General features: G+C 41.1%; 1 protein-coding gene across 1 annotated transcript; it reads right to left on the reverse strand.

Moving 5' to 3' along the window:
• Positions 1-22826: 22826 nt before the first annotated feature.
• Positions 22827-94884, reverse strand: cdh2 (cadherin 2, type 1, N-cadherin (neuronal)). The gene is made up of 16 exons (XM_074651401.1): positions 94600-94884; positions 92858-92966; positions 49684-49895; positions 44368-44535; positions 43255-43410; positions 41423-41567; positions 40944-41116; positions 38460-38597; positions 37800-37985; positions 36091-36344; positions 35187-35329; positions 33888-34121; positions 32371-32604; positions 31989-32128; positions 26369-26533; positions 22827-23725 (listed from the first exon to the last, which is right to left on the reverse strand). The coding sequence occupies exons 1-16, from the start codon at positions 94657-94659 to the stop codon at positions 23519-23521; spliced, it is 2724 nt and encodes a 907-aa protein (XP_074507502.1). The 5' UTR covers positions 94660-94884; the 3' UTR covers positions 22827-23518.
• Between the last annotated feature and the right edge of the window lie 49295 nt (positions 94885-144179).

Below are 144179 nucleotides of genomic sequence, written 5' to 3' on the forward strand. Positions count from 1 at the left end.
TTGTTGGATATAATAGCTTTTTGTTAGAGATATGAAAAAGAATTCCCAGACTTCTAAGGTATTATGCAGTGCTGGAAAGTATCTTTTACTCAAGTACTTTTGAGGAACTTGCACTTTACTTGAATATTTCCATTTTATGCTATACTTAAAGGTTCTCTGTACGATATCCAGAGCGTTAATATAGCAGCAAACAACTATTTGCTATGTAAAGATATAGAGGAGTAATGTCTACGTGTCTACGATGCATAGCACCCACCCTCCAGTTCTCCCCCAGGGTAACACTGTTAGCTCTGTCAGCAGTGTTGCTGTTGTTTTCACCGTTAGCACCATTAGCACCGTAGCCTCAGCCGTCACCATGTTGAGAGACATGCTGAGGAAATAGAAATGCACCCAATCTTGCATGTAGCACCTTTAATACTTCCACTGCATTTCAGGAGGAAATATTTTACTTTTATTTAACTTTAGCTATTGTTTCATGTTATTTGCATATCAATATCTTACATACAAAAACGTATTAAATATGATATTATACTGTTATGGAATAAACTGGAATAAAGTAGTTAAAAGTAGCTTCACCTCAACCATCTACAGCATTTAAATGCCAGGGATGCACCAATACCGGATCGGGTATTGGACTGATACTGACTCAAATAGCTGGATCAAGTATCGGTGACAATGGGGGCGATCTATTCAATTCAGTTCTATGTTTATATACTATATACATTATTTACTGGGATTTTAATTCCTGTTTAAGTTCTGATCAATTTGTTGCTGCATTAGAAAGGTTTACACTACAATTGTAGTTCCTGTTCATTTTTTTTATTTTTTACCCAGTTGCTGGTGTACCATTTATTATTTTAATAATAATTATCAATTCAGTACATTTATATCTATGTATTTATTTGTTACGTTTTGTTTTACGAAGTTAGGGAAACAATGTTTCAGTCCAGCCTGATATGGCCTTACACAAAACGAATGATCCCAGTCACTTCCACACAGTGAGGCATACAGCTTATTAATAAGACACTGGTATCGGATTGTAACTCGGTATCGGCCGATATCCAAATCCCAGGTATAGATATCGGTATCGGGACTGAAAAAGTCAGATAGGTCCATCACTAATAAATGCTGCTCACATATAAATGCAATAGTAATAATAATTTATCAATATAATATACTCTGAAAAGGTCCATTTTGTAAAATAAATGCTTTTAGTTTTGATGCTTCAATATAATTTGTTGCACATACTTATTTACTTTTACTTAAGTGTAAATTGTAAATGCAGGACTTCTACTTGAAATCGAGTACTTGACAGTATCACACACATATTGCGTATCGCCTTGTTCCAACTCTTCGTTGAAGCTACAGTATGTGATGTTTAAATATTTGAATAATATATTCAAACACAAGACTTTTATACACATTTCCCCAAAATCCAGGCTGACATATTTGGTATCTCCACTTGTAGGGAAATGTGTATTTAGCCTGTGTTATGTATTATTATTTATTTAGGCTGCACACATTCTTTTTGGTTACTATCATGTCTGGTAATTGGCACTGGGGTGTGGTTTTCACTTTATTTAACTGCACTTTGGACGTGGGGATTCAGACAAAGACGGTGGGCGAGGCTCCGATATTTTCTGTTGACTTCTAGTTTAGTTATTCCAGTTAAGTCATTGCTTTTAATTATTTTCATTTGATAAACAGCATAAACGCATCGTGACTTTAGTATGGATTTCTTTGAACGAGTCACTGTTGAGAGCCTACTTAGCCTCTGTAGGCCCATGTTTAAGAATTTAAGTAAAACATCTGAACTCCTAAAACTATACTGAATAAAACAATTGTAACTTCTTTCCTGAACTCAAAAAGACTTTGCAAATCTTCATTAGGTTCCTCAGCCCCACTTCTCTTCCTGCCTTAAATGATTATTTTCCAGTCCAGATGAAATAGCAAAGTTTTCGGTCCACTAACACTTCCTCAGGACTACCTCATTGCTGTGCTGACTGAGTACTGCCCAGCCGTCTACTGTGTAGCTGCTGCACAGAGAAAGGATGAGCTACTGTAAGTGCCTTCTATAGTTCCTCCTCCTCTTCTTCCTCCCTGGCATTCACTTGCGGTGGCAGCTGGTGATCATGGCAACGGCGGGTCTTTTGGCGGGGGCCAGTCAGGTCTAGACTGGTCCAAGATGCAGTAGTGTGCTGGCTGCGGTGCTAAGGCGCTGTGTTTAATTAGGCCCATCCTGCTGAGCTGCTGCTGTTTATTTCCCCTGTGACACTCCGCTGATCTCTGCTGAGCAGCCACAGAGAGAGAGAATCATTATGCATACACTACTGCAGAAAAGCACCTATACACTAACCGCTATATAGACACTTCAAGTTACTCACACACAAACACACACACACTCACCCCCAGACTTAGCACAGCAACATTCTCATATGACCTGACTATGCTTTGCTCTATACACATTTATTTTCTGGCAGATTTCATTCTGTGCACACACAACCACTTTCCAAAGAGACAGTATAGCAGCTCATAGTGCTCAGCCAGTGATCCTCTGGTCTTAGCCTCCCATATTATCACACTGCAGCAATGTGCTAGCTTCTCACATCTCTAAAAGGCACCTCAAAAGTCCTAGAAGCTGAAAGCGTGTGCTTGATATAAGCTTTATCATCACTTGGACTCGTGATCCAAATGTCTAATGAATTAGTTGCGCGTCATGTTTCCTGCTAGGAGAGAAAATCTATCATTAAAAGACATTAGTTCGACATTTTGGGAAATACACTTGGCTTTCGTGCTGAGTTAGATGAGGAGATCGATACCACTCTCAGGTCTGTACGGTAAATATGAAACTATAGCCAGCAGACGATTACTTTAGCTTAGCACAAAGACTGGAAACAGAGATAACTGTTGACACCTTGAGGTTGGAAGCAACACATTACCCGGCACAAAATGCCCTGGAAAACCACAACATGTTTTGACACTTCAGTTTTTTTGTACAGATATAAACGAGATATACTTTGTTGAATTAGAGAGCTTTAAACCACATTATTGTACGACACTCCATTGGTAGAGACATCTGTCCACAAAGAAACACCTGAACAGCGTGAATCTCTTCTTCGTCATCTTCTTTTCAGTTGGCATCACAGCCAACATCTGGGAAGGAGTGGGACAGACCGCTCACCTGTCCAAATCATTATTTTATGGTCACGACATCGTCTGACGAAATCAACATTAATTCAGGTTAATGAGAACAGTTGTGCTGTAAAATCCACAATACGGATGTTTAAAATGACCAGTGGTGGTAGAAGTACTCAGATTTTCTACTTAAGTAAAAGTGGTAATACACCAGTGTAGAAATACTATCTTACAAGTAAAAGTCCTGCATTCCAAATTTCATTTAAAGCTGCAGTGCGTAGAAATGGAGCAAATATGATTAAACATTTTTTTTTTTTTTTTAAAACAGTCACTTTATCCTGACAGTAGTGCATGAGACAGGTAATCTGAAAAAAAAAATCATGTTTTTTCCAGCTAAACAGTACAGTTTTCTTCCCACCCCTAAAATCTAAACAGTACAGATGGTACTGGTAGGGCTGTCCTCGACCAAAGAAATTCTTAGTAGACTAAAACTCATACAATTTTGCCGACTAATCGATTAGTTGATTTAATGGACAGATCTGTAAATCTGAGTTTCTCCACAAAGAATCACACAAGACAACTTTAAATCTGGTGTTAACCAGAGATGTGCTAATAAGTTTCTTAGAAATAAGTCATTCAGCATGAAAAAGCATAAAAAATTAGTAATCGACTAAAGAAATCTTAGTTGGCTAAGACCAAAACGACCGATTAGTTGAATATGAGGGGGCAGCCCTAGTTACTGGTATTGATTTTCTCATCTAACTCAAGAATGTGAATAAGTATTTCTAGGGGTTGTACGATTCATCTACAACATCGATTATCGATTTATATTCCTATGATCCAACTACATCGATAGGCACGTTGTCCTTCACGGGAGACGAAAAGTAAAAAGCAAAACGAAATTCAACTAACGTTAGTCTAACGTAGTTTTAAAATGTTTTTCCGTATGTTTTCATGTATGAAAAGATCCCAAATGAACACTGTAGGTGGACTACTTGATTACTATAAGCAAATCATTTAACCAGCATTTGTGTAGGAATGATTCTGTCCCAAGCTTATTGATCAAGCGGTTGATCACTGTATGATTGCTCTACTGTTTATATTGAAAATTAGGACAGAAGCAGCAGGTTAAATCACTGCTTATTTAACTTGAATAAAAGTTGGTTTATTATATATTTTGTTAAATATTGCACTGCCTTGTATCTTGAGAACTGAATCATTAGGTCCTGCAGTTGCACTTTTTATTATTTTCCAATAAAAAGGTGTATGTATTTACCATTAATCGTTGTTTACTTGTTTATATCCATAATTAATTTATCCCTGATTCCTTTACAAGAAAAACTGTGAGGAATCCTGACCTGCACTGTCCGGTATCCAGCTATTTATGTCACAATCACACTGACTGAATTTTTGGCAAAAAAAAGTTACTGTATCGATTTCAAATCATTAAATCGTATCGTATCGCTCTAGAGGAGTCAAATATCGTCCTTGAATTGTATCGGAACCGTGGAAATTGTATCGTATCGTATCGTTGTAAAACGTATCGTTACACCCCTAAGTATTTCTCATCGCCATACTTTGTCAGAAACCTGTATGAAAACATCACGTGGGTGTACAGTAAAGGAATATGGTATAAATGCAGAGATGTTTTAGTGGCATTTTTTGCCACACAAATGTATGTAATAGTGCAACTGGGACACCTCTTGATGGAAAAACTCTGAACTTCTTGTACAAATGGAAAAACATATACACACACACACACACCTCTGTCTCACATACACAACTGAAAATGGAGTACACATAATGTGGGGGAAAGGGCAGCATGTCTCTCTGGTACAAAAAAAATCAATCCAACAAAAAAAAAAAAAAAAGCAATAGCCCTTGACAGAAGTTAAGTTGGGCATGTGAGTTTCTCGGGATCCCTGCAGGACAGAGACTCCATTGAGTTCTTTCAAGTATTAGCTGTTTAATTTAAGTGTGGCTCCAGTGAACTGGAGGAGCATTACTGTTTATCTCTACTGGGTCTCTATGCAGCAGGGAGAAGCATCAGGTCAGCACAACACTGGCGCCAAATGGAGAGACAGAGATGGATGGTTTGTCAGAATATACCTCCGGTACCAAATGGCTCATATACTGTAGGACACGTTTTCCCTCCGTGCCATTTAAGCAGCTTAGCTTAACAAATCTGGGAGGAGCAAAGATAAATGATAATGTGCTGTCTGTCCACACATTTTTCTTCTGGCTTCTTACCTTCCTTCTTGTGCTTTCAGGAGCTGTAAATTGAGAACAATTGGAACACATGGCGTGTTAGAAAATCAGTTTGACTACTCTGGCACCGACCAAACTGTGAAAAGTAGGACTGGCAGAGCAACCATATGCTCCGTGCCAGATCCTTCCTGTTACACACTCACACGCTCTCACAATTATTTAACGGAAACATGATCATTTCCTGCTTTTAAATATGAACATCCACTTATTTATGCCCTTTAGTTGCGATGTCAGGCGAGCTTGATGTGTAAAGGAAAGCATATAGGTTGCTTTTCTTACAGTTATAATGACATAATATCAATACCAAGGTCATTTAAATGTTCAAATTTATAGCTTTGTGAATCTATATTTCAGCTCCAGGTGTTTAATTGTTATTACATTACAAATTACTTTTTGGTTCCTGGCAGGCAGTTCCCCTGGCCCCCAAGATAAGGAGGGAATATTTTACTTGTTAAATGGAACAATTTCTCCTCTTTAGGCTAAATATATGTGAAGAATAATTCATGAGACACACTTTTTTTTATAGGATCCGCCTAGGCTTGTAATTCATTGGCCACATGGTGTCATTGTGTCTGGATGATGAAGTGACTGAAAAGCAGCAAAAAGGACATCCAGGAATTCTTTTGAAGTGCACAGCTGTGCTCATATCGGTTGTATATGAAGTGTAATGAGGGACCTCCTTGTCACTGTCACCTGTGATAGACTCATCACACTCCAAATCACAGGGCTAATGGAGAGATCGCCCAGCGGGACACAAAGGAAAGATATTGTTGCGCGGAGCTTACGGTGGCACCTGAGCGTTGCAATGGGGATGCATAATGGCGGTTTTATTTATGGTGTTAATGTATGTGAGAGGAGATCATTTGTCTGTCACTATGTATACTTGACAGGAGAGGATGGAGATAAGCCGTGGAGTCAACGTGACCTTTCGTTCCGTCATTCCTCTTTCATTCTCGCCGTCTGTTGCGCCCAGCTTTGGTATTTGTCTCGGGCGCTGAGTGACCGTGAACTCGGTTTAAAGAGGTCCTTGGCAGCGGCGGCGGCTGGCGTTTCTGTATGATGACAAAGAGACGGAGAATGCCTCTTGGAAGGAGCTGATTGCTGGACTGGTGTTTACTTAACCTGATTAAAAATCACACTTATCATTGGACAGGCATATGGGAGCTGTTAGGATTTGGAAACGCGAATGTAGCTCTTGGTAGTGTTTGTTTGCTTTAGCCTGTCGTCGCTAAATGTAATAAATATAGAACAGATAAGAAAAGATGAGATTGTCTGGAAAGCCTCACAGCTCATGCTTTAAATGATCAGAATGATAAATCATGTGATACCCCAGGTAGAATCATGATATCCAGACTGTTTTATTACACCCAATTTATCTATGTTTACATAATGTTTGGGGGGAAGACTCCGAAAGACAAACATTTGTTCAGTGCCCTGACAGGCGTCACAATCCGAAGCCAAAACAGATTCATAGCGCGAGACCCTCTTGCCAAATGTTTGTAAAGATTAGCCACAGTCTAACTGGCAGTTTAATTATTTATTTAATTGCACCATTATTAGCAAACGCTCTCAGTACATATTTCTGTGTCTCTTGTTTGGAAAATGAGCCCCATTGTTGATTTCCCTTTTTTCTCCATGTCACCAGAGTTCAGGACAACACTGTTGGCTTTGAGAATGATTTGAAGAAAAAAAAAAAAGAGAGAGCAGCGACAGGCTCGAGCAAACAATCTCAGCATGATCAAAGCTGCTGAGTGGAAGAGAACACTGTGTACAGTGATTGGAGCGGGGCGGGAGGAAGGGCACTGTAGTGAAACAGATCACCTCAACACAAAGTTTCTCTGACACTGCAGTTCATGGGATGGAATGGGGGGGTTGCAGTTACATGCCATTAATCATAACTACCATACTAATGTCAAGCAATAGCTTTGTAGCCCCCGTACTCGCTGTGTAACTTTACAGCGAGCCAGGACGCGATGGCTGCAACTGCATCGTAATTAAACTGCAGCCTTTATGCCTTCACTTATCTTATTATTACCTGAGGTGTGACAACAGGAAGTGACAATAACAACAAAACAAGATGTCAAAGGGTGAGGGCAAGTCATCAAACTGACAATGTAACAACTGTCATGTTCACAATCTGCCTACTTGTACATAATTATCACATTTCTCCCCTGCGGCGAGCATCGCCAGTAGGAGCCGCATCCCCGTAGAGGAGAGAAAGACATGTGACACCCATACCCACCAAGCACAGTCATTAGACACTGAGTGGAGGCAAAGTTCAGCACACGACTCCCGTATTAGGCCTAATGGTTGTACACTGGGATGAAGGGCTGATTGGGACAGGGCAAGTAAAAACGTATAATGAGGTGATGGAATTAAATGGAGGCAGGTAACTGAGTGTGGTTTAGAGTTAGCCAAATTGCGCAAAGCTGTAAATAATGCTTACTGATTTTAATCCTACAGTATGATGTCATCCTTAATACAGCAGCTTGAGGCTTTTCTGATTATTACACAAGCCACAGAATTTGTTTTGGTGGTGTATTTTTCACTCACATCAATTAGGGTTTGACTGATATGGTTTAGTAAAAGGCACTATCTGTTCACATCAGTAACATTTATTTATGCATACAACTAAATAGGCTTTTCTTTTATGTTGTAATCATAGACTGTATATAAGAAGTGGACGTAGTCACCATGACGTCACCCATTGGTTTGTGGACTTTTTGCAACCAGAAGTGCCACAAAAGGACGGAGCTAAGTACAATCAAACGCTGAATAAGACATTTTTAGGCGACCAAAATGTTACAATTAAATTTCATGAACTGAAAACACACTGTGAAAGGGTTAAAGTTGTAAGACAAAAACACGGACAACTCCCAGACCGGACAACGCCGTGGTAGCAACCTGTCAATCACAAGGTAGCCACGCCCTGAAGCATACCCTGCTTTATGGTCTATTTGACTCTAAATGGGACCATAATTTACTAAATGAACATCATGCTGTATTGAAGAAGACTTGAAACTAGTGATTGAGACCATAAACTCATGTTTATAATGTTTACTGAGGTAATAAATCAAGTGAGAAGTGGGCTCATTTCCTCAAAGACTTCTATACAATCAGATTATTTTTGCAACCAGAGGAGTCGCCCCCTGCTGGATATTAGAAAGAATGCAAGTTTAAGGCACTTCCGCATTGACTTCACTTTTCAGAACTGGAAGTTACCGTCTGATTCTGATCTGCTGAGAAACACATAATATACATTTTTAATCTATGAGTGAATTCAGTTATATATGTGAATACAACTTAATATTTCATGGCCGAAAAATTTGGATTTACCTTTGAGATAGAAACTCAAACATTTGGGGGTTAAAAGTCGATATATTTTGGGCTCATGCTAAAAAATACAAAGGCAAATAGAAAATAAAAAATCAGATGAGAGCTCAGGGTTCAGTATATCTACCGAAAAATGGAGTCATGACAAGTTGAGAAAACCTTGCAGCTGAGACACATGGGAACCTAAAACTCATTAAAAGCATTCAAATCTAAAATAATATCAACAGCAGTAATAGGAAAACATGAATATGTGCTCCTTGTTGTACAGTAAATATTGACACAAACACACGTCAAGAGATTACATCATATTCATTATATCAAGACTGACTGATTATTCAGTGAATGTTCTGAATAGGAAGTTTTATCCGTTTAATTCTACATCAACAGAACGATGTCTAGACATAAAGATTATGTTTGTTTTTCTGTTCTTTATTCAGTCTCATTTAGTTGAGGAATATGCTGTGTCTTGAGTGTGCTTTTGTGCACATTTGTGTGTGTATATGTATTGTGTACACCAGTCTTGACATATATGCATATAAGCTAATTTTCAGCGGACACTTCTGGGTCAGTTCCTCGCCAAGATTGTAATGCAATCTGTTCCCTCTATGTACAATTAAAAACGCAGCTTAGGAATACTGTACCGTGTCCCAATTATATTCCGCCAAATGTTCCCCGGCAACATTTCTGCAGCGCGTGCTGCTCTCCCACATCCTCCCACTTCTAAGTTTGGGTGACAGGCGTCTGAAATACCTGGTTTGCCTGTAGAGCTTTTCACACAACGCCCCAGATCCATCATTGCAGGGCCATTGAGGCTCATTGTGTGCATCCATTAACTGTATCTATGGCGGCACCTTACAAAGGGGCCATGCTTGAAGAGGGTCACTGGTGCGTGGGCTCCCGCCGTCATAAATCTGGTGCAGTCCAGAGCTGAACCTCCCCTGCGCTCAACTAATGGCGCTCTAATCGCTGGTACCACTTCTTGGGTGGGACGGAAGGGTGCGTGCGTCGGGTGGGGGGTTGGGGGCTTACGAGGGGACGGCGTGTATAAAGCATTGCTCATTTGTTTCCAAGCTCTGAGACCAATGAGCCCTAACTAATCACCCGGCTTTTTGTCTTTTCCATAAAAGTGTTTCTGTAGAGCACAAATTGGCCAACCGTTTTAGAGACACTTCCTTTGTCAAGATATTGATATTAATCATTGTCTTTATCCCCACTCCAGCACAATGTTAATATCCATATGAATAAAATATAGACTGCGCACAAGGGATGGTCAGAACCCCCTTCCCTCACTGGCTTTTGGATGGATCTCATTGTTCCTCATTATTGAAGTGGGTCAGTGCCTCTTCACCTCTCTGCTCACCTGTAAAAAAACACATGGGTTTAGAGACACCTGCAATATTAATGCCCCCCATAAAGGAGGCAGGACCTTCTCTGCAACCATATGCTACCATCAATATAGGTTCATGTTTTGTTGATGTGCAGGAAACCAGCCCTATAGACACTATAGTTAGTAATTTGTTCCCCTGTGCTTGTAGACAAAGTTTTAAATTAGATGGTTGTTTACAGCAGCTACAATATTAAATCTCCTGAACTTCATATATGTTGATATAAAAATCTATTACAATGTGTGATGATTGCTGCTAATCATCATATGTGTTATAATTTCTGAAACTTTTCTAAGCATAATTTGTAGTATGTTGCAATATATTCACCTGAAGCAGTTCATAATTGGAAGAATTTGGAAATATATGAGAAAAACAGGCTTTTAAAAACATGTTTTTCACTCTCTCTTTCACTTGTTATGAAGAAAGCATGTGTCAAAGTGTGAAAACTGGCATTGGTACCAAAGTCACAAATTGTTGACTTGTTTAATGTGCGTCCCCGCGCTCCGAATGCTGAGCAGCATCCCTGTAAGCGTTTGCCATGCAGGTACAAGTGTCACACTAATTTGCCTGCAGGGCCCTGGGAACGGCTAACTCCCTGGTGCTGGATCACACCGTCTAAATTGGGTTATTTTGAGAAAGCTAAGCAGGATATGACAAGAATCTTTAACATTCGGTATCCAACAGTTTGTCCTCTGTAGATTGGGCGAATAGTCTACATTTTTTCTTTTTTTCTTCTTCTTCTATCTACCTCCGGCTTTGTAGGCAGCTCAGTCAGAGCATCTCCCACCGGTGTCTGTGGGTGTCCTCTCAAGTAAAAGGACCTCCTATTGGTTTTCCTACTGCATCGCACCCAAACACATCAAAAGGTTCCCCCTCTCTTCGCCAATCAGTCCCTGCAAGTCCTGGCAGCCATCACAGTGTCTGAAACACAAAAGAAACGTGTCCACCTTAATACTGTCTCTGGGTGCAGGGAGATGCAGCAGACTGCCGGTATTGGCAAAAAGAGACAAGTGCCTTTGCTTAAAGGCCCTCAGTCCTCCTCTCTCCTTCATATGGTGGATGATCAAACCTCAGAGGAAGATTCAAGTCAAGTGCCTAGATGACAATGTTTGTTTTCTCCCCTGCCAAATACTGCAGGGTAACCGGTGGAATGTAGCCAGTCATATTCTCACATCAATTAAACCATTTAGATAATAGACTCTGTACACTGCTTGATGCCCAATCATGGTGTTCAATATTAGATAAATACATGAGATAAACATTAAGTTGTGTAAAATACACAATTTAATCAATAATTTGTGAAAAAAAAGCAGCTATTCTCTCTCCACTCTGATGCCCAGTAATAAATCAAGCTTACAACCCAGTCGAGCTAATTAGTTAGGTAGGTAGGTAGGTAGCATGTGTGGCCTTGTTAAAGAAGTATTTCACTGCTGGAGGGATGGTCTTTTCATAAAACTAGGATGTCTGTGTGCAGTAGAAAGGCATAAATAGTTTTGGAATTGGTGCTGCATGACCAGAGAAAAACAGAGAAAAGGGGGCTGTGGTATTCCCTTTCACTCAAAAGGTAGATTCAACACCCAGAATGCACTGGGCTCATTTTAGAGGTGGGGGAAAAAATCAATACAACATAGTATGGCAATATTTTGTTTGGCAATATTGTATTGATACACGAACGTCAAGGATCGATCTTTTATTTTATAAACTATTAACCTCTTAAGAATCCGACGACCTGCCGGCGGGCCCGGCCGCTATTGTGTCTTTCAGAAGTTGTATTGGGCTCAGTCTTAAAGCTAAAGTGAAGGAATGGAAGGAATCGATTGGTACCATCGATGTCATGTTAACTTTGGGAAGAACGCTAAATAACACTTCAAGTTTATGCTAAGTTTTGGCGAAGAAAAACTGGCATGGGCATTTTGAAAGGGGTCCCTTGACCGCTGAGCTCAAGATATGTACTTTGAGATGAACAGAGTGAAAACTGTATCTTATTAGATAAAACAGATGTTGACAAACTGCATAATTTGCAATGAAGTATATCGGAATATATCTTATTGCAATACTCACTGTATCGTAAAATGTTTAAAATCACAATAAGATCATATCGTGACTTAAATTTCTTGATAATATCGTATCGTGGGGCCTCCGGTGATTCCAACCCCTAGCTCGCTGCCACCACTGAGTAGACAAATCATGATAGACTACTAATTTCAGTGATAAAAACGTTGGGCTTACACTAACTGACATTTCAGAGAAAAAAGCAGTGTAGCTATTGCACTTACTCTGTCTTCAGATGTCTGTTTTTCCCCACTGGCTTTGGTTGTGTTTCTTTTCTGGATCCTGAACTATGTCTCCAGCACTCCAAAGCTTGGGTGTAACTTTACACATGCTTGTGCCCCTGACTCTGTAACATTTTCAGCAACTTCATCCAAAAGAAACTGGCCTCTGTGAAATTTGCTGCAGCACAGCGACTTCAGCTTCCATCTGTGCACATTTACCAAAGCGGCACCACGAGTTGTTTCCGGCACGCAAGCTCTGAGCCATTATCCTCACAGGCTGGCGGTGCGTGACTCTCGGCTGTGGCGGCCTCTTCCTCCTCCATACATCACTGTACGCACTGTATTCTGGTTCATATAGCCTAAGTAGCCCCGAATGTCTGATTCAAGCATTACAATATTAAAATTGACATACATTTTTGCCATGTCTTCTGCCATGGTCTTGTGGTTATTTTAGTGTAGTTTAGTTTAGTAGTTCGAACAAACAGCCGTAGAGCCGACAAAAGAGGTAAAAGAGCGGGGGCCTTTGGGTGCTGGCAACAGGAAAGTTCCACATTGTTCATTTGCCCACATTGTAATGATGCAAAGCAGGTGGAAAAATCGGTTGAAAATCGGTTGAAAAGTTTCCCTTTAAGCTAAATAAAAATGCTAATAGGCTCTAACTTGCTAAAGTTGGTAGCAGTTGTTCATAATTATTTATGTGATAATTTATTTCATCAACACTTGAACACTTGGCTCCATATACTTGCTTCATTCTACTCAGGTAGTCACAATTCAATCTTCAATATGTTGAAATGCTTATTTTGCTCTTGCAATACCATCATTAGCATCAACAAATGACCTACCATGATAGCCTTTATGCCTTGGGAAGTGTGTGGGCGTCTCCATATGGTTAATTCTAAACCATACGGAGATACTTTGACCCGAATACTAACACCTAATGTACTATTTGGTAAATGCATTTAACTAATGCATGCCTGCATCTGCATCTAAATGAGTAGTTTTTTTTCTGTTTTCACGTGCAACCATAACTAAAAACATTTTTAATAATGCATTGTGCGCTTTTCTCCTCATGACATCGTGTATGGGGCTTTAAGAAAATGTTTTCTCTGATGCAATCTTCTTTGGCTATAACACTTTATTATCAGTGGAGTGAGTGTAATACACCGGAGAAAAAGCCATATCAGATATTCATCTGAGGTAATTTCCAATGTGTAAACATGAATGCCGTCTTGATAAGGTTGTGCCCAATAGTCCAGCAATGATGATAGATAGCCAGTGATCCACCCGTGTGTTATTTAATGCTCCTCCGAACGTGCTCATCAGCTGCAGAGATTAGCATTCTGCTCAGGTCCTTGTTCTTCTGTGTACCCGGACAGGAAGCTCTGCAAAATATTAAATACATATGCAAACAAGCTAGCGAGCAAATTAAATAAATAAAGAGAAATATTCATGCCTACCTGTTGGATGTTGTTTGGTAATGATTTCAGGATCACTCATGCATACAGTGGGCTTTATTAAATGGGATTCCTACAGTGTACTTAAAGCAATTTCACTGTGTGCATTCGGTTGGAGATCAGATTATCTGTGGTGTTGTACAATGGCTCATTTTAAAACTGGCGGAGATTTTGTCAAAAGAGATTACATTATTATATTGGGTAATCCATTTTTCTGTCTCTCTTCTTTTGTAAAATATATTAAATATACCTAATACACACATTTCTGTCTGTTTGCTGAAAACACAGCACACAGCAGGATCATTTCCCCGGAGAAAACGTGCCCGAGTTAAAGTTGGTTACGATTAGTAAGAATTAGAACGAATTTTTATTGCAAACTCTAGTTTGCAGCAATACATTCACACTCCACTGCACAGGTAAGAAGGGAAAAAAGGATATTTTGATGTTTAATAAATTATTTAAACATCAGTCTTTCCAGCCCATTCACCCGAAAATGCCTATTAATGACACAATAATACGCAAGGCATTTAGCGTGCAGTAAGAACGCCTTTCTTGCTTTTGGCAGTGCCATTTATACGCCATGTACTGACTGCAATGTAAACGCAGCTGCGTAAAAATGCCATGGTTAGAGTTAGTAATGTAGAATAAAAAGTGAGAAAGACCACTTATTGCGGGCGATGGAGGAGGTGGAGGTTGATGGGTCCAACAAACACAGGATTTTCAACAAGGAGACCAGTGTTCAAGACCGATGTTTTATTTTGTAAGTTACGTTTGTGACATGTTTTTCGTACGTATTTTACGTAGTTTACGTACTTATTTTAAGCCCAACCATGACGTTTTTCCTAAACCTAAGTGATTTTGTTGCCTAAACCTAACTTACGCATTTTTTTGTTGCGTACAAATGACACGTGAAAAGCTTAAAATACGTCTTCATGACATGCGGAATGTCCGTGTAATGTCATGCTATTTATACGCCTTCCTGTGAGACCGGGTTGCACTTTCTTTCTGAATATTTATGTTTTTCTAGTGTCCTCTTTCCTCCCAAGCTCCTTCCTTCCAAGTGACATGACACTAGAAGCCACAGTAGGTCTGTATGACAGGTTGCTGTAGGTCTCAAAATGACACCTGCATCTCCATAAGAAAAATCCACAATACAACTCAGAAATGTCAGGGTAAGAAATATCAATTAATTGTTAAAAAACCCACTGCGGTACAATGAAACTATAACACCAGTCGCTTGAGTCAGATAGCAGACAGAACAAATAGAATAGAGATGCAGGTAAAAGAGGGATTCAGGTGAAAGACTGAGACAAACTTCACCTCTTTCTTATTATAAGGTGTGATTGATCCCAGTATCATGTCATTAATGGTGTTGGAGCTCACATGGAGACGCCGGGATAACAAGGTCATGCTACCACATTATTGTGCAGTGCTGTTCCTTGACAGGGCTGGCAATATCCTCCGCTTCTGACTCACACTCCAAAATCCCTCCAGTTAGATTGACTTGTGTTATTATTACAAATTTGGATTCTTTATGATATTAAAACGGGGTTAAGATTCTTTTGAAAGGCCTATTTTGCATATGAATGTTTAATGACTAGCTCCCATCCAACTACAACCAAGGAATTATTGGCTTTGCATAGTCATTTCAGCACTAATGTGTCTTAATGACATCTCTATGGTTCCTATTTAAGACACTTAATGGGCAGTAACGGATCTCAAATCGTGGTGTGTTATATTAAATTAATTATCGATCCCCTCCTCATATGCAATTGATGTCTTAGTCCTTGGATACCTTGTTATTGATGATTTTTCACTGAGGTTGTGGCCGACATGCATCAGGCGGTGCTGTCATGCAGACACGCTACAGATACTCAGCTGCGATGATGCAATTTGTTGTCCATGTTGAAACGGGACAAATCGATGAAACGTACGCGTGGAGTTTCACTCACAACGAGCGGCTCAGCTGTGGCGTCGATACGTGAGGATAATGAGCTGATATTGTTATGTTCCGTGTTAATGGTGGGCATCATCTCCGCCATATTTTACACTTAATTAGAATGAATTTGTGTTATTGTTACAGTGTCGGCTCTCTAATTGAACAAGGAAATTGCGGATGTAAAGGGCGTCATGAGGTCGTAAGACTTCATGTAAAGGATGTCACAAATATTCAGGATTTATGAGGTAGGGAATTCAATTAATCAGCAGATTTCAAACGGTTTGTTTATCTCCATTCAACCATACGTTTAACGTTTAGGCGTCTAACTCTGGAGCTGCCTCTGTTCACAAACTTCATACTATTGTGTGCATAAACTGCACATTTGTATTTATTGGCTTTCTTGCACTACGTACTGCTGCCAGACACAATATTCAAGCGGCAATATAAAAAGGGCACGCTTGCATTGTTGTTTCTTTGTCTTGTGCATTGTTATTGTTTGTGCATCTGACCAAAACCACTTCCAGTATGTTCTACATACTGATAATAAAGTGGTTTCGGAGTTCTGGGTTCTGTGTTTGGGGGCTTTAAAGCCATGAAGATAATTTATCCATCTTGGCAGGCATGCATTTCTGCTTGTTTATAAACTGAACGGTTTATGGGGTTCTTAGCTTTGGCTCTGCTGTCTTCATCTGTCTTATGGTAGTGCTTTTTTCTTTTACGGAAATAGTCTCCCTACACAGCAGGAGGAAACAAAACATCTAAACATTGCATCTTACAGTCCGTGAGTGTCGGCGCTTACAGATACAACCTGACTGAGCCAGCAGCAGTTTTGGACAACGCTGTGCAAAAAACAGTTTGACCAATAAGATGATATAAAACCTTCTGTAAATATAGATAACCTACCAGAGTGGAAAGGTTAATCTTGACAGTAAACTCTGGTGCCATAATAATTTCAGCCTCGGCCTCGCGCCGCACACCTACCTCAGCATTTTGGGGAGCGGGCAGCATCTGGCCCGTCTGTGTATTTGTTTGCCCATAATACAATTCTTCGGTGCTGTAAACAAGACGAGTGAGGCAGTCCTCTCGCTGCTTTGGTTGAGGATACTTCTTTGTGCTGCTATAGTCAGCCCTGTTCTTTTTTTTGTGTGTGCTAAAAATACTTGTGTGGACAAACAGAAAACAAAAGGGAAAGGAGAAAAGAAATTCATATTCCGTCGCGACACTTTCAGCATCCAAGAAATGTTTTGAAATATTTAAAAGCGTGGAGCAGCCACAGTGTGGGAGTTATTAAGGTGTTATTATAGCTGTAAAAAAAATCAAGACATATTCCATGGATGCAACTTAAAAAGTAATTTAGTTCTATAATGTAAAGGCTGTATACTGTACCTACATAAATCAACCTCTGAACATTTCATCTAGTGCAGCAATAACTGTATTTATATATATATATATGTATATATATATATTTTTTTCTATCTCTTCCACCCACAAGAGACATGCAAATGAGCCGGTGACTCCATGGCAATAAGGCCCAATGTGACACTTCTTGAAATCTCCCCCGAGTAAAATCTGTGCTTGGACTTTGGACTTTGGACTTCTAAAGGACACAGCTTGTAAAAACTTCCCGCGACAGAGAGGAAAGACGCTCCCAGTATAAGCCACCCTGCTTTTGAAGCTCCTCTCCACTTAGAATTGAGGGTAAAGGGGTCAAATCAAGAGAAGGAGGCATTTGTAAGAACGACGGCCCGAAGAGAGATTAGTCAGCGTCGGGTGAAAACTCATTTAACATCATCCAGTCGCAGTGTAAATCTGTTTTACACCTTTTGAGAGTTGCTGGGGCAACGTCACATTAGCATGAACTACCGGTTTGAGCTATTTATTATATCATGGGGAATTTTCCTCAATTGAATTTAAAGTGTAAAAAAGGATTAAAGGGAGCTTATAATCGCGCGTGTTTATCACCACTTAGCCAATCACAGAGGATGGTTTTGACATGCATGTCAGAGCCGACTAATGATTTTCAGCTGCTAATTCATCTCTGTGGCACAGTAATGAGATGCAATTCATGTATTTTACAGATGTCTAACAAATAATAGGCTGATTAAAACATACTCGAACTGATGTGCGCTCACATTTAGGATTCTTTTGAGGACGTGTGAATGAAAGCTGATGTTCTTTAGACTCTGGAGTTTTGCTCCTGCCTGGCTGATGGCTTGTCACTCCATCCCCCCTCGGCTATCCATACGAATGGGTGACTACAATGGAGCCAGTAGACAGGAAAGACTGGCCTACCCAGTGGCCTCCTTTCTCCCTCATATAGACAATAATATAACGACCCAGTTGTACAATCAGCTGCACATTGATCTCGGGGCCGCCTAGCCTTTAGCACATTTATTAGCCAGCGATCATGGAAGTCCCTCACTAGTCGACAGCAAGAACCACAAGAACGGTAACATTTATTTGTTCTCATTGGAGGAGAATTATCTAGTTATTGTGTGGATGTGGCCAAGGGACATAAAGCCTTAATGACAAGAGGGTGATGGAATGTCAAGTGTTTAAAAGCATGAATAAATCTAAAGGCTCTTGAGGGAGTCTTTGTTTCCCCCTTTTTTCCTCGCCGTCCTATTTCCCGCTTTCCATTTTTGCATATTTTATTTCAAAGGAGAATAAAAAGTATTTCTCTAGAGTGCGTAGTTGCCACTTGGTTTTTGCTCAATGTAATTGTTTTGGGGGCTTTTTTCCTGTCATTTGCAGGTTGTGATAAAGAAGGTTGCATGTGTGTGTGAGACAGAGCAATAGAAACACAGAGAGAGATGGCCTGGGTGTGTGCAAATGTGTGTGTGTGTGCATGGTTTATGATTACATGTCCTTTTGTGGAGCACATCAACCATTCATGCAAGAGAAACCACGGCGAGATGAGAAATTCCTTCCGTGCGCTCGCAGGCAACAGAAAAAGTGACATTGAACGTTCATATACAAGCTGAAGATCTCATGCTCAGCCGATATGCATCTTATGAAAGAAACGGCGTTCATCATTTTCGTCTCAGTGCGCCCCGCCCTTCCCTTCCCCCCTCCCCCTTTCAGTCCTGTGACCGCGGTGTCACGGCTGTGCGCGGACTGAGAATAACAGCAGGGATGGGGCCTGATAAATGAGAGCTGATAAATCAGCATCGCCAACAGAGGCAGAACAATATCTGCTGAAACAGAGGGTGAGCCATTCGAGAGATATCTGCCTGCAGTCAGTGAGAACACAGGGAGCCGTAGATCAAGAGCTAGATGTCGGTGTGTGTGTCGCGGCGCAAAGACCTGGGACTCGAGAACAGGTCCCTTGCAGTCTCCCTGGATGAAGCAATCCAAACAAATTGATCTAATATTACACTTAGAGGGGCAACGGTGTAGAAATTAACTAGATTGATTCTACACAAGTGACTACGTCTATGCACAAATACATTAAAGACTGCATGTGCCCGGTGTGTGCACTCCCAGTCACCCAGCCCTGCTTACTTATTCATTCGAAGGTAGCATGCAGGGACTGAGAAACCATAAGAAATATGCTCTTGCTGCTGCGGGGCCAGAAATTTCTATCGATAGCCTGGGTAGCATCCATCTTCCCAAAGTCCACCAAAGGTCAGGAGCAGCATAACTTAGAAGCTGGTTTGCATCGGATCCTAGTCTGTATTCTGCATGTTTACTGACAGTTCCCCCACGGAGGCTGGGTGGATCTGTGACACTTGCTCAGCCGTCCACACACACACACACCGAGGAGCTGAGGAAGGCTGTCGAGTAAATCTGCGATGGTGAGGGGGTGTTGGTGAAAGCATTGTTTCACAGTCAATAAAAGGGGCCCTGGGGTGCTTGTAAGAACAGCAATCTGCAGCCATTTTCCAAAGAGAACATCTTGGGAGTACTCAGGGGGTTATAAGTTGAGTTCCTCCTCGCGATCGGAGTTAATATTTCGGATGAAAACTAAAAACAATAATGTGCCCGGGCACATATTGCAGCATCTAATGGGAAAACGATTTTGGAGTCACTGGAATGCCATGTGCACACGAGAGCCAGAAGGATGGACAACAAAGCCCACGATGCCAGCCAACTAAAACGATACCAACATTCATTATTTATCTATCTGTGTATTCCTGAGGTGTTATGTGCATTTTACATGTCAAACACATAAACTGGCAGATGAAACCAATGTCATTCCCATCCAACTTAATTAGCTTTTTGCAAATAATTGCTCTGCATATTTGCATTTCCTTGCTTTACTATTTTTATCCATTTGTCAGCTAGCTAAAATGTGCAAATGAGATACTATTTCCAGCAATTATTTCACCCATCCTTGCTGGACCATATGGCACATAAATGATGGAAAATATGCTTCTCACACAATAGTCATTCCAATTACCGCTCAGTCAGTCAATGTCAACGACTATAATCCTCAAAATACATTGTCCTTTAATTTCCCGTATAGAAATCACTCTAGCTGAAGCAGACTCTCTTCCTTTGCATTGTGTTTAACAACGCTACAGTACATGTCTATAAATGGCACCCAACTGTATGTTTTTGGGTGTGGGTAGTGAAGGAGCCGCGCAGCCGCTGCCTTTATGTCCTGGGCTCTCTTAGATTGCCAGCTTTCCTTCGGGGATAATCCATGTTGTGAAATTGAAGTGCAGCGCTGGAATATCAATTCTTTTTTTTCTCCCCCTGCTGAGGGGTTAAAAAAAAATGAAACAGGACTTGACTGCTTGGTGGATATGAACCCGTTGGAGCAATCTGAACATCAAGGTGACAATGCAGCAGGGTGGGAGAGCCTGTAGAGGAGTTAAAGCTTTGGGAGAGACGGCGTTAAGAACTGGACAACTATGCTGCAACTATAAAGCCATTCATCTTTTGTGTTTAATTTAAAGGAATGGTTTGACATTTGGGATTTTCCGGCGGAGACGTAGATGAAAAGATCGATTATCGCTCCTCAAATCCGTCTGTTAAATGTGTGGTGGGCACATTTCCCAAAATGTCTAACTACTCCTTTTAATGCTGTAAAATCTTCCTCTGAAAACATGTCCTGCTCCGCTGCACAGTTGGTAACGATCTGAGCCATAAAAGGGATTTGATGAAGCCCTTTTGAGATGTTGAGTCACTAACCACATCTGTGGCTGCCAGAGATCAAAGCAGAGAGAAAGCAGTTAGGCGAGTGGTGTAACGCTCCTATTGGCAAAGCAGAAACAAAAGGAAATGCATGTCTGGTTTTGAAAAACCACAAAAGTTCAAGGAAGTGATTTGGCGAAACAAATCTGACTCAGCTACAGTTGAAACAACAACCTCGAGGTCAGACAAGTTTGTTGTTTAACATTTCACCCGACCGGGCGATGTAAAATTTCATGTTGCTCCTGGCAAACGGAGTGCGCAGCTTTGCATACTCTGAGATAAGTGATATGCACCAGACAAGGTCACTTGAAATCAACTCTGTAAAAATAACTCCTCGCCTCACACGCGGGAGGATGTATGAGAACGAGCGGTGTTCTTAAGAGGGTACAGGATGTGGAACACGGAGCGGCTACACTGATTACACCGGCTGAAAAACAAAAGGCAGGTACGGTTCGCTGGTTATTCTCTAATGGACATTCATTGCGTTTTGTGTGAGGGCTACAAATAAACCAAAACTCCTGTCTAATTTGGCTGAATTAATAAGCCGTGTCCACATCTATTCAAGCGGGTGCAAGCGGTAGCTCTGTGAATTACAAGTCCCACAGTAATAGAGGAGAGAGGGGGAAAGGAAGGGCAGGTGAAGGCTAAACGGCCGACGTTCTGTGACTTTCATCATCCAGATTCGCAGCACACGTGACGGCTGAACAGATCGTTACCGCACCACCACATACAGTACACACACACACACACCCACACGTCAATCTCGTCTTCATCCTTCCACCACGTCCCAGGAGTGCAGCTACAGGCGGACTCCCTAGAGGCAGTTTTTGGAGGCATTCCTCACTTTGAGGGTCAAGTCCAATCTGACCTCCAGTACTTTACAGTATAAATGCCCGATAGCAGACAGGTGCTGGATGGATTTGGCATTTCCACGAGCTTCTGACCTTGACTTAGAAAAAACACAGATGGTGTTACAGAATGAGCTTATTGTTTACTTCTTAACCTGCGAGCCACACAACTTATCATCTATAGACTTGTATGGGCATAAAGAAGTTCGCTTGTGTACAATGCGTGCAAACAAATAAATAAAGAGTGTAAATGATTTATTCTCCCCTCTGGACAAATATTGTACAATGAACTATTTTCTTTAGAAAGCATTTGTCCTTAGAGATATGATTGCACAACTCAAATCTAATTACGCCTCTGCAACAATGCTGAGTTTGAGTAAAAACAAATAAAGAGGCAGTTTAGTTTTTAGCTCCAAAATTAGCATTTTATTTGGATGGTTGGGGTCAGAGATGTATAATTTGTTTTCCAGTACACATGGTTATCCTCAAGGCTTAAAGTCCAAAACCTTTTCCAGTCTTAAAGCTGATTCAGTAATTAGTGCCTAGCATCCCACCCCACCCACCCCCTTTTTGGTACAAACAGTTGTGCTGACAAGATCACTACTTTTCCATTTTTATCAATGTTTTTTTTTTTTTTCACGTTTTATACAAAAAACTCTCTTAACTTCTACACATTTAATGTCACCCAGATTTTTATTTTTTTATTTTTTTCACTTTGTAAATAAATTTGGGGAACAACATTTTTCATTTTTGTTGTCATGAAAAGATAAAAACATGCAAAAAACTTTTGAATTTGTAGTCCAAATTATACATTTACAAGTTTGGAACTTTTTGCACTTCTTCATATACTACATCAAAAGAAAAAAAGAGAAAGAAAAAAAAAACATTATGTACACACATCTTTTTACAGTGAAGTAAAGTCGAAAATATCAGATGATGACTAAGGCAAATGAAGTGTACATAGATTAGACCAAAACAGTTTTTTTGTTGTTTTTGTAAAATACTACATCACTTCAGAAACAAAAGAAAAAAAAAATCTGCTACAAAAGTATGATTCATAACTCCCTTTATTTGCAACCAGCTGCATAATTTTAATTTTTTAGTGAAAAAGTCTAGAAGTCTAGCGTACTGTACAGTGCTGTTCTTAATTGTTTTTCCTTTCCATCCAAGCTAACAGATGATCCTTCATTTCTTCGTCTTTGTTTATTTAAATAATCTTCAACAAACAGGAGCGTTGTGTAACCAAAGAAAAAAGCATGTAGAAGCATACCAGAGTGTAACATACTTTGTTTGAAATCACTCCAAAAGTCAGTACCATTAAAGCCTTGAACATAAAACTAATCATTTAGATCCAAAAAAATGTACAAAAAGGCACATTATATCCCAGTGCTTCTGTACTGTGAAATTCAAGTGTAACTGAGCGCATTCAATACCAACAATCCAAGTGGCAACAGTCCACCAGTGTTCCCTCCCACATCCTCCACGACTGGACCACAGCCTATGCCTAAGCTTTCAACAAGCATATGTATGCGTAGACTACAACAATAAGCCTAGGTTGGTTGTTTTTGAAAAAATTTCTGAATCAATGTTTATTTTTTTGTTTATTTTCTGTCACAGTTCCGTCACTCTCTCGGGGAAATATCAGAAGCTGTCCATGTCCATCAACAGGAAATCTTTCCTTTTCTTCATTTTTTTTTCTTCTTTTCAATCTTCTCATTCTTCGCGGATTGGCTTGTGTGTCTTAGTCATCACTTCCACCGTACATGTCTGCCAGTTTTCTAAAGCGAGGGCCCCAGTCGTTGAGGTAATCGTAGTCCTGGTCGCCCCCGCTGCTGGAGGAGTTGAGGGAGCTTAGGGAGCCAGCTGTGGAGCCGCTGCCCTCGTAGTCGAACACTAGCAGGGAGTCGTAGGGGGGAGCGGTGGGGTCGTTGTCTGCTGCCTTAAGTCCCTGTACAGAAGGAAATAAAACCGCGGTTAGATGAGAAGATTAGTCTGCACAACACTGTCTGCAATAAGGCGTGAGCCCTCCCCCCATCTTACTGCTCCACACAAACACACTAATCTATCCTAAAACCAGTCAGTGGTTCTACCTCCACTTGTTCAGGAAATCAGATTAATCAGGCTCTAGTGTTCCTGCGAGTTTCCTCTGTGTTTGGGCTGGGACTCTCCTGATGTTTCTGGGATGTCGGATTATCTGCTGCTTGATCAAAAGCCAAGATTGAGCAAGTCTGTCCAGCAGCCTCGGATGACTGGAATACCCCCCCCCCCCCCCCCCCCCACCCTTCTCTTCAAGAGCAGCAGTACAACTCGAGCGTTGATACTTTGTCTTTTAATCTAGATAGCAGCGTCTTTAATAAATCATATTTATTGGAGTCCTGCCTAAACAATAGCAGTAAGCACTGAGCTCAACTGCTGCAGAGATGAGAGGAGTGTGTGTGTGTGTGTGTGTGTGTGTGTGTGTGTGTGTGTCTCGAGGCTGGTGGCGCTGATGGGGGCGGTTCTATTTTGAAGATTGTGCTCGACATTCCCAGAAAAGCGTCACGAGAGGTCCTTATGGATTGTTATCGATTTCCAGCCCCATTCCCTAACGGGACTCTGGAGACTTGATGGATTGCTAATCTAGGAGTTGAGATGTGCTTTGGCCATGAACCACTTTGGATCCATGCCTGGTTTGTGCCAGGTAGTAACCCAACAAATAATAAATGAATTAACAGAAGTGGAGCAACATAACACAGAGGGAAAAAAAAAAAAAAAACGAGACCTCAGCTCATTGGGAACTTGTCAAAGATTTATAGTATCCTCTATGCTGCCATTATAGCGCTGAAATGCTCTCAAATAAAAAGATGGATTGAATTAAAGTGCCCGGGCACTTAGCGATTATTTTCCACTTGTTAGCTTTCGTTAAGTATTTGCTCAGGGCTGTGGTGCTGATAATTTGGTGGGAAATATGACAGATGGATCGTTCATTACAATTACAACCATAATCGCACTGCTGGTTATAGCCTCCTCCATCTACAACCAAAAACCCACTGGCAGTTTCATAAGGTTAGTCAATCACAGAACTCGTAATTTCGTAATAACTGAGTCACCCACTGTGCTGGAGACAATCACGACTCTCAGTGAAATGGTGAACTCTCCTCACTTTTTTTTTAGAGCCGCTCTGTCCCACGGATAACAAAAGAGCTGTGTAATAAAACCCACTGGTATTTCTATTCAGAGAACAACCTTGCCAGGGCTGAAATGTGGCACTATGCAGAAAACAATGAACGCAACCGCTTCAGCTTTGTCTCCCTCTGTGGCACCGTGTCCACCTGTGACCAACAGGGGTCAAGCTGGTGCTGATGTATCTAATGTTACCCCTCCCTTTGCGGGAACGGACCAGGAGCTGACTAATAGACCTTTGTTTGTCCGACTGTGAGGTTAAAGTCCTTATGCTAAACCTCTGCCTCATTTTTTTGTCCCTCTAATTTAATTAAGAGCCACAAGCTCCGGGGGCGTGAGCACATTTTCAGGATGGAGATCAGTGCCCCTCCCCCACCCCTCTCTAGTCTCCCTCTCCTCTGGCGGCTAGCCCTTATCAGTTAGGTCAGATTCCAGCTCCATGTGAGCACCGGAGCTACCATGACTGAGCTTTAGCGACAGTCAAATCTGGGACTAAAAACAGATCAACGTTGCCTGGTTGCAGTGAAGCGTTTTTTCTGGGTCAGGATGCTTGAAGTGTCTCAAAGGGGTCTTGTGAGAACATTAAAATAAAGTCTGATGAAGGGACGGTGTGCATTGTGAGACCGCTCCTTATTGAGCAGCGCGAAAACATTAAATGTCAACCTCGATATCGGCTGTTACGACAAATGCATGATGTGTATTCATGACGCGCGGCGAAAAGAGTGAAAATGAGCGGCGCCCGGGTGAAGGGATCTGAGAGATAGATTGTCGGGGAGCAAGGCTGAAAGAGCAAGTTCTAATTTAAAAACATGGGCGCCATCCAAAAAACCAGGAGAGAACTCCATTTGTAATGCTGTGAAACTCTTGTCTGTTGGAGCTTGTGAAAAATACATGACTGCTCTTTTCATTTTACATTCTCCCTTCATGCTGGAGTCAATGATGGCCTCAGGCAAACGAGGGCACTCTGAATGGTGCACTCCGATGGAAAGCCAATGCATTGCTTCCCTCATCTCCTATTTCTATGCTGACACATCTATAACTCTACTTTGGCGGAAAGTGAGGAGGAAAAACAATTATATCCAAGTGAGTTAGCATCATGTACGTTTGGGGGCTTTGTGTATGTCTGAGTGGATATATGTGTGATGAGAAAAGTTTCTTCTTTCTGCTGGGAAAAGATGAAAACTATTCTAATAATAATTGATTCATTTTTTTTCCCTCCCTCTAAAACTGCCTGATGAGACATATAAACCAAATTTATTTAGATACAAGTTTATTATAAGAAAGTCATTCAACTTGAAAATGAAATTCAAGCTTTGTAACAGCACTGATTCTTTCACTTCAGCTATTTCCCCGGGATTTGATCTCACCAGACAACAAAACAATCTCCGTATTCAATAACTCTGCAGGCTGGATGGTGTTTTTTTTTTACCTCATTGATGAAGTCTCCGATGTCTCCAGGGTGGGGTGCTGCTGACCTCATGGGGTACTGCGGCTCGGGGTGGAGGGGTCGCTCGTCTAGACGGCGGATTCCAACCGGCTTGATGGCATCAGGCTCTATCGTGTCCGGCTGCTGGAGCTGACTCAGGTCGTAATCCTGGTGAAACACGCAAGACAGATGGGAGTTAGCTAAGCAGGCGTGACGAGAGACCCCCAAACGGGGTGCGATTATCTAAATAGGTAAACACATCCTGAGCTGCAAAGAGGAAGAGAGAAGTTCAACTGAGTGGAAGGGAGGGGGAAGATTTTAAAAGTTGCGGCGGGAAGAGTTGAGAGTACACAAGGGGAAACTTTTAAATCTTCTTGTCTGTGAAGCACAAGCCCAGGGACAATTTGACACATTAAAAGAAGCCAGCACTAAGGGGGTCCAGGCTGAGGACCACATCATACGCCTCAGGGTGTTTGTACTTGTGCGCTGTGTGCTGCAGGAAGGATGTGCAGGCGACTGTTTTGCTCTAATCAATGCCCAGACACGGGATGGTGGATATGCATAAGCCATTGCTAATCCTATTAACATTACCAAGGCAACCTGAATGGCTCGCAGTTTGTGCAAAGTCATGGACAGTGGGGGAGGAGGAGGAACAGTGAAGAACAGAGAAAAGGAGTATGGACAGAAAGAGACTGGTGGTGAAGAGAAGAGCAGAGCTGAGCTGGATGGCTGGATGGTATCGCGGTGACGGCAGATATGAGAGAAAATGCCATCTGAGAATCAGGGTGTGTGCCTAATAAGCGTGCATGATGGATTGTCCCTCTTTAGAAGATTTTCGGTAATCCATCCATCTCTAATATCCCCCTTCAAAATTGACTTTGCTCTGTTGTACATGTACCTACACACGCATATGCTTGCACGCTCACTTCCTAGGATAAAAAAAGGAAAAAAAAAAAGGCTGCAGACGCTCCAATGTAAAAATAACCACGAGAATGAATATAAACCCTGCGACAAAAACAACCCAGATATACAAACACGACGAAGCACATGGGCACTTGACAAACACCTACTCAACTCCGCACTAATAAGTATCATCTCAAAACCAAAAACAAACACATTGATTATTCATGTGTAATTTGAATTCATGGGGAATGACAGTAAAACCCCGAGGCTAGCTGGAGAAGAACAATGGTCATCACACACCGCGCGGTAACGCCATCCATCATCTTTGGTCCATTTTAGTCTGACTCCTGTTTGACCTTCTCTCAAGTCGCACACCGGAGGGGTCAGGAGTCGGTAACAGGGATGGCAACAGAGACGTATAATGGCTGAACTCAGCAGGAAGGTTTAATGACATACCAGCCCCCTCCGGGGAATTGACTCCTCGCACGTACATTGGCCCGGTGAAATGGCTGCCCATGGCCCTCATGACCCACATTCGAACACGGGAGACTGAACAGTGCTAAGCCTCACACACTTAATCTCTTGTGAGACATAGCTGAGCAATTTAAAACTGAACTGAGTTTATTGATTTTGTAGTTTTTTTGCCATAATTCCTACTGGTAATAATAACATTATACATACTTGTTTAATTCTTGAATATGGGAAAGAAGCAACATCGCTAAAAATAAGTAGTAATAAAGTAGTCAGGGGATCACACAGGATTCACCACAGCTTATAGAGGGATTTCCAGGTGCAAGTCTGGCCTTCGTACGTAGTATATTCAATGATGGATTATTACCAACCAGTGGGGAACCTCTAGTTCTGAGAAGTGAAGCCAATGTGGAAGTGCCTTAAACTTGCATTCTTTCTAATAGCCAGCAGGGGGCGACTCCTCTGGTTGCAAAAAGAAGTCTGATTGTATAGAAGTCTATGAGAAAATTAGCCTACTTCTCATTTGATTTATTACCTCAGTAAACATTGTAAACATGAGTTTATGGTCTCAAACGCATGATGTTCGTTTAGTAAATTATGGTCCCATTTAGAGTCAAATAGACCATAAAGCAGGGGATGCTTCAGGACGCGACTACCTTGTGATTGACAGGTCGCTACCACGGTGTTGTCCGGTCTGGGAGTTGTTCGTGTTTTCATCTTAGAAATTCATTAAATGTTCAGTGTGTTTTCAGTTCATGAAAGTTAATTGTAATCTTTTTGGTCTAAAACTGTCTTATTCAGCGTTCGGTTGTAGTTAGCTCCACCCTCTCGTGCCACTTCTGGTTGCCGAAAACCAAGATGTTGTGACTACTACGCACCAAGTGGTAGTGTAGCGATCTACTGCGTATATGTGGAATGCGTCTTCCAAACGGACAGAATAAACAGAACTACTATGCGTCCGCGGCGTCCGCAGCTGTCCGTGTACGCGTCCGTTGTTGTGGTGATATCGCCGTGATCCCAAATCTTGGCAATTACTTCCTTTTGTACAATGTTATAATAATTTAAATAATGACCAGAAGTGCAAAAAAATAAGCCCCAGTTTGCGATAAACTATAATTATCTTGAGATAATATTAGAGATGTTATACAGTTCCTCTGATGTGTTAAACGTGTCTCGTCTGTGTTGACAACATGAGACACTTATACTATCTGCATAACCAGGTCTGATTTGTTTTGTTTCACTTACTGCATGGGATTGAAAAACAAATCAAATATTTGTCAAAGCCTGCCTCCAAAGCCACGCCGTGTCTAAGGCTAATGTGCATCAAATCATTCTTAGGTCATTTGCAGAAGCAGATGACTCATCCCCTGTCTTACAGTACACTTTATTTTTTCACCTGTGAACGTGTGCGACAGCTTGATTTGCTATTATTCCTGCATTATTTTTTTTCCCATGTCCGCCTGATCAGCTGTCTGCCTTTTGAAGAAATGAGTGCTCCACAAACCAATACAAGCCGGGGCAATGACAGCAGCAACTAAAATCATATACTCGGAGAGCACCCAATGGTCTGACACTTCAATTTCCTCCCCAGCGGGAGATAGGGAGAACAGAGGTGGACATTATAAAGACCACATCGCTGGGAAAGCAAGAGACATTTTTTACCCAACACTGACTCTCACTGATTCCGCAGACAAGACCATTTTCTCCTGGCGCCCTGCCCTCCTCTATGCCACTCAAAATGGAAGCTTGTTTTCCCTCTATAAATTGAAGTGTTATATCATTGCAACAGTTTCCTTTTCAGCCTGTTCTGGTCTGCAAGTTTGACCATTTTGTGTGTGAAAAATGAGGATGTGAATGCACAAGTGGATGCACTCCCTCCTGCCTAATCATTAGCGGATGTGCAATGGCTTTTCCAGTCATATTGTTACCTTAGACAGAGCTTCATTATGGTGCCACAGCAGATGTCTATCTCCAAATGACATCAGCTTACCAATTACACGTCTCCCAGGCTAATTTGGCACTGTGCTGGGTCAGACCGGGGTCTCCTGCTCATATCTGCTATACCTAAGCCACCGGAGCACTTGAGCCGGCAGCAAGAAAACAGCCCATTTGCTATATTACTGCCTGTTTTTATAAAATGATTCCGTTCTGCTAACAAGGGGTCATTAGGACAATTGAGTTTGTGTCTGTGCGCGCCTGATCAGTGCATGGGGGATAAAGAGATGTGACTTTATTGATGCCTGTGGCACTGCATTTCTATTGTGTGAAGCGGGAACCAGTTCCAGTTGAGGAAACAGTTCCAATATCTCCAGAACCGATTGGATCAAAATGTGTTTGTCTTATTGATTCCAGTTTTCGATTCCCAGCTCCTTTTCTTTCTTTTTTTTTTTAAGAAAAATATACTATTTCCAGTTTTACAATGAAAACTGTGACTGTGAAGTGTATTTTGGAGCAGCATAAGAAGCAGGACTAACACTAGAAAGAATGTAAGTGCATGCATGCTTACAGGAAGAGACTCGGTGGTCCCCTTTGTCCTTATACTGCTTCAGTTATAGAGAAACGGCTACTCTGCTGCATACTGTAGATGTGACCTGAATGTTTCCCCGACAACACAGACCACTCACTCGCCTTATGTCATCCTTTCAAAAAACACTGCACCGCTACATGGTGTGTAGGGCTGGGTGTTGTTTGACAATTTTTTTTTTACTAGTACCAAATGTCTCTGCTCAAACCAAAACAATATTTTTTCTGAAATACAAAAATGTCAATGTCAGATTCTGATTTAAAATGTTGCAATTGGTGCTCAGACGTATGCGACACCTCACTCCAAACCAATGAGAAGAGCAGAGAAAAAGCAGCACGGACTGAATTTTTTCAATTCAAAGGGGACATATCATGAAAAAGTCACTGGACAAACGGTGGTACTACAACTTCCGTGTCCGTCACGTGATGCCATTGGGTCCAAAAATACTTTTTCCAAAGACTTACATTGGGAAAGAGACGTCTGTAAATCAGCAGATAATTTATTTTTTAGGTAAATCAACTTCCCAGTAAAAAACACTTGAATAGCTCTTATTTAAATCATTAGGTCCTAAAAGTTGTAAAATGCACTAATAGCCGAATCCAGAGTTATTTTCCTTCCTCCGTTCAAGTGAATGAGACCCAGACAGCGGCTGGAGTGAGGGCTGGGAGGCGGAGTTAAAGGAAAAGCTGCTGCGCCTTCTCTACGGGCTCAGTGGATGCGGAAGATCGCCGGATGATCCGGGTACTTTATCACTCGGCAGTCGAGCCATTTTGGCTTCAGGCGCCACAGAGCAACTTTCATAGGGATGAACGCGAGCCCGTCTCTGACGCTGTATCCAGTTCTCTTAATACATCTATGGTTTACATAAATTTGGCTATCTGTAGCGCCTACCAACCCACAATCTGTGAAAATAAGACAACTCAGTCAGTTTTTTATGTGCTGCCTGGATCAGAAAACATATGATTCAACAGGCCATTCACTGTACGCTCCAATCCCCATACTACTATTTAGTATGCCAGAAAAAGAATTAGTACGTTCCAATACATAGTATGTCAAATGCAGTATGCCAAAAATACCAGGATGTCCTACTACAACCGGTTGCAATTAGTAGTATGCAAGCCAGCATGCTTTTCTGTCTGTTATGACCCGCAGTTCTATGCACAGTGGATATACAGTATGAGCAAGAAGGTCAAAGTTCAAGATGCAATGTTATGACGAATTGTCCCAATTGTGTGCATACTGCATGCCTGTAAGCGCAGCTGCAGTATGACTAAAAGTAAAGAGAAAAAGTATGCGATTTGGAATGACGCGCTCTAAAACTACCTTTGCAAAGGTCTACCATATTTTTTTTGCAAGCCAATCAGAGCAGACTGGGCTTTTTCAGGAGGGGGGCTTAAAGAGACAGGCGCAAAAACAGAACGTTTCAGACAGAGGGTGAATACAGGTACAGGATATTCAGACAGACAGTATGAGGAAAAGAATGTGTTTTTTTTTTAACATTAAAGCATGTAAACATATAGTAGAAACCCAAAATACAAGTATGAACTTGGAAATGAGCACGATACTGTACGTTCCCTTTAAAATAACCAAAGCTATTCTTACTTTGGCAAAAACAAAAAATTGTGTTAATGTAGGACACAGCCGCCTTTAGTAAGAAGCAGATTGAGAAAATAGGTTTTCAGTTTCTTTAAAAATGACAACATAATTGTCTTCTCTCATTCTTACCTGATCCTCCTCTCCTCCACCTTCCTCATCATACTTGAGAATGTTGTCTCTCACATCGTCCTCTGGGTCGATGAGGAGCTGCTTGGCCTGACGCTCTTTATCGCGGCGCTTCATCCACACCACAAACATCAGCACGAGAACTGATAGACAGACAGACAGACAGAGAGATCTCATATTACAAAACATAATAACTTACATGTTTTCAGACAAATGTAATCGGATCCGATGTTTTAGAGCTTGGATGGGGGCCTGATCGAGGCTATCTTTTTGGTAATCCCGCAGTAATCTAACGGTATCTCGGATAACGTTTAGCCGTCTTTATAATCCCTGCGTGTGTTCGTGTGTGATGTGCTGTGTTTGAGAGGGGCACTGAGACACTCACTGAGGAGGATGATGATGCAGAGGAGGATGGAGATGATGGCCCCGGTGCCCAGACCCGCAGCCATGATGTGCTGCTGGTCAGTGCAGTCTCCATTCATGTCGCACTGGCACACTTTAATCCGCAGATAGGAGGTGTTGGACATGGGCAGGTTGCCTGAGTCGGTGATTATGATGGGGATCTCATAGATGCCGGTTTCAAGGAAGCCAATCTTCAGGCTCACCTGAGCATAGTCACCTGGGAGATGAAGAGGACAAAAGCGTGAGCGGGTGGATCCACCATGGCTCCAAATACATAAGCAGTAGTGAGACAAGAGATTAAGTTACTCAATGTGTATAAAAATAAAATAACACCATGTTTCTTTAGCCGAGGAGTCTTTCAGAGGGGATTAAATCAAAACTCTGAATAGTCCTTTGTATAGGCCGTGTTCACAGTACGATTACACTCCTATTACCGCAAATATACAGCATAAATTCCTACCTGGAAGTTGCATCAGCATATCTAATCCAAAACATGGTCGGGATTTAGATTTGGAGCTTATAAATTTACTGAATACCTTTTTGATAATGCTGCTTAGGCTAAATTCCCAGCTGCAATAATCCAAATGCCATTATCCTATTAAGATATATTCACTGCTTTTCAACTCACACTATCCAATAGCAAAACACACGACGAATGAGCTCCTACCACTCGTGTTTTTATTTCAAATTAGCATAAACAATTAATGACTGCATGGTACTGTTAATATAATATTATATTGTCTCTCCCTGCTCTACCTGACCCGTCTGCAGTGTGCTGTTTACTCATGTTTCCAAAGTGTTGTCCAGAAGAATCACAGATAGCTCGAGCTTTAATTACTAAACAACAGACTGCGGGATGTTTTATCTATATTGTTACATATTTTACAGTTTTCTTTCCAATTATTATATGCGACTAATTGAAAAAAATGCTGAAAAGGGGCATCTCTTCTTTCATTTTCCAGTAACAAATTAAGCTGAATCGACGTCAAATGAAGATTAGGATATAATAGTAGGGGTGGCATGATACGATATTATCACAATACTTAAGTCACGATACAATCTTACTGTGATTTTAAACATTTTGCGAACAGATATAAGGCAATATATTCCGATTTATTGCCTTTTTCAACTGCAAATCTTTGTCAACATCTGTTTATCTAATAAGATACAATCTTCACCGTTAATCTCAAGAGTTTTCATTCACATGTCTTGAGGTCAGAGTTCAAGGGACCCCTTTGAAAATGACCATGCCAGTTTTTCCTCGCCAAAATTTAGCGGAACTTTGGAGCGTTATTTAGCGTTCTTCCAGACAAGCTACATGACATGATTGGTACCAATGGTACCTTAGGTTTTTCTAGTTTCATATGATACCAGTATCTTCACTCTAGCATTAAAACTGAGCTCGCTACAACCTCTGAAATAAAAGATCGATACTTGACAATATTGCAACGCAAACTATCGCCTTACTATGCTCCACCCCTATAGAACTCTGTGTCTTACCGCTGACTCTCGTGATGGTCCAGTTTCTCCTAACATCAGAGGGCCGGTGGGCTAACTCGAAGGCAAACGGCCCACCGTTGGGATTCAGGTCTCCGTCGAGTGCAGTGATGTTGATGGCGTTTGGCTCTGGCTTCTCGCATATCTCCGTCTCCTGAGGGAAAACCTTGGGAGCGTTGTCGTTGATATCCATCAGGTAGATCTGAACGGTACCTGTGCCACTGGCTGGAGGTACACCTGCATGGGCCAGAAAATGACACACACAGTCAGCACATATATATTTATGGGAAAAGGGATTTTTTTTTTTTTTTAATTTACATATGGATGGGAATATATGCTATTGAAATGCCATCTCTCATTTTGCAGTCATTATTCAGGCGACAGAGAAAAGTAAAGTATGGAGTTTATTCTTTGGGTCTCATGCTGTAATAAGACACTCTAAACAGCTATTTGCTGAAGGGGGAGAGGACCCATCCAAACTGCATACTGATCTGAGAATCTAATCTCAAGTGAGGAGGTAGGCAGAAAGAGGGAGATATCTGAACATTTGGGTAGTATGTGTGTGTGTGTTTCCGAAGAACGTCTTCCTGACGAAGGACACGGGATGGGAATACTAAAGCAGACAAACAGAGCCCACTGTCGCTCCTCTCAGGCTCCTCTATGTATTCACTCAGCTAAGAGGCTTTTTTACCATTCAGGCCACGCTCAAAGGAGCTAGTCATCCAATCCTGACCCATTAATGCTGAGAAACCTCTTTATTGGTAGAGTTTTTAAGCCTATTGGCCTAAGCTATGCTCCGCAGAACAGGGTAAACCTGAACAGAGGTAAATCCCGCCGGTGCAGGGAAGAGGTGAATGTATCCCCGCATGCTGGATGGTTCTGGGATTGCTAGCACATTAACCTTCAGCTAAGGTGGTCAGCGCTCCAGACACGCCAAGTGCCTGGCACTAGGTTGACCTTCAAGCTTGGAGGATGTCTTTGTGGCTGTAACAGAGTATGTTGTTTTTTTCTCCAACAGATGCGGTGCATTTGTGAACTGACTTCAGGTGAAAAACATCAGAGTCGAGGTCAAAGTGATGCTAGGTGGAAGACCTCTGAGAGGTAGGCTATATTAGACATCCGCTCGGATTTCTTTTGAAAAAGGCAGCATTATCTCCTCCTGAATGCTCTAACAATAATGGCCTGGAATAGAGTGCTTGTGTAACAGTCGGACTAAAACACCCAGACCATGTAACCGGTGCATCACAGGGCTCAACGAGGTCTTTTTTTGGTAAATGCAGCATCACTTGAATGGTTACATACCGCTGTCAGAAGCCAGGAATGTTGCATTGTACAAGCTGTTCTTCACAAAGGGCGACTCTCGGTCCAAGATGGCAATTGTTGATATACGACCGGTGTTGGGGTCAATCCTCAGCCAGTTGGCTGGATCTGAGAGTTTAGAGTATCTGAGGGAAGAAAAGAAAAAAAGAGGTTTACACAGTGATTTATAATCCTTGCTATTCAATTTAAGGTCAAGTCAGGAGTTATCTGCAAATAGTGAGAAAGTTAAAAAAAGATTCAATTTGTTTTCAGCAGAAGGAAATCTTGCTGGTGAATTTATTCCCTATTTACATCATTTTCGCATCTTCTAAAAAAAAAAAAAAAAAAATGCTTTTGTTTTTATTTGTTTACACAGAATAAATCATTCAGACGTCATGCATTTTACATAATTACTCTAACTTTTGAGAACCGCCTCACAGGGGAGACCAAACTGGCATGTTGTTATCAGTAGCTCAAACTAATTTGTAGGACAAACCGAGAAATTACAAAGCTAGCTTATTTCACACGGACTGTTTTCAGGCTGATAAACTCTATCACGGCCAAACAGCTTTGAGGCAAACGGCGTGTGATGATGAACGGGAAAAGAAAATAGGGCTTGTTCGACAAGAATGAGATGCTGGCAAATGGTGTTATTTGAAGCAGGAATGATGCAGGAAGTGGCAAGTCATCTTAACCTCATCACGTCACTCCTGTTTCACACATAGAGTACAATATACAGGCAGTGATAAACCTACCAGCGTCTTTATTGCTGCTGTTGCCAGTTAGTTCAGCTAAATGTGTGATAAAACGTGATTTAAACATCTGTGCTGGATGCTTAAGAGAGAACAGGTATTCTAGGAAAGTACGCTATAAAACGGACTTAATTCCTATTTACTATAAAATCTACCTGATGTTTTGCTGCATGAAGCGATCAGGGTCCTGTGCAGAGAAGGTGGTCAGCGTCGACTCAGGCATCATTCCCTCCTCCACTCTAACCAGTTTGGGGTTGGGCTCGAAGTAGGGACTCTCGTTGACGTCTATCACTCTGATGGAGACGCTGGCGGTGGACTGGCGAGGAGAGTGGATGCCTCTGGCCAGAGGAACCTCGTTCCTCGCCTCCACTGTCAGCACATACGTCCTACTGAGCTCAAAGTCGATAGGCTGGAAAACAGTAACAGAGCGTATGTATAGAGAGTGGATCACACATCAGGATGCAGGATGAATTTTAACAAAACTGAATGCCGTTACATTTTTAGTTATGTGAAAGTGGTGAGAGTGCAACCCCAAAGAACTAAAGCTTTTACTTCCTCTCGCCTGAAACATCTTATTGTGAAAGCTCACAATAGACAATGAGGTGTGATAAAGAGACTGTCTCCTTTTGTGGTCAGTTGAAGGATGCACAGCAGCAAGAGAGCTGGCAAAGGAGTTGTGCAACCAACCATTTCTGCATTTTTAAAATCACGTTCTGAGTTTGACAAATTTAAATTTACACATAATCCAAGCGGAGAATTCACTAGTCGCACTTAAACCATACTAATCATTGGCAGAAGTTATTTATTTTTTAAAATTGTAATATAGGTGACAAATCTGCTGCAGTGATCTTATCAGAGCTGATCTCCTGGGAGTTACGTTACGCATCATTTAGAGACGCACCGATCGATAGGTCACCAGTCAAATCTGGTCGGTTGTCAGCTGTCAGTTGTCATTGTCAGCTGTCAGTTGTCATCGGCCATGACCAGTGACTGATCAGTCTCATATATCTGATTGATGGTTGTACACACTGCGGCACAGGCAGTAACACCACAGCCACACACACACACAACATGCATGGCGTTGGTGTGGAAGTTCCTCAGCGTGAGTTTTTAACATCTGCAAGTCCAAAATAAACCGTGGAGGAAATTAACTGAAGGGGAAACTTTGCCGATTTTCAACCGGCTTTGTATCGTTGCAATGCGGGTGGTGAGGGCAAACGGCGGACTTCTGCCGCTGAGCGCCGGTAACACGGAGGGAAGCCGTTCATTTGCACGTACCACCCACAAAAACGGCAAAGTTCACCAGTGTGTTGTTATATAGATATGTTGCACCCTGTTGTCTTCTGGGGAAATTCTTTGAAAATAATGTCAGATAAAGTGGTTTCAGTTGGATTTTATTTGACCAGTAACCTGGAGCACTCTTATTTTTGAGATTTGTTTGAGTGACAGAATGTCTTGTAACTTGGTGCAGTTTGGGAGAAAATGTAAGTTATTTAACAGTCAATGTTTTATTATGAATATAGTATTGAATTCCAATTTTCAATGAAAGAAAAATCACAAAAATCTCTGTGTACGCTGCCAATTATAGTTCTTAGAAAGAAAGAAAATTGGCAAAAATTGGAATCGGCCAAGAAAATTACACTCGGTGCATCTCTAACAAAATGCTTCTATTCTTCACAGAACTGAACAGGACAGTTGGATTATTAACTCGCTCTCTTCATTAAAAGGGGGCAACATAACGAATATTCTAACTGCCAGATATTAATGCAGAGACAACATGCCCAAACCTCCCAATACAGCATACATATATTCACTATGTATCTCCAGGGGATTACAGAGGTGGAGTTTGAAGAGGAGAACTTACCTTGACGACCGTTACCAGGCCCTCGTTAGTGGTCGGATCAGTGGGCACGGAAAACCTGCCAGTGGGGTCGCCCCCGGTGATTTTGTAGACGGCGTTCCAGGCCGGCGTGTTGGGCTGGTCCTTGTCAGTCACCGTCAGGTTGGCCACAATGACATTCACACGGTTTTCAGGCACCTCGCCGAAAAACTGCATGAATAAACCATGAACATACAGAGCAGCGAGCTGTTAGTGATACTGCTGTGGCAGCAGAAAATACTCCGAGCACTGCCTCGCACTGCACAGCAGGACCAATCTCGGGTAAATAGACATCTAAGGTAACTTATCATGTCGTCATGGTCATCTCATTCCCTGTCCTCCCTTGATGGCACAACAGTAGCATTACAAATTTCAGCGATTCGCGAGCACAGTAAGTGCCTCTTCCACTCGGGCAGACATCCCAGTAGTTGCATGTGTCAACATTTGGAGGGGGATATAGCACTTTACGCATGGCTGGCTACTTGTATATCTGTATGGCTTCAGAAATGCTGGTCAAGCAGAACTAGATAAGTGAGCAGAACCGGCGGTTGAGTGCATATATGTGGTGAAATAGGGGTCCTTGTGGTGCTTTCCCCGTCGCTAAGATTGCTCTGTTGACTTCTCAGTTATGAGTTTGTTTCTTACCGTCTCAGCAGTAAACTCTGGTGGATTGTCGTTAACGTCGGTGACTCTGATGACAGCAGTGGCTGTGTTGGAGAGGCCGTACATGGGGTTGCCCTCCATGTCAGTGGCCTGGATGATTAGCGTGTACTGAGGCACTTTCTGGAGGGAAAGGGAAGAGAAGCAACAACAGGATTAAAACACAATTATTTGATCTTTGAACAATATAAGTCAATTCTGCAGCCATGTTGGGAGAATGTGGATTTGCTCACTGAATTGTCAGTTTGTATGTAAATGAGGACAAAAGATTAGAAAAACCATTCAATATAATGAAGTAGAGCTGCAACGATTGATCGATTAGTTGTCAATGGGGCTGTCAATCGATATTCTATATATGTAATCGCGATTAATGGTAAATTAATCACACATTTTTCATCTGTTCAAAATGTACCTTAAAGGAAGATTTGTCAAGTATTTAATACTCTTATCGACATGGAAGTGGGCAAATATGCAAATGTATGTATATATTTATTATTGGAAATCAATTAACAATACAAAACAATGACAAATATTGTCCAGAAAACCCTCACAGGTACTGCATTTAGCATTAAAAAATGCTCTAATCATAATCTGGCAAACTCAAACCCAACAGGCAACAACAGCTGTCAGTGTGTCAGTGTGCTGACTTGACTATGACTTGCCCCAAACTGCATGTGATTATCATAAAGTGGGCATGTCTGTAAAGGGGAGACTTGTGGGTACCATTAGAACCCATTTACATTCGCATATCTTGAGGTCAGAGGTCAAGGGACCCCTTTGAAAATGACAATGCCAGGTTTTCCTTGCCAAAGTTTTGTACAAGTTTGGAGCGTTATTTAGCCTCCGTCATGACATGTTTCATATGAAGCCAGAATTTTCACTCTAGCTTTAAAACTGGGCCCGCTAAAACCTAAAAATCGCGAGTTGCATTAATGTGTTAAAGAAATTAGTGGCGTTAAAACAAATTTACAATAACGTGTTATTATCGCGTTAACTTTGACAGCTCTAGTTGTCAACTGTTAAATTAATCGCCAACTATTTTGATAGTTGATTAATCAGTTTGAGTAATTTTTCAAGAAACAAAAGTAAAAATTCTCTGATTGCAGCTTCTTAAATGTGAATATTTTCTGGTTTCTTTACTCCTCTATGACAGTAAACTAAATATCTTTGAGTTTGGGAAACACTGATCGACATTTTAGCCATTTTCTGACGTTTTATGGACCAAACAACTAATCGGTTCATCAAGAAAGAATAATCGTCAGATTAATCGACAATGAAAAAAATCGTTAGTTGCAGCCCTACAATGCAGTTTAACACAACACTGCCACAAACTAGAGCTTCCACAATGAACATAGAGTTAAATCCACAATGACAATAGAGTTGAATCCACATCTCTCCAACATTTTCATTTTCATTTTCATAAAGATCGGATTTTTTTCTGGCCTGTTGTTTTGAATTGTGTCAGACTTTATAATTGTCTCTAATAAGCTGGCAACTCAATGCACATCAGTATAAATGTGAAACAAATCTGGCTAGCTTCTTAATTATGATGACTAATGGTTGCTTTTTATACAAATCCCATTTATTCTCTATGGGAGGATGTGAGTTTACGGGCGCACATGTGAAACTTGCACCTCTGCTATGTGCACCATCATGAAGCGAACAAATGACTCTTTTCACATTAAAAGCCACTCAGGTGACGGACCAGTTGCTAGGTAATGAGAGTCGGGCAAATTACTTTCATGGTGGCAACTGGCGGACATAAAACGGCGGCCCCAGGGCGGAAGTGATTGAGCAGCCACCTAGCCAGATTGCCCTCACAAGAATTGCACCAACTGGCTCCAGCTTTCTATATTATTCTATTTATTTTCTCAAACAGCCATGCGATCCAATTAAATGAAAGAGAGGTAACATTTACAGCACAGGAAATAGAGAGGAAAAGTAAAGCTTCTGCTTTGGAGAAGAAAAAGACAGAAGGCGAGAGTGAAGGAAAGGAAACATTTAGCTGCTCGGTGATGCACGCTGCCTCCTTTAAGAGTAAATAAGTGTGAAAACAGCCAAGTGCATTTTCTACTTCTCATTTACTTGGTAATCAACAAAATTCACTTTGGCTCATTAGTTCTCAGACAGTCTGGATATTAGCAAATATACTCCAGCTGTGTTTTGTCATCATATTTAAAAAACTGTTCAGCCCATTTATGTAAACATGAAAAACGGATTTGATGAAATACATCTACAACAGGCAGCAAATGCCAGATGAAAATGAAATGATATAATGGTTGGCTTTGCTAATGAAAGTCTCCCTTAAATGCTGCAGTAATTTTATTATTAGTCTGCATCCATAAACATTAAGTTGGGAGTGTAATGGCACCAACATTAAGGTGTATGAAATCAACAGAAAGAAAGCCAAGTCATAAACCAATGAACGAGAAGAGTAAGAATGAATGAATGAAGGAAAGAAAGAAGCACCTCTCTGTCCAGGCCTGCCGCCACCGTAATGATGCCTCCCGTCTTGTTGTTGATGGTGAACATATTGGATGTCGGGCTCTCTGGATTCTGAGACAGGATCTTGTAACGCAGTATCCCATTAGATGTTTTGGGGTCGTCTTTGTCAACAGATGTCACCGTCATAACAAATGTTCCTACGGGACAGACAGGCAGAGACAAATACTTTCATTAGAAGTAGCGTGAATAGTAGCATATTGAACACTACTACATTTACAGCTTTGTAATATAGAAAATCCAATGTTCTTTCTTGTGATCTTAAAATCCCACCCAATGCTTTAATGCAGCAGAAGCGATGTTAACAAAGTGGCCACCCCAGGAATGCCATCAATGCTGTTTGATCTGCTAACACTACGGCAGCGTGTGAAGCCGGAGGCTCAGACTACAGCCAATCGGTTGCTCATACAGTGAGACGCCGTGCTCGGCTTTATGTGGTACATTACCTGGCTTGGAACCCTCTGGAACGGTGCCGTTCCAGATCTGATGAGTGAACTCGGGCCTGTTGTCGTTCATGTCGATCACATTGATCACAATGTCAATAGGGTTTTCTACTTGGTTGCCGTTCAGGTCCACTGCGTGAGCTCTCAGCTGGAGGAAACACAAACACATCTGGGCTGTAGAACTGTTCAAGCAAGGACGATTCTCAACTGTGCAAACAATATATTTGGACAAAGCGCGAACTACTCTCTCAATGTCATCCCATTGAACTGCTGTGATAATTAACCCCACTAACTCATCACTATGAGTTGTTTACTGTATGTAGAAGAGCAAACGGTTCAGAAAATCCAATTTAATCAGAACAGCGTGAGAGAAGGAGAGGACTTCTGGTTTTGTAAAGACTGAATTCTTCCCACAACAAGCTCCATCACATGTACAAGGCCAAAGAGAAACACATTATTAGATTTACTCAGATACCTGCCACAGAGTTGACAACAACACGAGCATTTCAGCTGGTCGTCTCTTGAAACAAATACACTCTGATTTTATTCAGTACTGTTGCCTACACTGGGTCAGCACAGGTTCACTTCTGTTTTAGGAAAACAACTCTGATGTGCTGCATGTTTTTGCACTTCAAGTGTATCTTTCCTGCTTACGCACAAGTGCAGGGTTGGTGCCTTACACAGGATTTCACTTCACTGCCTTCGTGCTCTAGAAATAAATATAGGTAATACAGTATATATATAGAAAATCTACCGTCTATGAACAGTAAACATCATATGCCTTTGCGTGTAATGCCTTGCAGTCTAGTTAAAGTGTAAATGAATCAATGAATTATACTGTATGTTACAGCATTAAGTGCATACAGTGAATTAATAGTAGAAATTACAGGACATAGAGGGAAATGGATAAACTGCAACGTATCCTCATACAACAGTTCGCATGATATCTACGAAAAGTTATTCCTCATTTTTCGTGCTTTTCCTACGAATGTCCAGCAACACCTGATGCACTCTCCCTCTTTTCAAATTACCTTCCGTCTTCACAGGAAACAACTTAGGTTCAGGCAACAAAACTACTTGGTTAGGTTTAGGAAAAGATTGTGGTTTAAGAACGGAAGTAACGTGACAAATAAATCAACATTGACTTCTGGTTTCACACGGGGTACGAACACCAGTCTCCTGGGCAAAAGTCCGGTGTTTTTTGAACCACCCATCATTCTTGACCTCTTCTCTAAGCGGCGTTTGTTGCTCTTTATACTTCCTGGGCTGCTCCTGTATTGCTCTACAGTTTACAGTTCAGTCTGGACCTCTGTGAAGGTTTCCTGTTGTGAAAGTCTTTCGTGATCTTCAAATATCGCGCAAGTTAAGTAGACTGTCTAGTGCTGAAGTCTATCATTTAATTTTAACTACAGCCTTGCCTGTCCACCGGTTTTTGTCTTAAAGCACATTCTTGAATAACATTAAAAACTAAGTTATACCATTTAAAAGACCACTGCAGTGTAATGGGAGAATCACTAATGAATAAAGCAGCTCTGAAGGAGCTGGAGGTTATCATAATGTATCTAACACACCCACAGTTCAGACAGCAACATCGTGTTAAATCCCCTACATTCTCAGACGGATAAGTCAGATTTCCTGGGAGACCCCAGTCTTTATTAGGTCTGAGGAGACTGTTCAGACTACACATGACTCCTGAGCACATGACAACTGGCAGGAATGTACAGCACCTCCATAGAGAACACATTTCTCTTGATAAAGCAGGATGGAAACACCATTTGGTAATATAAGGATCATTAATGAGAGTTTTGTTTTAAGAACTATTGTGTGTGACATACGTGGAAGTTGGAGATGTGCTCTCGATCCAGGGGCTTGTTGACAGATAGCTCTCCGGAGATCGGGTCGATGATGAACATGCCAGTGGGGGGCTGGTCAGCTCCAGGGCCTGTCACACTGTATCTGAGGGACCGGTTTTTGTCGTGGTCCGACCGGATCTGTGGGTTGAAAGATTCATTAATGAAAGCTGCAAAACAATGCTACAGTTAGCACTAATACTGGATTTTGAGCCTGAAATCATATCCACTGATATTTCTCTTTTAAAGATCCCTTAAATGTGGTAATTTATGTACTGAAAGTTTATGTACGTGGGATGTTTACTCCATCACCAATCAGTATTAGTTTAAAAATATGTTGCTATGTAAGTAAAAGAGTGCATATGAAGAGTGTGCGCATCTGACGTTCTGGCTTGGCTGGGCTGTCTATCCTGTTTGCCATGTAAGCCGAGACCCTCTGTGCCCACAACCCTGGATCCATGCTGAGCAAACAGAGCATTTCCTCATCCTGATATCATCCATTAAAGCCCAGAAACATCCCCTCTAATATGGCCGGATTAAATATAATACATACAAATAGCATGTACAGGACTTAAAACTCGGTTAGGAAGTCAGCTTAACATGCTGAAAAAGGATCTACTTCTTAGCTGTCCCAAGTATTGCTTGTCCTCCGTTAGCCGTCCACCCACACCCGGCCCTGACCAGAGAATGGCTACAAATTAATTTGGCCGTGCGTGTCCTTGAGCCATGATAAAAGGAGTATAATATCTCAATAGGCAACCGAGGAACAATTGCACTGGTGGGCTGGGCATTTCAGATTTCTCTCTGCTTCTAAATAATACCAGGTTACATTAGTACCGACCGCCCCCTGAAACAAAAGATAAATAATACAGCGGAAAAAAAGTGTCCTGACCTTTAGCAAAGTGCTGTAAATATGAAGCATTTTGTTGAAACCGTAAGTCTCATGTCTATGACCCTCTGAGTGGGAGCTTAGGGCAACGGGGAGCTACAAGGTTGTCATATCAAGCAAAAGGCATTTTCTTTCAAGTATTGAGAGTGGTGTGTGTGTGTGTGTGTGTGTGTGTGTGTGTGTGCGTGCGCTTGGGTGAGCTACGTTACCCGGACAAGCTCTTGCGGGAATGGGCCTCGCGAGTTCTCTGGGACATTGATTGGGGGGATGACCCAGTCTCTCTTCATGCGTTTGAGTTGGCTGTCCGTGTTTCTGGATGGAAACGCTATTTCCTTCAAATCCTTGGACATGACTGGAGGGGCAGCAACTTGCTGGACCTGTGAGAAGGAAATGATTTAGTTCAAGAGCTCGGTAGTGATCATATCTTTGTAGAAAAAATATGAGTACATCCATTTTGAGCCATGCTAGCAGCATGGCTCTACAGTATGTAAGGCAATGTTGGTCGGTCGATCGGTCTGCCACAGACTGAAACATCTCAACAACTATTGGATGGATTGTTGTAGGGACATTCAGGGTCCCCAGAGGATGAATCCTATGACTTCAGTGATCTCCCAAATTTCATCAAGCACCAACATGAGGTTCACATTTGTGGTTTCGAGTGGAATGTCTCTACAACTATTGAATGGATTACTATAAAATTACGTATACAAATTTATGTCCCTCTCAGGATGAATCGTTTTCACTTTGATGATTCCTTAAAGGTGCTAATTGCAAAACGGGGAGCATTTATATCGCCTCCGTACGACTCCGTCCTAACATGGCGACAGCTGAGCTGGTGGCTCGCAGCTAATAGGGCTAATAATGAAAACAACGGCAACAGTGCTGACAGAGCACACAGCGTTAACGCAGGGAGGAACTGGATGGTGGGTGCTACGCTTCCGCGACGTCGCCGTTGGTCGGGACGACGTTATCAGCCTTAACCGCCGTATGAGAGCAGGGCAGAGCGGCGGCCGCGAGCTAGCCAGTGGGGCACGCTCACATGCACTTAAAGGCATGTGCACCCGGCTATGTCAACAAATCATGGAGAAGGTAAGATTACAACACACACAGAGGGAGAGACTTCATTCTCTGCTCAGGTAGACATTACTCCTCTATATCTTTACATAACAAATCATTTTTTTGCTGCTATATTAACGCTCTGGATATCGTATAGAAAACCTTTAACGTTTTATCTAGCGCTATAAACAAGTCACAATTTCAATTTGTCCAATACCTGACTAAATTATTGCAAAATGTAATGGCATGACATACATCACATACAGTAACTGCTAGCATTGCTATAGACTTGTTATTATTTTTCCCCTTCGTCAATGCAAAACTCTTAACCCTTAATCCTGATCGTGTAACCATTAAGCTACAAACAACAGCAGCCAATGCCAACCCACATACTGAAGGGATACCTTACTACAAATAATAGTATCGTAGGCTGACTGATGATCCTTCCCTCTTGGTTATACCAAAGGAAATTGATGCGGTGATCAAAGGAAACAGGCTGCCATGTCCTGCAAAACTAATAAGCTCTTCCAAATGTCATTTAATACGCATTCAAAATGTGTGTTCAATCAAACATTTTATGACTGTCTTTGTAGCTTAAAATACCTACAGTACAACATGCGATGATATGCCTTGAAATGCTTTGGTGTGGCTACTGCAGCTGCCGCGCACCGCCGGCGCCGGTTTGCTTTAAATGGCAGACCTCCTCTTATGTCCTGATAAAATGCACCCACACAGACAGACCAGCTTCCATAATGGATCTGCCATCCTCCCTCGGCTGTAATGAATGAGATTTGAAACAAAGGAGGATGGTACCTGCAAGCCAGACACTAAACACACAGATGGCTCAAATTGCCTATGCCGCTCCAGAGACTGAGGAGACTGAAGTAGTGCCAGAGAAAGTTAAAATAACCTTGAACAAAACGAGGCGGGAAGGAAAACAGAAAAACAATATGTAAAATCCGTCAATGTCAATGAATGATAGCTGGAATTTCAATGGAGCTGCCACATCCCTTGAAGTATCTTCCTTACTGTTGCCTGTAATTATTTGGATGTTGATTGGTTGTGAGGTAGTCCAGTCCTCCAAAATACTACAAAGAGTCCTATGCAAACACAGAAATTAATTACCACTTTGTCACCTTATAGCGTGACCCATATCCCACATGTCCCCCCCTTATAACATCTGGGGAGCTGTCGCAGAGTTTCCACTAATCATGTTTGAAATCCGATTATACTGCTTTCACACATTGGAAATGCAGAGGGGCGAGCGGACTGATAGCGAAGGAGCACGCTTCAGAAATATCTATTACCCTATTAAAATGGGCGCGAGTGAGAGCAGTAATTATTTGCAACCTGCGTCTGGAATGATGAATGGCATGGTGGGTTTGCTCAGCCCAACACGCATCTATCTCTGGTGCGTTGGAGGTCCCGAGCCTATCTACACTCTCCGAAACCCCCTCCATCTTCTGACTACTTCAGAGTCCAGGAGAGTGTTCGGCTGAGTGATAACCTGTGTGTGTGTGTGGGAAGAATTAGGCATGTGTGTGTATTTGCCCTTTTAGAGAAATTCTCCCTTTCAGATACTAACACATTTTCTCCTCACGGACAGCAGTGGAGCGGAGGTTGTAATAGAGGTGGAGACGGTGGCCGAGGACACTCTCTCGTTAATGAGGATATTGTTTGGTTGTCATTGATTAAAATGTTTCCCCAAGGCTGCCGCATTCATGGACTAATAAAAAAAATTTAATCGCTGATGTGATTAAGAGATGCGTGATGATTCATGACAATAATTGTGCTGGGGGGGAAGATAACCACTCGTGACCTCATAAACGTGCAAGATACAGGAAAGTCAATCCCTGATTTCATTACGGACAAATCAGGGCAAACCCAACAGCTCTCTGCATATACAGATCAGTGTATGGCTGCTGATGATGCAGCTGATAATCTGTATGAACATGTACAGCCAATGTGCGGTTCGGTCTTTTATTTAAAAACTTTAAAAAAAACTGAAAGTCTCTGTTAACCTGTTTGGGACCAGTATGTATTCGCCTTTGACCAACCGACAACAATGACTAATGGTACCATTAAAATCACATACCTGCAGGAGTCCCTATAGTAAATGAGTGTCAGTGGCTAACGATGGTGTTTTGAAAAGCCACGAAATCATTACCGGCTACAAGTTTAATTCCGGCCCAGCAGACCGCCGCGCCCGCAGCCACTGACAGTAACTACACATAACTGTCGGTATTAACTTTTAATCGGCACCCACATAAAGTACAACACCCCGCCTTTCCTGAGATTATCTGCCCATTCAGGAATGGCCACTTGTGGCCATTTGCTTAAGTGTATTATAGGGATAAAAAAAGACACGCACATTGGTCTTTGTAAAACAAACACGATTATTGTATATGGGGGTGTTCATTAAGACACCACAAGGCTAATGATTTAAGATCTTACAGCAGTCATTATTAACATATGCAAATAAAGGCTCACTTATACCCTATGGGTTGGGTCAGGATAGAGAGCAGCACACAGAGTTGAGAATAGCAGAAGCACCGTTTCAACCGCAGGAACTTTACCCTGGAAATAAGAACCTTTTGAGGAACTCATTGCGTTTTAACCACAGGGACCACGGTGTAAATTAATTTCCAGGGACTTTTTACCCTCCATAAAAGGCCCTGGTCGGGGGGGTAGTACTTTCTGAAAGTACAAGAACTTTTGGGGTGGGGTTTGCAGGGATGTCCTTTGCTGATTATGTAGCCGTAAATGTCACGGTGAGACAAAACCTAGCGTTTTAATGTTCATGTTTTTCAACATGTTTTTTTAGATGAAACGGACCACCACCAGCAGCCCTCATTCCATGTCATGTGACTTTTTCATATGTCTGTGGCCGAATCTTCGCTGGTCTTTAAACCGCTATGGAAACGTAGACAACAGTAGGCTGAAGGAACCTTTTAGTTCCTTGAAAAGTAATCCCGGGACTTAAATTATCTGTTTCGGCCATAACCTGTGACCGGCCAATCAGTCTCAGATATAGCCGATTCTGTGCCGGTCAAATTTACACGCATGCGCCGCACGATGGATCACGTCGCGGGCACATACCATAACTATTGTCACAGCCACAAACACACAGTGTTGCCAAATTGCGGACTTTCTCGCTAGATTTAGCGACTTTTCAAATCCTCCTTGCAACTTTATTTGTAAAAAAAAACGAGTAGTGACAAATTTAGCGACTTATTCAGACCATCAGAGAAAAGGTGAGAAATATATTCATATAGAGTATATTATAATTCATTCTCTTGCATGCTGCTCAGAGTAACTAACAGTCAGTAGGTGTGGGGCAGGCAGGAGGACGCCGCTCGCCGCAGGAGTGTGAGTTAATATAATATAATACACAAACCTTTGAATTCTTTTGAATAGATACGGATTCATAAATAATTTTGTATAAATAAATACATAAATAAATAAATACATAGTTTAGATAAATAGTTGAATCTCTATAAAAGGCCTACATACACAGTATATAATACATTTTCTTCTCTGATATGTAAATACTATTTAGATATCATGTTCATAATTCATGAAAATACAATTGAATTTTCCATTTAAGAGTAAGTTACAAAAATGTTTGTGAATGCTGTTATATGGAGTTGCAGTTATATAAAAAAAAAATTGGAATAAGCAGGTCAGACTTTTATAAAAACATAAATCGGTCAAATTTGCAATCGCTGCATCTGTAGAGAATAGCGTGTGTGTGTGTGTGTGTGTGTGTGTGTGTGTGTGTAGCGTCACTCCTGTTGGTTTAAAGCAGCAGATATTATCTAATTGAGCAGGATCACATAATCCACTGGCATTGCAGTTAAAACCTCTACAACAACACCGCCTTCACCGGAGCTTCTTTTCATTTCCTGGTTACAAGGCAGACAGTGTGCAGTGCTTTTTCTGTGCACTTCCTCTGATCCTCAGCCAACCACAATGTTGACATATGAGCACACGGTCATTCTAACTAATTGCAGATGACTGCGCAACACGTCCAGCGGAACGGTTAGAACGGCGCTCTACAGCTCAGACAGATGCTTCCCGTCTTCCGAAGCGCTGAAAAGAGGTGTGTCCCCCTTTTGGATGATAAGGCAATAACCTCACAATCACAAGGCATGCTCACTGAAATCAATTTTATGAGGAGCTATTTTGCATCTGCTCTTGCTACCCACTGACCGTGTTGAGTATATGTTTGTGCTCCTACTAAATTGACACATTAAGTTTTAATTAGCGAGCATCCATCCAGTCTCTCGGAACACCTGCTACAATTTAGGGAACTAGTCATCTGTGAATGTGCAGTGTGCCTAATAAGCGTAAGTTATTTGGATGCGAGGGCAGAATTGATCATTCCACCTTTTCTACAGCAGTAACATCAGTCAGACAATCAACAAACATGTCGGAAATGTGTGTGGGAGTGATGAAGGGATATTCACCTGCTGGCTGGAGAGTGTCAGCCTGACTTGGGCCGACCATTGCTGCTGAGTGGTGGCGTCACTGGCCTTGATCAGCAGCGGTGACTCAGGGAGCGTAGAGGGCTGAAGCCTCCTGGCAGCATAGACTACTCCGTCAGCCTCTATCCGGAAGTCAGATGGGTTACTGCATTCAAACCGCACCAGACCACCTCGGCCACAGTCCACAAACCTCACTGCAAGAAACGGAGACAGATAGATTTGAGTTATTTTTTTTAAATTAGCCCTGAAGTGAGAGGAAAAAACCTAGAGAAAAAATAGCGATGGAGACAAAGGAGGTGGAAGACAGACAGACAGACAGCCAGACACAGAGGGTCCACAAAGGTTTTCTGATTCTCCTTCTCTCTCATACATTATTCACCTCAAGCTGTGCCCCAAAGGTATTGCTCAAAACAGGTGCAGTGGAGGAGAGAGTTGGAGGGAGAGAAAACTAAAGAAAAAAGGGAAGTATGGCCCCTTAAGGTCTATTAAAGACGAACCTAAAACCCCCCAAAACATTACAGTAAATTAGACTGTCTAAATGCCCCACTGCGTTTGCGAAAATATACACAGCAGCGTGTATAAACACGTTTCTAGAATTCAACTAGATAAGTCTCATTTTATTTCCAGCTAAGGCCATCTCATGCTAGCTTTGTCCCCCATGACATACAGGGATGCCTTCCGCGGATGACTACCGATCCTCAGCTCCCCGAGAGCCAGAAGTAAGTCCGTGTGATGTTTATTTCATCAGCCTGTTTGCGCTGAGAAAAAAAAAAACACAGAAACTCGCGCACGCATACATATATACACGGCAGGCAGGTGGCTCATGGGGGCTCGAGTCCCACCGGTGCCTCAGTGGCAGAGGTACAACACCGGTTCATGTTACAAGTGAGTGACAGTGCAGCACAGCCTACGTAGCTCCTACACAAACACAAACACCTAAGAGCTGCATTGTGTGCTCCTTTTTGTGTGGAGATGTTTCCCTGGCAGGCCCCCCCCTCGTGTTTATAGCACACAAAACGGCATAAAGGAAAAAGATAAAAAATTCCTTCCGGCCACAGAGATCACAACGTTACCATATATCGCTTGTGTGTAGGCTCTGCTGGTGCCGCTTTGAATTATTAAAAGGAGATGTGGAATTACTTAACAAAAGCCTTGGAGGAGGGTGCCTAATCTTCCTTTGTGCTGCTACCTTGGAGACCCACAGATGTCTCCAGAGTACTCGGAGCGCATCGAGTTCCTCTGGGCTCGGGGAAGAGGATGCAGTAGACCAGTTCGGGGGTCCAAAGGAAGTCATAAGTTTAGCCTCCAGGCCTAATTTAATAGCATCACCCAAACACATGCAATCAATTGTCCTAAAGTGCACCACGCCTTACTACTGATAAATCTCTCTGTGATGACGGGTGAATTAAGCACGTTTTTCTTGTTGCTTGTAACCGCAGTCGAGGCAGATGTTTTCACGTCGATACCCGTAGTTCCAGATGTACCTGTTTGTTTTTAGTGAGCAACTAAAGGCAGACTGGCTGAAAGTAACACAGCAGAAGGAAAATATTCCTTCAAAAGTGTGTTTTTTAATGATGGCATGTGTGAGAGGTACAATGCAAATGTAAGATAGAGAGAGAGAGAATGAATCAAAAATAGGAGGTTACATAAGGGAAGTTTGTCGTGCCATGTATTCATCCTAAGTGAAGAATGAAAATGCAACCTTGCTATACTTTATCAAACCCAAAACAGGGAGAACAAATCGTCTGCGAGGACCACGAGCTGCATTCCATTACAGCTCCTGCTAAAAGATTTAAACACTGACGAAACAAGAAAAACAGCATTGCAAACTGCACTTTTTTTTTTTTACCTGAAGAATTGCAATTCCTCTAAATATTGCTCAACAGCCCCACAAGGTGAGATAGCATCGCGGGAGAGCCGGCGGGTTCCAATAATGAAGATAGAAGATGACAAGATCTTTCTTCCATACTGGAATACACTTGATATTGACCATCTCCTTCCTGGCTGCTTTTGTTCAATTACCCTTGACCAATTAGCTTTTTTTTTCTCTTTGAACCTTGCAAAGCTGACATCAGATAGATGACCTTCTCTCTCTGAAGGTTTTGCCTTAAAGCCAGCCGCCTGTAAACTCAAAGCCTTCAGGCAATCACCAGCAGCCCAAGTCAGCAGCTACTCAGACAGAGGGAGAATACAGAGCAAGGGACTGTCAAAATAGCAGTACTCACAATGCAGCACAAGACAGTCCATAGATTTAAGGATTTCACTCCGAGCTGGGAAATGTCTCACTCACACACTATTCTGACTGAGGTGCTGACGCTATCAAGTGTTGCTCAGCAAGTCTAAGTAGTGCTGAAACTATTTGTTGATTAATCTATGGCTGCAACTAACAATTATTTTCATTGTCGATTAATCTGTCGACTATTTTCTCGATTAATCGATTACTTGTTTGATCTATAAAATGTCAGAAAATGGTGGAATATGTTGATCAGTGTTTCCCAAAGCCCAAGATGACATCCTTAAATGTCTTGTTTTTGTCCACAACTCAAAGCTATTCAGTTTACTGTCATAGAGGAGTAAAGAAATCGGAAAATATTCACATTTAAGAAGCTGGATTCAGAGAATTTAGACTTTTTTTTCTTCAAATTTACTCAAATCGATTATCAAAACAGTTGGCGATTAATTGCTGCACGACTATTGACAACTAATCGATTAATCGTTGCAGCTCTAGATTAATCGATAATTAAGCATTTCATGGTTCCACCTTCTCAAATATGAAGATTTTCTGCTTTTCTCTGTTTTATATCATTGTAAATTAATGATATTTGGCTTATAGGCTGTTGATTGGACAATACAACGAATTTAAAAACATCACTTTTGGCTCTGGGAAATTGTGATGGTCATTTTTCAACAATTTTCTGATGTTCTATAGACTAAATTTTACATGAATCGTGAAAATAACCGGCATATTAATTCATAATGCAAATAATCATTATCGCTTATATAAATTAGTTGCCTGCAGGTAAATTAAGATGCCTGCAGGGATGAGTTTGGGCAGCGTTTGCTAATGATTATAAAGGAACGGTCTGATGTTTTTCTCTACTTCTTCTTCTTCTTCTTCGTATTTAGGCGCATTCATCATTTTGTCAGTGAGTAGTAACAGGACACCAGTAATATGACTTCATACAGTAATTTATAGACTACAGATGTCAGTCTGGCTCAGCTAGTTTGATATAAAAACAATAAAAAAAAAAAAAATGCTATTAACTCACTACTTATCAGAACAACCTGGACTGGACGCATTTAAGTGTCTCCTAATCTGAAAATGGGATTTGTTGTCCACTGAAGCTGCAGCCCATGTGCTTCCATTTTCTGTCCTACTGGCTCTTTTGACTATATATTTTGTGTGAACATGTGGAGCAGTGCACTTGACAGCAGCGTCTCCCCCTGTGAGTTATTTTAGTCCGTGCCTCTCGTTGAGCTAAGCTCCAGCCCTTTAACATTGTCTGAAATTTGGCCATCAGGACACCTCTGAGAGGCCCTTCAACAGTCGGCCCCCACGGCAATCGCCACACAAACTCCCAGCAGGCACGGCCATTTCCAATGATAATGAATGAGCATGTCCAGCATGCGTCTATTCATTTATCTGACACACTCTGGTGGCTTAGGAAACCACAGAAATGTGTAGTGTGGCACCGGTAAAAACCCTGGCTGCTGCAACTTATCTATATATCTAGATATATTGGCTCCCCAAGGTGCAGGGCTGCCACGCCCTATCAGACATGTCGTCATGGGCACAGCGATAAAGGCCTTTGGTTTGGACAAAAATGCCGATGCAGCAGAGGGGGGACTGGGGGTTGGGGGTTAAAAAAAAAAGGGTGGGTGGGAGGAGGGGAAAACAGGCCTGTCAGCAGAAAGGCCCGTCCAACTAATGCCCTGCACCGGGGCCCAAAATTACCTCCGACTCAATGATCCTATTCACAGCTTAGATGCCCCCCCCTCGCTGACAAGCAACACAAAAACCCCGGCTAACCTCTCCGTAGTGCCAGAGTGCCTCTCTATTGTCTGCTCCATCACGTGATAACTCTAACTCAGACAGACACAAATAGTTAGAGAGAGATAGGGAGGAGGCAGCGAGAGAGAGAGAGAGAGAGAGATACATTTAATTTGGAGCATGGAATGTGGACTCCGTGACTGAACGGAGGCAAAGAAAATGTTCCACAATCTCAGCTTTTTTATGCCTGCCTGCCAAATGCACTGGCTGCAAGTGAGCGGACTGAGAGTCGCCTCTAATGTGCTGTAAATGTGACAAGACTCAAACCTCTCATGTGAGATCATCCCAATATAACCAATCATTCATTTCTGGAAAGTGAGGTCACTGACAGTTGAGAAATACTCAGCGTAGGTGTTTCATCAGTGGATAAATGCAGACCGAGGCAAATACCCCAGTGGCAACGCCCCCCCCAAACCCCACCAACCCAACCCAACCCTGGCAAATGGTACGACACCGCCTGACAAAATGCATTATTCACAAATGAATGTGACCAGGTTTAGTACAGTGGCCTGCACTGGCGATGAGACAATGCAATATGAAGCAGAGGCTCCAGCTGAATGGTGCTGTGTGAGACATCCATGCCAGCGCCACTGTTTATAAGATCCTGTTAAGCCCCAGTGGAGCTCGCACTCTGGTACCTCAATTCAAACTGCTGTGATATGAAATTCTAATCTGAGTCCAAAATTGGGGAGAACATGCCAAATTAAGGTCAGCGTTCTCCAACAGCGTGCAGACTTTGTGCCCGACCACAAAAAAACACCCTTCACAGCGTATTCTGTAATTGCCCAATTATTGCACAAAACGCTAAAAGCACAATACACTAATGTTTTTTTTATTTATTTTTTTATAAATAAGATCGTTGCTTTTGCTTTGCGTAATTGTGCATGCATATGTTATTCTCTCTAACTGTGCTTTTTTTTTTTCTAATGCTATTATTATGAATGCATATTATACAGCTTCAAGGCTGGTGAGTACACACATGCTATTGTGCAACTTATTATAACCTATTCTTCACAATTATGGCTATTTCCATGTAGACACTTAAATAAGATGATATTTTTTAAGTAAGTCTTACAAATTAAAAATTAATGACTATTTCGTTGCTCTCTGATCTGATGCAATCAATACAAATTTATAAATTATGCACATTTAAATGCCTAATTATAAAAATTACTATCAATTGTGTCAAGAATTAAGTTGATAACCCTGTGGGAGTGATGGCATCATCAACCCCTTTTTACGAAAAATAACCAGCACTGGTAGAGGAGGGATCGTTAAATTACACTACTGAATCAAGACATTTCTAAATATCCATGTATTCAAAAGAAGGTGCGACGCAGAGAGGCGAAAAAAAGATACATTTCTGTTTTGAGAAAAATAGGGTATTCTTCAGAGAAAGTAAACTGTTTGTAGCTGCAGCTTGGATCTGGGGATGATGATACTGCCTTTTGCCAGACTAAGCCCTTGAAGGCGTTTTGCTAATGCACTGCACATCAAACGCGCAGAGCATTCCATGCATTTATAGCCGGGCCTAAAAATATGTAAGGGATTTGCATGAAAAAAACAAAAAAAACATGCAGTGTTTGTACTCCGTTCAGTGTCTCTAGCAATTAAGAAAACTAAAGAGGAATTGCATCAGAGCATATAAACACATTTAACAAGCAGCTGGCTCGTTTTCCTAGCTTGATTGCAGTGACCATTCCCTCAACACTTGGGTTTGTGTAGCTTATGCATATTGTCGGAGGTATGTTTCCATCCTAACACTGCTGCCTCAATTAAAGAATTAAGAGGAGGCCCTCAAAAGACGTATTGATACTACCTTCCCTTATCACACACACCCACATTGGTATACACACTGAGACGTTTAAGTAGCATGGGTGTCTAAGGAGGCGGCTATAGAGTTTGCTCAGATTATTTAAGCTCCCTTGATCTAGAAAACTGGCCCCTAAGTAGAAAGGAAACTATTTTAATGCGTTTTGACATGTTCTTTCTTTTCTTTTTACAGTTGCATTTATATCACATTTGCACATGGTCGTTTGCTCTCCCAGGGTGCAGCAATCATGTTTGACATCCATTGTATTTAAAGGACAATTACAAGGTATGGCAGACTCCCCACCAGGCCAAGAGTCACCTCCATTTCTTTCATAGTGCCGAAGCTTCTCCACCCCCGTTCCTGTTGTGTCTCAGCGATGATTGGCCTTTTAGGAAACTACCATTACCCTCTCTGCTGGCTGTCCCATGCCTACACTTCAGCTACATGCTTAGTAGACACCTGCTGGGCTCTGACTGAGCAGAAAGCTAGCAGGCTGCTGTGATCTCCCTAAACTGACATTCGGTAAGAGCCTCTTATTCCTGTGGCAAAACAAGAGGAAAAAAAAATGCATGATGACAGTTGGGCTCTTTTGAATAAGTAATATTTGGCTTTTTGAAAATTACCAATCTCGATGGGTTAGTAGTGGCGGGGAAGCACGAGGGGGACATCACAATTATTCCCGGGCCTTTGTTGGGCAAATGAAATGATTCTGTGTTTTCCAGCACAATGACAGCCGAGCATTGTGTGGATTACTGTGTCACTGGAGCCAAGAGCTGATAAGGCTAAGCTACATCCTTCTGCAGTTATCAGCGCATAGCTACTGGGATTTTGTTCTGCGAGTTATTGAGAAGAGCGGCTTGATACGTGGGCTTTAGTGGGGTATTAAACTGACCACATTACCAGGATGTCAAACACTCTTACTGCTCTGCGACGCTTACAGGTGTAGCTCATTATGTAAAGCATCACATTAACACGCTGGTAAAAATCTAACTACTAAAATGACTTCAAAGATTGCACAGATAATCTGTCTTCCAGTATGTTTCACCGTTTCTCCCTCGAGTTCAAAGGACAATAATTGATGCTTTGTGAGGAGGGAAACTTATAATTACTGTGATGTGGCTAAGTGTTAGGTAAGTGTGACCATATATACCAAAGTAGTCTCCTGTCTCTAAATCTTTGAAGCCTCTCTGTCTACAACGCCCCGTTGGCTCTCAGATGTAAATTATATGAAATGAGGGTGTTGAACTTCATGACCATAACAGCTCTTCTTTGACCTCCTCCTGTCCTCCCATAACAGGTCGCAGGTTTTTAATTGCTCTCCATACCCTTTCTCACCTTATAACTGCTGGCATTGGTCACTTTGTTCAGTCTACAAAAGGCTTTAATGATTAACAGAGGGATGGAGAAAGGGATGGAGAACAAAAGCAGGTATAGGGGTAAAATAAAGTAATCTGTGTGAGGTTGGAGGTCAGAGGCAGGTTGAGGCGCCTTTTAGAAATCAGACTGTGAATAATAAGCCATTTAAGGTGGCCACATGCATCATTTTTTATTGTTCCTGTATCACAGAGGTCATTCTCTGGTGACCATACACTGCTGTAATGCACATTTTAGGGGATGCTCCGCTGCACCGTGCATCCATCTCTGCTGTTACAGTGCTTCTGCGTCTCAGGCACTTTCAGCTCGGGACAGGAGGTTAACTCTTAAGTCTGAGGCTCTCGTTGGGTCAGGAATAACCATCAATATTAAACATCAAATATTGATCGCTTTCATTTATTATGCATCTACTGTGATGAAAACAACGATGCTACTTAAAAGAAAGGGCTCAAGTATTATAATATGCATAGTCAGATTCCATAAAAATATGATTTAATTTTTAAGTAAGAAACCCATCCATGTCATCACTTTTATAGAAATATATATATACACTAGGAGTGGGAATCACCAGAGGCCAAACGATACAATATTATGTAGTCACGATACAATCTTATAGCGATTTTAAACATGTTGCGATATGCTAAGTATTGCGATAAGATATATTGCGATTTATTACCTTTTTTCAACTGCAAATTATGAAGTTTGTCAACATCTGTTTTATCCAATAAGATACAGTTTTCACTTTGTTCATCTCAGAGTTTTCATTCACATATCTTGAGGTCAGAGGTCAAGGGACCCCTTTGAAAATGGCCATGCCAGAATTTAGCGTAACTTTGGAGCGTTATTTAGTTATTTATTTATTTCTCTAGTTTTAAGACTGAGCCCGGTACAACCTCTGAAAGACAGAATAGTGTCTGGTGGATTGTTAAGAGGTTAATAGGTTATATCAGAGATTCTCAATCTTTTTTCAGCCAAGGACCCCTTACAAGATAGAGAATATACCGGGGACCCCCTCATGTACTGTATGTGTCTTGGAATAATTTGACGTGGCCCATTTTTTTTACACTTCTGTAGTCTTAGTTATGTGAAACAACAACACATGAGAAATGTATTAGAAAGATAATAGACATATATTACAAATATTTGCAGACTCTAAGAGTTATAAATGTGTTAATTAGAATGTAATCTATTGACTATTATAGATTTAAAAATGTAAATATTATTTGTTGAACCATGAAGCCTTTTGTAAAACAAAAAAAACAAAAAAATGATATGATAATTTAAATGAATTAATCTGAAAAGTTTTCACAGACCCCCTGGCAGAGTGCCATGGACCTCTGGGGTTCCCCGGACCCCACTTTGAGAACCACTGGTTTATATAATAACAGCTCGATACTTGGCGTCCGTGTATCGATACAATATTGACAGGCAAAATATCGCAATACTATGCTGCATTGATTTTTACCCCAACCCTGAATTTGCTTAAATTCGATGAAAGATGGTATATAGGTTCATTTTTCTTAAATACACTTGGTGATTAATGTTCAAAAGAAGTCTGAGAAAAAAGAGAAAGAGATGAGTACAAAAGGGCAGCAGCCAATGGCTACATCAGCTGACTGTGAGCCTCTGGTTCCACGCTGAGCTGATATTTTCTGAGCACGAGGGCCGGGCACTAAAACTGCCTCAGTGCAACCTGTAATGTGACATTATTAGGTCTTTTTGATCTCAAAAGCTCAGACTCCAAGCTATTTAGTTCTTCCCCTTGATCATTCCCATCAAAATACCATCATAAAAATCAAAGAGACAAAGGAGGAGGCCGCGGCCAGTGATGAGGTAACCTCTGCTGGCATGTTCGCTGGGTCTTGTAAGACTTTTTAATCACAGCAGCGGAGTGGGTCCTGTCTCGGAGAGAAGAGACACAGAAATATATCTCTCTGGCCCAGAACTGCACCAATCATTGTTCCGCAGGGACAATCATTATCCCGGGCTTTTGGTGGGAAAACAGAATAGGTGACTTATGCAATGATGTCAGTGCCTCCTTCTGCTTTCACCAAGTGGAAAACTAATAGTGTTAAAACCACACATTGTTAGGGTACAGGCTGCCGCGCCACTGTCTCCAGCTGTAGTAAATACTATCTGCATGGCTCAGCACCGGCACAGTATCTCTCTCTCTCATTTTAACGGAGTGCATGTTTATGGAAATTATATCAACAATCACTAAAAGGTACTCCCTTATTGTAGAAAGAGAGCAGAACTGTCATCACTGTAGAAAACACACTATTGGTGTCTCTGTGGTTGAAGATGGCTGGTGCCAGACAGAAATGCTCCAACGACAGTTTGTGTGCAAACATTGCATGATTCAGTAAAGGGTGGGAACATATTGTATCAATCAAATCCTGACCGCACGCATATTTGTCATTCGTGCAGTGAACGAGTAACAAACAGAAGCTGTGTATTTAGCCACATTTTGACATACAGATGGACAACTGAGGATTGAATTATGCTACATGAGTGCTTTGGGAAGTTTCAACTGCTTTTTTATACTTTTTTTAAAAAACGGGTTACCAGTTCTCTGTAGGGCTGATCCCTCTTAGTCGATTAGCTGACTAATCGGTCGTTTTGGTCTTAGTCGAATAAGATTTCTTAAGTCCATTAGTCGTTTTTTATGCTTTTTTCATGCTGAATGACTTATTTCTAGAAACTCATGAGTACATTTCTGGTAAACACACAATTTAAACTGGTGCTTTTGTGATTCTTTGTGGAGAAACTCAGTTTTACAAATCTGTCGATTTAATTAAAATCATATGAGTGTTAGTTAACTAAGAATATCTTTGATCGAGGACAGCCTTAGTTCTCTGTGAAGCAGAATATATATTTGAAAAGATGTATTTATAAAAAGCTGATTTGTGTTTAAGTTTTACGATAAAAATGGTTATGAAAATTTAATTAAGACATAATAATTTGATCTTAAATATATCTTAAATATCATTCCACATTGGATGTATTCCAAGACAGTTAAAAGAACACAAACAAACACTTCATTAAAACTTTTGATTTGCGCTGCTGGACAAAGGTTGTGCAAATGAATGTTCAAGAAGACAAAGACATTTCCCAGGAGGTTTAAAACAGAGGATGCTATTTGTACCTTATCAATTTTGATAGAATTAAAAACAGATGTATGTTAGGACGTGATTAAATTCCGACAAATTGTCTAACCTCCTGTGTCATTACAATTGATGCTGAAAGGAGGCAGATCCAGCCACCGTAAATAACCATTATGTGTGACAGCAGAAGCGACCTCTCTTCCTATGTAACACGCCCGCTGCATAGCTATACAGCTATACATACTAAAGTCTTCAAGTGCCTTCTGCCTAGTAATAAATGTAACCATCACTATATTCAAACTCATTTCAACTTTCATTACATGGTGCCACATGAATGACCAGCCAGGACAAACACAAAGGCAAGGACATTCATGTGAAATTCAAGGCAATATAACACACAGTAATGTGAATACCATTCCAGTTAACTACTTCCCACTATGCATTTTGTGAGTCATGTTCACACATTCGCGAGTGACTAGAAGTCAAGGCTGCTTATTACCATGGTGTAGAAAAACATCCTGCGCGTATTAGAAATGTATTTTAGAGAAAAGTACACGGCAAAGCAGGATGGCAATTATATTTCTATGTTTAAAGGCTCTGTGCACACCAACACACAAAAGGAGTTTTCTGTTTTTTAATTGGTTTGGTTTTGTCTGGATGTCTTTAATGTGTTCTTGATTGATACCCCGCTGATGTTCCTCTTGTTCAGTTTTGCTGCACTTGTTAAAGTGGACTTGAAGGTACAGTGTGTTTGTTTTTTAGAGATCTAGCGGTGAGGTTGCAACCAACTCAAACATCTCCCGTATGCCAAGTGTGTAGGAGAACTACGATGGCCGATGTGAAAACATGAAGGGTCCTCTTTAGAGTCAGTAGAGTCGGCTCCGTGAAGAGGACCCGCTCCGTATGTAGATATAAACGGCTCATTCTGAGCTAACAAAAACACAACAATTCTTATTTTCAGGTGATTATGCACTAAAGAAAACATTATATTTAAGGCTGTCAAAGGTAACGTAAATTAACGCCATTAATTTCTTTAACGCATTAACGCAACTTGCGGTTTTTAGGTTGTAGCGGGCTCATCTTTAAAGCTAGAAAGAAGACACTGGTATCATATGAAACTAGAAACCTGAGGAATCCATTGGCACCAACCAGGTACATGTTATACTAGCTTGTCGCGAAGGAGGTTAAATAACGCTCCAAAGTTACGCTAAATTCAGTCATAGTCAAGTCAGCTCACTGACAGCTGTTGTTGTCTGTTGGGCTTGAGTTTGCCATGTTATGATTTGAGCATCATTTTTATGCTAAATGAAGTACCTGTGAGGGTTTCTGGACAATATCTGTCATTGTTTTGTGTTGTTAATTGATTTCCAGTAATAATTATATACATATATTTGCATAAAGCAAGCATATTTGTCCACTCCCATGTTAATAAGAGTATTAAATACTCCACAAATCGCCCTTTAAGGTACATTTTGAACAGATAAAAATGTGATTAATTTGCGATTAATCGTGATTAACTAGGGATAATCATGCGATTAATTGCGATCAAATATTTCAATCGATTGACAGCCCTTATTATATTATATTCCATTTCTGCCAATAGATCCCCCTAAATGCTACACACTGTTCTTTTCAAACGTTTATGATTCTTCTGAGTATGTTAAGTTTGATGACTTAAGCAAATTTCTAGAAATGTCTCTCTATGTTTAACCTGAGGTGACATCTAATCTGCCAAAATACACACTGCAGTAGATGGGCAATGGCTGGATAGAGTGATGCCTTCATGCAAATGAAATTTCAACCATTTCCTTAGCAGTAATGACTCAATACTAATTAACAAGAAAGTGATAGCTATGAGAAAAGGCATGGTTTGTGCATCTCTCTCTACCTACATAGGGAATAATACTCGCGCCTGCTTTGCATAGCTCTGTTGTCAATCAAACCCATGCAAATGACTAGCTCAGGTAAAGACTGATACGGTCCACTGAATCCAATTACAAACCTAACCACACACACAAACATGCAATTTCTGTTCACCCCCCCCCCCCCCGACTCCCACCCCTTTTTAACATGCACACGTGGATGCGTGCGCACACACTCGCACGCATATACAGTTTCCCTTTATCCTTCCGTGTGCTCAAAGCAGAACAGCGCAGCAATTTGAGCCACATTGAAAAAACGAAGGATTTTATACAACACAGAGTGTCTGTGAAAAGAAAAAAAAACATGGAAGGATGTGATGCACTCACCTACAGCATAAGATGTAAAATAAAAGCTGTAGAAAATAAAAAGCGTCTGGGACCAGTTCTGAGGCCATGATGTCATATGTATCACAGTCACAAGTTCACGCTGAGTTTTTTGAGAACAAAGCTAATGGAATTCCTGCTTCCCTGCCTTTTTTCTTTTGGAGAAGTCGGGGCACGCGGAGAAACAAGGAGAAGGCATGTGAATCCTCTTTGGCTGGGAAACAAAGCGGCAGACAAAGGAAGATGAGGCTGACAGCCTCTGGAGAAGACTATTATACTGTAAGATAGGGGGGTTGCTGCCTCGTCTCTCTCGAAGTAAAGAAACGTGATTTACTGAGTCATTTGCACACACAAGAGCAATATATACAGTATATTCTGCCTTACTGCTTATACCAACCTGTGTAGAAATCTAAAAATGTACATTTATGTGGTAATCAGTTAGAATATTTCTGGATTAAAGAAAGAGGAAACAAGAGGCCGGGAGGATATGTAAATGCTTCTTTTTCAAGCTAAACAAAGCAAATGAGTCATTGTGGTGGGCAGGCTATTACAGTCACAGCTACCAACCATTATGCTCGTTTTACTCACTTGCCCTTTGCCACACATCACGAGACACTTAAAAAATCTCGCTCTCTAAACCCCATCATAAGACCAAACCAACATATTATGGAAAAACCCCAAGGCTGTACAGTCACTTGGGTTTAGAAACCTGCCTCCTGTGAAAGGTTGGGGAGTAGAGGAAATGTAAAAAAAAAGAAAAAAAGAAAAAAGAAATCTATCCGCAAAACAATGACAGCAAGGAAAAAGAAGCTTCTTCAAAGAGAGGGATTAGGGCAGCTGCCAATACACGGGGTGTGCGCATTTGCTATTGCACGTTTGAATCAATATGTTTCAAATTCTGCTTGAAACACAATTAGCCCGCGCTTAACGAGAAGACGAAAAATACACAGAAGCAAGATTAAAGACAAGCCCACTGTGTTGCTCTCACGAGCTCTCACGTTCAACACATGCGAGGCTTTTCAGACGCATGACAGCTTGTTATGTGCTGCTCCAGTTGAAGAAAGCAAACAAGAGAGGAAAGCATGCATTTGTATGAATATACAAACGCTGTCTTAATGTGTCAACCGAGCTTATCCCTCTGTGCCGCGTTGGTTCCTGGAGATGTCGAGCTACGACTGAGATGCCAAATGCATCTCGCTGCTAACCTACTTTGACCTGCTTGACCCTCCCCCGCGCCTAGTTGGTGCTCAAAAGAGATCAACTGGGTGGAATGGGAAAAAGGGGAGGCAGGTTATTCTAAGGATCTGTGCAAAGAAACTAATGGCTGTATCTCAAGGCTGAATGAATCATATTTTTCAAATTGACAGCACAAACATATACTTGCAAATAAATCCATCTGAATGCTGTTTTCAAATGTAGCCAGTTTTGTATGGGAACTGGAGTTGTTTATCTATAGTTGGACGGAAAGTTGGTACGTTGTGTGATACAGACATCTTGTGCACAATCCAGAGCTGTTATTGATCCCCACTGCTGTTTTTTGGTTTTTTTACTTTAATGCAGAAGTTCAGCCTCTGACACTCAATGCGGCAATCAATTTGTAAGAGAGACACATCTTTCTATTAGGGCTGCTCACTTTCATATGCATGACTTCTTATTTTATTTCTGAGCAGAAGCAATTTAACACCATCCAACTCGGCAAATTGACATTTTGCATTGGAGACTCGCCTTCACATAATGCGGGAAGAGTAGCATTATAATTACACAAACTATTTGATAATTCAAAAAAGTTTTCCATTCAAATATGTGGGGCTGCCCCCTCTTGGTCAATTAGTCGACTAATTGGTCGTTTTGGTCTTAGTTGATTAAGATTTCTTTAGTCATTTTTTATGCTTTGTCATGCTGAAAGACATATTTCCAACAAACTTATGCACACATCTCTGTTAACACAAGATTTAATGTGGATTAAAGGTGCTCTATACGATATCCAGAGCATTAACATAGCAACAAACAGCTATTTGTTATGTAAAGATATAGAGGAGTAATGTCTACCTGAGCAGAGAATGAAGCCACTCTCCTTTTGTGTGTGTAATCTGAGCTTCTCCGTGCTTTGTTGACATCGCCGAGGCGGCCGTACGTGCTTTAAGTGCATGTTCGTGCACGTGAGCGTGCCGCACTTGCTAGCGCACGGCCGCCACTCTGCGCTGTGCTCCAACGGCGGTTACAGCTGATAACTCCGTCCCGACCAATGGCGCCGTTGCGGATGCGTAGCACCCACTCTCCGGTTCCCCACCCAGGTTAACACTGTTAGCTCTGTCAGCAATGTTGCCGTTGTTTTCACGTTTAGCGCTGTTAGCACCGTTGCTACCAATCTTTCATTTAGCACCTTTAATTTAACTAATAATTGAGTCATCCAGAATGTAGTTGGTCGAGGACAGCCCTAAAAATATGCCTAGACTGAAAAATATGTATAAACATCTGTAATCTGCAAAGCTAAAATAAGAGTTTTAACAGTTCATTTAGATAAAGAATGAACATGGTTTTCCTTATGTCAGCAAAAATCTCCGTTACACATTACAGATAGAAATGGGTACAACAGTCCCTCAACTGTAACAGTTGCCCAGTGCAAACGCCACATCAGGTGTGAACAATTAGTCTTGGCATCCGTCCAGCACCGGGAAGCGTCTCCTCTCACATGTATTATCTGTGTTAAGGGAACAGTAGAACATTACCATGTGGGGAGCGTGGTTGTGTGACTGGACTCTGTGAGCGGAGAGCCCTCTTTTACTCCCATGTAATCAGCTGAACTGAGTGGGTTCAGAGAAGGATCTGTGCAGCTGTGCTTTATTACAGACACAATGAGTCCCAGATTAGGGGAACTGGAAGGAGAGAGGGAGGGGATAGCGGATCACGGGGGGGAGGAGGAGGAAGGAGGGAGTGAAAATGACTCCAAACACATCTGTCCTCAGTTTGTCTGCAGCTATAACACCAAACCACAAGCATGGCCATGTACAAATCTGTCTCCGCTTGGAAAAGCCGCCTGCGGAAATGTTTCCAGACCTTGGGTTTTTAACGTGAGGACTCGTGGGAATAGTCTGTCGCCTCGCGGTGATAGCAACGTTCGTCAGGGTCACACTAGCATCGACAACAAGCAGGTGGCACCGACGTGAATCGCTGTGGACAGCTTCTGGTGCTGTCGCCTCCCTGTATGTGTCTCAAGGAAACAATCAGTAATGTATTTATCGTGGCCCCTTCCTGCTGTTTCCACTTGTCCTGCTGTTTCCTTGCTTTAAAAGCAGCCTGATCTGTCATTAAGCGGTGTAATTGTTGTCCAATTATACAATGCTTTCAGGCCAGGTCTGACAGTGACTCTACACTGTTGTGAAGTGGCGCTTTTTCACTTCAAAAAATGCAAGCGATCCCGGTGCGTCCACATGAGTCACCCTAACCGACCCAGAGAGACGGATGAGAGGGAGAGAAGTGAGGTGCTATGTTTGGTCGGTGCTGTCGTATCATTCCGCTTCAGTGCAGCCTCTCAGGCAAACAAAAAATGCAGGTTCACAGCGTGTTATTCCAACAGAGGCAAGATTCACCAGGAAGACATCCCACTACCATTAGAGCTTACTGAAAAGCTTTTCTATCCCCCTTAGAACGGCTTACGCATAAGGAGTGTTTAAACATCAAACCGCCACTGTTGCACCCTAATCCACCACCCAATTCCTGATGTGCCTCCCTGTTTGTCTTGCCTTTCTTCCTTCACATATACATAGGTAGAGGCGAGCTGATTCCTAACACTGCTTAGAATTAATCCCACAATAAGACGTTGTGTTCAAAAAGTGGCAGTAAGACTTTGTTACACAGTTGGGAAAATGTTCCTTTGTTATAGTTTACTTACTCACAAGAAAAGCTACAGCTAACTTAACGGACGGATCCATTATATTTGGGTTTTTCGAGGTTTATATATCAATCTGTAACTTCCCAGTGGTGTTCCTTATGTATTCAAATCCGAACGTTCAAATTTTGGTCAAAGTATGTTTTAGCGTCAAAATGCTATTTTCCACAGCCCTTCTAAAAACTATTTCCCATGTGACCTGGCGTAGGTTTCTGCTGCAAATACAGTATATACAGCCTTATAGTCAGAGTATTAACGTTACATACATTAACTTAGATGGCGGTCGGCACGCTCCCCGTTTGGAGAAGCAGACAAGAGTACCGGCACGGAAGCTAAGCAATGTACTGCTGAGTGGACACTACGTTAGTTCGAACACGAAAGTCACACAATAACACAGACAAACTAACCGATTGCTGTGCTACAGCGGGAGACCAGCAACTCGTGTGTGCTGTGAGGTAAAAGGACTGTCTGTGTGAATGGAGTCTGGTATCTTTGAAGACAGCGATATAACAGCTTCAGTTCCTCGTCTGAAAGAGCTGTCTGAAGGCCAGGTAAAGCCACAAGACTACATTTATAAAAGCAGTAATCTTACCTCGCAGAACGCAACGGAGTATACATGCAACCCCACTTCAAAAAATACAAACTAAACTTTCCAAACTTGGCTCAGCTAACTTTGACTCAGCTAGTGCTTTACACACATTACTTATACTCTTACTCACATTATTCATAACCTTATTAATTAGCTTACTTTGGAGTCCTACGTAGTACATCACTGCTTTTTGCAACGGCTGAGTGGGCGTTTCTATTTGGAAAAAACGCAACAGGACGCAGATGGACCCGCCCTTTAGTGAGTAAATGCTTTAATGGTTTTGTTGTACATTCATCAGCTTTTTCATTACTAAGGAAACTTAAGTTGACAACAACTGGCCAACAGGCACATGACACAAGAAGGGTGCCTTTGTTGTAAATAGAGGATTAAATGTTCCAGGTGGGGTTTTATTTTCTTTAAAACTCCTGTGCTAGGCCTGCAGGTATACAGTAAGACTGGAATTGATCCTATTTCTTTTTTTTTAAAGCGCATTAACAGACCAACAGGAATGATGCTGGTTTGTGGCTGGCTTTCTTACTTACGCTGCTTCTCATCTAAGGCTGTTCTCCCCACTCCCCACTTATCCACATGCCTCCGATTCACTGGAGTGGGTACAGGAATTATGTTTTTTTTTTTTTTTTAAATCTCATTACTTTCATTGGCTGATAAAACCCTGCACTAAAAGTAAGCTTATTATTTATTGTTTTGAACAAAGTCTATCTGCACCGGTCACGTGAGCACGCTCAGATGGGTGCAGGGATTTAAACGAGCGGTCCAGGGGGGTGATGATAATAATAATAATAACCGTTTATTTTTTGTTCATATCTTCTGCAGTCAGGGTATGGCACAGCTGCTTATTAACCAATATGATCTCCTCCGCTACTCTATTTCCTCCAGGACCACACCGGACAGATCCGGCAATATACATGGACACTCAAGATGTACGGCCTAATAACTCACATTATATGAATTCAATAACACATGTCTGCCTTGCATGGCTGTTGATGGGAGCAGTAAAACAAACTTTAATATCCCAGTGTGTTAGAACTGTTAATGATCAGCACTGAGGGCAGTTAGGCTGTAACTCACTGTCCACGGCCACCTCACTGCCAATGCAGACTGTAATTCTCATGCTAACCCTATATATGTGAAAATTGAAGAGTTGTTCCTCCACAGCACCCATAAATAACATTGATTTTTATATGTTTACCAGATCTGTGACATCAGCACTGAACTTGTGGATTCCCAAAACTCACGACAATGTCTGATTCACCACCCTGTTTTCTCAGGAAAACATGACACTGATTGCTTTTGAAGGGTATTCACGTGATTTGGCATCCGAGGGCAAATAATTAGTTAGCGAAGGTAGGGCTTTGGCAAGGCTGACGAGTACAGCAAAATATGGCAAACATGGCATGCTATGAGATCACAGACCGCCAGCCAGCTGTGTCTGTTGATGCTGTAGAAGCCTTTCAAGCCCCGTCAACATCTGGTTTGAATCAAGTACATCAGAGTCACACTGAGTTTTAAAAACAAGCAAAGGTTCCATGTATTTGCAAATGCTGGATTAATTAAAATATTGAAGAACACATCATAAAATGCATCTTGACATGAAGAAATGCTGACACTGTACTTATAGGACCACATAATTCAAAAGCACAATTCAAAAGGAAGGGGGAAAAAAATACTTGGCCAACTGTTTCAGTGTAATCCAGCGACTGTTTTAGATTAAAGTCTAAACAGCATTTGACATTGAGGTTCATTGCAACTGCTCAATCCTGTGCATTTAAAATCAAGGATTTTAGTGCTGGAGTATCTGGAAACGTTTTTCCAAAAATGCTGTTCAGGTGGGAAATGTTCAAGAACTAAACGTGGTTTAAATTAAATACAGCGATCACAGCCCATTTTCATCAGCACAGGAAATTGTTGTGTTTATAAGGACCTTACATTGTTAGACTACATCCACACTAATACGTTTCCATTTTAAAACCCATAACTTTTGCTACATTTATTCCTAGCGTCCACACTACTCCAGAATTGTAAAACCCCTAAAACGGAGATGTTTGAAAACGCTGTTGACACTGTTTTAGTTTTTGAAAACTCTGGGGTTGCGTTTTAGTTTGGGACAGGCAGAAACATAGACCTTTGAAAATGATGACACCCATGTTCGCTTCTTGATTGGGTCTTATCAGTCACGACCTGTCCTTCCCTGATTCCTCATGCCCCTATCATGTGACACTTTTCCTAAAGCAAACAATGACATCAGCCATGATTACCGTGTGACTACCAGTAGTTAATTCAACATGGATAACAAATTACTGGCGTTGCTGACCTTGCTGTTTATGCCAGCAGCTTTTGTGCAGTTAAATTCTGCATTCTATAATGCTGCTACTGCCTGCATGCGCAGGAGGCAAGCTATTATTCGAGCGATTTGCGTGTCCAGCAGCGTTATCAGCCCTACAGAGCAAACGTTTGAAGGCACTGTTTGTGGCTTTGAGGAGGGCGATGGACATGAAACCGAGGACTTTCCTTTTGTTACTTATTCTTATTTTTTTTCTTTACAACCACTGTGAAGTTCACAAAGAAACTGTAAATGAACAAAGCATACATTTTCTCTCCAGTACGACGGGGACTTCCAGCCACCTGGCAGAGATATGAGTGTGAGAAAAGACCACAACAAACCCAAGGGGAAACGAGCGAGACGTGTGTCGACCACATTTCTTGACTTTTTATTATAGAAAGTATAATAATACTCAAAATGCATTTTCTGTAACTAAGCAATCAAAATCTGACAAATCAGCTTCCTTTTCTACACCGGCATGCACATGCCCAGAGAATGTGAATGGTCATGTAATATGCATTTTCAGGCGTGTTAGTATGGACGGAGATTATTTCTAAAATGTTGCTCGTGTGTACGGAGATCGTTTCAGTTGTATAACAGCGTTTTAGCAAATTAGTGTGGATGTAGCCTGAGAGACATTTCGTCCAGCTCTGCAACTTCCATTACTGAAGTGTGAAAAGAGGTGCTGTTGTAATCATTAACCCTGCACACAAAAGGCAGGGGAAGACTGGTTTTCAGTCTCTTGTAAGACAAACTGCAGCAAAATGGTAAATAAATGTTTCTTTTCTTGGGAGCATGTTAAAAAGACCATTGTCCCTTTGACACTCAAAACCAGAATATGATACTGAACACAGGTTCAACCCAGATGTAATCCATATCAGTCACGTGTAAGTGACCTCACATCACCTCTAAACCATAAACAACACCTTGTATTATGTCCCGTTATGTGCTACTGAATGGGTTTGTCACATCTCCACATCGGTTAAAATGGTTGAGGTTTGTAGACATCTGTTGTTAATAACGTTTATTCCCTTTGTGGCTGATGTAACAGAGAAGTTGTCACCACTATATACTGCGGTATGGTTATACCACCTAGAGGCTTATTATAATAAACACATTGCAATGTTATAGCTGCATTACAACCACCTGTCCAAAGCAGGCAGACAAGGACCCGAGTCCGAAAACTCATGTTGAACCCGTTCACAATAATGACAGATGCAGTTATTTCCCCGGATTGTTTCTTTGCTGTGAAATTAGAAACTTCTACGACCAGAAATGGTCAGTTGATATACGGAGATACAGTCTGGGAAAGGGCGTTGTCCATGAACCTCAGCGTGTTGCTCCATCTTGTGTTACACATCCCCCCATCCTTTGTGCACGGGGACAATAACAGCGTTCGGGAGGGGAGGGCTTATGGGGGGGGGGGGATCTGGTTACCTTCCCAACCACTGGTATAACAACATATGGAGGAAGCTCAGTTACATGACAACAGGTCTATCTTCCTATATTTCTCTCCATGCTGTTTAGATGCCTCAGGACACTGATTTGTTAAGCAGTAAACACACAAACAGGAAATATTGAGCTGTTCATATATTGAGAGTTAAGGCGGTAGTATAGTAGAGACAACTGAAATTGTGCATGTCCGCTTTAAAGCGTCACATTGTGCCAATATCTAGGCGCACATACTGAAAACAAATTGTGTTTGTGTAGGAAAATAAATTGTATCATCCCTCTCTTTTGTACTTTCATTTACATAATGTGGGCGTAGAGGGGGTCAAAGATCAGCCCCATCACAAATCCCTTTGAGTGAGGACTCACAATGGGCAGGAGCCGAATGCTTTTAGCCTAGCGGCAAAAGGGGAGAGCGGCTCCTCCCTTGGTGCTACGTTCCTCCATCCCTATACCGGCACCTCTACTGCATGCCGTTATTCAACCGAGTTTACCATTTGAAAAGAATCTCGCAGCCTGCACTGTAACCTGAAGCGGTCTATTGCATATCGGTTTTCGACCGAGTGTAAGGAGAGCTGTGGAGGAGAGGAGAGGAAACAATATAAGGCAGAAAAAAATACCTTGAGAAACAAAGAGAAAGAGGAGGGGGGTAGGAGCAGAGCTCTACTAGTAGCTGCTTTATTGTATCCTGGTCCATGGCAGAAACTGTGGGGCTTCTTTCAGTTGTCACATTAAAAGACCCATCCGTCAGAAACAGCTCAGTGTGGTCCCTGCAGACTGGCAAAGAGGGGACACTTTCCACTGTGCTGGCCAACACTCCTAAACCCATCTAGTGTAAATAAGATTTCCATTGGCACTCATTATGACCAGCATACAAACAAGGCCATAACATTCCACAGAAAGGAAAACAATGAAATTAAAGAGCTGGTGGGAGGGAGGATTTTTTTGCACACTAGGTAAGCGCGGCTAAGCAGAGAGTTTACTACCTTTCACCCTGAATCACATTCAGAGTGCACATTATGTAAAAATGTGTAGTTCACGTAAAGTCCATTCAGCATTAATAGGAGAGTGTGGCATATGAGGGCATTGAATCAGATTCCTTCCTTGAAAAATACAGTTGTTGTTTTTCCCGGTTGGGACTTGAGCCTCAAAGAGGGCCATTGTGCCCGAAGGCTAATGATTAAGTATGCAGGCTTCTGTCAAAATAACAGCAGATATCTTAAAGTGTCTGCAGCTGGGACGCACACTAGCAGATATTGTGTTGCATCCTGAGCTGGAAGGTTTCGGGTAGGAAGGGGGATAACATGACAGCTGTAGCGACCCGGGATACCAGGAAGACCTGGAAGCACAAACATTTGCCTTTCTGCCTCACTGGAATCCACATTAGGAGGTCATCGGCATTACAGAACCACCCCCCCCCAGACGTGCCCCGGTGGCAGCTGTGCACGGGAGTTCACAGCCCAAACACAAACAAGAGATAGGGTGTTCAGAGAGGGATGGGTGCTGCCATGCATGTACAGTATGACACTGACACACTATCCCTGACGGTGTGTGCTTGGATTAAATTATATTACCTTTTCATGACAGCCAAGTACACTTTTAAGTATATTTACTAGGGCTGTGTATATATCTGGCAATACGATACGTATCATGATACAGGGGGAACGATTCAATATATTGAGATACTGTAAGCAAGGCAGTATATTGCGATTTTTAAAATCGAATTTTAGGAAACCTGTCATAGTATAAAGAACACACCAGAAATACACCTTTTTTGGAATGGGCAAAAATAAAACATTTATACTGCGTTCAAAAAGCTGCATTGCTTTTGTCCAATACTCCATGTGATTATCATAAAGTGGGCTGTAAAAGGGAGACTCGTGGGCACCATAAAACCCATTTTCAAGAGGTCAGAGGTCAAGGGACCGCTTTGAAATTGGCTATGCCAGTTTTTCCTTGCCAAAATTTAGTGTAATTTTGGAGCATTATTTTCGCCTCTTTCATGACAAGCTAGTATATAGTAATATTTACAGGGATAACAATGAGAACCGAGGCGAGTGGTAACATGAGAAAGCCCATTTGCATCGTAAATCAATCAGGATAACATCACCAGGGTCATGTGATCTTACACCAAAATACAGAAATGTTTGATGTTGCCCCCTCGCATATGTCCCACTCAATCAGGCTTAGGTCTTCTGCTCAAGTAGACCAGTGGGAGCCGAGCTTTTTAACATCAATCTAACATATGGAACACACCAAACCGAGAGGCGAGTGGCGCCCAAGGGTTGGATTTTAACACGTACAGACAGCTGGTGCCGTGAGCTATGACAGCAGAGAATTCATATGGAATTCAATTCCTCTTTTTTTTTTTTACGGCTGTGGAATTGTGGGGCAAATTGTGGAGCTTCTCTGGTAAGAACATTAAAGGTTTTTTTTTATGGGTCTCCTAGCAGAGAGCAGGTCCCATTAATGAGGGGCAATGTCCAGCCCGTGCTCCTCCTCTCATGCTACCTCAAAGCCCACGTCGGACCCTCAGCCACATCGGGGACATCTGGCCCCTCCATCTACAAACACGGCCCATAATGGGCAATTACAAAGCCCAGGGCCTGGGAATATGCTACGATTTATAGTTCCAATGTATCCAAACCCAGAATCCTCTGTCTATCATGGCCACATTAGGTTATATGAGACAGGAGGCCCATCAGACCTAATAAGCCTTATCCTTTCCAGAGGATGGCCATTAAACTCCCCCCCCTACCACGCCGGCCCCAGCCATCGGCTCCCAGTCTAGTAAATTAAACAAATGAATGGCGTCCTCAGTATTACAATTAAAGCATAGAATAACATGAAACTATGGAGCTCATTAAAGCTCGACTCCATCTACACTCCAAGCAGAGCCCGGGAAAACTCAATTATAAATCATTTATAAAAGGCAGACATCCAATGTGTGTATTTTGTTTCATCCTTGCAGTGTCGGGCTCATATTCAGTCCCTCTATATGCCTACGTCTGAGCTGTCTTGAGAGGGAGGGGGGGAGGGAGGCAGAGCCATTTTAGTTGCCCCTGACAACCCATGGCTTTTGCCAAGTTGAGCCCTCTTCATTTAAGTTCTTCGTTTCACTCTTCCTCCCTCTTTTTTTCCAGACCGGGTCTCCTGCTTTTATTAAGTCCCCTCCCCCCCTTTCGTTACAAACACAACCGCGTTATCCATGTCAAATCCATTGGAGACAGCCTGGGGAAGTCAATATGGAGCGAATAGATTCTTTGCTTTCACTGTGGAGCTCCTGAGGCAGGGAAGGCAAACACAGCTGAAACTATCACGGACAGCTCAGACACAACTGGAACAATTCTTTTTAATCTAAAGGCGAGATTCTTTTTGAGAGAAGAGCTGGTATTTTGAGAAAAAAAAAAAATCAACTGTAATCTCTTCACACATCAGTCTACTCAGATTTATTCAGGTGTGACAGAGATGTTTCAGTAAAATGTTTCTTCCTAGCAATGCACAAGATAAAAAAAGTTAAAGCCCCCAATGTGCTGAAATGAAAAACTGGACAAGTGAGAGAGAAGAATAAAAACTCTTTTCAGAGTGTTGATAAGCTCAGAGCCACTGAACAAAAAGAGGATTTTTGTACAAACATATTAATCTGTGTACTTTAAGTGCTTGAGCAAAGAGGAAATTCAAAGACCAAGAACAGAACAACTGATTGTGAAATACTTCATTCCGTTGGGATGCCAAAATAAAACTACTGGTCAGAAATTATTCTTAGCTGTGTGAAATATCTGCTCAGGTAACCCGGTCTCACAGGAGGGCGTACCAGGCTCAATTTTAAAGCTAGAGTGAAGATACTGGCATCATATGAAACTAGAAAAACTAAGGAATCCATTGGTACCAATTATAAGGTTAGGAGGTGAAATAACGCTCCAAACTTGCACTAAATATTGGAGAGGAAAAACTGTCAGCCATTTTCAAAGGGGTCCCTTGACCTCTGACCTCAAGATATGTGAATGAAAATTGGCTCTATGGGTACCCACGAGTCTCCCCCTTTACAGACATGCCCATTTTTTGATAATCACATGCAGTTTGGGGCAAGTCATAGTCAAGTCAGCACACTGACACACTGACAGCTGTTGTTGCCTGTTGGGCTGCAGTTTGCCATGTTACGATTTGAGCATATTTTTTATGCTAAATGCAGTACCTGTGAAGATTTATGGACAATATTTGTCATTATTTTGTGTTTTGATTTGATTTCCAATAACTTGCATGTTGATAAGTGTATTAAAAAAACTTGACAAATTTCCCTTTAAGATACATTTTGAACAGATAAAAATGTGCAATTAATCATGGACAATCATGCAATTATTTGCAATTAAATATTTGAATGGATTGACAGCCCTAGTATAAATAGCTCAACATTACACGGACAGTCCTCGTGTCATGGGGACGCATTTTAGGCTTTTTGCGTCATTTGTACGCCACGCAACAAAATTACAGTAACGTCCGCAGTTAGGTTGAGGCAACAAACCCACTTAGTTAGGATTAGGAAAATCCTCATGGTTGGACTTAAAATAAGTATGTAAACTAAGTAATATATGTACGGAAACAACGTAACAGAAGCAAGCATCACTAAAAAAACATGTGATAAACGTAGCTTACAAAACAAAGCACCGGTCTCTAACACCGATTTCCAGGTTAAAAGTTTTCCGCCATAAGCCCTCTTTCTCGCTCTTTATTCTACGTCATTAGCTCTGACCATAGCATATTTATGCGGAGCGTTTACATTGCAGTCAGTACAGACTACATGGCGTACAAATGACACGCAAAAAGCAAGAGAGGTGTTTTTATTGCACGCCAAATGCCTTGCGCATTATCGTGGTCAAGCAAGAATATACTGCAAAGACATATACTGTACAGCATCATGCCTTGTTTTCTACAGTCTTTTTTTTAGCAATTAACACCTGCCAACAGCCTTTCCCCCTCCTGTCCTGAGCCGCAGGTGTGAGGAGACCAATGTGTGACCTGATGAAAGACACACTGCCAGTGTAGTGCCAAACAGTCATTTCCCCTCACTGATAGGCCATTCTTTATTTAGCGTAGCCTAAGGAGGTATGCTTAGCCACCCCGCAGACCAACACACACACACCGGCACAAATACTAAAAATAAACCGTCACCACCAGCACAGCCCACTGGCCACACATTCACCACAGCAAGCTAAGTTATTCCCCTGCCTGATATGATAATAGCGAGTCTTGGAATTAAACACATCAGACAGAAAACAGGAGAGGGGAAAAGACTGAACATGGTGAAAGTATGAATCACCACCTGTACAGCACTATTTCACCCACTCTTCCTTCTGCTCACCCAATGGCCGGAACTCTAGAAGTGACAGTGAATACTAACAACGTGAGCTAGTGTCTCCTGGGCTTCTGTACAGCAGGCCCAGCGTAGAATCATAAATGAGCGACTTTGACAGAAAACACATAGGCTTATAGAAAAAAAAAAAAGGGGGGTGAAGGATGAGCAGCAGAGGAGGCAATGAATTTAGAGGTTGGGGGGACTTTCGATATGTCGGGGGGTAGTTATTTGCTGGCAGCAGCAAGCCCTTTACCAACAAAGGGCCTTTCATATTTCCTGTGAACAGAGACTCCCATTAATCCCGGAGGGAGGGCTCATCTCAGGCTTCTCCGCACATAAATTACTCTTCTTATGCCCTTCCTCCCATTACTGCTCAGTGTTTACAGCATAAAGAAAGAAAGTAAAGGAGCCAGCCGCACATCTTTAAAGTGTTAGGCCACTCTTAAAAACAGTTATGTCAGCGCTAACTCATAACACATGTGCCAACATTTGCTTTGCCCCAAGCCGCAGTCGGGAAGCTGTGGCAACCCCACTCTCTCTCCATGTCCCTCATCTCATCCTGTCTCTGTAAGTCTCATTTCTGTCCGTCTTTCTCATATGGGAGGAGTGAAAAAAAGCTCTGCCCAGCTGTCGCATTTTTGAGCAGATGAAACCCGCTCTGACGGGCAGAGTACACGCCAATCCCCACTTATCCCACACAGAGTGGAGTTGAACAGTGGTGCACAGCTGCCTGTGTACACATGCTTAGACCCCTTGGTGGTCTGGTGGAAGGCACGATAAGCGGCTAAGGAACCATCGGCTCGCCTGTGTGGCACACTGAGTATGGAGGTGGAGGAGACAGAAAGGGATGGGAAATGGACATCTCCTAAAAATGATGTTCCCATACAACTAAACTGCATTCTCAATTACGTTTGGAAAAGCAAACGTATTTTGTCGCGTATTACGTTTGTCTTTTATGTATGAGAAATACCTTTGTAAGTCTGCGGGGGGCCGCAGCGAGTGACGTAGTACAACGAGCGTCGCGCATAGCAGGTGACGTAGTATATGGAGCGACCGTGAATGAAGATACGTTGAATAAAACGTTATTGAATAATAACGGGTATAACAAGCAAGACAGTCCACTACTGGCGGGTGGGAAAGGAGGTGAATGGGTCCAACTAACACCAGACTTTCCCCCAGGAGACCGGTGTTCGTGTCCCGTGAGAACAGCAGTCATTTCTTGCATTTTTGTTTTGTTTTTAAGCCAAACCATGATGTTTTGTTGTCAGTAGTTCTCTTGCCTGAACCTAAGTAAGTAGTTTTGTTGCATTTTGGTTTTGTTTTGTTTCAACGTCGTAGTCATTTTAAGCCAAACCATGATGTTATTTACTAAACCTAAAGAAAGTAGTTTTGTTGCTTGAACCTAACTAAGCATTTTTGTTGCATTTCATTTTGTTTTGTTTCCATTTACATCATAAATCTCGTGTTTAAAACAGTTTAAAACGGCGACCATATTCTGGGAGAAAATACGTTTCCCTCAAAACATATTTTGGTTGTATGTATGGGAACGTAATGTTGTGGGAGACAAGGTTGAATTGGAGATAGAACGAGAGAGAAAAGGGGGGTAAAAAACTCCCACTTATGCATGTGCCCACTGTCTGGACCGCCTTATTTCAAACAGACACAAATCAATGCTGGTGCAATTGCATTTTCCAGGCGCACTGCTGCAGACGGACCAATAAATGAAGGCCGGGGATCAGAGAATACGTTGAGGAGAGGCTAGACACTTCATTGGCTGTGGCCAAGAGTTTCATAGAATGCTGTTCCAGCTGTCAGCAGGGTCCAACACCTACTGCTACACACACACACACACACACAAACACACATAGCCTTTAATGCCTGCAACAGCCCTGTTCATAAGGTGCTCAGCGTGAGAGGGCTCTGGTTGTTAGCTTGTCTGCCATTAAAAGCAACAACAGCCACACTGTTTTTCCTGTGAGATTGTACGGATTATACACGTAAGTGGTGCAAAAATGTGGACAAATCATCTTCAAAATGGGATGATTTGACAGCCTTATCGCTCAGGATAGTCATTTACGCAGCTGTACTTTAGTGCCGTCCCCCGGAGTCAACACTATGAATAATATTCAAGTCTGAAGTCATTCTTGCATGTCCATAGTCTAAAATATCAAACACAAAAGTGGATTTTATTGTACTCCATCTTGTATCATCAAATATCCATTACTGACAGGCCACATATCTCATCAATATGTAGCCACTGTGGGTCATGAATCTTTTTTTTCTGTTTGGATTGTTTTTATGTCCACGAAAAACCCCAAAACGCACAACTTCAGCTTATTCCAATTTACGAGACAAGAATGTGTGACTATCTCGTCCGTCAGAAAGAAATAACATTACAGCATTATAAATCATGAATAAATATTCTCTTCCAATCAGCTAGCCCATCTTTCAACAGATGTATGAAAGAACAATGTGTGCCAGTGTTGCCCACTGTAGACGCGCTGCACAGAATAAGCCTGGTAAATGCAGAACAAAGCCGTGTTTGTGTCTTTTGACCTCGGCTCTCCTAGACAACACATTCTTGGTAGGACAGAGGGGAAACATTCAAACGGGTTCTCCACAGTTGTTTTTCTGCTATTTATCCAATAAGATTCCCTTTAAAGGACAGGCTGTGTGTGTCTGTGTGTGTGTATGTGTGTGCACTAAGGGTGGGGGAGTTGCTCTAAACAAACACTAAATACTAAAGTAATAATGTCATGTCAACCTGAATGGTTTACTTTCTGTTCTTGTTCTCGGCTGAGGAAGTTCTTTGTCTACTAGTAATGAGTCAATCTATTTTATAACTCAACTGGAAAGTTTCAAAAACATTATTGTAACTGAAAGGTTTCCAGGAAGGAATAATGACTAACGGCTCATTCTTCAGAAAAACTGAATCTTTGACTGAAAATGTGTTGTCGACTGAAACCCAAATGACTAATGGACTACAGGGGGGGGGGAGCCCTGGTGTTCATCCTGAAAGTTTGTGATTGACAGCTCTAGCAACCACATTCATGGATTTTAAATGACTTACTACATCAGAGCAAGAATTAGTGTCCTTATCCATAGAGTGATGAAGGGATGACGTATTTTTGTAGGCCAATCCAGAAGTTAGCATCGCCCTGGTTCCTTTAACAAAAAGCCAATGGGATTTTTCCATTGGATTTTGGATTATTGCAGAAAGTAAGCGCTGTGGCAAACAAACGTTTATGATTGCATGTTTTATTCAGCAAGAAAAACTTCACAAATGAACATCACTTTATGAGTTTTGAAGTGTAAATGCAATCATCAGAAGTAAAAAGCTAACGTTAGGCTATAAACGAACAACACCACGGTCGCATGACTTCACATCATCACTAAGCTAAAGGCGGACTGGTGTTCGGCGGGATGACGTTTAGTAGTCTCATTTGGCCACTTGTTAGCAATCGCCTTTTTTTAAGACACGTAAAAGCTTCAAAATTCACTAGTGGGGTATTCACTGACGTATTTTATATCGTGGAACAAAACGTTAACATCTCTTAAGCTTGTGTTAACCACAGACCTTATTTCAGGCATCTAACTAACACATAAAAAAAAACATTGACTTTGAGACGAGGGAACTGGATGAGCAAAAATGCTAACTCATTTCCGGGTTTTAGGACTCATTCATGCACCGCTCTATTATTAACACCCGTAACCACGGCAACATTTGTACCGACCAAGAAATGGCGCCATCTCTAGCTTTCTGAAGTTTTTTTCCTCAGCTTGGCTCGATTGCTCAAACGGCAAAAGGTGTGATTTTATCCATCAGTTTGTGATAAACTGACTTTATGTGCTTTTCCTCTTGACAAATTTAATACCTTTAAGGAAAGTGCTCAGTGTAAAGTGCAACATTTGGTCCCAGACCACAAAGTCTCCCACAATGGGAGCAACAGTAGTGGAAAAAGGCAGCGTCTGGATTGAAAATGTGAGGATGTTACACCTCATCGCTATCGCTATGAGTAACCCGCATCTTCCATGGAAAAAGGCAACTCACGCCTCAAAGAGGAAGGAAGAGGAGGTGAGTGTTAAAAAAAGGCCGACTGTGATGTTGCCAACTTCTGGTTTTCAGTACATAATGCGGAGTTCAAATATATACACACTCAAATTCAGCTGTCAAGCTTTGCTTTTTCAGCATTTGGTGGTCATCCTCTTTTTGTAACTGAACTGTGTGTGAACTTCAGCTTTAGAGTGACAACCATATTTGGTTGCTGTGTGATCATACACCCTGAGTGCATATTTTCCCCATCAGCTGGCACCCACTTGTCCACAGCCGCCGCTCGAGGTATAAGCTTTTTGCGATATGGAGCTTTTCGGGTCCAAAATAGCCCTCCCACTCATACGTACCCCTGTTACCCACGGGCAAAGATAACTTTTTTTTTGCTGATAAGTAGTCCACCTCAGCATGCAAATAAGTAGACCCGACACACAAGTACGCATCGCATTTACAAACTCTCAAGCACACTAAATTCTCCTGCATTGGTCCTTTTACCTCATCCTCTGGCTATCTCGCTGCAAATAAACAAACACTTGAAAAATTCCACAAGCTGCTCTAAATGAATACTACAGAGGCTGGCTGAAGCACCATCAGTGGTTCTGTCTCTGTTCTTGCTCTCTTAATGAGGTTATAGCTCGGCCCACTTGAAATATCCGAGGTATATGTATGAAAGGAACAAATGTGCAATATTAAAAATGTCCTTAAAGTTGGACCTCACCGGGGAACGTCCTCTAATAACTAAAGCACATTACGGTACAAGTTCTCTGTTTTTTATGTATTGCTTATTTCCACTGGGATCTGATTGTGGCCCTATGTACAAACAATGCGTCAGGCCGAGATAAGCTTCTCCAGAGTCAATAAAAAATGGTTTTAGTTGATCCCCATAGGGGACCGGGTATGATTATAAACACAAGTAGTGGAGCTGGAAAAATAACATCATAGCATGTTGATCCAATATAAATGCATGCCTCCCTTGCCTCCCACCAGGTTTTACAGACTGGGAGCTCTGAGGGGAGGACAAGGCTGAAATAACATGCGCTCAATCCTCTCTGTCCGTGGCTCTGTTCCTCTGCAACATTCTTTACATGCTTCATTTTATTCAAATTCTTCTCTGCCCGTTCGGCTTTCCTCCTTTGTCTTAAAGCTACAAATGTACAAGTACATCACAAGCCCACAAAGACAACAAAGATTTGCGATTAAAAAAGAAAACTGTGACGTTCATCTAGTAAAATCGCCTTTGCAACTCCACTTTGATTAGTGATTCTAAGTCCACAAAATCCTTCATCTGATAATAATGACCTCAGTTGAAGATATGCTGCTGTAATGCGTTTTGTGCTCCAAGTGTTAATCCGTCAGGCATTTCACGCACTGCACCCTGATCTCTCTCCCGGACACATTCAGAGGAGCATTATAATTCAGTGTAACTCCTGCCTGTATGTGCTCTCAATTTCTACGCTGGCAGAAGACAATTGGTCAAACAGTGTAAAAAAGTAATGATTTGAATGAAAGAGAAAACTGGAGAATAAAGTTGCCCCCTCGGTTTGATTCAACGGCGAGCTCCTTAATCAGCCCAATTCATTTTCCTGCTGGCTCTGGCTCCCTCTATCACTAGTGACAGGCGTGAAAGGTCAATAACCTTGGCTCATAGCCCTCGTATGGTTAGCAATGCCATAAATTAATGGTTGAGGCCGTTATTCCAAACTCTTCAAGTCAGCCGAAGGAAGCTTATCTTCTACAAAGGTCACAGTGCTTAGAACACTTAGTGCGAGAGTGAAGGGCTGACACTGGGCCTATAGAAGATTGAGTGTATCGCACTTGGGTGGAATCAGATGGGAGGTAGGTGGGATGCTGGTTAACATTTGGAAACCTGTGTTACTGTTGCCAAGCGAACAGTGTGCACAGTGTTAGCACATAAAACACAAAAATCATTAAACAGAGCTTTGGCTTTTCTGTTTACAGAAACAGAAACATATGTTAAGGGTTTATTAAAACTGCAGTTGGTAACTTTGAAAATTATTTTTAAAAACTTTCATTATATCCTGACAGCAGTGCATGAGACGGGTAATCTGAAAAAAAAATCATGTTCCTCTGTGTCCTCCTGTGCTCCTTGTGGCATTTGCAAGATTTCACCGTTGTCAATCACTGCTCGCGAATCTCGCAAACCCAGATCAAACTGTCAAACTAGGCAGCGCTGATCAAATATGAATCAATATTGTGTTAGTGTTAGCCTATTTCTCTCCTCAAATGTTTTCAGAAACATCCTGTAGTGTACTGTTTAGCTGTAAAATAAGAAAGTTTGTGATCCGGCAGCCAAAACTAAGCACTGCCTACCGGACGGGTCAAAACTTTCTCATTTTACAGCTAAATAGTACACTAAATTATGTTTCTGAAAACATTTCGGGAGAAAAATATGAATTAAAGTAAGAGAATATTGATTAATATTTCATCAGCGCTGCCTAGTTTGACCGTTTGATCGAAGTTCGATCGGAGTTCGATCGAATTTTGCAAGCAGTGATTGACAGCTGCTGTAAAGACTCCTCAGCTCTGATTGGTTGTTTTGGTATGGGCACGTTGAAATCTCGCAAATACTATTAGGAGCACAGGAAACCACAGAGGAAAATTATTTTTTTCACAGATTATCTGTTTTGTGCACTACTGTCAGGATATAGTGACAGTCTTATAAAAATAACTTTTTATAATCATATTTTCTCAAAATTACCAACTGCAGCTTTAAGCCCAATTTTTTTTATATCAACACTGAATCAAATACCTCTCTGGAATGGGGAAAGGGTAAACTTGGTTAAAACCCGAAGTAGAAGTTACCAGAATATAGCAACACCTGTACACTGTAATGCAATGCAATGTAACAACCCTCCAAAAAGCACTACCTTGAAAGTTTTTGTTGAGACTACTTTTTCTCCTCCAAACACCAAGAGATTAGATCCTCCAGGCAGCAGAGCTTCTCTGGTAGTTTTTATGGCCTTGATTGCTTCATCATATTGAACACATTTGCAGTGTTAGCTTCCAATGCTGCAACTGTGATTTGCTTGCAACGTGCTTTTGACATGTCATCATCATTTTATAATCTAAAAGTAACAGCAAAAAAAAATGTACGCCTTATTTTGGTATACTGTACGTTTATGTCAGAACTGGATTGGAGTTCCTCACCATCGCCAGCGGGTTTCCTTTTTTCGAACTCATTTTGATCCCAATTTGCAATTTAGGGAGAAATTATGAGTGTTTGGCTTAATGAAACTGATCTCCTGCTAATCCAATCACAGCAAAATCATTGTCATGTACGAATGAGATTTGAACGTAAATATTGATTTTAGTACGATTAATCATGCAGCTCTAACGGACAGCTTCTGCCAACTCACAAAAGGAGATTTTACCTGCACGGGATAAAATAGCAGAGAGACAAAGAAAACAAGAAACTAGTGAGGAAATTGAAATTGTTGGGAGGTTTGTGATGGAGTCTTGCTGTTCAGAAATCTTTAGTGCGACTTGATTAATGAACACAGCCTTCTTCTACTGATAATACAACCGTTGTATTATCTCCACAATTCAGTCCATTGTGCTCACAACTTGAGGCAGGAAGTCATTTACAACGAGAAATTTGAATCAAAATCAAACCGTTATGCCACGCGCCTTTGTCTATGCCACCTCATTTTGTGCAGACTCAGTCAGACTCAACATGTTTTTTAGAAATTAGCAGACCCTAATCTTGTAGCAGCAGTTACACCCTTCAGTAAGAATATACCCCCCTCAAGCCCCTGTCCTGCTGAGCAGGCAGTGCTACAGGAAATAAAGTGGCGACATGCTGCACGCTCTTTAATGCCTCAGTAAATATCGACAGAGGCAGAGATAATATAAACTCAGACAACGCAGGGCCGCAGAGCGATATGTTGCTCGCTTGCCATAGTGTGCGCTCAAATGAACTGGAGACTAGAAATTGCTGCAGGTCAATCATAATATCTGTGTGGTGATGGCAGACACTGGTGTCAGCAGGGCCTGGTAACAGTAGATCACTTGAGACAAGTAATATGGCGGGCTACATATGCTTATCTGATGAGCCGACAGTTTGGGAGTGGGTGGGGGGGGAATGGAAGGCAGTGTTCCCAATCAACAATCCAATCAAGATTAAATTAAAAGATTAATTTACTGTAAATAAAAGTAATGATGTTCTTTATTTTGTAAGACAAGCAAAAAAATTGAAATAAGCATCACCCCGCAGGTCCCTGGGATGATATGATCAACAGTGAATGGGACTTATTTATATCCAGTCTCTCGACAGATGCGGAGACACACGGCACAAGTTAAGCCCCAGACACACCAACACGACATCAGAGAACTAGCGGCGACGAAGGCCTCTAGAAAAAACTCCAACACGAGCAGACGAGAGCCGACGCTGCGGGACACACCAAAAAAAAACTAGGCCGTCAGACGCTCGCCGACGGCCGATCCCGGTATGTCAGGGCATCTATCAAAAAATATTACCAACACCACTAAAATGGCACATCACATTCATGACTGAAGCAATGAAGCAACCAAGGGCACTCCAAGAGACAAACTCAGTTGTAGAATAAAAGGACTAAATGCTGCAGTACTGTCCTTGCATTACTCAATTAAGTCCCATCAATCATTGTATAGCGCCATGGGAGCTCCTCCATCTTAAAGCTCACGTGTGGCAGGGGGGGAAGGGAAGGGAAGTAGGTGATAGGAGGCTGGATAAAAAGCAGGATGCATGGACAATGTCACGAGATATGACCTAGCGACTCATCAGAGGCCAGTGTCCAAAGAGGCGCTGGTGCGTTGAAATTGAAGCCCCCGCCGGAACACAATAGTTGGCGTGGCCCGCAGGAGGTAGACGTCTCTCCTCCAGGCAGGATATTGGCTTTTGTGAACATGGTTACAGTATCTGGGTCAATTAACGTGTCCCTGCTTCAAATTTCTCTTTTGTTGGCGGAGGAATAATAGTGTGCCGATTCATGTAGCCTCTTGAGCACAGCATGAGGTTTGAAAAAAATGTGAGCTATACGGTATGTGTGTCACTCGCATACAGAAAAAAAAGGCTAAACACAAGGCTAGTTCTGTTTCTATTTTCTGCGTTTGCTCCAACTCATTAATATATTCATTTGAGTATTAGCTTCCCGGTTTGACCCCGCACAAAAAGACTTGTCTGCCTGTTGTCTGTGGTTCAATTCAGTTGGATTTACATCTGGGCAGCCAGTGAATGCGTTCTTGTCTCAAAAGCAACAAAGCTGAAGCTAAACGTATTGCCTTAAGAACAAAAGATTTAACGAGAGAGGGAAAGTAGTGCTGGACTGGGAGTGGCCAAGGCTCTCTACACTCTCATGTAGCTACACATAATGAGAAAAACAAGCACGGCAAGAGAGAGAAACTGTGGGCAAAATCGAATTATTGCACAATAAACAGCTGGGGCAACACCGCAAACAGAGCTTTTCTTTGTAGAGACAGGATCTGTGAAAGAGATATGGAGCTGTTTGCTCTACCAGCCTAAAAAAAGGGCCGTCCCACAGAAGAGAAATGGCATTGAAATCCACAAATCAGTCCCAAGTAAAGTAAACAATTCACTCCATAGTGCTGAGGTATTATCTTCTAGGGTGCAAGCTGGCATTTTACTTTTTTCCACACTTGTTCTAGCATTTGTAAAAAAAAAAAAAAATAACACTAGCCTAGTTATAAGGAGGCATATGCAGAAAGTCAGGTCAATACAGCTATTTATACACGGCCTCATTACATAGTGGGGTCATCTCATGCACACCCTGGGTGTTCTTCACATTAAATAAAACAGAGTGCCAGCTACACAAAACCCCATTACGAATGATTCCAGCTCCCTCTCATGTCACGACCAAACTGCAAACAGGAACGGATTGTTTTAGACTGATAAATAAATCTTTTCTCTTTTGACAGTCTTTTAGATGGAAGCACACACATCAATTTGAAAAACCTTAGCCAATACAGCATCACGGGCGGAGGGGACCCAGGTGTGATCTAGAACCAAATAACCTATAAAAGCCCTCTAACCTTCGCATGACTGCAGTGTGAAGGAGCAATACAGTGAAAGCTCTGCTTTTCAAAATGTGTCCCTGTGGATCATGACAGACTGACATTTTCAAATTTGGCAAATCTAGTTACATGCAACCTTCTGAAAAATAAATGACGTTCTAAATTTAACTAGTCACAGTCAGGTTATACTATACTGCGGGGTCTGCCTGCGGATTTTCCGTCAAATTGTGTTGATAAAGGCAGTCTGGGTTAATTAACCTTTACCAACAGCTAGTTATAGAAGTCTGTTACCAGAAGCTGCCCTTCAGCACCACCACCGAGAGCCGTCTGGGTTGAACAAGCTAATTATATGCCAAGGACAACCCCCCTCACACATTCACACAGGCATCAGAGAGGGACACCTCAACTACTGCCCAATATTAGAGCCACACTCTGTTAGGTGCCAATAGCAGAGGGCAGGGCCTGTAGCCGATAAGAGCGATATGAACGGAGGTGATGAGAAGCCATCAGGATAATGTCAGTCCTACTTTATCTACATTCAGGCATTGCTCAAGTACCTGTCTGCCTACAAATATGGAGGGATTATTTTCAGACTACCGTTTGGTTCAGTTAAGAACTCAGAGCCTAAAAAGGTCAGACATCAATAAAATACGTCTCAGGCTCAGAAAGCACACCCACAACTTAGCCACAGATGGGTGCGCTTGTTTTAATACGCTAACATTATCGTTTCATTTTTTTACGACATGGCCTTAGGACTGCAACAGAGCTGCGATCGTCTGACAAATGGTTGCGGTGGCCCTAACACTAGCACTCGACCAACTCTGCTTCCTTGTTATACTGGAGGCAAACTGCATCAAAGGTTACTTCCCAAAAACCACGCACTGCCAAGATTCAATCTGCCGTCACAATATGTGGCGGTTATCTAGGCCATGGCGCTCCCAGGAAAGAAAAAAAAAAAGACACAGTGACGGGAGATGAGAATAAATTTATGCAGGCTGATAACAATAAAGAATAAAACAAATTCAACTCCAACCCGCCAGTGATGCTTTAGCTGGGAATTGGAGCGCAGCCTTCATTACAACATATTGATCCTTGCAAACAAAGACCCTGGATTCATTGATTCACTTCCTGAAAAAAAAAAAAAAGGATGGGGGGGGGGGGGAGTGGACTGCTCTTACAAACTTACACTGAAACTGCTGCCTTAGCTAATAAAAATAGAGGAGTTGGATTTTGAACCCTACCAAAAAAAGGAGAATGATGGGGCTGCTCTTGATGTCCCACATTGACAAAGAGAATATGTGAAACATGCAGCAGCCGCTGTACGATTAAAAAGGAAGAGCTTCACATCATTTTTCTCATCTGCTTTATGACGGCTCTTCTGCGCTCATGGATCTCATCTTGAACAGGGATTTGAATATTAAGAAAGCCATGTTTGACTATTGAATTATTCAGGGTTAGCACAGACATCAATGCAGACCTCATGCACCTCAAACACAAAGATCTCATTGGCAGACAGTGCTTTTTTTCTGACACTGGGCTTCAGCAGATACTCTATTCCAGGCTATTCCTCAAAGTTATCAACCTTAGACTGAATATTTCAATAAACAACGGCGCTATATACAAATCGAAATTCTGAAATGTTCCAGAGAGTCTCTTAAAGTCTTTGGTCCATACAACAAGGGCCATAATAGTGATTTACTGTCCAATATGCTGTTGGACGAAAACTACTATCGAAATTGCTATGCAGATTGCCTGAAAACCAGGGAAAGAAATTTATTCACCTATATATTTTTTTTTCCGAAAACGGCGGAGGTTCCACGTGGATACGACCTGCACCCTCACATTTTAAATCCAACGTGGTAAACACTACACATACAGTCAAGTATGGAAACACTTTGGGTTTCACACATTGCAGGAAAAGCAGAGCCAGACATCATGGCTAAAGCTGCATGCTAACTCTGTCGTGGACAGTTAACGTTATCGTATTGCATTTATGTGCGATCAAGCCAGCTGTCAACTGTAGAGCACCCATATACTGACATTTATGTTAAATGCATTCAAACGGCCCCGATGGATGTATAAAGAGAACGGAGCTAACGGGAGAGCTAGCGACGGACTTGCAAAGTTAGCGGAAGTATACACATGTGACTACATCCGGTTTTCAGAATAAAGTCTTAACAAAGGGAACTCTATATACAAAATACATATATGTAAATAAGATTGATTGGATTATATTCACCAGAAGTATAAAACATGTTACATGTCCCTTATAAATTAAAAAGAAAATACCACTAATTTGTGAGGGGAAATGTTTTTAATCTTTGATTTTTGGATTGCTGGAAAAAATGTAATAATGCCTGACAATGACTGATATATTTGACGTCAGGACATCTGACTACATACATGCTGAAAATCAAAAAATCTTACTGTATTAGTTTAGATATTTTCCAAAGTAAAAGTCCCTATAAGTGTTTGATTCAACTTGTTCCCATGGTCCAGTGTTAAAAATGAAACAAAAATCGCAATAAATCGTAATATTGAATCGTAATACATATTGAATCAGCACCCAAGTATCGTGATAGTATCGAATCAGGAGATAGGTGTAACGTCCCAGCCCTACTGAAAACCAGTTTTTTTTTATATTTGCCTGTCCGTTTCTCCAAGTGATGAACGATCTACCTTGTAGGTTAGAAAAACACGAGGTAAGGGTGCCTCCCTGGTGACGGGTCAGGACCTCTTTGGCTGGTCTTTAATTCATCTATACCTCACCAGGAAACCCCCCACCAGCCTCATCCCAAATCTGAGAGCAGGAAAAAGGTTTGAGTGCGTTGCTGAGCACTCAACCTAGTTTACAGGAGAGGGTCGAGCAGGGTCACGTCTCACCAAACACTGGGGCCCCTTAAACACATCTGAGTGGCCCCAGCTGTACCCGGGGCCATCAGAATCTCAACAGAGCGCAGAGAACCAGAACAACATAAAAAAAAAAATGGGTTCAGTCGGTGTAACATTTCAAGAATACCATGTTTTTCTTGTCAAAAGGGTGAAATTTGGTTTGTTTAAAAGGTTTGCCTTAGACAAACACAGCAACGAGTGGTAATTATACCTAATGATAGATTAACTGAAAAATCAGAGATATATGTAGCCCAAGAGCACTTTCCAGTTCATGTTCTCATTGCTGACGTTGACACTAATTGTTTCAATCACATATTAAACTGGTCAACTGTAAATACCCCCCCATTCATCTGCGGAGCCGGCTCCCTGGACACTCTTGACACGCTCACATTTAAAGCACTTGAACCGAGGCTAAAGCAGACTATAGACGTACTTCTCTTTCATCTCCAGAGCTCCCATAATTGTCATAAAAAGAAGCAAAACACAGGGCTGTTGGGGTGGAGGAGAGAAAAATGAAAGCAGAATGCATGGTTGGGGGTAGGGATGGCAGAACAGCAGCATAAGAGAGTTTATTAAGCTCAATTAGGCTTCTGGGCTTTTCATTAACCCACTTTTTAGGGAGGGAAACCTCTGCTGAATAATGCTCCGACTGACTCACTTTGCAACCCCGCTCTAAAGGCCTCATCTGCAGAAAAAAAAAAAAACTCTGCAATGTGTGTCAGCCCTCCAAAGCCACTAGAATTCCATTAGACACCCAGAGGCGAACCACCCGCGGCTGCAGCCTACCTGAAATTAAATGCAATTTAGTAAAACAAGTCACTTTATCAAGCGACCAAACAAGATAGGAGGCACCAATGTTTAAAGACGTTAGCTGCTTTGTATGATTGTCTGATAATAAATAACCATGTTTGGTCGTTTCCCTCCACTCAGTATCAGGCCAGAGCAAATATTCCAAACTTAAAAGCAAGGTCATACGAGCCCCAGAGGGTAGACAGTGGGTAACCCCCTAATCCTGACGTGGTTTTGCATCTGCAAACAATGAGCGTAACCTCCCTTTAATGGATCATCTGTGAGGAGTTCTCATAAAAGACTAATTGTCCTTCGTGGCTTTTTCTCTGTGCTGCTCTGCCAAACAACTTTTAAGAAATGCATTTTTAAAAAATCTATTGAGAATAAGCGGGGCGTCACTCGGCCAACTAACAGTTATAGAGTCTATAAAGTCGAGTTTACCCCCCCGGGGAATGTGATTAAATCTTACTAAACCAGATAGCTATGTTAACTGGTTGGCCACAATTGCCATCATCAAATCCACAGGATGTCTCTCATTTAGCACATACAATGTCAGCTGTTTTACGTGTGAATAGACCCCCATTTCCAGGTTTTACACACCGCAGGATGTGTATTCTCTTGATCAATAACAAAAGGAAAGACTGCAATTAGATGGGACAAAGATATCTAACAACTCACCCCTGCTGCATCTCATGCATATACTGGGGTCAAAAGCAATACAATACGAGCCAAGGATTCACATTACTGACACCTTACTCAATGTACAGATAGTGTTACACAGATATGCAAGCAGGTCCTATTTCAACTAAACTACCAACCAATAAGATCATTGTTTTTTCTACGTACTGGAATTAGCTGGTTATTTATAACATGACAAAGCCTAGGTTCTATGGGTGGGGAAAAAAAATGTATACAGCATAGTAGCGCAATATTTTGCGTGGCAATTTTGTATCGATACACAGATGTCAAGTATCAATCTTTTATTATATAAACTGTCAACCTCTTAACAATCCGAGCGCTATTCTGTCGTTCAGACGTTGTTGCGGGCTCGATCTTGAAGCTAGAGTGAAGATGTTGGTATCATATGAAACTAGAAAACCTACTGAAACAATTGGTACCAACCTTTGGAGAGGAAAAACTGGCATGGCCATTTCCAATGGAGTCCCTTGACCTCTGACCTCAAGATGTTTTAATGAAAACTCTGAGATGAACAGAGTGAGAACGGTATCTTATTAGATAAAACAGATGTTGACAAACTGCATAATTTGCAGTTGAAAAAAGGTAATAAATCGCAATATATCTTATCGCAATACTCAGCATATCGTAAAATGTTTAAAATTGCAATTGGAACGTATCGTGACTTAAGTATCGTGACTTAAGTGTGGTGATAATATCGTATCGTGGGGTCTCTAAGTTCAGGTATGGTTAATAATTGACTCCAACCAGATTTACTCAATGCCTTTCTACTCATTATCTAAAGCCTTTCAGGGCACAATTGACAAAGTTAATGAAATGCAAGGAAACCTAGAGCATTAGCCCGCTACATGCGGCTATAGAAGCATCAATATGGAAAAAAAACCTCAGCTCCTGGTCAAAAACAATATCCCAAACCAGCATGGCGAAAGCGAAGTTGAAAAACTTTGGGCATACTCTCCACACTGTGGGGGCTTTGTCTTTCAAAACATGCCACAGGAGCTTTTCATTAGAGAATGCAGTTTCATTAACATCATCCCACGCTGCTGAGCCCTGCTGCATTACAATGACACAGGAGTGCCCTGGCCTCTCTGTCAAGGAAACCTCCACAGAGCAACAACTCGCTGGGGGATGGGAGGGTAGAGAAAAGAGAAGAGGGGGTAGTGTGTGTGTGTGTGTGTGTGTGTGGGGAGGGGGGGGCAGACAAAAGGGGAACCTGATTACCCCAGGTCACGGCTCATCCACAAGCCAACAGAGGGAAATCCATCACCTGCAGGATCAAACGGAAACTTGTGCACAAGGTAAAGCCCAGTGAAAGCTGTACCCACCCATAGTAAGCACTCTCTTCCCTTCTCTCCTTTCTTCTCTCGTCATTGCCCCCCCACCCCCCACACCCATCTCCACCACCTATCTGACTCACACCAACGGCAGCGTGCAAGTTTTAGGCACACACTGTGAAATCCAACACAAGCGAGAATGTTTTCTGGTCCAAATGACCTCAAGGCTCTAACCTTTCTAATAGCACACTGGTGATATATTCCAGTTTTTATTGCCGTCTGTAGGCCGCCTGCGTACTCTTTCATGCTAGCTGCATCCTCATTTTGCCAATATTAAATTCCAAAGAGGGAGTATTGTCATGCTCGCTGCAACGTAATGGGCTACTGCGAAAAAATCATTATTTTTCACTTTCTTGTTTGCACCAGGTTATATATATTATATAAACCTACTACATCTGGGTTTTCCCACAGAAAGACTAGCGCTGTAACAAACATTTTGAAAGATAATTAAATCGCTGTTATTGCTGCCATTGAGTGGGCTACGGATACATGACCATATGATTCCGGCAGGAGCCTTTAGGCATAAAAGTGTTTAAAGAAATAGACAGAAATACTTCCCGCATAGGGTTTAAATCTGTACTGCAGTGATGTTAAATTAGAACAAGACAAATGCAACATAATGGCATATGGTAATGGGAATAATCCAATGCACCAGCACAATGTATGGGATTCTTAAAAGCTAGGTTATTTGCTTGATTAATGTTGTATTCAAATCTGTGTGTAATCGAGTTTTTATTCATCGCAACAAGTCCCCAGTGCAATCAACAAACTTTTCCTACGTCTAACGACAAAGCCAGCAGTTAATACTCGTCTCGACGAAATGCAAATCGCAAAAGCACAACCTGTTTAGCCACAATGTACGATCTAGCATTTCAGTAACAATCTGCGTCTGCTGCCAAAGAAGAAAAAAAAACAGCATGTAAGCAGAATTGACAGGAGCTATATAGTTAAGTTGAACCACATTTGAGCTGGTTTTACAAGGCAAACTACACGACTCGCAGTACAATACGGCTACACCGAAACTAATTGTTTAAATATGTCAGGCTTGTTCTGATCCTCCCCGAAATGTAACACATGGAGGCACGCACGCACGCACACACACTCAAACAAACATAGACATAACAAGCATCCAGCACGGAATATTTCAGCACTCACCGTTGAAAAGGGGATGTCCTTGCTCTGTGATATCTGGCACCACAACCTTGTATACATCTTCAGAGAAGCCTGGTCTGCATGGCGGGGTGCCCCTGCCCTCTGCTGCAATCTGGAATGGTAGGGGGGGGGGAACAATGAGTCATAAATCAACCTTCAAAAAATGCACTCCAAAAGCCCTCTTGGTCACGTTTCTCAAGTCCCCACAGTTGTACAAAAGCATCTGTTGTTTTTATAGCGGGGGGACCGCAATTAGGATAATGAGGCCAAAAGGGTTAAGCATTAGCCAAAAAGCATGGCTAGGCAAGAACAAGCTCCATTTGTACCCCTGGAGGGGCCCAGGCACAGGGGAGGGTTATGACCAGTCGGCCACTCTGACCAACACACTACTCTGGACAAACACTCCACTTTGAAGGACAGGAACAAAGCCATAAAAAGGCAACGGCTAACGACCCACTGGGAATAAAACATGTTCGTGTAAATGTCTGAATAAACAAGAAATAACAAGATGTCTAAGGAGAATGCAAGGCGGCGTGAGCAATATAGTGCCTAATTTTGAAAAAAGACTCTGCTTATAGGGTGTCAACACAAAAGATTCAGGGGAATAATAGGGGGATGTTGCAGAGCAAAAGAAAAAGTGTGCATCACTGGTGGGCTGGTGTTTCCCGTAAAAGCACAAAAGAAAGAAATCACTAACAGAAAGAAACCACCAGCAGAGCATAACTGATGTCCAAAATATACATCACACAACCTCAGCATTGATTCAGCTCCTATATAGGAACAGAACAGAGGGCCTGGCTCTATTTCTTTGCATGCACTAGTCTCCAAAGGAAGAATGTAAAACGAGAGGAGTCCTGCTGAAAAAGAGCATTGTGGGTATCCGTGCCACTTGCCATTTTTAATCAAAGGAATTTAAATGGAAAATGCTTTGCAGAGAGAAGAGGAGGAGGAGGGAGCAGAGCTGGGAGTCTAGTACATTACAACAAGGATGTACATTTCTGGATATTAACACAGACCAGACAAATAATCCTTTACAACTTATTTCAGCTGCCAAAAACTGTATTATATTTCACTGTTTAGCTGTTGCTCAAGGGGACACAGTTTTAACAAAGTGGCCACATAGTGAAGAACATCAAATTATTCCCTAAAAAAAAAAAACCACTATGAGGTTCCTTCCTTAGGATTAAAAAACAACCCATCACTTGTGCTACACATAGTTAAGCTATACATTATATTTAAAGGCTACTTTTCATTGTTGCTCATGAGGGCTTTTTATTTAACAGAGAGGCAATTAAGGCACAGGGACACGCTGCAGCAATCTACATACTATATTAAACTAAATATAACCATGTGGGAACTAGGTTAATGTGGGCCTGAATCATCATCCAACAACTTCCCAGAAAATAAAAAAAAATAAAAAATATTCAGCTAAATATGAACTCTTTAATTCAGACTACGTCATTGCAAATGTGAACTCTATAAAAAAAAAAAAAATTTAAAATGTGCGTGTTGTAGTTTAACACAACCTCGTGATGCCATACATACAATGGAAAGAACCTGCTGGACCTACTTTATCGTGTATTTTTGGGGCGCTATATGTAAAGTGCCTGTTGGAAGGAAAGCTGGCTAGCAGCTCGACGGACCGTGGCTCGTAACTCAACCGAACAGCATCTCCAACCGAACAACAAGCAGCTAAAGTGTCCGGTGTATAACTCCGCTCTCCTCCTTTTTAGAAATCACATTACCTGCAGTCCTGCCAAGACCGCCAGCAGAAACAGACGGCTGCCCTCGTGTAGTGAGTACATTGGTACGCCCGTAAATTTCCCCCTTCTCCTCGGAATCCGTGTAAAAAAAATAAAGGAAAAATAAAAAAGAATATCCGTGTGGCTCAAGGAAAAAAAAGGTCCCTCTACGACAAAGGCAGGAGCAGGAGCAGGAGCGGTGGTGGTGGTGGTGGTGGTGGCAGCATGTAGCAGCCTCCTCCTCTTCTCTCTCTCTTTCTCTGTGTGTGTCTATCCAGTCAGTATACTGAGGGAGAGCAGTGCCTGGTACTGAGGCTGCTGCTCCCTCCCATCCAGTCCGACACAAACACACAAAAAGGAGCCCCAGCCAGCCACTAGTCTATATAAACCGCCCATCTCACTGTCTCTCCCTACTGGTCACACAGCCAATTTCACTGTTCACTGCTGGGACGGAGCTGGGGTCCCCTCTGTGTTAATAACCAGCATCCCCAAATGACAGAGTATTATAATATTCACACATAATAAGTTATGTTCATTCACAGTGGGTGGTAGAGTTGGTGGTGGTCTAATTCTTACATTATGATGTATTTATTAGAGCTGTCAATCGATTAAAAATATTTAATTAATCGCATGATTATTCCATGGTTAATCACGGTTAATTGTTTTTTTTATCTGTGCAAAATGTACCTTAAAGTATTTAATACTCTTATCAACATGGGCAAATATGCTCGTCTTATGCAAATATATATTTATTATTGTAAATCAATTAACAACACATACTGTAACAATGACAAATATTGTCCAGAAACCCTCACAGGTACTATATTTAGCATAAAACAATATGCTCAAATCATAACATGGCAAACTCAAGCCCCAACAGGCAACAACAGCTGTCAGTGTGTCAATGTGCTGACTTGATTATGACTTGCCCCCAAACTGCATGTGATTATCATAAAGTGGTCATGTATGTAAAGGGGAGACTCGTGGGTACCCAAAGAACCCATTTTCATTCACATATCTTGAGGTCAGAGGTCAAGGGACCGCTTTGAAAAATGGCCATGTCAGTTTTTCCTCACCAAAATTTAGCGCAAGTTTGGAGCGTTATTTAACCTCCTTCCCGACAAGCTAGTATGACATGGTTGGTACCAATGGATTCCTTAGTTTTTTGTTTCATATGATGCCAGTATCTTCATCCTGGCTTTAAAACTGAGCCCGCTACAACCTACGAAAGATCGATTGCGTTAATGCGTTAAAGAAATTAGTGGCGTTAAAACAAATTTGCGTTAACGCGATATTATCACGTTAACATTATATTTTTCTGTTGTAGCCTATTATAAAGTATTTAAGTAATGTTAAATGAACAGTGTGTAACATTTTGTGGGATCTGTTATCAGAAATGTAATATAATATTCATAACTATGTTTTCATTTGTGTATCATCACCTGAAATTAAGAAACATTGTGTTTTCGTTAGCTTAGAATGAGCCCTTCATATCTACATAGGGAGCGGGTCCTCTTCATGCTCCCAGGAAGAGCGCCGGGCTGTGGAGCAAATTTTCTTAGTGGCCAAACGGTGGAATTACAACATCCGTGTCCGTCACATGATGCCAATGGGCCCAAAAAGACTTTTTCCCATTGACTTACATTTGGAAAGAGACGTCTGTAACTCAGTGGATCCTTTTCTTTTTAGGTAAATCAACTTCCCTGTACGAACACTTGAATAGCCCTTATTTAAATCATTAGGTCCTAAAAATTGTAAAATGTACTAATAGCCAAATCCAGAGTTATTTTCCTTCCTCCGTTCATGTGAATGAGCCCCAGACCGAGGCTGGATCGAGGGCTGCGCCTGCTCGATGGGCCCAATGGATGCGGAAGATCGCCGGATGATCCGGGTACTTTATCACTCGGCAGTTGAGTCGCAGTCTTGGAAAGGGAGAAATGAGTGGAGGGGTACTGACTAGCCAAATCCTACACACTGTGCCTTTAATCATTTTTAATTAACTAATTTATCTGTATTTCTTATGTTTATAGACTGTTTTATATGTATTATATATAGTAGGGCTGCCCCCTTTTAGTCGATTAGTCGACTAATCGGTCGTTTTGGTTTTAGTCGACTAAGATTTCTTTAGTTGATTAGTCGTTTTTTATGCCTTTTCATGCTGAATGACTTATTTTCAAGAAACACAAGATTTAAAGTGGTGCTTTTTTGGGATTCTTTGTGGAGAAACTCCAGGTCGATTAAATCAGCTAATCGATTAGTCAACAAAATCGTATGAGTGTTAGTCGACTAAGAATTTCTTTGGTCGAGGACAGGCCTAATATTTAGAACTGCCTAAAAAGGTATGAAATGCAAAACTGCTGATAATGCTTTGGTATCCTGATTTAAACTACATAATATCAATACCAACCAATGGTAATATGGTTGTCATTGATATGACCAAGGCCGTCCTTCCAGTCCAAATTAAATTAACTCTCAAAAGACAACGCCTCACCATTTCAGATTACAACACGCTGCAGTAGATTTCAACATTTTAAGGTCAGTTTGAGGTCGTCATTTAATTGCTTATTGTCCAGTTTCAATTACTCATGCACACTACATTTAAATGAGACATAGAAATGCAAAGAAAGACAAACCAAAGCAGACATTGCTGTGTGTAAATATGAATATCTTACAGCTATGAAAATCTCATCATACCCACTTCTTGGGATTGTCAGTTTCATTTTGAAGTTAATTTTGAAGTTATCAAATAGTAGTGTGTTATTTCTGATCATCATACACCGGGTTGTATGTATTTCTCTGTTGTTTTTCATCTACATTCTGTGGTTATTAGCTCCAGACTCCTCTGCTCTCAAAATGCGTTTTGAATGTCATGGGCGTCAGTAATTCAGGATGCAATCAGTTGTCTGTCAGTCTGCATAGAGAGTAGCCTCTATTGATCATAAGGTGGGAGATTTTGATCACATTGCCCTCAGATAATTGCTGTTTACTGCACGTTTGATCTTAAGGATTATTAATTGTCGATGTTTTAATGTTAATCTGTGTATGTTTGTGCGTGTGTTTTCCTCTCACATGCACAGTCTCCCTCATTGCTACCAAAATAAGCTCACTGTTTCACAAATTACTATCACTGAGGAATTTTGCATTCTGTCCATTCATCTTCACTTAAGCCTGGAATCCGTAAGTAAAGCTTTTTTCGTGTTCCACTAAAATATGCAATGAATAATTCCCTCACATTATCTTCTCATGTGATACAGGCTGATGAAGGTTAAATTACGTTGGTTGTGCTGCTGACATCTAATTAACTATCAAGAGATGGCCCTATGGAATAAATTGCATCTGTGACACACAGATATTTCAGTTTGGTTAGACGAGAAAAAAATACTTATTCCATCTTCAAAATAATAAACAAAGCGATGACTTTTCGTTCACCTCCTCCTGGGCAATCTGTTGTTTTCCAAGTTATTGGCGTTTTGTGGCGAGTGCAAGTATGTGATGGGAGCGATGCTGCTCCCCTCCTCCTACAAATCAAACCATCCGCTCCTGAGAGTGATCGTGTAATCCTAAACAAACAGCAAGCACTATCACATCCCGCTTACAGACAGTACACACACAGGAAGAGAGGGCTGAATAGTTTTTGAAAGTGCTTGTAATAAGAGACTCATGTCACTTCACGCTCTTGTCATTGATTAGCGCGCCTGATCATCCATGTTTTTAAATAATTAAACTGTCTCTTTGGTGGAAATGAATGCAATCAAAAGAAGAAAGAAAGAGCAACAAATTGAAGATAACGTTAAAGAAAGTCTGGTTTCACACAGCTAGTTTTCCTCACAGCTATTAAAGAGGACATATCATGCTCATTTTTAGGTGCATACTTGTATTTTGTGTTTCTACTAGAACATGTTTACATGCTTTAATGTTCAAAAAGCGTTTTATTTTTGGCTGGACTGCAGAATGCCAGCCCTAAAAACGCAAAAGTTTGTTAGTGAGTGACTGACTGACTTACATGATTGGTTGGCTGATTGTTGGAGTTTCATCATTGGCAGTTGCTCTTTCAAAATGAAAAGGCGGGAATAGTACTTTGTTTACATTTTTGGTGGGGGTGGGGTGTCAGCAGTTCCACTCACAAGCGCGAGTGCTCATCTATCAGTGCATTTCCATCAGATTCAGTGGCTGAGGGCATTCCCATTAATTTCCTATGTGTAGCAGGAGAAGAAGTCACCCAGTGCATGATGGGCGTGTTGCGGCGAGTTGGGATGGGTCTATATTTACATTTAGTTGAAAATCTCAACTTTATACAAACAGACCCATCCAGCGTGGCGCGTTCGGCTCACGAAACTTGGACCAAGCTGTGAAGCTAGGCGATCTAAAATGAAACAAGATTCAGCCGTGGAATTGCCTATTTCTCACATAAAATGTTTTCAGAAGTAGATTTTGGTGGAAGGCGCTATATAAATCCAAGTTATTATTATTATTATTATTTTTTAGTTTGCTTAGAGTCTTGTTTTCAACCGACTGTGCTGCAGCATCTCTTTTCAACCCTCCCGAAAAGCCCAGTCTGCTCTGATTGGTCAGCTGGCCCACTCTGTTGTGATTGGTCAACCAAACCAAACTCTTCGGACTCCGCTCCAGCTCTGCTCTAACTAGCTATGTTAGAGGGTGGGTCAAACTGGCCGCTGGGCCTGTGTTATGCGAATGTGTTACTTGGTGACATCACCACGCTACGGAAGAAAAGGCGGGACTTCAAACAAGGCGTTGCAGGCAGTTCAGAGCAGTGTTTCTGTTGGGGAGAGTAACTCCCATTGTTGTGGAATTTTGGGCTTTGTAACTTTGCAGACCTTTTACGTGCACAAAAACTATAAAACACACTAAAGGAAAGGGAACAAGCAAAATGCATAATGGGTCCTCTTTAAGGAACATTACAAAATCATGTTTTCACCAAAGGCAAGTCAGATTCAATGTGCACTTTGGGAGAATAGGGCAAGAGATCAAACTGAATGACCTGTTGATAATTGATATCACATTTTGTACAAATTTATGTAATCTAATGTAATTGAAAGTGGGATCAAAATGCTCCATCTCTTTGATTAATGCGGAGGCGGTTATCTTTCATCAGCACTTGTCTAGGCAGGGAGGGGAGGAGGCGTTAGCGGGAATCCAATTTGGACTTGGTGCTTTCAATCAAACAATATCATGTTGCATGATTCATAAGACCAATCTGAGAACCCCCCGGGAACTCTGTGTGCAGCGTATACCTGAATTTGGCATGGTCCAAAATGTGCAATCAAAGGAGAAATGTACCATTCAAGGTCGGCTGTGCAGTTTAATATATTCTCTGGCCTGTACTCTGTGTGGACAGATAACGTTGTTTCGCAGGCATGTGTGAGGCAGCTGTATGATGCATGTTGGTTCGTGCTGCTGACACTGCTGTTGACTCTCATAAGCGTAGGTGTCCGAGGGCTGGTGGCCTGGAGGTGGCCTCTTGATTCCGCACCTTTTACTCTGCACAATTGGAGCACTGCAGCACGGTGTGGCCTTGATGGCACGGGGAGAAAAAATGGAGGAGGTCAGCAGCGCTTTCACATCCGCGGCACTTCTTCATGCTGACTTAGTGTTGATACAGGAATATCACACAGTTTGCATTCCCGCTCCCACATACTGTAATTCAGAGCTGAGTCGTTTCTGCTGAAAGCCAAATATAGACAACAACATTCGGTGACACACATGCACATAGCCTCTTTCTGTTGAATTCATCGGCTGCTTATGTAAATTGACAAGAGGCACAGATCCAGTATTTTATGAAATGACACTCAGTATTCAATCAGCGAGGGAGAATGTATTCTCTTATGGTTTAAGCACACATATTTTGACCCCTCTCGACTGTCGGCTCATTACCTTGTCACTGGCAATCCCGTGCATGTCAAAGGTTGCTTTGGAACAAATTAGTGACGGGAAAGGAGCAACCATAGTCCTCAAAGCCATTATCAATTCCAATCAAGCTTCATTGTTATGCATTCAATAAAAGATCTCTGAGGACCACAGTAATGCTCTGATTATTCTCCTCTTGTGCCAAATCGGCTCACTCAAATCTTTTATGCCGTTCGAACAATGGAGCTAAATAGAGCTGCGCATGTATTAGGGTGCACATGTGTAACTGTATGGTTGCTGTGCATGTGTATTTCTTATCTGGTTACTTGATGTTGAGGTTTTATAGCAAGGTCACAGCATGTCATCCTCCGCACATATAATGCATGACGTGTTTAAGACGAAAATATTGCGTGATTACTTTGATGAAAATTTGTAACCTTAAAAAAAGGCTCTGATTATATTGTATTATATGCAAAGTGACAAACAGTGACAGAGACATGCAATTTCCGCTGCGTGTTTCCCCTGTAATTTCTTGTGAAAAGACGTGTCAGTAAAGCAGCTTGGTGCCACCCCCTTGTCGACAAATAAAGGCAAAACGCTGCTTTGCGTGCTCAGGCAGCAGCTCTGGCAACGTCTACTGATTCACAGGGCTCGTACAAGTGTGTGTCTGCCCCAATTTAGGGATTGTAGTTTTTTTTTTTGCTCGGGGCCACATCTGCCTGCTGTGTGCTGGTGCGGAACACACAGATCTAATAGTGATTGATTGCCTGATTAAGGCGAATTGTGTTGAACTCCAGAGCAACCCAAGGAGAGAAGAGAGCATCTTCAGTTAGTGATGCAATAAAAGTGTGGCTATTGATTTGTGGTGGCACATGTGTGCAAAAAAGACAGTTGTCTCAATTATTCGTTGTTCACTTGTTATCCTGTTTTCTTTCAAACAAACCAAAGTTATTGAAAAATAACTGAAATATTTAGAACAAAAACAGAATATTATGGTTTATTCAGTTGTATCAAGTATGTACTGTACTTATGATACTAAAATACAGCAATTATATGACTATACTATTATTCTTTTGCCGTTGTTGTTTAAACATGACAAAGAGTCTACGGTCATGCTAGCAGTTCTGTGAGGCTCTACTGAGGCACAGTGGTGCTTTGAGCTAATGCTAATATGAGCATGCTTACATGCTCACAATGACAATGCTAACATGCTGATGTTTAGCAGGTATAATGCAAGACATTCTCATCCAAACTTGTCACATACTGCCGCTTTGTCACGCCCCCTGTGACACAAATAATATAATAGTATAATGATGACCATGTTCACCATTTTATATCATTAGTTATTCATAAACCAAACTAGACCAATTCAAATTTTGACCTGATGGTGGCGCACATGAATAGTACGGAGATCACCAAAGGCTTTAGCATGCATTTTCTGGGGACCATGCATGTCTGCACAAGCTTTCATGGCAATCCATCTAAGAGTTGTTGAGATATTTCAGTCTGGATCAAAGTGGTAAACTAACTGACAGACCAGTATTGCTACAACACAACCCAGTTGCCAGAAAAATGTTGGCTTATATGTTTCTATGAACTATGAGATATGTTGAATGTCAACGTTTGTGAACCAAAAAATAAGTTTCATGAATATCTTTCCTCGTATCACGCACAATGTCACATGGTTAACGTTGTGAAATGCTTGGTTAGGTTTAGGCAACAAAACTGCTTGGTTAAGGGTAGAAAACAGATCATGGTTTGTGTTACGTAACAACGTAACTAGCGTAAATAAATAACAACCACCCTTAGCGGACTTTTTTACGTAACAAGCGGAAAAACTAAGGCTGTCAATGTTAACGTGTTAATAACGCGTTAACGCAAAATAGTTTTAACGCCACTTCTGTAACGCATTAATGCAATCGATCTTTCTGAGGTTGTAGTGGGCTCAGTTTTAAAGCTAGAGTGAAGATACTGTCTTCATATGAAACTAAAAAAAAATAAGAAATCCATTGGCACCAACCGTGTCATACTAGCTTGTTGCTAAGGAGGTTAAATAACACTCCAAATTTGCACTAGGAAAAATTGTCATTGGCATTTTTAAAGAGGTCCCTTGACCTCTGACCTCAAGATATGTGATTAAAAATAGGTTCTATGGGTACCCACGAGTCTCCCCTTTACAGACATGCCCACTTTATGATAATCACATGCAGTTTGGGGTAAATCATAGTCAAGTCAGCACACTGACACACTGACAGCTGTTGTTGTGTGTTGGGCTGCAGTTTGCCAATGTTGTGATTTGAGCATATTGTTTTATGCTAAATGCAGTACCTGTGAGGGTTTCTGGACAATATTTGTCATTGTTTTGTGTTGTTAATTGATTTTCAATAATAAATATATACACACATTTATTCAGTTGTATCAAGTATGTACTGTACTTATGATACTAAAATACAGCAATTTTATGACTATACTATTATTCTTTTGTCGTTGTTGATAAAAAAAGTACAAGCAAGCATAATTGCCCACTCCCATGTTGATAAGAGTATTAAATACTTGACAAATCTCCCTTTAAGGTACATTTTGAACAGTTAAAATGTGCATTAATTTGAGATTAATCGCATTTAATCATGGACAATCATGCGATTAATCATGGTTAAATATTTTAATCGATTGACAGCCCTAGTAACAATAGTTAAGTCAACGTTTACATTTTGGTTTCACATCCACCCTGTGTACATTTTCAAACTTTTTATACTCATTATTGTGCAAACTTTCAATAATGGTGGCTCAACATTCGTCATTTGCTCTGACTGAATGCAAAAACGTTGACATTCAACGTGACCGAGGTTTTCAGAAACGTACAATGCCAACATTTGTTCCAGGCGACTGGGCTGAACAACAAGACAGAAGCAACTAAACTAGTTTCTATTCATCTCTTCATCAATGACTGAGAACATAATACATGTCTGTGAGGTTGTTATTGGAGTTTTCAGGGCCAAACTGGAAAATGTTGCTTTACTAAATAGCTTTATCATCCATACATGGCAGGTTAGTCTTTCAAGTGCTCACACACACTTGCACTTGCAACGAAGCCTATACGAGTAAACATCCATCCATCCATTATCTGTAACCGCTTATCCTTCACAGGGTCACGGGGGCGGATGGGCTGGAGCCGATCCCAGCTGACATTGGGCGAGAGGCGGGGTACACCCTGGACAGGACGCCAGACTATCACAGATAGACAACCATTCACACTCATTTTCACACCTATGAGCAATTTAGAGTTCGAGTAAACAACTGAGCGTTATTTAAAAAGGCTATTTATTATCAGACGCATGTTTTGAATCAGTGCACAGCCATATTTCACACTGCATCAAACAAGCAAAATCATAATGCGCATAAGAAGGCATCACCTCATGGAGCTTCTTGCGACCCGATTGCCTCTTTGGCGTCTTCAGTATTTTCAGCTCGAAATGTATTCCCCCTTATCACTATTGATCTGGAAGAAGACAAGGTCTCTGGTCGTGACAGCCTGGCCTGTCTGATTTAGGGTTGGACCAACAGCCTGTCTGAGCGCAGGGGCCTGGATGGATTTATATGTGGGCTGCTGCTGCTGCTCATCCACCCCGTGTGCCTTCTTCTGTCTCACACTGGGCTTTCTTATCAAGAGCTTAATTTTGGAGGCAGTCAGGGAACGAGCCACTGTTTTATATTTTGTAATCACATAGGTAATGAGATTAGGGGTTACTTCAATAAATGCGTTTTGGTTATGTGTTCAGCTGGGAGAGTTTAGTTTTCACATTTATTAGATTGCTTGCATGCAAAAGGCGCAGAAGGCCTGATTACAAAAATGCGTTAATAATTACTGTGGGCTTAAGAAGGTGGCGAAGGGCTGGCTTGCTCTCTGAGTTTGTCAGATTGCATAAAGAGGTGCAGTGTGTTCATTAAAAGAATTAAAATCATGATGAAACGTATGATAAAAGGCAACATGCCACCATAATAAATGAAACATGGAATATTAAGATGCGTCATTATTATTTCAGTTGCCAGTGTAGCCAGATCATAATGTAATATTTAAACATTGCAGTTAAGCAATTAAGAACATTACGTTGTTTTTTTACAGTAGACATTATTGTTGATTTGACACAATATACTGTGTTTTAATGAGATTAGAATATGATCCTAATTCATGATAATTGCCATAGTACCTATTTCAACACACTTGCCTGTGGGTATTAGTATCTATTTTTTCCCTGTCAATGTGAACAGGATTATTATCTGGTGCATCTCCACAGCTCATTAGCAGTCAGCAGGTTATCATATGCTCAAGATGCTGTTTTTCTTCCATTAATTCAGAAAATAATGCTGCATTTTTCATCTGAATCAGATAATTGCTGAAAAATAAATTAATTGCACACCAACAACGTGGAACATTTAAAGTGCATTGTTGCCGCTTGTCTGCATTGCACCCAGTGATAGACTTTCCACTGTTGTTGACTTGCTTTCACTTTCACTAAAGCAAAGCCCTGCCAGCCATAATATTAATAATTTAAAACAAGAAAAGATGAATTATTTGAATGTAGCATAGGTTTTATTTGAGCTTTTTATCCTTGAAGCATAGACAATGATTCAAACCAAGCAGACACGATTTATGTAACTTGGAAGGTCATTTGTGGCCAAAGCAGCAGATGTTAGTGGCAGGTTGCTCAGAGCGAAGGGTGCCTCATTTGGCTCGCTCAGGAGGTGATCATGAGACATATTGCCTTTACTCTCGCCCTCCACACAAGCATGTGACTGCTCCTTTTGACTGCCGCCACCCGCTGGGGAATTCGGCAAGACTAATATCAAAGGGTCAGTGGGACGCATCGAAAACATCTGAAGTGAACCAGTCAAAGTATTTCAGGTGCCTCCCAATGTTTGTTTGTGAAAATTGCGATATCAAAAAGCTCTTCATAGTCACACAGCACAGCTTTATTTGGTAAAAGGGAAGCAGAATGATGCATCAAGTGTGACTCACATGATCCCCACTCCTCCAACACACACAGCATGTCCCACGCAATACTTTTGAAACTCCAACAAATCCTCTTCAGATTTGTCGTTTTCAATATCGGCTTTTTGCACTGTTGAACATAAGGAGGGTGTGTCAGTTCACGGAAAAAGATGTTTTGATTTACTCGCAGGTTTTTTCACAGAAATGCACTTTCTGTCTCAGTCTGTGCTTTTTTCAGCTGCCCAATTCCTCTCTCACCTCTCTTGGTGTCTAATTGGGTTTCATTGATTTACTCCCTCCATGATGCTGGCTTGGCCAAGTCTCTGCTGACCCTGCAGAAAAATATCAGCCGGGCTGTCTAACAGGCACTGTTCCGGCTACACAGCACCCCCCCAATACAAGCAGTGAATGATTGTGTCAGTGAGCTGGAAGTGAGTCAAGCTGCCGCTCCTCACAGCAGAACCATAGATTTGCGTTGCACTGGAACAACAAAAGGCTCTAGGGGGGGCGGGTGTTTGTACCCAGTGCTCTGGTACAGAGGGGGAAAAAAGTGAGGGGGGCCAACTGGCGGTCGTCAGGAGGCCCGGCGGGGACACAGCCACTCATCTGTGCCTGAGCAACCATGTGTCACCTTGAGCTCTCTGGAGGAGGCGTCCGGACACGAACCTGCTGGGCCGGGCGGGGTGTGAAGAAGGAGGCAGGATGAGGAAGTATATCCAGCTTTCCCATATGCGACAGCTGCGACTCAGTGGACGAGAAAACGGCGCAGCTATAACTTCGAGGAAATTCGAGTGAAGATTTGAAAAAAAAGAGAATACCTTCACCTTTTCAATTCCACATACACCAATAGAGAGGATAAGAAGAAAAAGGATATAACACAGACAGAGCTTTGATACCAACTGTGTCCTCATTTCCTCCTCTCGACTCTTGTCCCCCTTCTGCCATGCATTATAAATGGCTGATTATGACAGTGACAGCTCCTCAGGTGTGCAGTATGCTAGATTTGTTATTCAGCTCACAGGCATCGCTGTCCCTCCCTCTTACCACCTGCACAGCAACACACACACACAGTGACACACTCATAGTGCACACACATGCAGTACACACACACACACACACCCACGCGCGTACGTATTGCTCACAGCTGCTGTGTCAGCGGGACTCTGGAGCCAGAGAGAGGGGGATATTACATGAATCAGCCTCACACAACTGTTGTATTCACAGTGCTATGATCCAAACTCTCAATTTAAATTGGGCTTTTATTGTTTGATTTAGATTTTTCATGGGCCACTGGTGGTTTCGTGAACTTTGATTTGTTTAATTTTGGAGATGTTATTACATTTTAGTGGACAAAATGGGGCCGATTTACATTCCTGGAGCACACTGAAAAAACAACCTAATACCAGACCTTACAATAGATCTTTATATCTTTAAGAGCACGATGGGGCGAACTGATTATATTCAGTACACCCCAGTATGATTGAAAGGTTCTTTATTATTATAAATATCCAGAGCATTAATATAACAGCAAATAACTATTTGCTTTGTAAAGATATAGTGGAGTAATGTCCACCTGGGCAGAGAATGAAATTGCTCTCCCTCTGTGTGTGTGTTGCCCTTTTTTGGTCGCGTCTAGAAGGTAACCCACAATTTGACAAACCCTCGCAAGATGGTTAAGGTTAGGCACATGGTTAACGTTGTGAAATGGTTAGGTTTAGGCAACAAAACTACTTGGTTAAGGTTAGAAAACAGATCATGGTTTGTGTTATGTAACAACGTAACTAACGTAAATAAATAACAAACAACCTGGAATGGGTATAGTTAGGATAGGTCATTGGGCAGTGAGTCCCATGAGAGTTTTTGCACATTTTCACAATTTGCAAGTTACCATCTAGACACGACCCCACTGTTTGCGCTGTGAGCACCGTTGGCTGTGAGCCAGTGGCTCAGCTGTCACTATGTTGAGAGCCGTGTGGAGGCAATAAATATACTCAGAATTTCATATTTAGCACCTTTAAATTTCAAAAATATGTATATTACACTTCTAAGATGATTTTTGAATGTGGGTTCTACCAAAGGATATGGTACAAAATGTTGAATGTAACCCATGCTAAAGCTTTAAAGCTGCAGTAATCAATCAATCAACCTGCTTTTGTAGCCGGGGTGTTTACAGCGCATGTCACGTTACCGCAACGTCTCGGATTCGATTCAAGCCTTAGGACCTTTGTTGGATGTCATACCCCTCTCTCTACCCCTATTTCTTTTTATGGAAATAGATTTGGTGCTTTTCAGCTCATTGTTTTGGTTTTATGTCCCACACCTTTACGCTGACAACACACCAGGCAGCGGTGAAGTGCGACTCACTGCAATAATTACACTTTTCTGCAGTCGGAAGGCGTATGTTTCAGGCGGGAAGAAATTCTTTGTAACATAGGTCAACATGTCACAGGAGTCACAGGACTCTGTTTACTGATTGACTGTGGGTATTATCTGGCTGCAGATCACCACCAAAAAATTAAACTATCCCCAACTTTTTAGTTTGGCCGCACTTCGAAGCAGAATCAAACGGACGCAGCTCGCTGAGTTCAGAGCGGCTGCCGTATTTTTCCAAAGAGGTCGCATGTTTTCAGCATTACTGTTTCAGTTCAGTCTAATTGCTCTCATCAACCACATTTCCAGCCGCAGCAGAAATGTCTATTTTCAGTTAAAAAGGTCTGATAAACTACCCACTACTGTACCTGCCCAGCACTAAACCACTGACAGAAAAAGTTAGCGACTGGCTGGTGAAGATAATGGAGCATTTAGCAGCTAAGGAGCCGGATATTTCCCTCAGGAGTTTGTGAAGACCAAAACTAAGCTAAATGGAGAGTGAATATTGGTCTCTGCTGGATGTGTAAATAAGCGACTTTAAGCCGAAATGTTCTGGTTAAAGGAGAAATCAATCATTGGCAATATACGACTTTTCTGAGTCTGTTGCTCAGTGGTGTATTTATGTCATTGTGAGGGACTGCTCACTTATAAATGATGTGAAGTGGAGTGAGGTCACCTTGATACTTCTAATAATGGAAAAGCATTACAGTGGAAATGCTTCGTTAAAAACATCAATGCTAAACATTTTATCGTCAGCCCTTCCAAATGAGAAAGTAAGGACGTTGTCAGCCTCACTGGCTGCAGTACTCTTATTTACAGTTCCTCTAAATTACAAACCATAAAACAATTCCTGTCCTGAACGACTGAATATCTGTAATAAAGTATCCAACTGGGAAATTTTCCCTTGAAGGTTTGGGAGACAATACTGACCTTGTGCTGCCGTATAAGGTTCTCATAATCCTGTTATCTGCTCCTGTTACAGTATTTTTAGGATACAAATTGGTTTTGTTGGTGTGTGAAAAAATCAACGGGCAAAGATGGTGAGAAGATGCCATGTAAAACAAACGCGGTGAGTAGTAATAATTTCAGGGCATGTTGAGAAAAAAAAAATTACATTCCTGAGGTGTTGATTCTGAGAAGTCGCTTCATATGGCATTTCTTGAAGTGCCTGTTATTTCAGCGGAGCCCATGGCTTAGACTCTAATTTGCTCCAGCTTTGGCTTCACTCTACCATGTAAATGCAATCAAGTTGCTGACAAAGTATTTCTGTTGGCAGAGCTGCCGTCTGCCATTAAAAAAAATTAAAAAAATAAATAGAGGAAACTGATCTAAAAATAGAAAAATTAATCACTTTGCCAGGCCTCGCTGTGGGAAGCAGTAACTTACAGCGGGTTACGGCTTCACCTTTTCAAGTCGCATTGATTTCATCGAAGAGCAGCTTCTATTTGTGTTTCTAGTATTTTTAACCTAATCTAACTCGACAGGGTTAATTTTATGAGGTCCAGTGTACAGTAAGACAGATTGCCGACCTTTTGACATACAGGTTCACAGTCAACTTTTAATTAGGTTCCGTGTTCACTTCATTACTTTGCTTTTCTAACGCGGGCAGATTGCAACCAGTAGATATATTAGATGTGATGTAACCTTAGCAGGTTAACCGAGCATTACACACCACATTAAGACTGATTGCTCAACCTTACACATGAAAAGGTTACATAAACCTTCAATTAAAACCTTCTTCACATTTCATACTGTACAGAGAACAATAATGTAAATGTTAGTATAATTGCGGCTGGGTCAAGATCTGAAATGTTAACGATCTAGTGGCTAATTTAGTCGTTGTTCCTTCAGGGATAGAAATTAATTCTCAGAATAGATAGCATGATTGGATGTTGCTGTTACAAAGTTTCAGCTTCATAGGTCAGGTCATGCAGCAGGAATCAATGTACAATTACAACTGCATGTGTTGATGAGTATAAACAACACATTCTCATCTCAACTCGTTACATACTGATGCTTTGTTAGACAGAAAAAACATCATGGGTAGGCTTAAAATGATGTACAACATTGTGAACACGGGACAGGAACGATCAGCTGATTGTAAAGTGAAAGTGAAACGTAACACACGGGACACAAACAACGGTATCCTGGATGAAAGCCCGGCGCACTTTTTCATAACGTTTATCATTGCTGTGGTTGGGTTTTAGTTAATGGAAGGCCTGGTGCGTTTCATACCGCCGCTAAAGGGTGCCGTGTGCGGCGGTATCGAACGCTGACGGCTGTGACAAAGCATCTATATTTGACACCCTGGGAATGAGAACGGTCTGGTTGACGTGTATAAATTATTCAACCCGGTATCACGGGAAGGCGTATAAATAGCATGACATTATATGGACATTCCGTGTGTCATGAGGACGCATTTTAGACTATTTGCGTGTCATTTGTTTGCCACACAACAAAACTACGGTAAGCTCCGCATTTAGATTTAGGCAACCAAACCACTCACTTAGATTTAGGCAACAAAACTACTTGGGCTTAAAATAAGTACATAATCTAAGTAAAATACGTACGGAAACAACGTAACATAAGTATGGAAAACACATCACAGACGTCACTAAAACACGTCACAAACGGCACTAAAATCACATCACAAACATCACTAAAAACACGTCACAAACGTCACTAAGAACACGTTACAAACAGCACTGAAGAGACAAAAACACATCACAATCGTCACTTAAAACACGTCACAAACGGCACTAAAAACATGTCACAAACATCACTGAAAAACACGTCACAAACATCTCTAAAAACACGTCACTAAAAACACAGAAACATCACAATCATCACTAAAAACATCACAAACATCACTAAAAACACGTCACAAACATCTCTAAAAACACGTAACTAATGTAACTTTCAAAACAAAACACTGGTCTCCTGGTTAAAAGTCGTATGTTTGTTGTCACTAGCTCTGAGAGTAGCATATTTACGTAGATGTGTTTACATTGTCAGTAAAGACTACATGACGTACAAATTACATTCCAAAAGCAAGAAAGGCGTTCCTATTGCACACTAAATGTCTTGCGCATTATCATGTCATTCATACGCCTTTTTGTGCGAACGGACTGAAATGATTCTAATGCCATGAGCACCGCTCTCAACATTATGCAAAAGAAACACACGAGGGGTTTTGTCTCGTTTGTTTGATTGGAAATGACTATCTAGGGACGAACCTAAACACGCAGAGGAAATGTAGATATTATGCTATGGATATCACCAGCTGTTAGTCAGGGCCGTGGGCAGTCTTGGCTTACTCGACGGCATTGAACCTCGGGGACGCCGTTTGAGCATCTGTCGGTGAGAGTGCCAGGGCTCAGGCCTCTTAAAATAAGACTGGAATTGATACTGACAGAGAAGCTCTTATGAATGTCATGGGCTCCTGAGTGCGATGACAAATTGTATTGTGGATAGAGTTTAAGGATTCTGGTGACAAAGTGTCAACTTGCATTAGCTTGCCGAAGATTGGCGGATCAGGCCAAACAAGGTGGCAGCGAGGTAGTCAGCAGATGAGACTGTTCCCTCCCGTCAAGCTTGTTGAATGCAGTTCAAGCGCTGAGAGGAAGAGCCGGTGTAGCCAAGCGATTTTTTCTGAGTTCTTGGGTTTCACTGTGAACCGCATGATTTCCCATTTCCCCCGGTGCCATTTTTAGTTTTTGGGGTAGACACACACACATCCACACACACACACACACACACACACACACACACACACACACACACACACACACACACACACATAAGTGCCATATGCTTTTAAACTCCAAAAACATATTTTGAAACCACCTCAGAGCGCCTTTATGTCACACAGAAACAGTCAGATAAAAGCTAAAAGCTCCTGTGCTTATCAAACCTCCCCATCCGCAGTGTAAACTTGGAACAAGTCGAACATTCAGTCTCCCCACGGCATCATGTTGGAATCACAAAACATGGTGGTAGAAAAGAGGAGGAAACCAGCTGAGATTTACCACTTCCCATTTTATTTTTAGCGGTTCTTTGAGCGATGCTGGAACTAGAAAAGTAACTAAAGGTGACTGTGCTTTCATATTTATCCCTCCCTCCTATGTGGAACCTATGGTTGACTGTATTTAATGCCAGCTCTTAAGAAACTCAGAAGAAAACCTCCATGTAACATCTGTGCTTTTGTATCTCTCAGCCTTTTATTCTGTGTTTTTCTCGCAGCACTGTTGTCCTTGACTCGTGGTTTCTTTGTGAAAGCTTTTGCTCTCATGCTGCAATTTAAATTCACAATTTAATTAACGGCAGTTAATAGAAATTTATTTTTATCTTGTTTTATGCTATTCAATTGTGTGCTTTTCTATATGCTGTGAATCACCTTGTTACAACCTGCATTATCACTTATAGGATTAAAATGATTGATTTCAAACGCGTGTTATTTTTAATGCTTAATCCCCTTCAAATATATATATTTTTTATGATTTACTGTTGACACTGATGAGATGTTAGTCACACAGGCAAAGAAGCAACTTTGTGGCTTCCCGTCATCGTCATCTGGCTCCTGCCAAAGCTTTGAGCTGAAAAGCTGTACATCTGTGTTGTCCTTTTCCCAACCTTTGCTGGGAGTTTTGGGGGAAAAATATGGCTGAACATTTGCAAAATCTATCGCAGGGAAACCCACTTTACTCTATGTCATGCATTACTGTGTCTCTTCTACTTCTCAAACACATCATGAGACATCTGAGATGCGTTCAGCCCCACTGGGTAGAAATAACGAATGCCATCAATAGGATGCTGAAAATTGTCCTTGCAATATTACGATGTTAATTTAATTTGTATTCCCACTCTCCAATTTGAAAGGACAATGTGACATCTCCCTGAATGCAAAGTAGGGGGAAAACGTGTTATCTTATAATAGCTAATTAGATTTCTTATGCGAATACTGACATGTTAAACAGGCTTCCCCTACCAGTGTCCTTCATGGGCCGTACTCATGTTTATGATTAGACCTCCCATTAATCCTGCCAACAGACTGGAAACATCCTGCTGCCTGTATATTGGCACAGAGCTCCTCAATCATATCAAAAATAATTTGTTGTCTTGATTAATTGATGTTGAGCATTTGGGCTGGAGTTATTTCCCAATGAGGACTGATTTCCTTTACCAGTAGCAAACAAAGCTGTTAAACATGTCGTTGCTGAACCGATATATTAATAAAAATCCTGTAGGGCTGTGTATTGGCATGAATCTGGCGATACGATACATATCATGATACAGGGGTAATGATTCAATATATTGCACTATATTGAGATATTGTAAGCAAAGTGATATATTGCAATTTTTAAAAATCAAATTTTAGGAAAACTGTCATAATATAAAGAAAACACCAAAAATACACAATTTGTAGAACAGGCAAAAATAACACATTTATACCGCATGCAAAAAATGCATGGTTGTTGCCCAAAACTGTGTGATTATCATAAAGTAAGCATGTCTGTAAAGGAGAACCCAATTTCATTCACATATCTAGAGGTCAGAGGTCAAGGAACCCTTTTGAAAATGGCTTGTCAGTTTTTCCTTGCCAAAATTTAGCTTAATTTTGGAGCATTATTTAGCCTTCTTCTCGACAAGCTCGTATGACATGGTTGGTACCAATGGATCATTAGGTTTTCTAGTTTAATATGATGCCAGTATCTTCACTCTAAAAATCAATGCAGTGTTTTGGAGAATCGATACAGAATCACAACACATAATAAAACAATACTCACGTGTGTCGATATTTCCTTACACCCCTAATATCCGGTGGTATTAACATCTGCAAATGCTGAGCAGTCAAAAAACACAAAGGCTAATTCCAGTAGCATACTTCATTATTATGATACTTGATGTTACTTCATTTCTTTAATTGCATAGATCCTGCTTCTAATCTCCATTAACCAGCGTTTCATCAAAAAATAAATCATCTATAAGCGACTACAGCCGCACGTCTGAGGACAGGACATATGAGGCAAATTGAAAGATTAGTTCTCAGCGGTATTGATTTGTCAACATCTCTGGAATCATCGACCCATGCACGCCCGAGTCCAAGCGCTTGCTCTTAACATACCGTATAAAATTGATGATTTTCAGGGTTGCAGGTTACAGCAAGAATATAACAAGGCTTCCACATTTTTTACAAACAAATTAATGTGTCCTTGTTAGTAGGAATGTGGCAACAGTAGCAACACCATGCTGGTCTGATGATGATCCTGTCCGGTTAGAGCATGCAACGTTCTGTGGTTGTTTACTGTTTTGCTCCTCCCCACCGCTCTGTTAAATGGGGTATCTCTAATGCTGGCACAATAACAAATTACCTGCTGCATTTGCATACTGTTTTTGCAGCTAACGTCATTGCTTCCAATAATCACCCCTTGATTTGCTAATAGACCTCTATTATAGAATCTAATCCATATTTGTGCACCTATGTGGTCATCCTATGGAGACGTTATAAAAGCATGATTAATAAGGCACACAAGCAATTTGCTTACTGTTTATTTGATGAAAATGTGTCTTGCGCATTCATGTAGCCTTCAATAGAGTGCTGCAGGGATGATGCATTTTTATAGGCCAACCAGGAAGTTAGCATTGCCCTGGTTCCCTCAACAAAAAGCCAATGGGATTTTTCTATTGGGTTTTGGATTATAGCAGAAAATGAGCTCTGTGGCAAACAAACGTTTATGATACTTACGGCGGATGAGTCGGCGTGATGACGTTTAGTAGTTTCATTTAGCCACTTGTTAGCAACCGCCTTCTTTAAGACACAAAACGACTTCAAAATTCACGAGTGGGATATTTATTCATTTACTTTATGTTGTAGAACAAAATGATAAAAAATCTCTTAAACTTGTGTTAAGGACAGACCTTATTTCAGGCATCTAACTAGAAACCCATTCAGAAAACCCATTGACTTCCAGACAAGGGAACCAGAAGTGCTAAAATGCCATGTGCTAACATTCCTGTAGCACTCTATACAGCTTTATCAGAGCGTGAGATATCGTGCAAATGTTTGTTTTTCAATGGGAGTGCTTAATCTCTGCTGCTGGGTGAAACTCACCACATGACATTTTCTTGGTAAAACATGCTACAAATAGAGAAATTAGGAAGCCCCACGTTTGGCCTCTTTGAGTCTATAGGATTGCCCTCAGATGGAGCACTGCAGTTAACTACACTGCAAAATTCAAGGTGATTATTTCCCAGTTGGGGTGAATAATAATAGCTGGACTTCACTTCAGGCCTATTGGAAATCAAACAATTCAAAATTGCAACAAAGAGCAGCATTTCCCATTCACCTTTGTTTTAGATGGAAAGCTGAAACGACCACTTGCACTGCAATAAAGTGAAAGCTGAAGAAAATCCTATAAATAGAAAGACTGTATAGCACATTCCTTTGCAGCATGTATTTACTTTTCTGTAGTTCTTATACTCACGGGCTCCAGATGCCAATAGCTGATATCACTCTTCCTTCCTTGAAATGGTAGAGCTTTTGGGAATATGTAATAAAAACCAAAAGGTCAGAAGTAATCTTAGTCAGATAGGCTGAATAAATACTTAGCACACTGAATACCTCACCAACCTGACTTTGAGTTTTCACTCAAGTTCCGGCTGAAACTACTTCAGTGATTGTGAGACTTGGCTGTGCTGCTGGCAGTAATTCAGTTTCACCCAGAGATATCTCTAAAGGCCTTGGCCTGAGAGCCCTTTTTTTTTTCTGAAAATGCCTTGGACCGGCAGTGACACATCCTCCCTGACCTGGCACTACCCCTGCTATTATAGTCACATGTGTTTTAGCTCATAGTGTGATGACAGGAGGGGAGTGCAAACAAGATAAATGGCAGTCAGAGTACAGTAATACAACCCAGAATACATTCTTCAGAGGAAAGGGAGTTTCCTTTATCTGTTAATGTTAAATTAATACAAGTCGTGTTCTTTTGAAAAATAAACAGAAAGTGACAGTTCATACTCAAACTACTGATGACAGATTTTTAAAGTTGAGGAGCAGACCTTCATCCTTACCAAAAACGTTTGTGCCCCCCACCCCTCAAAACAGAAAAAAGTAACAAAATATATATATATATCTAAGCATCAACTAAAAATCTAAATTACTTAAACCTGCAGTAGGCAGAATGTTTTTGGCATCATTGGACAAAAACTCCATAATAAACTTTCAGCATTTTATAATTCAAGTGTTCTGAGAGACAACTACAATTCTACACCTCCTCATGGCTCTGTTTTCAGGCTTTAAATAATCTAGCCTCTGATGGGAGACTTTGGCCAATCACAGGTCATTTCAGAGAGAGAGCATTCCTATTGGCTGTTCATTCAACGGAGGCAGCTGTCAATCACTCGCAAACTCTGATCAAACGGTCAAACTAGGCAGCGCTGATCAAATATTCTCATTTTACAACTAAACAGTACGCTACAAGATGAATCTGAAAACATTTGAGGTGAGAAATAGGCATTACATTAACAGAATATTGATTCATATTTGATCAGCGCTCCCTATAGTTTGACCACTTGATTGGAGGTTGCGAGTGATTGACAGCTGCTCAGAGACGGCAGGCTCCAGCTCGGCTCTGATTGGTTGTTTTCCTCCGGTCTGGGAAATCTTGCAGATGCCATTAGGAGCACCGGAGGACATCGGAGGACACAGAGGCATTTTTTTCAGATTACCTGTCTCATGCACGACCGTCAGGATATAGTGTCCATTTTAAAAAAATAATCATATTTGCTCCATTCTACCCACTGCAGCTTTAAATGTTGGATTAATACAATCAAGTTCTTTTGAAAAATAATCAGACAATAGTGGTGCAACAAGTGATTAATATTTTCTATACTGGAGGATATTTTTACTGGAACATTGACGTGCTGTAACGTTACGTTACTTCACACAGGGAAGCTGCTGCTACCGACCTTAAATGAGGACCTAGCTGGAAGAGACCTTTACCCGCAAAGTGCACTAATGACCTGAAGGAGAGTTATTCTGAGACTTTTCTGCACTAACATCCGCAGTCTTCAGTTACTCTAATGGGGAGTAAAGTTGTATTTTATTTTCCCCCACTGACATCGTTGTGCTGCTTTGCTGTTGGTGAAGTTATGCATCACAGTTGCTACACAATCTCTCTGCGTGCAGTTAGTTATTTGTTATGTTTTGTCTGGCTTCCTGTGATGTGTGTTGGAGCTCGATTTTGTTGCGTTGCTGGTAATTGTTGTTTTCGATGGCACTGTCTATTTCTTGAAAAGCTGGAGCCTTTTTTTTAGCACATTGTTCAGCCAATTAATAATAATAATACAGCATCAATATTGAACTATTCACATAAAGGGGAAACCAAAATGACACGTCAGAGGGGATTCAACAGCAAAGACATCAAAAAGATATGTAAATATGTGTATAAAACATGTTTAAAGGCTCTTGGGATCTCGCTAATATCATGGCAGCAATGATGGAAAAAAATAGCCCAACATAAAATCAAACCAAAGGCAGCTGATACAGACTGAACATCAGTGGTATTTTTTGAAGCATTTTCCATTTAAGGATTATATGAAAATGCCTCACTTCTGTTCTCATACCGAACATTATCCCCATTACGCTCAAAAGACAACATAACAGCTAGAAGAAGCTAATTAACAAATTTGCATTTGATCCCCGGTTTTAATTTTTGTGCTGCAGTGGGAATCATGACCTCTCGTTTTCTCCGAGTAAAGATTATGTTTAAAACGCAGTTTTCACAAAGAGTTGACTCAGGGTTAATAAAATGTCACAGTACTTGGAGTGGATTAGATTCAAAATGAAAGGATGGCCACAGTTGGATACAAGAGATATACTGTACTGTACACCTCCACTACTTATTGCAGTTAATGCGGCTCATTCAAAGGAGCAGCGAAGCATTTTGATGCCTAAATTTAGTTGAGCATGATTATCATCAAAGCCATCCTGATATGGGAAACAAAAACAGGAGGCTTATTGTAGAAAAGGACTTTTTTGATAAGAAAAACAAAGCATCTTTTGGTGTCAAACTGTCACAGAACAGCGCTGATTAAGGTGTTACAAAAAAAAATTATGCTCTCAGACTAAGATGTGGGACCGGTGCTGTTGTCACATGCAATGACAGTTGGGATCTAGAGGAAGCTATCATGAAAAGGATATTGCTGTTCACCTGACATGGGAAATCTACCCACCTAATAAATGATATGATTAAATTTCCTCAAAGTAGACGCATTCAATCAGGACTTGAGTTTCTAGAAAATAAAGGTTCCCACCTCTCTGAAACAATAAAGCCGTTTTCTGTCTCATCAAAAAGGTGGAGCAGCATTTTGCAGGTATTTAACATTTAACTAGACGGGGGGGATAAAAGGGGATTTTTCTGGTCTTGTGCAAAAATACTAAAACACTAAAAGGATGGCAGGCACTTTGCTTTTTTCACCCACAGAAAGAATGGGACGGAAATTGTGCCTTAGGTGCTATTGTTTTGGTGCTGATTGATTTAGATGAATTTACCCTGAAATATAACATAATTAGCTCACAAGGGGGTTTTAGCAATTTCATTGCAGTAGGCAGGGCGTTCTTCTCTGTAGGGAGACTAACTCTGCATCATTTACCACTTATTGTACCTGCGTTTTAAGACCGCCGAAATCAGATATTATAATGGTGCTGCTGTACAGGAGGCCGAGGAGCTTTTTCAGACTGCTGCTGCAGAATTAAGGCGGTAATTACGGAGACAAATCACTTGAGCTTATCCCAACTGTGGGAAAAGTGGAAAAGCAATTTCTGAACACATTAAAGGAGTTTCAGTAAACAAGTTGCATGTTGATATCTCAGCCTCATGTATCAGGCTGTTGGAGGTTTTATTATAGGACATTGTAGATATGTAATGATACAGTATCATAGGTGTTTCTTTAGTAGTTGTTTGACTCACTCGAATGGTGCTATTATTCAGCCCGGCCGCATGAAAAGACGCACGAATGACACGATAATGTGCAAGGCAAAAGCATGCAATAAGAATGCTTTTCTTGTTTTTGGCGTGTCCTTTGTACGCCATGTTGTCTGTACTGTCAGGAATGTAAACGCATCTGCGTAAATATGCTACGCTCAGAGCTAGTGACGTAGAGTAAAAAGTGAGAAAGACCGCTTATGGTGGGCAGGAGGGGAGGTGGATGAGTCCAACAAACAGGACTTTCAACCAGCAGACCGGTGTTTGAGACAGGTGTTTGGTTTTGAAAGTTGCGGTAGTGACATGATTTCCGTACTTACGTTACGCTGTTTCTGTACATTTTGTACTTAGCTTAGGTACTTATTTCAAGCCCAACCATGATGTTTTTCTTAAGCTGGGGACACACCAAGCCAACATCAGAGAACTAGCAGCGATGATGGCCACTAGCTGCGTCGCCTCACGTCGCCCTTGTCTTGGCCAAAACGTTGCACTCGAACACATCGCAGAGACTACAGCCGACGGCCAACTAGCACGTACGTTCTGCGCCTGCCTGATCCCTACCAGCAGGTCGCAGTAGTCTGTATTTGTCATTCAAAAAGGGAAACCGGAAGACCGAGGACTGCGGATATACAAGCCGTTGTTCTGATACGTACAATTATTTATGTAATAAGAATTAAGCGGCGTTTGCCGACCATTTTCACACCACTCTCACTCACTACTTAGCTTCATTCCAGATGAATCCTTCTGTGTTTTTCCTCTTGATTTTACTGGTTGGCTTGCTTTCCTCACATCCGTCTCTCTTCTCGTGCACTGATTCGTTGAAGCTGAACCGCCAATCAGAGTGATTTCTCGCACCGACGAGCTCCGCTGCCAATTCAACATGCTGGATTGGCTGAGAAAACTCCAACAGTGGCAGACTAGAGTCAACAGTGCATGACACACCGGAAAAACTTGGCCGATGGACGCTCACCGACGGCTCCGACTGTCCGACGGCCGACCATCGGCTTAGTGTGTCAGGGCCTTTAGGCCAAAATGTTTTTTTTGCCTCCTGCTGATACGGCACCTTTATACACACATGTAATATTCACGCCTCTGCGAGTCAAAACATGACACCGACACACTATCCTCTGGTGGACAGGTGGGTCTATTACCAATTTTGGTGGGTTTTATTATTACAGTAATTGTGTCGCTTTTGTATACTTTGAGGTCAAATTGTACTAAATCTTTTTAATTTAGTACAATTTGACTCAAATGCTGTCCTTCACATTAGACCAAAATCAGCTTGGATACTTTCCTCATGCTAGATTCAAACTACAGCTGTGAGCGTCACCTCGCTCAACAACAGCGAGCAAGAGCTCAGAAGCATTACATCATTCTCGTTGGTAAAACAGCAAGCAATAGTAGATTTTGAACACTTTATTTTAGGATGTTTGGTAAGGTTCAATCTTGAGCAATTTCATGGTAAATTTGCTGTAAAAACACAAAAATCAAGGGTTAATCAGAGATGCGGGTTAGTGTAAACCACAGTACTCAAACATACCCACAAGACTGTGCAGGTATCCCCCTTGAAACAGCATTAGCCTAAATTACACTACTCAATCATTTATGGCTCCCTGGCACTGTGTCAGTATGTGCATCTGCAGAGACTCTCCACTCTGCCGATATCTTTTCCCCGTTTCCTCCCCGCCAAGGACGTTATGTTTTCAGTCCAATTTCTTTGTCTCCTTGGTTGATTGTTAACACCATACCTCAAAAGCGTATTAACAAATTTCAGTGACATTATGGGAATTTTCTTTTATTAAAATGCATTTTGTTCAGAATTCTGCAGCCTTGGACAACTCTGCAGCATTTGAGTGCTTTTTGGTTATTATTGCTGTTATTTCTGAACGTCTAGAAGATTTTGCAGTCAGTAGGAGTGTGAGTCCGCAACACTTGTTCCATATCCCACTGCTTGTGAAAGCACGATTCTTTGAAACAACAGCCAGTCCAAGGAAGTAGACTGAAACATCTTTTGGCTGAGGTTTCTTTTATGTTTTTTTTTTAAGCTTTTACGTCTCACCAAATCAATTCTTGCTCTGAGCCTCTTTCAGTCAAAGTTAAAGATATGAGACAATTAAGCTGAATAATTGAAAAACCTTTGCGCCGGTTTTCTTCCTCTTTCTCATTTCTAGACTGTGACTCATCCTTTTCATGTGAGTCAACTGAAATTTGAAGCAAAATCACAGAATGATACACTGAACACTTAAAGTCCCCATGAAATGAAAAATAACTTTTCTCAGTTTTACTGTAATCCTGTGTCCCTGTGTTAACTTTTCATTTACCTCTTGTTATATGCCATATGTCAAAAAAACAAAATAATATCAGAGTATTTTTACATCAAAATCTGATCAAAATCTTTTCTCTTCCTGTAAACGGTTTCAAATGTTTGATGACTCATCCTGCACTCGCGTTTACAAAAATTCATCTAATCAAATGAGACTTTGGGCGACTAGCTGGCCAACTGTTTGTGGATCGAATCAAAGTACGTTCTTTGATCGTAGTAACAGAGCAATATGGAAAGAGACACTGTTTGGATATCAGTGGGCAAAAACAATGTTTTATTTCCAAAACAATGTGGCTGAGGTCTAACGATTTTCAATCACCTCGGTGTCACTGTAGCGCGGCAGTACATGCAGTGAATGTCCACCTGATGACGATGCAAAACGACTGGCGGAGTTTTGCCTGCAGGTGAGCTGGGGACTCGGGGCGCCGTTCATTTGCATGTCCTGCCTGCGCCAGTTGAAAATTGTCAGAGTTTCCCCTTCATCTCTCCCTCTATCTGATCTAACAACAGGTGAGGGAGGTATGTGTGTGTGGAGCCAACCGTCCTCTGCTCTGTAGCTCGTAGCTCCGTAATCGAGCTAAACTCTAAGCCCGCCCACTTTTTAGCTGCTCAATCAAATGCGAATGATTTGATTTAAATCCCTCTCAACTGTACACCGCTCAAATACTCTGTTTCACCGTGAAATATGTCAAGTACGGCTGTTAGAGACGCTCTAACTTCCATTTCATGGGGACTTTAACCTAATATACAGAAATGGTTATATAATGTTGACAGGACGTGAAACCATAAGCTCTAGGAAAATTTCACTGAATATATATGTATGACGCTAGTTTGCATGCTCGGGCAGAATACATATTTGAGTAGGTGCATCTTAAAAGAGCTTGAGCAGGATGGTGCATATTAGATAGAATACATCCGAGACAGGTGGAGCTGGAGTATTAGCCGTTAAAACAAAGCCAGGCTTTCAGTTGAGGTGTAGACCTCAAATGTAGAGAACTCCAATTATGACTGTATCTCAGATGTGTAACCACGGGCAGATGAATGCCGCTGACAAATGGATTCTGCAGTTTGGAAGGTAACAGACTGTGTCTGACAAGAAACTATTTATGACAAAACTGGTAGCACAGCTTCTGTTCGTTAGCAAAATGCTATGGGAACCCAGTGGTAGGTTAGGTATGTCATCAAGCAAGTACCTTGCATACACAACATGGCAGCACATAATGCCTATCTTTACCTTGCAGCAGCTGTGAGCACATACTGTTTGTTAAGTGGAAGCTTTTTTGAGTAAATGATACTGTAGTGCACATACCATAATCACTCGCTACAACTGCATATAAAATGAAACCAGATCATATATTATGCCCTGACATAGCACTTTACTTGAGTATTTCCATTTTATGCTACTTTAGACTTCTACTCCACTACATTTTGGAGACAAATATTGTACCTTTTTTTACACACATTTATTTGATAGCTTTAGTTACTAGTTGCCTTTAAGATTTAGATTGTCAATCAACTAATATTAAGCTACCCAGCAGTATAAAAAGTCATTAAAATGAGCTCCACGTTTAGCAACTGCACAATTAAAGGCAGGGTTGGTAAAGATTTTAGAAAAAATTTTTGTTATATTACTTGAAATTCTCATTACATAATGACAGCAATCAATGAATCAAATGTTTTGACAGAAAAAGGATAGAAATCCAGTATGTTTTGTTGTTGCAGGACTGTAATAAGCCCGTCCAATCATTTAATTTGGCCCGAATGTTAAGATTGGACGGGTTGCCTACCTGCCTGTCTGCGTGCACTCATTGCGCGTCACCGGAGTCTCCCACAAGCTGCTAGCCTGATGGCTGTGAGTACTAACAATAGCCATGAAAAGTACTGTGTTTGAATAGAATCGCATTGAGATTTAATGAGATAAAGCATGTTAGAAATAAGTGGATAAGTTTGACTTAAGATTGACAGAATCTGGTGGAAATGTACTGCATGGAGAATAATAAGCTTTTGTTTACACTCATTATGATATGTTTATGATCATACTCATCATTTTGGGGCACTGGCTTTGGAGAGAGGCCTGAAGCGATGGACTGTCAGTGTTGCCGACTTTGCGACTTTGGACTTTTGGAGTTACTTAGCAGCTTGTGCTGCTAGCTACTTTCATTGGAAAAGAGTTGGCAACACCGGGCTCGTTTTTTCATCTGGATCATTTAAAAGAATCTAGTGTACTCTTGCTAGTTTTCTTAAGATCGCCCACCCTGCCTTTAAAGTGATGTATAACATTGTTCTGAAATGGGCCATTCTGTATAAGAAGTACTTCATCTTTTTACTTTATAGCTAGGGTTGATAGTGTTCCTCAAAAACAGTTTTTGTTATATTTGTTGAAATTTTCTTTACATCCTGACAGCAATCAATAACTCAAATGTTCTGTCACAAAAAAGAAAAAAAAATCCAATATCTCTGGTTGTCTCAGGACTGTAATAAATCATTTCGTCCAATCATTTCAATTGGGCTGAATGAAACCTCCGGTTTGGGCTTTTAATTCTCTATGAAATGACCTCTTCAATAAACCGTAGTCTTGTAAATTATAAATCAAATACAAGGAAAAGAGGTCATGGAATCTGTCTAGAAAGCAGCTTTATATGGTTGACTGAAAAGGTTATTCTTACAATTCACAAAATTAAATACTGCCCTTCTGACTTATTTTTAATTTACAGTTTAACTATTTGGAAAAGGAAGTAGATTTTGATGAAACAGCTGCACCTTATATTATAAAGTATAACCTCGTCGTTGTAGAAATGAGTTGGTGTTTTTATTCATCCTCACAGTACTGTAGGTCTTTGCCCTGCACCGTCCACACATGGTCCAAGTTGATGATAAAAATTTTATATGGCATAGAGAGCTCTGCCAATATGTCCTCGCTTTTCAAGAACCTCAGTTTGAAGTATGGCACACCATCAGCAAATACCTCACTGAAATTCAAATGTGGTGAAATGAGGTTATCTTTTTATGGGGATTTAGATGGAGCTGTTTGGAGTTGGGGCTTCCTATTCATTTATTCTGCCACCATCGAGCCGCTCAGCTGTATTACTGAATTGATGCACTGTGACAGTCTTAAGCAATTTTTATCTCTTTTCTCCATCGTGTTGAGAAATTACAGCTGATATACTGTAGAAAAGTCATGGATTTCCAACCGACACCGAGCTGAACTTGATATAGTTCATAACACCATCTGAGCTTGCGTATTGAGTTTTGCTCCTCTGTGACCTGTAGATCAAAGTAATGGACTATTGGAGGCTGTACTCTCCAAACTAAAGAGGCTTGAGCTACTGAGCACTTTAATGGTTTTGGGCAGGTTCTTAATTATAGGACAGTTTCCCCCGAGTGATTCCTCTCTTATGGAAAAGCTACATTCTCACCTGATCAATACAATGAGGGTGTTTAATGAAAGGTACATGAACGGGCTTCATCAAATCAATTAAGACACAATTATTCAGACCGGCCGTAATGCAATACATAAGCCTGATATGACAGAAAGAAAGTTGTAATAGCACACAGTCACGTAACAATTTTATTTACTCCAGAGTTCCCCTGCTTCAAATTTGCAATGAGTGTTTTTGTTATCACTTTTTCAATACAAGCAGGGTCTGAAATTAGCACCCGCCACCCGCCAAATGTAAAATTGTCAGGCCATCTGCCACTTTTGCAGACAGGGAAAACACTACGGATGGGAGTAGAGAATCGGTTCCCGTTGACAACCTGTTCCTAGTTGTCCAAATCCTTGGCATTTCATGCCTCAGTGACTATCGATTCCTCTTCAATGCTTTCCAATAGTTACGCATGCACAATGACGCTCAAAATTGTGGCACTACTAAACCTAAGGGGCACACCCCATTTTTTCCCTGATAATGCTACATTGTGAAGAACAAATCCGCGTTGAAATCAGCAGGAGGAGAGTTAGTTAACGGTACTTGTTAGAAGCCGGTGGGCAGCACAGTCCTGTTTGGTTAAATAACGGAGTTACTAACGTTAACAGAAGTTCCATTGAGTTACGTTATGGTGCATTCATGCTCTGTTCAGTAAAAATTAATCGGGCAAATGTAAATTACAACGTTATCATGATGTGTTTAAATTTAATCTCATAAAAATTTAGTTTTTGGCGAGAAACTTGAATAAATCCAGTTGTTGGAAGGAGATGTTTTTTTTTAGAGAGAGAATTATGACCTGTTTAACTTTATAACACTCGCTCTAAGCAGCTTATAATACATAATTAAAACTATTAATGACAATATATACATATTAAATAGCAAATATTTAAATAATACTAATAATTTTAATGTGTGTTTTTATGCAAATAACCACTATAGATGACAATAACAAAGTACAGTAATGTGTACAGTACCTTCTCACCCCCAAAAAATAGGTCTCCCCCGGAAGCTTCGGTGTTATTCGAACACTGCAATTTACCATGCATATAATGTTTTTTTTTGTAAAACATATCAAACATTGAATGACACCAGATCTAAAATGTTATTCCTTCATTTAGCACATAGATTTCAAAAGTGGCAGATTAATTTTCTGAGTCGCAGACAAAAAAAATACTTGCCTGCCACAGTGGTAGAATGACCCTGAATACAAGTGCCTTTTAATTTAATGATACGTATTATCTTTGCAAGCACGTTATAATATGAAATGTTATTAAGAGGTCAGTGTTCTTAGCTGGCCACCTGCAACATTTTCTTTTGTGTGGACTGTGTCCTCAACAAGCTGCTCTTGAATGTCCGTCCTTGTTCTCTCTATTGTTGGGAGCATCTTGCACGAATGCTCCGTTAATGGTCTGATGACTTTTTGTTCCAACAAGTTCAGCGGGTCAGACGTGTCATCCATTTTACTTTGGTCCGAGCGGGTATTGATCTCTCTTAAGTATAGCTTCTTTTTCTCCCTTAGCGGGGATTTCTGTCGCAGCGAGTGAGAGAAAAAATACTCCTCTCCCTACTTATCTGAGCCACTCTCGCCACACGTCTTACATCTAGACAAGCTGTAAACATTGATATGGTACAGCAGGATGGTGTAAAGCTGATGCATTGCAAGTAAATATTTATGCAGCATGGTACCACTACGGCGGAATAACATAACATTGACTATATTCACCGGTGAATTGCTGAAAAGTACTGTGTTTGAATAGAATTGCATTGAGATTTTAATGAAATAAAGCATGTTAGAAATAAGTGGATGATGAAAATAAAGCAACTGAAGCTATGAATGCAAAAGTTTGACTCAAGGTTGACAGAATCTGGTGGAAATGTACTGCATGGAGAATAATAAGCTTTTGACGATTAAAAAACTCTTTGTAAATGTAGCTGTAAACCAATTGCTGTTGAAGCACCTTTGGAACTGAGTGTTATGATGTTATTGCCGAAGCCTTGTTACTTTTCTACTTTACAGATTTGCCTAATTGGCTGAATTAGGATGTATAATAGCTTGAAAAGTGCACACTTACCTCATCAGCTACATGTGGAATCTATTGAAATTTGATATGCTGAGATAGAATGATCAAATCACCAGTATTACTTTCATGATTATGTGGCTTAGCATTTTATATCGTAAAACCTAACAAAATTGATTAGCCTGTAAGAGAAAAAAAACACTGTACAATAACATCTTTGTTGTCACTTTCCAACTACACATCTTTATGAACAATATAGAATTTAAAAAAAAGTGCGATATGCCAATGATCAAAAACTTTGACAAATGCTTAGATCGTATATAATATAGAGTGAGGTTAAGGCCCGCCTTTGATGAATGGTTTAAAGTTGGGCATACACTGTACGATTTTAGCCTGTTTCTGGCCTGAATTTTGAGCCTCATGACTCATTTTAGAGTTGGACCGAATTTCAGTTTCGTTGGGCGTTGTTTACCGTGCAGTGTACGTGGAGGACCGAAGACCGATTAACTCCTCCTGATCGGCCATCGGACAGTTGGATGACATGTCAGAAATTTCGGTCAGCCGTCCATAGGCTCTTGCCAGTTGAAGCGGAGCCTCGAGCCGATTCCCTAACGTCAGTGTCTTTTTCTACTTTTTTTTTTTACAGTAATCAGAGCGTAGCTATCAAGATAACAATGTACAATAGATAGGGTAAGACGTAGCCTTACCTCCAATTCTCTCTGCAAAATGGACAAGCCATACTGTCTGCCATACACGTCTTCCTAGCCACCTGCGAGTCCATATACGCCGGCACTTCTTAGACGTTTCAGCAGACAGGATGGCACAGAAACGTGCGTCCTTGTTAGCATTGTGACCCGTACAGACCTCTGCTAGCAAACAAACTTTACCTGCCTCAGAGCTTTGAAACAAATCTTTTTTGACAACTGTCAACATCCCAAACGGCCCGCAGCGGCCGACGGCCCGTGTTTTTTTTTCTATTTTTATACGTACAGTGTGAGCAATCAGGTCGTGGCTGACGATCGGACCGTACAGTGTGAGCACAGTAATCGTGAGCTTTGGCTTTACATCACACTTTTTTTCAAAGTCATTGTTAGAACTGTAATGGTATTATTAAGTACTCATAGCGGTACTCGGTATTGACAAGTACCCAAATGTAAGTACTTGTTATGAAAATGTGGTATCGGTGCATCCCTAGACGGTACACTGTTGCCATGTTTCAAAAGGATTAGGCGTGCACTCGAGTGTCACAAAGGTTGCCAAAAGAAGATATGAATATTTCTTAAGTATAAGTAAAATTGTTTGGGAATTAGACAATAAAAGATATACTTTTCTAGTGTAGTGCTTCACGTGGGCACTAAATCTCAACAACCAGCTGATTGTTCAGTGATCAGCTGTTACAACTCTTTGAAACTACACTCATAGCATAGTTTTCATCAAGTGTGCCGGGCTATAAGGGGCGAGCAATTCATTATTCCTTTAACAGCTCTTTAAGCGTTATGTACACCATGTTTTGTGGCCTCTTTTGAATGCCCAGTCCCTTCTCACACTTAAGATGCACATTTTCTCCAAAACAGACTGAATAATTTAGTTTTTAAGTGGAGTTGCCCCGAAATCAAAGAGTGAGCTCTGAGTCTGGAGTGCAGTGAAGTGCCTTCTGTATGACCATGTTCGAACTGCTTTCTGTCAACTCAGTGTAGTGTGCTTGAAACTCATTTTGCAAGAGTTTCATCAGTCATGCATAATTTTTCTTTGATGCAGATGACCGACGACCGCTGGTAATGTTAAGCCTGGAGTGACACATTTTTCTTTGCCTGCAGACACATCAGGTAGATAGCTTTCTAGCATTTAAACTGATGTACTGATTTTTAGAAGTGTGAATCTTCACTGACCTTTCGATTCGATTGCGATTCACCTGTCAAAGGTTCAAATGCACAGTGATTCACGATGCATATCGATGTATTGCATCCTCACTTTTCTATCGTACTGCACATGGCTACTTTTTCATCAATTAATAGAACCAGTCAGATAAATCTGAACTCCCTTTTTATTTAGAAAGTGCTTTAAAAAAATTGACTAAAACATTCTGTAATATAAAAAGCTGCATCTTTTCAATACCACCTCAGTATATAAACATCACAAAAACAAAACATGCATTTTTCGGCAGTACCTTACAAGTGTGCTGTAATCTATAAAAACAAGAAGAGCTGCAACGATTAATCGATTAGTTTTCAGCTATTAAATTAATCGGCAACTATTTTGATAATCGATTAATCAGTTTGATTAATCTTCTATGAAAAAAAGTCAAAAATCTCTGATTCCAGCTTCTTAAATTAAGAATATTTTCTGGTTTCTCTATTCCTATATGACAGTAATCTGATTTTCTTTGGGTTGTGGAAAAAACAAGGCATTTGAGGACATCATCTTGGGCTTTGGGAAACACTGATCCATATTTTTCAACATTTTATAGACCACACAACTAATCAATTAATTGAGAAAATAATCAACAGATTAATCAACAATGAAAATAATGGTTAGATGCAGCCCTAAAAATAAGGTTTTCACATACTGTAGCAGACAGGGCACTGCCTGAATACCTATGGCATTTTACATTACATGAATTAGCTTTAGTGGCTAGTGGAGTTTAGTTTGTTAGTTAGTTAGTTACATTACATTTCCTTACTCACTTACTGTACTTATAGACCTTCTTCTCTTAGTGCACATGGTTTAATGTTAAGTCACGGCATCTCCTGACAGAACAACACCGCGGTTGAATTTCAGCCTATACATCCATGTTTTTTTCAGCCCAATATTGTTGAAGTAGAGCAGCTAATATTGGTAGGAGGAGCAGTAAGTTACTGTAGAGGACAGAAACAAACGCGACAGTAAATGACAGTAAAACGCAGCAAAGACTCACACTGAGCTGAAATGAAACCAAACTCCCGATTATGTTCCGTCACCGCATCAATGCAGAATCGTTTACGTCCGCATCGCGATGCATCTCAGAGTCGATAAATTTCCACACCTCTTCTGCTTTTACAGTTAACCGTGTCCTCAAGTTAGTCTTATTGGATCCTATTTTTGACTCTTCAATGAGAAGAGACATGAATAAGCTAAATATATAAACTAAGAGCGAAGACATGCCTTTACATGTACACGCCACATTGCTTGAATCCATTTTTTGCTCCCTGGATGTGTTTGATATGTTAAATTCAAGCATATCATTATGTTAAGCGAGAACTTCAAGCAATGTCAGTAACGCGGGAATAAAAGCTATGTTGCTGTCACCGTGCTCGGAGGTGAGCTAGTGGAGGGAGTCGGCACCACTCTGTGACTTTGAGAAGTTCTACAAGACCTCATCCAGTCACGCTCTGGACTAAGCTGCATGTGAACGATTTGAGGCAGACAGAGATATCATCCATCAGCCACTTCACCTGGGCCTAATGGCTTGCCGCAGATAGGCATATTTGACTGTGTGTTTGATGCTTGCATACCACATACCCACCTACTCCTTTTATGTCAGAATATCAGCAGGCAGCACAGTGTCAGGGCTCACAAATGGATTTTCTAATCCACTTGTTTGCTGGAAAGTTCTTTCAACCCCCGGTTTTTGAAGCGCAAGCCAAAAATGTACTTAAACACAAGCATTTCCCTTAGACTCCTGTCTGTCTCACCCCCCCAGCTGTCACTGTGCGTTAAAACATTTCCGTGGCAGAGAGAAAAAGATGCGGGCAGGAGAGGCGAAGGACATCAGGAAAGCTCAAATAATGAGATGTCAAGCAGGGCAGACCATAATTGTTAATTACATTTATTCCAGTGCTGTTGGAATGCAGCCACGATGCTTTCAGGAATATAAAGTGGTGTCCTCAACATGTTCCAGGTTCAGCCTTTTAAATGGGTCTGAGCGATCAGTCCTGAAATTCAATAAGTAGAGCCCTATTCCAATCTGCAGACGTTGCCATATAAGGAACGGAGACAGACGTTTAAAAGCAAGATAGATAAAGTCTCAGCAGCGTTGAACTAAATGAAACACGGGCTTTGTTAGAATGTCTGCCAATGTGTTATTAGTCTACTCTGACATACACAAATATGTTTCTCCATTAGAGAGAGGAGTTGGAGCTGCATGGGTCACCAGGACAGGGCTGAACAGTTTGACGTAGTGTACATCAAACTGTTTTATGTCAACTGGAAATGTTTGCTTTGACCGGGCCGTGTTTGCTTGCTCTTCTCTTTAATTGACGCATTGAAGTGACCTTTCCTCAACTTTTTACCGCTGCTTGAACCGGTGCTGCCTGGCCTGCAGGCAGTGATGGTCACTTTTCATAACATCTGAAGGCAATTAAAAATGTGCTGGATAAGAACCAGTTAGCGAAGCCTGAAGTTCACGAGTGTCCCGTCCTGTTGGCGCTCCGTGATTAGGGCTGTTGCAGTGAAGGAATTTCCTCCGTGGTGATAATGATTGACTCAACAAAGCGATATGCAATATTATTGCCTTTTTTCTTTTTTTTTACAACCAATTTTCTTAAATGACAAAGTAAAAACAAATAAATTAAATACCTGTTTATTGTTAAATGCAGAACACAGAAGGGCAATGAGGCGCAGCGTTTTTTTTTTCAGCTGAGATGCTTTGGTTGCATCTGGTTGCTTTGATACAGAACATCTGTATAAGTAAAAATATTGGACCTCAGGTCTATGTGTATTCATTTCTCCTCCATTTTTGGTTGTTGTTGTTGTTCAGTACTCATAGCTACAGTACTTGTAGGATGTGACAGTTGATCTTTTTATTATTTGTCCCACCTCTCCTCCATTGTGACTGGACGAGTGCAGCATTTTATTCAAAGTTGAACAGTTTTCAAATCTCGGCGAACAGAAAAAAAACACCAAACATGCAGCGCTCAGTTCAGAATAGCCGCTCAGCCTATAGCGGTTGTGTCGGTTGCTTGCCATCTCCTGCAGTTTGCTTGTCAGTAGCGCAGTATTGCAAATTAAGATTATTGTGACAGCCCTTTCTGTGATTCTGTAATGTCTTCTCCCTCACCTCCTGTCCAAATAATAGAAAAGTGTGTTTTGTTAGAGCTCGCTGAACATCCTTCCAGCGCGGTGCCTTAATTGAATTCTAAAGAGAAACTGTCAGTCATCCTACTTTTTCTGTCACTCCAAATGCATTGTTGCTGCAATAAAGACGTAGACTCAGGCGAACTACAAATAAGGCTCTGCTTGGTATCAACACCTTTTCTTTTTTTTTTTTTACATGCATGCACAAGCACATCCTCCGATGTACATATACCTTCCTAGTTTTACTTGCCACCCCCAAACCATCTGCTGTCAGACATCGGTAATTAGTTTTATGGTGTTCTTGGCAGCCAGAGTATAGCTTCACGATAATTACCCTTTTATTGTTTTGTATTCTATTGTTAATGTTGTTGTTGTTTCGTGGTTTGTCCTAATTAAAAGTTTGGAGCTTTGCGGATTTAACACAGGCCGCCCTTTTTGTCCTCCTAAATTGCTTATCCTGCAAAGCTAACAATGAGGGATATGATGGATATGAGTGAGCAGATATGGTGTGGGACAGTAAAGTCTCTAATGGAATAGACTAAATCCTTCTGTTACCACAGGTGCCTGGCACTTTTCATCACTATCATTACTATTTTTCCCCAGAAGTCTTGTCTTACAACCCGAAATATCTCAGGTGGTGAAAACAACCTGTGTCTCCCCTCTATAGCTTTCTTTGACATCCCTCTTTTTCCTCCTGCTCTGCCGTCCCCTGGGTAAAGAGCGAGTCGATATTCTCCCTGCATCTCTCACCGTGCTGTTTGTTTTAATGGCTTTTAAGTTGACCGGCGGTCAGGGCCGGCTTTCTCTGGCCTCAAATGTGTTGTCTGAGAGGTCTCTGTTGCTGAGCTTTGGTCATCGTCGCAGCCAAATCCACTTACACACAAACCAATAAGCTCTCACATTCAACAGCACACATTAACCTGAAGTAAAAGCTCTCTAGATTAAATGGAGGACTTGACCGAGAGAGGAGAAAACTGACTCCATCTGGTATCGACGGACACAAACCCATCTTGATCCTTTGGAAATACAGTTCTTCTATTGATCACACAGATTCAATCACTCAAATATATATTCTTTTATATTTCAACTTGACACATTATGAGTAATGTTATAGACAATAAAATCACATTTTAACAGTGAGGCAGCTGTCTATGTTTAGGTTTACAGTTGCAAATGACAACTTGTACCTTGTTTAACTTAAAGCAGTGATGATGTTTATTACATTTTCTTTTTCCACAGCAAGATTTTGCATTGAACAATGCACTATGTCTAAGGCTGGGTTTCGATACTCAATACCTTTAAGGTGTTGAATGAAACAACCGATACCAAGTAGTATTGAAACGTCTCTAGTCACATGATACCTGCAATTGATCCTTTTTCCTTCCATTCACATGATAGGTATCGAATGAATTACTCTATTGGTATCAGTATCACCTTAAGGGTTCTGATATTGGTACTTGCATCGTAATTTTTTTTAAACGATACCCATCCCTAACTATGTCACTGGCAAGAATTTGTCAGCTCAGTATGTTTCTTTGATTATTAAATCATAAACTCCAGATAAATGTTATTTCCATTTAGCTTACAGCCTTTCTTTTTGCACAATTGCATGCCATCGGCAGTGTGCTGTGAAGCAGCGAGGGGTATATGTGATACAGCCTGACTGACTGATTACTAGAACTTTAAATCTCTGTTTAACCAGAAGTTTAGGAAAGCAATCAAAACGGGCTCAGTCGCTCGCTATCTCTCTGCTCTGTTCTGTAAATTTTCAAAACAGTGCAATATGTCTGCAGGAAAAGCACCATTTTCTGACGTGAAAATGACAGAATGACTTATGTCCATGTGGCAAACACAGGAAATATTACAGCTGTATTTTCACTCAGACATAACAAATGGTCACTTCTGCCCATAACATTGAAAGGCATTAGTAAATGTTTCATTATGAATTGAGGTCCATGCTTTTCCAACTATGACATGATGATCAAGGCGGTCAGCTGTCACTTGTACTTACATCTGAATGTCAAGACAACCTTGGTGATCCTGTACTCAATGAATCATTTATCTTATTAATAATGTGTCCTGACCATTTCAGTCTCTAAAATATTCAAATGAGCAGCGTACAGTGAAAGTAGCAAGACATATATATGGCTGTTCTCATACACCGTTTGTAGCTATACATTATAAAAAGTAATGCACTGTAATCGCATACATCCCACGTAGGGATGTTAATAGTTAACCGTTTAACCGTTTAACCAACATTAAGAATTTTAAACGATTAATGCTATTGGTTAAATGGTTAAAAGAAATATTAAAAATTTAATTAAAAGCTGAGCAAAACTCAGAGGAGGTGTTGCAGCACAGCCGGTATGAGAAGAGTAAAGTGTTTTTGAACATTAAAGTGTTCAATTAAATGCTCTAGTAGGAAAACCAAAATACAAGTAGGCACCTGAAAATAAACATAATATGTCCTCTTTAACCCAAACCACAATATTTCCTAAACCTAATGAAGTAGTTTACTGTGAAGACAGAAGTTTAGTTTGAAAAGACTGTATGCATGTAACAAGCGACACATTTTGCTGGACATTCGTAGGAAAATGTGGCATTACTTTTTTTAATGTCATGCGAACAGTTGTATGAGAATACGTTGACCAATATTGACATAAAACGATTATTGTGCCGCATTCTGTTTCGCAATGACGTATGATTAGCAACCACATACAAACCTCTTTTTTCTCCTAATGAATGGCACCAATTATCAGAATTAAATTGTAGAAAAATAGGTGACAAATGTGGAAAGACATGCAGTAAATATTAATTAATGATTACTGGAGCGTTATCTGAGAAATGAAATACTTACTGTGAACACTATTTGACCTTCTGTGATTTTGATTATACATTCCAGATCCTTAACTCAAATGTATTAGACAGACGGTTGTTGCTAAAGGTTGGTTCTAAATTAGGTTTGGTTCTTCTCTCTCTATTGAACAGGGAAATGGATTTATTTGATCATTTTCATTTAATTTTCCCACATTTTTCTTTTCCCTAATTACCCAAGTTTAAGTTTGCTTTTACATTACACCCCATGTCTTAGCCGAAATGTCACAGCATTACATATTTACTCTGGCTAATGGCCTGTGCTGACAAGAGAGAGGGGGCATAGCTATCTCTTTATTTAACACATGGGGAGTAATGATTTGTACTCAAAGGGGTGCTCTGGTGAGGGGCCGGACATCTCAGTCTGTTTCCTTTAATAGGGCCTGTCTCCAGTGATTAGGGATTGTTGACAGCGGAAGTTGTAGTGCCGAGCACCAGACGGAGCGCTCAGTTTCTTTTCCCCGTTTATTAACACCTTCCCAATCTAGCCTTACTACAAAGTACGAGGCTGCACACACATGCACAGATGAACACACACACTCTTGCTCATTATGTCAAATATCAGATGGTGAAACAAACATTGTCAAGTCGTGGGGGAGATCTCGGCTTCCGTTCCTCCCACGCCTTCCGAAACTTCTGGGTCTCAGGGCCACACTGGCAGTCGCACCGTGGTTCACAGCACAGCATCAGTACTTTCTATCCTGAACCAGGCTGGAACCAAACTAATTAGCCTGTCATTTCTATTCTCTTGTCTTTGAGGTTGCTGGATTTTCTGTGATTAGTTTCTTCCATGTCATTTCTAAAATGGTTCATAGGCCGCAAACTCTTTCCTGTCTAAATTAATCAACAGTGTCCTTTCTTCTTCTGGTAAAAAAAAAAAAAAAAGGCCAGACCTTGAGCAAATTGTAAAAGGATGGCTCTGCCTCAAAGTCTTTTTCCCTCAAATAGATAAAGAAGTCTCTTTTTCTTATCGTCTTGACTGTGACAGTTGGCTCCTCTACTCCCATCTTCACCCCCTCCCCTTCTAACACTTGGCCCCTGGAGGTTGTAATTGACCTACACCTTCGACCTGTGCTTGTACACAAACTGCACAATCGCAATGTAGCAGGCATACTGAATAAGCTACGTCTTCCTCTGGGCGCTGAAGGCTAAATTAATTTGTATGAAAGTCAAGGATAACTAATGGGCAGCCTGGACAAATAATACAATAAGAGCCTTCTTATTCTACAGTAATTCAAACACACAAGGCGTATTTAATTATATATTCCTGCCAAACGCATACTCATCCCCATACGCAAAAAGGGGACCTAATGGCATACTAATGCGCAGTGTTAGCCATTATGCTTGAACCGTTTCAGCCTAAGCCACCATGGAAGCCAATCAAACCATAGCCTTTTCCAAATTCCACAGTGTGCCTTATATTTCAGAAGAGTTTGTTCTTCTGAAATCAGCAACTAATTGCATATAGTTAATTGGAGCCTGAACTGCAGATGACCTCTGCTGCTCGGTTGCTGCGGCGTGTACACCCTGAGAGAAGTGTAATAGATGTATAAGGAAGAAAGGATGTGCTCAGAGGATTACTCTAGGCTCTCTTTGGCAAACTAAAGCTGGCATGTGATTTTTGGAGATAACACTTGGCCAAAATAAAGAGAAGCTACCAAAAATATAAGGTTGTATCCATCAGCGTGGACAGAAGGTAACGCCTCACTCTTCAAAGGCATTCTCAGCTCTGGATATTTGACCCAGCTTTGTCACTATCCATCATACATGGTCATTAACCCGTGACACGTGGCAACCATCTACCAATCATCCCCTGTCATAAATCACTTTGTCCCATGAAACAATACCATTTCTACACCTTACAATGCCATCCCACAGGGAAGCGAGGGAATCAGAGTATAGGCAGCCACGTCGCCCAAGGAGCGGCTCCTCGTCACGTGATGATTTTGCATATCCAGCTCCAGTGCATGAGCCCCACGCTATTTAATACGGGTTGGCCCACGTGCATGCTAGCTCTGGCTGTAATTGGCTATGATTATAACTAATGGCTATAATGACGTACATTTTCTCCCCAGCAGGACACTGCAATTACGATCAAGCAAATTCAGTATCTCCTCAGGCAGTCCCCAAACCCTCTTTCTCTCGCAGTCTATTTAGCCGAGCTGGTGCATGTGTGCTTATCATGTACAGTATGCTTGTGTGAGTGTGATGGATGAAGAGAGAGAGAGAGAGTTTGTACTGCCGTGTATTGAACAAAACATGCTTTACTGTAGGGAAGCACCGATCCGACTTTTCCAGTCCCAATAGCGATGGCGATACCTGGGTTTTGGGTATAAGCCGATACCGAGTACCGATCTGATACCAGTGTTTAATTAATACGTTTAGCAGTGGATGTAATGGTAAAATGTGCCCATTTTTCAGGATCAGAAGCCATGTTTTATTGACATTGATGTATACTTATTATGTTGATTATGTAATCTCCTAAATGCCACACTGACATCTCAGCATACACCCTATATTTATTTGTAATTATTTGAGTCACAGACTAAAGTGATATATCTCTTTGTTATGACAAAACTTGTATTTTTTTTTTAAGGAAAAGTAAATATATGTTACACATTGATTTCTTTGAGTTGTCATTTGTGATGAAAAAAATGTGGATGCTTGCCATGTTCTACTAGTCATCCTCCTGGTTTGGTCTCTCTCACTAGCGAGTCCGAATTTTAAGGATCCATCAAATTTTTAAAGAACATTACGACTTTAATTTTTTTGGTGGAAGTGACTGGGATCATTCTTTTATATAGGCAACATCAAGCTTGACGTAAACATTGCTTTTCTAACTTTGGAAAACAAAATGTAACATATACATAGATATGAATTTACAGAATTATTTATTATTAAAATAATAAATCGTACACCAGTAACTTGGTAAAAAAAAAAAAAATTAACAGGAATTACAATTCAAGTATAAACTTTTTTAATGCAGCACCAAATTGGTCAAAACTTAAACGGGAAAATTAAAATTCCAGTATATAATGTATATAGTATATAAACATAGAACTGAATTAAATAGATCGCCCCCATTTTCACCGATACCCGATCCAGCTATTTGAGTCAGCTCAAATAGCTGGATCGATATCCGGTCCAGTATCGGTATCAGTGCATTCCTACTTTACTTTTAGGTGCTTAATTATGGCAAATATCATAATCGAGATTATTTTGGTCAATATTGAGATCACGATTATTTACATGATTACTCATTGATTTTGGAAACATCGTGCATTTAGAAAGACAATTTTGTATACAAAAATAACGCCAACATTTTAAGTTAAATGCATCAATCTGTTGCGCTTTGAAAGCAAAATGAAGAGGCTGGATCTATGAAGAACTTTATGCTCTATAAACAATTTAATCACAAACACATTGATTGCATAGATATTAATGGTGATGACAGAGGGAAAAAAAAGTCACACCCACAAAGCATGGTAAATGAGACGGGGTCCATGTTTCAAGACTGGTCGGGAGGGTTTGCTGACACCGCCTCACTGAAGTCCCGCCCCTCACCGCAGGTAGCGAGGACACAGCGAGCACTAAGTGGATTTATAACACAAGACAAAACAGAGTGTCACTACGAAATGGAATGCGGCACAATAATCCTTTTACGTTGATTATCTTATTTTAATAAATTGTTGGATGCCAAAAACATAAATTTTTATTTGCTTAATAGCACAGCCCTTAGGTGTGTGTTAACTTACCTTTCATTCATGACAAAAAAGACCCTTTGACTGTTTCTGATAAACTAATTAAATACTAATTTGCCTCAACCAACACTAATATCACTTTTTCTCTCAAAACTCATACAGTACAATATTACAAAACATTAGTGAAACTGATAACAATTAGTGTTTTAATTCTCGAGAGTTTGGGCAATTATGGTGTTGTATTAGATATGTTTTTAGTATTTTGTGAAAATAACAATATACAACATTTCAGAAACACTGTGGACCTAGCGCTGCATATTAACAGCAAGCGTGAGAAACATGTGCAAACATGTGCTGTAAGGATCGCTGCAACTTTGTTGATCATAGATGACTGCATTATTCATCAAACAAGGCTCGCCTCTGGTAACACTCTGCACCCTGCAGCTTTTCTGCAAGTTGTTTTTGTTTTTTTTGCAGAATAGCACTGAAAACCTCTATCACTTAAAATCACATCTGGCTGTCCAGACACTGCACATCGCCATGGGCCGCTTACACCGTGTGTCTAATTCACATTGTGTTTAGTTTCAATCAATTAGTGTTTTTGGTAAATAATTTAACAAGTGCTATTTCATTTTAGAGCCGACGTGCTGCCTTTACATGCATTTCTTCATTTTATGCTTCTGGTTGCCATGGTTACTGTGCCCCTAAAGTCTTATAGGAGAGTATGTGCATTTTACGCTAAGATGAATAAAAAGAGGAGGGGGGGGGTCTACTTTCAGCTGTATCTCTTTCCTTCTTCAGACTTTTGTGCAAATTACATATACACACACACACACACACACACACATACACACATTGTGCTCGTCAAATCAAGCCACGTCGCCATGGAAACTAGAGTCGAATAAAGAGATTGCCTTAATCACTTGATAAGTAGTACAAACTCTGCTCTAGTCTGGCCAAAGACATTCACTTTCTAGTATTATTTCAAATTTAGTATGTGAAATATGTGAAGCCATTTCATTCTATTAGCCAGAGTTATACATGGTGACATCTGGGACAGCTCTCCAATATGTTGTACTCGGGGTTAATTAAAAGTGTAATGGTCAAGTCTGTATTTCTAATAGAGCCGACAGGAGCTCATAATTCATTCAGATTGATTAGATATTAAACCAGTGGTCTGTAGAAGCAGCAGTCAGAGATGACTATATGGAACAATTATCCCTGAATCAGTGCTGGCGCTGCCCATTGCTCTGATTGGGACGTGGATAGAAATCTAAGGAAGCAACAAGAGCGTTTTTGAATCATTTACTCACCACTAATCCGCGAGGCAGCAATTGACCAGTGTGGTGGGTGATTGAAAATACCACTCAAATTTGAAATAATAATTACAAAATGCTCTGGCATTGACCTCGTGGTAGGCTTTTAAAATAAAATGATAATTTGTTTGGATTGTTTGGAAAGCTTTGGGCAAAAGTTCTTAACAAAATCGGTAGTTTACTGAATATGTTTGACCGGCAGCACAAAAGAATGAAAGCTTTAGCTTAAAATTAAAGTCATTTTTCACCTTGTTCCTATTATATAATATTCTTAAGGTGTCCGTCTTGTTGCTCAAGCACGTGGAAGTTTCATTTGAGAGAATCAGAGAGCCTGCAAGCTGTTGCTTATGATGCTTTATACAGTAATCATTAGTAGAGGTTAGGGATGTCACGGTGAGGAAATTTTCTCCGGACACCGGACATTTTACAAGAAAAGATGACGCTTAATATCTGTAGAGCGCTTACTTTGATCTTTAACATCAGATGGCTGTGTGTTTGGCCTCTCCGGTCGAGCTTTTGCTTCGAGGCCGCAGGTTTCCACCTGTGAACGCTTCGTCCTCCGCACGGCGACTGCCTCATTAACGTTATGGTTCCCTTGTAGCATTGGGTTTTAATCGGAAATATTGCCAAATAGGCGCTTTTGCTTTTCGCTTGTGTGTTTGAAATCTGACTCCAGCTACTCTGTGCTGAGACGCCATATGGAGCAGACACTTTCACTTTCAGATTGTAGTGTTCGTTTTCCGACTATGTATTGATAACACATAAGAAAAGCAAAGCGACGGTGGAGGCGGTGGGTACGTAATGTAATCGGTGTATACCTGAACACCATGTAACACCAGTAACACCGACTACCCGGCAAGCCTAGTAGAGGTGTGGAAATTTCTCGATTCATTGTGATGTGCACATGAACGATTCTGCATCGATGCGGTGACGGAACATAATTTAGAGTTTGGTTTCATTTCAGCTCAGTGGGAGTAGTTACTGCATTCTGCTGTCATTTACTGTCACGTTTGTTTCTTTCCTCTGATCTCTGTGTGTCACAGAGGGCGGAGCCTTGCACACACACTCTCCGAGTGCGCGGAGCTGAGAGACGGCACTCGGCAGTAGTCTGAAAATGGAGAAAAATGTTGATCAGTGTTTCCCAAAGTCCAAGATGACGTCCTCAAATCGCTTGTTTTGTCCACAACTCAAAGATATTCAGTTTACTGTCACAGAGGAGAAACGAAACCAGAAAATATTCACATTTAAGAAGCTGGAATCTGATTTTGACTGTTTTTTTTTTTTTAAATTACTCAAACCGATTAATCAATTATCAAAATAGTTGGCGATTAATTTAATAGTTGACAACTAACCGATTAATCGTTGCAGCTCTACTCGGCAGTCCGCTAATGTGTTTCTCTCGCTACCAATTATAGCTGCTCTATTTCAACAATGTTGGACTGAAAAAGCGTGCATGCAGGCTGACATTAAACCGAGGTGTTGTTCTGTCGGGAGATGCGGTGAATTAAACGAAGAGTAGGTAACTATGAGTAAGGAAAAGCAACTAACCAACTAAAGTCCGCTAGCCGCTAGTATAAATCCAGGAAGTGTTAGAGCTGCTATTTCTGTAGATTACAGCACTCTTGTAATGCACTGCAGAGGGATTTATGTTTTATTTTTGTAATGATTATGTACTGAGGTGGGTCACACAGATACTGGTATTAAAACGATGCAGCTTTTTATATTATAGACCGTTGTAGTCTGACTTTTGAATGCGCTTTCTAAATAAAAAGGGAGTTCAGAGTTATCAGACTGCTTGTATTAATTAATTAATGAAAAAGTAGCCATGGGCAGTAATATAGAAAATCGAGGGTGGGATACATTGAGATGCATCAAGGATCGTTGTGCATTTGAATCGTTGGTGAATCGTAATTAAATCGTGAAGCCAGTTAAGATTCACACTTCTAATAATAAGGGCTGAACTCTTTGAGGAAAATGTGTAATTGTTTTTTTTCCTGATAAACAATGTGATTATTTTTTTTTAATTAAACTTCAGGCTTGTTTTTTGTCTACATGACAACATTTTTTAAATCAGACTGATTACCCATAATGATTAATTATTGAATGTATCTTGTGCATCTATAATATTGCTACTATAGGACAGAGCTCTGTGCATTTAGCTTACATTTTTCGAAAAGACATTATGAGAAGTCGTCACTTAGACGCTGCAATCTCTTTCCTTGTATTGTTGGTATACGAGCGTGAAGTCTCTCATGAGAAGGTAACATGCGTATGTGATTTACTGCTTCATATCGGTGCACCAAACACAAGCCATGATTGATTTGCCAGTTTCAGCTTCTCTCGAGCCATCACAAAAAGAACTACACAGGCTCTATCTGTGTTTCCCATCCCCGTCCCCTGAGGCAGCGCTCTGATGTGGATGAAGTGAAGAATTATCACTGTGGGAAGAGACGGGCACCTGCCGACTGTACCTGGATTTCATTCTGGTGGTATTTATCTGTATTAAAAAAAAGGAAAACGACAGGAATAAAAAAACGGATTTCTCGTTCTCACATAAACCAATTTTTCAGAGCCTTTTCACAAATAGATAATGACGTTGGTGTAAACCTAACACCAATCTACAGAAGCAAATAACACCGGGGCTGAGTTGATTCTCCATATGTTTTCACCTTTCGCTGTTGTTAATTATATCACCTTTAAAACCTCTATGCAGTAATGAAAATGTAGTCTTGTGTTATTATAGATTTACATTTTAAAACAGGCTCATGGCTCTGATGAAGATCAGATGTTGTACTTTAGAGGCTGATTATACTTCTACAGTAAATACTAAGCTTTATTTTCCTAAAAGCAAAAGAGAAAAGATCATTTGTTTCATGTGAGTACTGCTAAACACATTTTCCTCTGTGTCACAATGATTTAGTCGTGGAGGCTGGCACCCCTGAGCAAAGTGATTTGTACTGGTACTGAGTCATGACGAGCACATCTCTCAGTCAAATCTTATTTTGGTGAAAGGTATCTTTTCCCTCTGTCCAATCCCTGGAACCAAACAGAAGAGGCAGCCTAACAGAGAGAAACCTCTGAGTTGTTATTATGCAGAAATTGCCTAACTGTAGCACCACAGTCATTGAACTGGAAGTAGAGAATCACCTAAAAATCAGGCGAGATTTTTCTATTAGTAAAAATACTGGTAGGAGTGGACAAATGTGATGACAGACCTGGCAATTTCAGAGAAATTTAAATAAAAAACTGTCTTTCAATCATGAGGTGAAACACATCTGCAGCACTTGATATCTGAAGACGGAGGAGGGAAACACTCCTGTCAATTTGCTGTATCCTATGAATAACAAATTAATATAGGACATAAATTATGCAAATAAATGAATCCGTCTGTTTTCATTTAGAGTGAGATGAGAGCATCAGAAAAAATCTGATTATCAGCTGGAAAGCTTCAGAGGTGATACTTTTGGCTTATGGAAAGTCTTAATGTGGTGAATTAATGAGCAGGGATTATATCCTGTTCTGTCCTTTTCAACAGAAACTGCTCTGTGATGTATTTTATGCCACCATGCACAACATTTTGCCTGTTTATATCTCTGCGTTGTTGTTTTTCCTTTAGCTAAGGCATTTATTTGCTGCATTCAGTGTAGTTAATGGAACATAAAATGTCCATTATAATGCAATTTCCTGATGGATGACTTTTAACAGTCAACATATTGTGCGTTTAACTGCTCAAAAAGACCAGGTTCATGCATGCTGATGAAGGAAGGTGAATAACTGTTTTGTCATTATACAAATTTCTCCTAACCGTCTCAGGCTAAATTAGATTAAACTTTAACAATCCCTGCAGGGAAATTGGGAGCATGTTGCATAATGTGGCCTAAATACTTAAATTTGTAAGGTGAATAAGAAAACGGTTTAACGATGTAAGGAAAGTGTTTTTTTGTTTTTGTTTTTTCACACACACAATTACTTTGTTATATTGAGATGGGGAGGAAATGAAGTTGTAATCTTGAGAAAAGGGATAAGTATATGAGCAACAACAAACAATCACACTCAGGTCGTGAACAGAGTCTGAAATTAACTTTTTTCTCTGTCTGCCACTTTGGCAGGCAAGTGTTTTCTTTTGTCTGCCATTCAGAAATTTGATTTAACACTTTTGAAATCTATGCACTAAATGAAGGAATAACATTTCATATTCAGGTTTCTCACCGAAAACTACATTTTACAAGATTACATTTGAACACATCATGATAACGTTGTAATTTACCTTCGCCCAATAGTAATTTTTACTGTGCAGAGCTTGAAAGCCTCATAATGTTACTCACCTCCGTTAACGTTAGTAGCTGTGTTATTTATCCAAGCAGGACTGTGCTGCCCACCAGCTTCTAACCGCTAACGTTACTAACTCTCCTCCTGCTCATTGCAACACTGATTTGTTCTTCACAGTGTAGCATTATCAGGGAAAAGATAGGGTGCGCCCCCTCGGGTTTAGTAGGAGTAGCACCATGCTTTGGAGCGCTTTTTTTTCTATCCGCTCTGTGGCTCCGGTCCCAAACAAACTGAAACATGATACAGCGTGCATATGTGTCATTGTGCATGCGTAACTGTCGGAAAGCATTGAAGATGAATCGATAGTCACGGAGGAAGGAGATGCCAAGGAATCG

This window comes from Sebastes fasciatus, chromosome 11 (assembly GCF_043250625.1).
Source record: "Sebastes fasciatus isolate fSebFas1 chromosome 11, fSebFas1.pri, whole genome shotgun sequence".
NCBI classification, from domain to species: Eukaryota; Metazoa; Chordata; class Actinopteri; order Perciformes; family Sebastidae; genus Sebastes; species Sebastes fasciatus.

Bases quoted from the DNA above. Each gene is read 5' to 3' on its own strand.
- cdh2 (XM_074651401.1), bottom strand. From the start codon at position 94,659: ATGTACTCACTACACGAGGGCAGCCGTCTGTTTCTGCTGGCGGTCTTG. The intron at 34,122-35,186 runs GTATGTAACCAT...TGGCCCATGCAG, and splicing joins ATTCCTGGCTTCTGACAGCG to GTGTACCTCCAGCCAGTGGC. The intron at 23,726-26,368 runs GTAAAAAAAAAA...CCTTCTGTACAG, and splicing joins TCGGAGACTTCATCAATGAG to GGACTTAAGGCAGCAGACAA.